This window comes from Bactrocera tryoni, chromosome 1 (genome assembly GCF_016617805.1).
Source record: "Bactrocera tryoni isolate S06 chromosome 1, CSIRO_BtryS06_freeze2, whole genome shotgun sequence".
NCBI classification, from domain to species: Eukaryota; Metazoa; Arthropoda; class Insecta; order Diptera; family Tephritidae; genus Bactrocera; species Bactrocera tryoni.
This window is the reverse complement of record NC_052499.1, coordinates 79,341,123-79,468,041: the sequence shown is the minus strand read 5'-3', so window position 1 is coordinate 79,468,041 and position 126,919 is coordinate 79,341,123. Positions and strand designations below refer to the sequence as shown.

At 33.9% G+C, this 126,919-nt stretch overlaps 2 protein-coding genes across 3 annotated transcripts; one reads left to right on the top strand and one right to left on the bottom strand.

The window, feature by feature from the left end:
* The first annotated feature begins 44,672 nt into the window (after nt 1-44,672).
* On the top strand, nt 44,673-121,265 carry LOC120782648. 2 transcript variants are annotated; one of them, XM_040115021.1, is made up of 6 exons: nt 44,673-45,542; nt 117,093-117,170; nt 117,230-117,411; nt 117,559-117,757; nt 117,816-117,922; nt 120,681-121,265. In XM_040115021.1, exons 1-6 carry the CDS (start codon nt 45,473-45,475, stop codon nt 120,801-120,803), a joined length of 759 nt encoding a protein of 252 aa, XP_039970955.1. In that variant the 5' UTR covers nt 44,673-45,472; the 3' UTR covers nt 120,804-121,265. The 2 variants fall into 2 exon arrangements, with proteins under 2 accessions (XP_039970955.1, XP_039970956.1); XM_040115022.1 differs by lacking the exon at nt 44,673-45,542 and adding an exon at nt 68,576-68,741.
* LOC120782647 lies at nt 51,840-61,357 on the bottom strand. The gene is made up of 7 exons (XM_040115019.1): nt 61,268-61,357; nt 53,609-53,973; nt 53,376-53,463; nt 52,856-53,312; nt 52,655-52,785; nt 52,509-52,589; nt 51,840-52,431 (listed from the first exon to the last, which is right to left on the bottom strand). The coding sequence occupies exons 2-7, from the start codon at nt 53,825-53,827 to the stop codon at nt 52,115-52,117; spliced, it is 1,293 nt and encodes a 430-aa protein (XP_039970953.1). The 5' UTR covers nt 53,828-53,973; nt 61,268-61,357; the 3' UTR covers nt 51,840-52,114.
* Nucleotides 121,266-126,919: the final 5,654 nt, after the last annotated feature.

Sequence of the window (126,919 nt, the reverse complement as noted above, 5' to 3'; positions counted from 1 at the left end):
TTTTTTGCGTTTGTATGCGAGTATTATACAACGGTATTTACTTTTCGATGTATGTGTGTAGCTGCGTTTGTTGTTAGTTGACCGTAGCAGCTGTTGCAAGTCATTAACCACAAAAGCTGGACATGCATTCGTACATACAAAAATATATACATACATATATAGTTGTATAGTATGTTCATATGTATGTATGTGTATATATACTTATATATGTTTATATGTGTGTGTATAAGTAGCGAATTAAATTGCAAGCATTCGCTCTAAACGACCGCCAATTACTGTATGCGCGCATTGAACCACGCACACACACACGCGCAACAACAAAAAAATTTATTGACTTATCTGCAACGCTGTAAAAAGATAGTTTAACGGTTTTATTGCCATTTCTGCGTTTACGAGCCAACATATCATTCGCACTGTGTGTACACGCTTGAGCGACTCAATAAAGTGAACGGGACTTTTGTGCGCACAGCATATGCTACCCAGCCGAAAATAAAACACACAAATCTCCAACTAAAAAGTATAATATTTCTCGAGAAATCCTCAAGAGTGTATACGGTTAAAGCGTGCCTCTAAGTCTGCAAATCAACAATAAATCACAGTGACTTTCATGTCGCTCATTTGTGTTGTAAGTTTTCAATTACATTAACGCGATTCAATTAGCGGCAAGCAAAGACAACATCGCAGCGTGCCGAATGCGCTCAAAGTAAACGAAAAAAAATTGTTAATAAAAAAGTGTGCTAAGAAAATCGTCTCACGCAAGGCAGAAATAACAGAAATAAGAGGCAAAGTTGTGAACAAAACTGAAAACCCGCAAGAAATAACGGATAACCGAACACTCGCGCAAAAAGCAGGCATTTGGCTGTAACCCCAGCAGCAGCCGTCTAATTAGAAGCAACGCCGCGTCCGTCAAGCGCACAGCCGTCAGTCGCCAGCCGACGCCAGCCAGACCACAGCAGTTGTAACCGGAAACACAGCGGTGCAAGTTAAAAACTCAGGCGTGCAACCAAAGCGACAGCAAAAAAGCCAACAAATCAAGCCCATCAGTCGCGTTTGAGTTAGCATCGCTTCGCGTACAAAAGGAATTCTCATCGGCGCACAAGTGGAAGATGATAAGTAAGTCAGTCAGTGAGTGAGTGAGTAGCGAGCGAGCTTTGTGCAAATTTATTAACATCCTTTAAGTCGTGCAGCGCACTCTCTCCGATTTTATTGTCTCACATTGCTGACATTTTCGTGCTATTTGGTTTTTTTGTTGTAATTTAGCCCTTAACGCTTTATTGCCACTTTCGCCGCAAGTGCCCTAAACAGCACCAGCACAGTTTTATCACGCTAATAATTAAAGTTGGCGTTAAAAGTTGACGATTTACTGTGTATTTGCTGTGGTGTGTGGCATTTAATAGTTTTTTTTCTGTTACAGCGTTGCATATAAGTCGTTAGCTCAAAGGGTACTACGAAAATGGATTTTTTAATTAAAAAAATTGCTTGAATTTTTATTTTTGAATTTGATTGGTAAAGGGTTAGTAGAGTTACTAAAGAGTTAGGCGGGTGCGTATAATTGCTGCTTCGTAGAGTTTACGATGGGATTCCCGAGCGTAAGCACGACTGAAACAGTGGGGATGTGTTTTCCTCATTTGCGTGAACTTCTACACATGTATCCATCCTAAAGTAGTAGAGTTACCTGACGGAAGTTTTCTGCTTTTTGCTTCAATAATATTAAATAGAGCGAAATTTAGCAAAGCGCTCGAATTATCGTATCTTTAGTAACTTCTACTTTCATGTAAATAATATCAAAAATGTTTTACGTCCTTCGAAACAACCCAGTAACGTCTTTCCTTACTTCCTTAGCTTCTGTTCTGGGACAAATTCACCTATGGCATCAACACAATGTCACGGATATCTTTGATTGTATATCTAGCTTGGCTTTTTATCTGCCCGAGCTTAACTGTCATATAACTGAAACTGATTGGAGTTTCGAGTAGTTCCAGGTAGTTCCGAGTAATTAAGTATTCAGTATTGAAATGAGAGAACAGTTAGTAAGTGGTGTTTCTGGATACATCGAACTACATAACGTAACGTTCTTTCTCACATCGTGGACAAACAACGAAGTTAACAATTTTTTTAGCCGAAAGGTTCAAAATATTTATATAGGAGACATATCAGTGACAATCATGTATAATATTTAGAAAAATTTCAAAATCAATTACTAATAAAACTCGTCGACTAATTAGAGCGATTAGGTATTGGACTTATACAATTCTGCAATAAACCACATATTGACACCAAACCGGGCTTGAAATCTATGAACAAAAAATAGTAAAACTTTGTTCATATTTTAAAAATTCTTAATTTGTTATTCAGAATCTATGTCATTCACCTCAAAGTAATCCCCCTTGGACCCAATACACTTGTGCCAACAGTTTTTTCAATCCTCGAAACAGTTGTTAAAGTCTATTTACAAAATAACCTACAATGCGCGTACCAATTCACTCAAGAACTCATAACCTTGATTTTTAACGCGTTTTGACGTAGCCTTTCCGGCTTCGTCTCACCTTTGCGACGATATTCGACCCAAAACTCATCGCCAGTAATAATGCGTTTTATAAGATTCTGGTATTCGGAAAGCATTGTTTCATAGACATTAACGCAATGTTGTTTTTAGAAAAAAATATAGATTTTTTAACCAATCGTGCTTTTACTTTTCTCAGGCTCAAGTGTTAGAACATTCAAAATGGTATTTACTGATGCTTCCGATATTCAAACGACACCCGTAAGATTGCTGACTTTTAATCGTCGCTTTTCAAGCACCAATTCCTTTATTTTTATTTTCTTGTTGATCATGTGTTGACGTTGATGGCCGTCTTGGACGTAGTTCGGCGTCAACGCGTTCTCGACTCTCTTTGAATAATTCTTACTAATTAAAAACACTTGCTAACGATAAACAATTGTCACCGAAGGCCTTTTCCACATTCTGAACCTTTCGACAGCAGATATTTTATTCCGCAAACAACTTTACTCATCGTAAAAATCGTCAAATGGCCATTACTTTCAGAAAGACAAACGTAACATAAACACTAATCACTTTTTTGATATGACATTCGGCGCATATGTGACAGAGTCATACCAAACTAGAAAATGAATATTTTGGCGATTGAGTTTTCGCTTTTAAATTAAAGCTTCGAAGCTAAGAGAACTTAGTTGTACTTATTTAATTCAATACAAATAAGATCGATAAAGTTGTTTTTTAAATAAATCTCATTCAAAATTAAACCACATCGCAAATCATAAAAAGCAGCTATTATGTACTTTTCTTCTTGAAGAAAATTCGCTTCAATTACCTAACATATGTTGAAGTATATGGCGGAGAATGAGATGGAACGTTGATGAAGAATAAATAAAATACTTCAACTGTGTTTCACGAAATGTAATAATCAGCTTTATCTGTAACTTTAAGAGGTTGACCCTTAACGCTGGTGAAAATCTCACTAATCTGACTGAGCTACAAAAATAATCGGCTCAGACTGGGTTTGAGGCTCAATGTCTCGTAAATCAACATGTGTTCAATGGTGTGCTTTATAGGGCGTGTTTCTAGTTATATATGTTTCGATTAGGAATATTCAAAAAAAAAAAATCTTTTTAAACCGCGAAATGCGCCGACACCGTTAACGTAAAATTCGGCAATTTCAGCAATTTGAAATTTTTTTCGGTTAATGCTTGTCGACTTCGAGTGTTTGGTACAGTTTGTAGCTTACTTTTCAAGTTATTTATTCTTTTTTATATAAAGACTTATCAGATATATTTAATTTTAGTAAAGTATACCAAATCAAAATCATCATTGAAAAATTTATTGTAGCCCTGCAATGCAACGGGTAACTCATACGCCGTAGCAGCCATATAATTGTAGAACATAATAAAAAAGATGAAATAAAAGTAGAAATTTGGCAAAAATTGAAAAAAAATTACATTTGTAAGCCAGAAAAAGAACAGAAACGCCTCATTTATATTTTATCCGACTTATCTTCGTTCGTGCGTTAAGATAAATTGCACAATTCCTACATATAATATTTGCTATAAAAAGTTGTTGTTGATTATTTACTGATTTAATGTTCGTTTCTTAATTTAAAGAAAAAAAGAGATAAAGTGGGTGTTATTTTTTTTATGAAACTACAATTTGTATTGTAAGCAATAGTAATACATTGCAGCAGGTTACTCATACGCCCTGTCGAAGTGTTTTCATAAAAATGGTAAATTTTTGCTTTGGTTTTAAGTAGTTTTTGATATAATAAAGTCGTACATAACTGTGTAAATAATAATATCGGCTTTTAATTTGTTTGTAAATTTACAACTATACATATACATATATATATATACACTAAATAGTAGAAACAGAAGCACCTGTCATTCACAAGCGGTTTAAAGTGCGTGTTTGAAAACATGAAAACAATTATTTAAATCAAATGAATACATTTTCCTTTCTGCACTCACTTTTGATTATAAAATTGATTTTTATATATTGTCTGGAAGAAATTGCACGTCATTAGTGTGGCTGCTGGCCCTAGAAAATAAATGTTTTTCATATTTAATGTCCAGAATATTGCGACACATTGACTTCCTATGACAACTGCCAAAAAGTTTATGGCATTTACTTTCAAAGAAGTAGTAAAAATATTTAACCACAATATAATACTTAGTGCAATATAAAAAGGAAGCTTGATACACACTGGCTGCTTTGTAGGCAAACTTTTAAGTGCACGGCGAAAATAAAGAAATAATGTCAGATACAATGGCATCCATTGGCCAGTGGCATATATACCATATTTATTTCAATTTATTTTTTTGGTTTCTTTCTAAATTTTGAGATTCACTATCGTTTTAAGTTGGGTGAAAAGAAGATATTTCATTATGACAGCATAATATTAAAAATTACTCAATACTTTGGCTCGCAAGAGCTTCTTCCAAGTATTTGTTCACGAAATCGTAAAATATTTGTTTTCGAATGTTCCTATGAAATTTTACAGTTACTAGTGGTCAACAGTTAAATATGAAATTTAAAGTATGGTATATACTTGCTAATTTGCATAATCATTTTTTTAGAGGTGAAAAATGTATTTTTTTTTGTCCTGCAAAAATAATAACTTCTTCATTTCTCACCGCAAGGGGTCCTTCTTTTTACTCGAAACTTTAGCGATTCCTTTGCCGTCAAGCCAAGTTTCCTTAACAGTTCAACTTTTGCAGCGACTTCTTACTAAAAAACAACTATTCCGCATACATAGAACAGTATTTACAATCCGTATGTATAAAGTGTATATATCTACATTTATATATATTTATGTATATAGGTATATTCATATAGACGAGTGATGCGCTATTTTATCATTTATGCTGCGCTGCACTACTCTACAATTGCCACAATACGAGTAGACAGACGCTGCATGCCTCTCGCAAAAGTAAAGAATGTCAACACTGTGGCAGCTTTGGCTTGCTTGAGTGCTTTAATTCATCTCTTCTCACGTTCAAGTTATGTGAAGTAACTACAATTGGCTTTTTAATGGCTAAAACAACTTGGAGAAAAAGTTGGTCGTGCCAAAGTAAATTTTCATTTTTCGCTGACTATTGCAAATATATGAATTTGTACCGCTGCAGTGTGCACCTAAGCTCATTTATAACGATGTAGATATATATGTATGCATATATATGTATGTTTAAATATATATTTTTGCTTTTGTGTATATATGTATTTATAAGACTTCTTCTGCTACTCTCTCAATAGTATAAAATATGTAGTTATGCCGTTTCTCGGTAAATTTATAGGTAGCAGTGCTGGAAATATATATATACACAGTGTGCTTGAGTATTAAGTAAGCAAATATAACGGTGCAAGCAGTATTTATTATTCAGAATTTTCCAAATTTTCCTTTTCTTACTTTTCTCTTAAATTTTTACGCATTTAAATTCTTTTTAATGCATACAATGCGGTTTAGTTGTGAAAGCAGCAATTGAAATGAATTTCAAAGAAATTATAAATTATGCGTAAGGCTATTTTGCACAGTAGATTTAATAATTACAAAATTCATTTGTTCTCTTGTGTTAGCAATGATTTTATTGATCAATAAAAGAAAGGAAAATAGTAGGTGTCTGGGAAAATAATGAATTTTTACAGTTTTTTGGAATTATGAATTTGAGAAGAGTTGCAGAAGCAAGCAATAATGTGATAAAATGTGACCTTTAGAGGCAACTAGTGTAATAGCATGCGGTGAAGTAGCAATTGAAGGAAATGAACAGACAGACAATCGGTCCGCTCTGGTTTAGCTGGAGACGCAATTTCTCTAAGCTGCCACAGAATATTCAGCACATTCCTGGGTTGTATAAATTGGCCCTAGACAAATATGGCAGGTCATGAAGCATTAGAAACATGGGGCACACCACATAGTTACTTCAGGAAATGGGAAACGTGGATTCGGCGTAATTAGGTGTAAGTGCGTATGATTACGAGAAATTGGAATATTGTCTACGCGAATACCCAGTCTTCAGCCGAACGAGAAGGAACATAAAATCATTTTGTATTTTTAATCAAACCTTAACTATTTTTTATATTTATAATAATAAATAAAATGTTTGGTCTTTTTTGGTTTTGATACAGCAACATCTCCGTAAACTTTACAAATTTCTTTGGTGGCTTGCGTGGCATCTTCCCTTTTTATACCCTGAACATGGTTTATTAAAATTACCACCAAGTTTTTAACACCCAGAAGGAAGCGTCGGAGAAACTATAAAGTATATATATATAAATGATCAGTATGTTGAGCTGAGTCGATTTAGCTATGTCCGTCTGTCTGTCCGTCTGTCCGTCTATATATATACGAACTAGTCCCTCAGTTTTTAAGATATCGTTTTGAAATTTTGCAAACGCCATTTTCTCTTCAAGAAGCTGCTCATTTGTCGGAACTGCCGATATCGAACCACTATAACATATAGCAGCCAGACAAACTGAACGATCGGAATCAAATGCTTGTATGAAAAACTTTCCATTTGACATGGTATCTTCACGAAATTTGATATGGATTACTGCTTAAGGTAATAATATAATCTCCGAAAAAATTGTTCAGATTGGATTACTTTAGCATATAGCTTCCATACAAAAAGAAAATAGTTACTAAAAGAAATGCACCTGCGAAGGGTATATTAGCTTCGGTACAGCCGAAGTTAACGTTTTTTCTTGTTTATACAAAAATCGACATCCATTGACAAAATACGTAAAGACTTTTTCGATAACCCAGTATTTCACGGTTCCCAATAATAACTAAAGCATCAGTTTTTGCTTACCAAATCCACGGTGTTACTGTAAAGGCTTAAATTGGTTACCAGTCGGGTGCACAATGGACCAATGGTGGCCTAAGTGCGACCTTCTGCGGTCCAGGGCTAGTTCGTCTCCCTTTTGAACCAATCAACAATGTGATAAAAATAACAAAATATTTATTAACAATGATTTTACATTTTATTTTGATAGTGTTTACACAAATAAATAAATCCCATTTTGCGATTTTTTGATTTAAAATGTGTCACTCATACGCCATGTACCCCACAACAATGATAATGCTGTCGAAAAGCTTGAGACTCCACCAGACTACCGCAATAAATATCAAATTACGTAATATCGCGTCTATTATGTTGTATTGTAGCTTTTATACAATATATCAGCAATTTTATTTTTTTATTATATTTTGATACATTGCTTATACGCCCGGCTGAACATTCACATTAACCTGTGGACACTCAAGTTTTACAAAATTAATAAAAAAATAAATAAATTTGTATTCTGTGTTAAACAGGTGAAGATTTGGTAACCCTCACTTCACTAGTACTCATAGAACAACGTGTTTACCGAATTTGAAAAAACAAATAATTTGCATTAATAAGCTCTTTTTGGATCTTTTTATAACATATACGAGTTGTATTCGAAAGAGAAAAACACGCGAAGCTTTAAAAAATTAAATTCTAGTTTTACTTGATTTCGTACGCAAGTAGAAGCAAAACATTTTTTTAGTAAATTAAAACTATTTCAGTCATTTCTGCCTTACCAAAGACCTATCTCTAACTGCTAACCTTCTCTTTCGCACTTTAAATAAAAATAGTTTAGCGAAATTTTGACTGTCCTTACAACAAAGTGTAAGACATTCTTTATAAGATTCTACCATTAATGTAATCGCATTAAACAATGTTAATGCCCTACACTCTGCATGTAATTTCAAGGCAGTAGTTCAAAATTAAATTTGATTCGATTTAATCTTCCAAAGTTGCCCATTAAACGCAACAGCAGTGGAAGCCGGCAGCCTTAGCATCCCAGTTCGAAGTAAGTGCGCTTGTTTGTAAGTATTTAAATAATCCTTACCAAGTTATCAATTAACAAATTTGACAGATCCTCTTGGGGTGCGCTGCCCGGTGCTCCGTGCCAGCAGCATTTACATATTTATAAAAGACTTTAATGCCTGAACTTTGGCAAAAATGTTCGAATAGGAATTTACGCAAATTCATGTCGATGGAATTTTACTTTGGTCTGGTAATTGAATTTTTAATGTGGGTAACAAGGGGCTGTCGGCAACCCGAAAGGCTGCCAATAACAAAGTGATGCAGCAATAAAAAACGTAATGCTTACAAATACAAAAAGACAGGGCTGAGTGCGTTTGAGCAAAAATCAACAAAAACGCAACAAAAGCAACGGTGGGTTTGGCACAAAATTTGTTGTTTTCACCATGTGCGTTCGTATGGGTGGAGTGTGTGTGCGTTGCGTGTTTGAAAGTGTTAGGAAAGTGCGGGTGTTTGTGTTGACTAAGGAATGTCTTTAATTAACACTAAATTTTTAAATTTTCTTATAATTTATTCTGAGCGCACAAAAAAGTCAAATACCGCGGGTATGCAAGGGGATTTATATTAGTATGGTAATAGGTGAGACCTAAAGGAAAAACTTAGAAGAGAGATCACAGTTCGTTTATGTTCGAAGTAAATATTTGGATTAATGAATTATGAATCAAAAAGGTTGGATTAATAATTATAAATTATCAACAACGAATCGCGAATTACAGATGCGTGCGGAAATGAGCTCCGAACAAAGAGCCAACATTAAATTTTGTTTTAAAATTGGAAAAACTTTTACCCGAAACGTTTCAATTGATGAAACAAGTTTATGGCGATAATTGCCTATCCCGTAGCAGAGTGCACAAGTGGTTTTAACGTTTTCAAAGTGGTTATGAGGACATAAATGAATCCAACATTTGAAGGATATAATTAAATAGGTCCAAAAGGACAAAAACTTCCTTTACAATATTGTGACTGGTGACAAAACATGGTGTTTCCAACACCAGAGTGCTGAATGGAAGGTACCGTACGAGTCGTAACCCAAAAAATTGCGCCGGGAGAAGTAAAAGTGAAGGGAATGCTAATTTGTTTTTATAATTCCAAGGGTATTGTCCAAAAAGAATTTGTTCCACCTAGCCAAAACGTTAATGCGGTATTCTACTTTGGAGTTTTGAAGCGTTTGGTGTGCCGTATCCGACGTGATCGGCCCGAATATCCTGAAGATGAAAGTTAGCGTTTGTTGCACGATAATGCGGCGTCTCACCTATCGACATTTGTGACCGATTATTTGACCAAAAATTACATTTTAACTATTAACCTCTCCCCGTATTTATCTGATATGGCACCGTGCGACTTCTTCCTTTTCGGAAAAATGCATTTGCCCATGAAAGGAAAGCATTATGCAGACGTAGAGGCCATTCAAAAGGCTTGTACCGGCATACTGGCGGCCATACCGGCCAACGGGCTAAAACACTCGTTCGACATGCATTTAGACCATGCAAAAACTGTATTGAAGCAGAAGGAGACTATTTTGAATAAAATAAATTGATTTTGCTAAAAAAACATTCTTTTCTGTTTTTTTTAAGTCCTGTTTACTTTATAAGGCACCATGTATAAATTATGAATTTAGAATTATGAATTATGACTTAAATCTACTGACTTAATTGCAAAATGTGAATAATATTTTTTTAATTATGAATTGTGCACAGGAACGCCATTCTTTGGAAGGGTGTGATATCATTGATGGCTTTACAGACGCTTCTTAAAGCTAACCGAGTTAAAGGATTCATAAAAATTTAATTTTGAGTGCCAATTTCCTAGAGGCAACAACTGTTTGCGTGCATACACCTAAATACATACTAATTTGTGTGCACAGCCAGTTTGAGTGAAAAGCTACTGCAAAGCAACACTGGCAATTTAAAATTTAATCGACGTGCCGGCATTCGTAGCCAGCAAAACGGGTCAAATATTCGAGTCATTGGGCCTACACGGTTGATCGGCTGTCGTCTGTCGGCTGTGTGCCCAATTGATGTGCATAGACAATATAAATAGCAACAACTACGAAGGTTCGCAGAGGGGCAAGAGACAACGGAGACTACAAATTGGAAGAAAAAACTTCAAGAAAAAAAGCAATGGGTTAGCGATATGACAAAATTGCGGAGCTAAATGTTGTCAAAAACGCCGCACAGAGGCTAAATGTAGTCGAGAACCCTCAGTCCTCACAACCCACAACTCGTGGGGTGCAAGGATTGTCTCTGAAATATTAGCAGCTGCTTTTTATGCGGCACACTCTCTATCACGCCACTCGCTGTCAGTTGCGTTGAAGAACGAGGCTGCGGGCTGCATTTGTTTTTGACTTTATCGAGCGGAAGCGTGAGAAGCGTTGCCATTAAATTTGATGTTTTTGTAGTGCTTGCTACAGCAGCCACTTTTTCTGCACAGATATGTGTTATTGTTTCTGCCGAATGTGTTTCCGGATTCGTGTCGGAACATGCGTTACTCGTCGCGGTTGTTACCCGCATACATACACCAATGCATACAAAGTTGTGTATGTTGCCCGTTGGGGCAAGTGGCAACGGGTTGTGAAAGAAAAGCGCGAACTGACACAATGTTGCCTCGTGGGACTTTTCCGACATTTTCATGCTGGCTTCTATGCATACAAGCTTGCGCGGAGTGTATTGTGACAAGTAGGATACAAGCATATATTTTATATGTCTTTTGGATTTTGTAGATTTATTTGTTACTTGAATCAGTCTGACTGAATATTTAAGTGATTTTTTGCTTGTATTATAAATATTAAAGAACTTTTATATAAGTAAAACGAGAAATAGGAAAATTGAATTAAGCGAATTGAATTCAATAATATCAGGAAAGTTGCAACAAGCTTGTCTATTTGAATGTTATATCAATTTTTTTTTAATATTATTTATTATTAGATGTAAAATAGTAATACAATTATTATTTAACATTTTGATTGGAAAGAAGCATTAGCTACTGGGGCTATCGGCTTATTTTAATATTATAAATTATATGAATCTTCAAATTAAGTTACATACATATATTAAATTAAATTATTATATTAAATTTACAAGACACAAAAAAAAACTATTTTTGTTATTAGTATGAATGAGGTTCGAAGTTTTTGGTTTTTGAGGATTAAAAATATTTATTGGCTAATGAAATATAAGTTTTTAAAGAAAGACCCTTCACAGTTGCACTTTTTATAGCACAAAAAGCTATAAAAAGAGCTTTATTCTGATTTTGATCAGTCGGTTTAGATGGCAGCTATGAGCTTTATTATACCGATCTCAACAATATATTCAGAAATTGTGGCAATGGACTGGATTATAATCAGTGCCAAATTTCAAAACGATAACTTCATAAATAAAAGACTTTCTCTTCCAAGCATTTGAGTTTGCACGGTCTGTTGTATGACAGCTATATGATGCTAGCCCGATCTGAACAATTTCTTCGGATATTGTAGCCATGCTTAGCATAATAATCTCTGCTAAATTTCTTACCTCATCTAATACAAAACTTTTTCATACAAGCACTTGATGCAGATCGTTCAATTTGCTTGATAGCTTGATATTTTTAGTCCAGCTTTTGCAACAACTACCATCGTCATTGTAAGTTTTGGAAATTGCGAATCGAACAAAAAAGGGGTATCAAATTAAGAGACTGGCATAATCAAGTAAAATTTTTCATCGAACTTTCGCAGCGCAACTATCTTAGCATTGGCAAATTTTTAAAACAGCGAATCGAACAAAAAATGGTATCAAATTAAGAGACTGGCATAATCAAGTAAAATTTTTCGTACATCTTTTGAAGCAAACTATATTTGCTTTGGAGAATTTTAGAAATAGCAAATCGAACAAAAACTGGTATAAAATTAAGTGACTGGCATAATCAAATTAAATTTTATATCCAGCTTTCGCAGCGGAACTGTCTTCCCTTTGGGAAACTTTAGAAATAGGAATCGAACAAAAAACTGGTATAAAATTAAGAGACTGGCAAAGTCAAATCTAAGTTTCGCCCAGCTTTCGTACGCCAATTATCTTCGCTTTAGCAAATTTTGGAGAAATCAAATCGAAAAAAAACTGGTATAAAATTAAGAGACTGGCATAAACAAATAATAATCAGTTTGGGTGTGGCAATCGCTAGGAAGTGACTTTCTAAACATATTAATCACTTTCTTTATTCTTTTTAATGTCAATAGCGCGCAGTGTAGTTTTGATCCCCGAAAACTGTAGAAAAACAGTTTTATTTGGACGAGTTAATTTTGAGTAAGTTTAAGTGTCGAAGGTTAAGGCCATTGTTTAAACGTATCGGAAGAAAACAAGAACAATTCTACTGATTTTTTTTTCAAATATACGTTTGTGATCGAGTTTAAAGCCAAATAGGCAATGAATATCATCGATAAACCACCGTATTCACCAGATTTGACTCCGTGTGATTTCTCACAAATCGAAGTTGCCGCTCTATGAAACCCGTTGTGAGTCGATCGAAGAGATAAAACAAATGTCGATGAAGGAGTTGAACGTCATCCAAAAAAATTCTTATGAAAAATCGTTGGCAAAAGTGGGTTACATCTGTTGGGGGCTGTTTTGAAGATGAAAAAATAAATATTGAAGAATAATTATACAGTTTGCTTAATATTTACAATTCCCAAGTACTTTTTAGTAACGTCACAGATATACATATATATAGTTAAAAGGGGCATGTTTTTAGATATCCAGTTTTGCCGCTGATTTGAGAAGTTTTCAAGGCTCGCATCTCATTTTTTCGTAAACCACTTTTGCACGGTTGCTCAGCTAGAGCAGTTCCACCATAAGCTTTCACCAAAATACAATGACTTTTGAGCTAAGGTTTCCTTATTATTAAAGAAATAAAGAAGAACTCCCAGGAAAACAGTATGAGGCATAAAGTTCAAAATATTTGAGTTAAAAATTAAAAAAAAATTATTTACGATTCAAATGAATGACATAAGTGAACTGAAAAGGACGCACAATCACAGTAGATTTCCAAAGCAGGTTCGGAATGGTGGAACAATGGATAATCATGTTTCACTGAATATAATTTTAGAAGCAATAATATTAGGTTATGACTACAACCACATTCTGTAAAACTATAGGTTTAGTTGTCAGTTGACAGTTTAGTGTCAATTTTGATATCATAATGCATACCTGGGTTAAGCCTAATGTAATACACTCACTAAATTGATATATAAAGGTCCTTATCTTGAAGATCGCTATCGATATGGATTCAATCAGACTTCATTCGCTTTGTTTAATAAATAAATAAGGAAATAAGGACACATATAATGGTACACAATACCAGCAGAATTTGCCACACACACTGTTACATGTAAGCTTAAGCCTTTGTTATGTAAGTACATATAACGAAATAACAATATAAATTTCAAAGTCTTTGAGTGTTTGACATGACATTTACAGTACTGCGTTGCCAATGTGAAGTTAAGTGCAGGCCAAAAGTTGCGAAAAGCACAGACACCCTTACCATATTACAGCAACACAAAAGCAATAACAAAATGAAAATGCCAAATTATCGAAGAAAGAGCGAGCATATATGAAATAAAGTATTGTATAATGCGGAAAATGCGAAAAATAAAATGTGCAGCGTTGAGCAGAAATTGAAAAATGAAACAAGAAGCAACAAAGAAGTGACTACGATATAAAATAAAATATGTCGATGGGAGCTGACACCTTCTTACATGCGTACACTTGTCACTGACAGCCACAAGCTTTGAATCTGTCACAAGAGGTGGCGCTTCTCTTCTATCCGCCGTACAATGCGCAGGCAACGAGGACTTGACTTGGCGTTATTAAAGGCATCCTTATCGTGACTTTCACACTTACTGTCAGCATATACCAGTGAACATTTTCGCTCGTTGTGGGAGCATGATATACACATACATGTTTTAGAGAGGCGCATATGTCAAGCGTTAATTCTGAATTCTGACGCGCTGCTCATTTCCTCCAAATATTTGGTCTTAACTGTTGAGAAGTGGGAAAAATCAAATCAATAGTTGAAATTAAATTTGAGTATCATAACGCGCAAGTAACATACTCTCTCTCTCTCTTTCTTTTTGTTCGCTGGGTTGTATTTTCATTTATTGTATTACGGTATTGTGCGCGTAGCAGCTGACAAACGCCAAAACAGAGCAATTTCGCACCGAGCGACTGACAGTTGGTTGCATTGACATTGTCTGCTTATTTCGTCGCTTGGGAATTGTCGTGAGCGTCTTATTAAATATCAACACAGATGTCTAAGCCTTTCATTGACAATGTGGCGACTGCCGTTGTAAACAGATTTACATTGTCTGTGAGCCGCACTCTCTATATATACTTTTGTAACTGTACTTATGTGCATGTGTATTTAGTTTTTCGCATTTCCTCTTTTAAAACGATCAAGAGTGGAGCAATAACAAACGTTAGATACTTTTGTGGCCCGAGACATTTTGAAGCGTGAACGGTGACACAAAGCGGCAGAGAAGCTTTTCTGTAGAAAAGTAATTTAGAAGATGTCCCATTTCAAATTGAAATCTTTGAAAGTATTAAAAATTGTGTTGCTTTTAGCTCTTAAGTAATTTCATCGTAATTGTTTGCAGCTGTTGGTAAATATTTTAAAGCATTATGTGATTGTTGTAGGCCGCCTCACAAAGCGTAACATAATTTTTTTGGTTTATAAAGTATTCTTGGTGAGCGAAAAACATTTACAAATAAATTAATTTGTATGAAAATTGCATATACTATTAAGAGTATTTAAAGAATTTTGCCTGTGAGTTATGCAATTCCGAGTTTCTTTGTCATATTGGTTCATACATTGGGTAGTCGAAAAAGTCTTTTCGTCTTTCTAATTAATTTTCAACTTATTTTTTTTTATATTTATACTAATAAATAAATATACCGTTTTGTTCGATCATTTTTTGTCATTTTTCCACATTATTCCATTAGTGTAAATCGGAATTTTGGTATTTCCAAAGCGGGAGCGAGCGAACCATTGTTGTGCATTGTTGTCGCCTCCGTAAACTTCACAAATTTAATTGGTGGCTGGCGAGGTATTCTTGCCTGTTTTATACAAGAATTTAAAAATATAGCGAATTTTTTCATTACTTTCACTCATTTTCGAACAGCTGTAACTTTTTTCAACTTCCCTGAATTTAATTTTTTTTTTTTTTAAGTTTAAAATCTCACCTCTTCAACACTATATGGTATGGTATGATACAATATGATTGATAGCACTGGAGATATATAAGACTGCAACGACATCTATTGACAAAAAACGAAAAGACTTATTCGACTACCCAATTATATATAGTATATATCACCTATAACTCTTAAATTTATTATTTCACTCCTCTTCTAACTTCTCCCGTCATTAGTCAGCCAAGAAATGGCGGACGTTAATTGATTACTCTTCCAACGTTCCAATTTTCCCAACATGAATTGGAAACTTACTGCTCTTGTGCTTCTTTTTCAGCTTATACCATTAATTGGAAGGATTAATTAACTTAGGTTAGTATACTCCTGAGCAACGCATAGACCAGTTATGGCTCGTATCGATGCCAGATAGAGTGCCGTATTTCAAAATAAGTAGTCATTATTCAGAATGACTGTGCTTGACGTGAGTTTTTGAAAGGTTCTGCAGCCTCACTATCGACACTTCTGCTAGTGTTTCATACCGTAAGACCCGCCAAATGTAGGGAGCGTTGCCTTGCAAGTGCCGGACAAGTAAAAAAGAAATGATCCATTGCTTTTATGGTCACTTGCTTTTGTCATTTTCCACAGTAACTTCGATCTCTCAACCCCATTCCGCGGTCATGTGCCGGCACCAGACTGCGACCAGTGAGTATTCCAATAATGTTATTATAGTCTCTTTAATCAAGACTGAATAAGAACTTTCTGCATTACTGGTCTGCCACTTTGCATATGGCATTTGCAGTTTTGCATCCTGATAGATCATTTTATCGAATTTTAATATTTTTTGCCATGCTCCAAATCGTCGTAAATACAGTCCGTGGGTTTTTCAATGTTGATCACGTTTTCAGGCGACAGCCGTACATCGCAGTTGACAATCTCCTTCACTATCTCATTGTCAATAGTATAAACATCAATATCAATAGCAAAGACATCTAATTGAAATATATTGCAGAGGTTCGGCAACTTAAATGGCTCCTTTATAGTTAACTCTGCGAAATATATCCGCGCAGCTACTAGGTCCCCCCTTTTCAAGCACTCCGTATAAATGTTTAATGTGTTGAGAGCAGTTAACTTTCATTTACGCCAATTGTCTTATTCGACGTTTAACTTTAACCTTCTTTCTCAATTAAAAGTGGAATCATGTGTTCGGTGCTTGCCGAAACTGAATTACTCACCGAGCCATACCCTAATGTTCTCAGTGGAAATTCTACCATTACTCGATTTTGCTGCGAGTAGCTCAGAAGCCACCGTTGGAATTGTTCTTAGAGCTCCCGGTATGCATAGCACAGCGAGTCTCTAAATCCGTTCCATCGACTTCCTGTATACTAATGCACAGTAGAGCAGAATTGATCTTAAAATAGCTGAGTAGAGCGAGTGCATATGAGAGACAGAAATGCCCCGGGCTGTGCTGCGAATTTTGTCTTTTTTTGTTCATTATTTTACATTTGTACCTAGTATATAAAAATAAAATACTAACAAATAGTTCTATTCTAATTAATTATGAGAAATACTGAAAAGCTAAATGTACAGAAATACATTTGCTGCTAATGTTGTCTTACTAGGTCGGAAGTCTTCTTGCGTTTTAACCAGATTTTTCGACCAGCAGTTTCGATGAGACTGGAGGCTTCCTCATAAAAGTGCTGTCTAAGCCTCAGTTCGTGAGACTACAATTTTAGAGATTTCATTTGCCACTGAATTCACGCCTAGATCACGCTGCCGGTCAGCAGATCTAACGTACCAAGGAGCATTAATTAAAGTCCTTAGTATCTTACTTTCAAAGCGCTGGATGCTGGCAAACTGGTTTTAGAACTTGATTGTAAGCTAAAAGTTTGTCTTGAACTGATAAAGTGGTAAAGTTTAATAAATTTCATACATGCATATAATGCATTGCAAGCCTTCTTCACTTTTTATTTCACATTGCGATTCCACAGAAGTTTGCTGTCTAAGACTATCCCAAGGTAGCCATTTAAAAGGTAAACAAAAATAGTTTTTTCGCTGAAAAGAAGTCGTTTTTACATTGGATTGTGACTGGTGTTGAAAAATGATCATCCGTTATGACAATCCAAAGAGAAAAAAGTTATATGTGAAACTTTATGAAGCAACGAAATCAATGACAAAGCCGAAAAGCCATGATGCGATGGAACTTCTCTGTATTTGGGTAGAACCAAAGGGCGTGATATAATTGTTCCAAAACTGGTTAAAACCATTAAGGGTTTATATGCAGTTACAACTCGTAAAAACATGAATTTTTCGCAAAATTTTTAGAGACAACTTTTAAATTAAATTTTTATACATGTTAAAGTCTTTTTTAACTGTATTTTACTTAGTATTAGCAAAAATATTTATTTGTAATGGAACTACAGCTGATCTACGGTAGCTCCTCTCAAATAAGACGTTTTGTGGTGATCACTATATCTCTGAACTGGATCATCTGAAATTTAAAAACCAAACAAAATGGCGGTTACTCAAAAAAAAAACAAAAAATAGATTTTTGACCAAAATTTCGCCTTCGGATTAATTATACTTAAAAAAAAATATTTATCGGTGAGAAAAAATGTTCTATTAATTATAAAAAAATATATTTAAGAAGCTTGTGTAAAAATTTGAGACTGGACCGATTAGACATTTTCGAGTAAGGTTGGTCCCCGTTTGAAAACACCATTTTGAGAAAAACGCGTTTAAAGTTTGGAATGCTTGCATGTAACTTCGAGAATATTCACCGGAACGATGTGAAATTTTCTGTGTGTAGTCTTAGATACATAAATATAAAGAAAAAAAAATAAAAAAAAAAATCGATTGTTTGAAAATTCTAAGGCATATAACCCATTAAAGCTACCACCAACATTTCAACAAATTGAATCGAGCGCATGCCGTGAAACGCCCACAATTTACGACTACCAAATTTTTATCGAAATATAAATATTACTTATATGTTCTGTTCTGCCTTCGAATATAAATACATTTTCTAATAAAATATTCAATATAAAATTTGTCGAATTTGTCCATACTCATGAACCATAACTTCCGATAACTTAAAACCATATTTGAATTTATGTTTTTATGTACCCTCCCCAGTTTATTCACAAAAATCAGCCAGTCAGTTCAACTCACCCGTGCAAGTGTCATAAAAATACGCATTTATGTTGAGCTATCAACCGGCTCAAAACACTCGTCTAAATATGCTACACAAAGCATATCAAAATATACAGTTATGCACATGTGTGCACACTTCATTAACACATAAAACTGTGTTGCCCCCCACCAGCCTCATAACTTGCCACATCTTGACACTTTACAACGGTTGGGTGTATTAATAAAATCCAATAGCTTGCGGCGTTTCAATCATTAGCCAAGCCACACATGCACACAGCAGCTGAAGCAACAATAACATTTGCATTTACGCACACATACATATGTGTGTATAACACATACATTGTGCTCCTGTGTGTATGTGTGAGTCTTTGTGCCAACTCTAGGGAGTCATGTCGCCACATTTATTTAATTGTTAATTGTTTGTTGCGAACGTGCAAAAGTGTGTTGCAATGACTCAGCCAGTTTATAAAGTTGTCTATTTGGTAATTTTACACATATCTGCAAATGTGTAAGTGTGTGTGTGCATGCTGCCATAACGCTCATTAGCCACACACGCGCACAATGAGCTGGCAGTTGAAGCCCTTTGACCGCTAGCAATCTCCATGCAAGTGAAGTAATGTGAAACTTAGCACAAGCAGTGAACCACACAAAACACTTTTTTGTATTTTGCCCTCGACACTTGACTACAATTCTCACGCGTCCGCCTGTCCCAGACTCCGCGACGCCTCACGTCACTACTGAAAGTGCATTTAAATGCTTTGTTTACCGCAATTCCACGGCGTACAACAAAGACAAGTCCAGTTAGGCGGATTAAGCGGATTTCCACAGTTATCCAGCAACAATTGTGCAGTAAGCGAGGCGGTTTCAAGGGGCGGTAGTGAGCATTTGTTTGGCTGCAGTTGTTGTTGTGTGGCAAATAGTTGGTTCATATTCCACGCTTTTTAGTTGTGACGCTCTAGGCGCAATTCTAAATAAAGTGAGCAGTGTGTAAAAAACTGCAGAAGAATGCAGATAATTGCGGTGAAAGGATTTGACTTAAGTTGGTAGATTTTGTAGTTCTCATTTAAATGTGTTTCTCATCATTAGGCAAATGTAGTGAATTATCTTTGCTGTTGCTCACCCTGTAATTCCTGCTGTCTACGAATTTTAATTAAGCAAACCATTGCCTTGTAAGCAACATCATACTTACTTCTTGTAGCATTTACGAAAGAATCGAAAATCCTGTATTTTTTATATAAAGAACAAACACCATACGTTTTTGAAGCAGAAATTGTGCAGAATATTGTCAAAATAACCCCAATGAAGTTCAGAAATAGCATTTTTAGGTATGTCAAATTCGTTTTAGAAGTAAAAATTTTGTAACAGAATGCTGTAGTGATGAATACTATGCTTTGTAGAACTCACGACTTTTATTTCTCTTTTGATGAAGGGGTTACAATTGTTTACGGGTTTCAAAAATCGAATAGAATTCGATTTTTATTATGTTATTAAATACTAAAACACTTCAAGAATATTGTCGAAAATTCAAGTTGATCCGAGTAATAGTTTCGGAGATACAGCCTTGAGAACTTGTGCGCTCGAGGCTAGCCGGGCTAAGTGCGCCGTCTTTAAATGCGAAATTCTGTTTTTGAAGTCGATTGGCAAAAACCGATCTCATGAAACCGATCTTCATGAAATTTTACAATTCGCAAAGACTTGGACGAAGGAATTTTCTTTCGAAATTTTCACAGAAATTTTAATTTTTTTTTTTAACTATTGCCAAAAATCTAATTCTTAGTTTTTTTCCTATGTTCATCTTCTAAGTTGAGGTTTTTATTAAAACACATATTTTTTCACTTAAGATGATCCTATAAGGAGTTATCCTGCCAACGCGGGCACATCTTTTTGCCGAACGGTCCCTGAAATTTCGGAATTTCTTTGTCGATATTGTATGCTTGTAACAATAAAAAGTTCGAATAAAATACTTAATTTTTTATACGAGAAAAAAATTGTTGAAAATAAGTTTTTTTTACCCTAGGAAACCTATGTAGCCTCTTAAGATTATAAACAAACTATACAAGGCTCTTATTTTTACACAGAGATGGAGAGCTCTGTTCTAGTTATGTTATAAAAAAAAGTTGTTCGATAATTTATAAGTATATCAAAATGACAAGAGCAACATTTATATCTTTAGTATATCGGTTTGTTTTCCTGTTCAAGCACATACGAAAGTTTCATAATTTTCAAAAGCTAACATTGCTTTTAATCTATTTAAAGTGCATATAGGCTGAACAATGATTCTCGTTTCGTGTTTGACCTAAAGGCCAGTCATAATCTTGCTAGAATGTTACGGTGCATTATCGTTGTGCAAAAGCCATGAATTGTTTGCTCATATACATATCTGGTCGTATACGACGAACGGGTTCATGTAGACTTGTCAAACCGGCCGAGTAGTATTCCTAATTGAGGGTTTGACCCCGTGGAATTGAAGTGAATTGAAGGCGACCCAACACTTTAGTTAAAGAAAACGATCGACGTTACCTTAATTATTGACCGATTTCGACGTAGTTTTTTTCAGTTTCGCCTCATTTTTATAGCGCCGTTCGCTAGGCTGTTGGTTAGTTGCGACGTTATATACATAAATCTAGATTTCGTCGGCAGTAATGATGCAGTCGATGATTGAAAGAACCTCAGTTAAGTTGTCAGGCATTTCTTTGCCGACTTTCAATTAACATCGTTTCTGAAAAATATTCACGTCTTTTGATACGAGACTAGCATTGATATTGATACATACTCAGACAGATTGATAAAAGGATGCACAACTCTCATGTCATTGGAAGTGGGAACATAAATCACATCCTGTTCTTCACTGACTGAGTTGACTGGATTAACGAGGTTTTGACGTTCCGCAATTAGAAAAAAGGGACGGTCAGATCGAGACGCTCTCACCTTTATCTCATTTCTTTATCCTTGCTCAAAACATTAATCAAAATGAAATGCTGAGATCATCTTTTATCTTTCTGTTGTCAACACGACGATTTTTCAACTCTGTTTTGCTGTTTTAAAAAAAAGTTGGATGAACGCCACGCATGATTCAAGTGTTCGATGACTTCACAATTATCACTGAATGCTTTTTGTACCTCAAGTACTTATGCTCGTGAAAAAGTAGAGTCCCCAAAACACTTCTGGGACGTGTTTAATGATTTCTTAGCCGTAATTCTATTGCAATCACAAAATTTCAAACATATTAGTTGTTAGTCTTAATCAAATAGTTGCCAAATATACACTAATTGAAATATGAAGATAAAATTTCACATTTATATTAAAAGGTTGTTCCAATCCAGGAAAAATATATATCGATTCAGTTTGTATATGCAGTTTAAATGGATCAGCCCGAGTCAAATTTGATCAGTTGGATGAACAACATCCGCACCTACTTACAAATTTTACCAAAAGTGACATTAAAATTTGGTACACTGAATCTATTATTATAGGCCAATACCGTTCTTAATATTAATAAAATTCGATCACATCATCCATAATCTTCAGTATAACGAAAATAATGCAGTGAGGCGCTTCAGTTAACTTTATCGACGAAAAATGTCTCAATCAAATTTATATTTTCCTTGGTATCTATAGTATCAAAGTTAATGATTTTTATACTCTCGCAACAATGTTGCTAAGGAGAGTATTATAGTTTTGTTCACATAACGGTTGTTTGTAAGTCCTAAAACTAAAAGAGTCAGATATAGGGTTATATATACCAAAGTGATCAGGGTGACGAGTAGAGTCGAAATCCGGATGTCAGTCTGTCCGTCCGTCCGTCCGTCCGTGCAAGCTGTAACTTGAGTTTATATCATGCGAAAAACATATCCAATCGAAGATTAGTACGCCCACAAAATGGCGGAAACCGAAAACCTATCATAACTAAGCCATAAATAAAGATATTAAAGTGATTAGGGAGGGGCATATTTAGACGCAATTTTTTTAGAAAAGTGGGCGTGGCCCCGCCTTCTACTAAGTTTTTTGTACATATTTTGGAAACTACCATAGCTATGTCAACTAAAGTCTACAGAGTTGTTTTCTTGAGGCATTTCCATATACAGTTCAAAAATGGAAGAAATCGGATAATAACCACGCCCACTTCTCATACAAAGGTTAGGTAGAAAATCACTAAAAGTACGTTAACCGACTAACAAAAAACGTCAGAAACACTAAATTTTACGGAAGAAATGGCAGAAGGAAGCTGCATCCACATTTTCTTAACACCCTGATGACATGTACGAAATATGGGTGAAATCGGTTAACAACCACGCCTTCTTCCAATATAACGCTATTTTGAATTCCATCTGATGCCTTTTCTGTATAATACGAGTATATACATTAGGAACCAATGATGATAGCGGAATAAAACTTCACAAAAATACGGTATTTAAAAAATGGGAAAATTACGTATAATGAAATCTCGATTATCACTTTATCATGCGAGAGTATAAAATGTTCGGTGACACCCGAACTTAGCCCTTCCTTACTTGTTATATTTCTAACTGTCGCTAAAGCTTGTCTCCGATAATTGGTAAAATTTGCATGTATTAGTTACTAGATTTATGGGGTATAAAAACTGAGTACAGTTTTGTCCAGAATTTTGGTTTATAACAACTATTGATGTAAGGCACAATATTACTCGCAGAAATAAAACATTACATTCCTATTATTTGCAAAATCACTTTGTACTTAATTTCCACCTAATTTAACCTTGTGATGAAAGAATTTTCAACACCTAGCCAAGCCTTATTTTAAATTAAAAAAATAAACAATGATTTTATTTAGCAGGCATCTACTAATTTTAAACTCATTAAAATTGCTCAGATATCTGCTATCGAAAACGCATATTAATTAGATAAGCATTATAATATCAGTGCGCACTCATCCATGCTGATTTGGTGGCATAAGTTCAATTAATTGACAATTAATTATTTACAATTTGCATTAGAGCTTGTAAATTATGTAGTATACAGCTGAAAAAATATGGAGGCAATAAAAAGTAAATTAAGGAATTTTAAATTTAAATGGGAGATTACTTTTAACATACCGTTTAATGAATTTTGAAAAAATAAAAGCAGTGATGCATCTGTAAATTAACTCAAAGAAAGAAAAAAAATATTAACTAGGGATTAAAATAAAACTTCATTTGCATTTGCTGCTCATTTCAAAAGGGTTATTCTCAGTAGTAGTCATAAAGCAAGTAGTGTGAAATTCATTAAAAATTAAAGCTTTGTAGGCATAGCAACAACGAAGTGCAAGCGGTATGAAATTTCAATGGAATTGTGCCTTACACGAGGGAGATAAGAAATGAAGTGAATATGAAAATATGAAAAATATCAAATGCGTAATAAAAAAGACAATTAAAGATAGAAAAAATATTAAACGGCTTTATTTTTACAATTGTGTTATAAGTAAAGCATACTTTTATGCGCGTAGAGTTTTGTTAGGTATGTAGGTTCGTTAGTTTGGTTAGGTATGTATGTAGAGGTCTGCATTTGAAAATTGTTGGATATTTTTTAAGAATTTGATTAATGGTTCTCAACTTCACTTTTACAAAATTACAGAATTAATCATTAATCCATACTCTATAGCCTTCAAGTTATATTTAAGATGTTGGGTTCACCCGCGGGCAATAGAATAAAATGTAGTGAATGAATATACATATATACTTATCACACCTTTAGCTGAGGATTAAATGGCACACTTAGTGCGACAGCCTAAAATATGGTATTGTTCATTAATTGTCGGACAAAAGCTGGAAATACACAACTTTCATAGACAAAGATGTCCACGCTAGTATATTGTCACATAAGTAATATTAATATGGATTTATTTTTACTATAAGTCTAGAGCATTTCTGACTATTTTAATATAATCAAGATTTTTTTTATAAACTACAATTTTTCCAACCAGTTTGATACTCCATTACATAGCCGCTCTAAAATATGAGTCTCTGTTGCTTTAAAAATTGATGCACTTTCTTTTCAATACCTAAACTTCTCAATTTGAAGGCGCGCTAAAAAACAACAAAAAAAAAACACAATATCACACTTAGAAAAAACAGAAGTGTCTTTTGTATAGCACATCACTTCGAGTGCCTTCGCCAGCAGCTGTAAGTTTATAGAATAATTTTGTGGTTACGAGCTCTTGAGAATTCATTGAAGTACATAAAAGCCAGTTGCCGCCGAAGTGAGATGTCAAGTGTCTAAATGCAAAAAACGAAGTACAAACGAGACATGTGTGTTAGGCTGTAAATAACGGTGCGAGTCATAAAGCCAGCAGGTGAAAAACACTAAAGGTTGCAAAAAAAAGGTGTAAAAACGTTATATATTCGTGTACTAATATGTCTAAAATTGATGCTCTGGATATAAACATATATTGTGAGGTCATACTGGTTTAAGTAAAACTATATACATATAAATATTTAGTATGCGCAAATCTAGTTTTAAGCTTGCTCTTAGTTCTGCGTTGAAAAGGTCGAGCGCATAAAGGTGCGAAATAAAATTGTGTTAGCTATGCATAGTGTATTAATATTTCTATGGATAAAAGTGAAGTAATAGCAAAGCGACCATATAACGGCCACGTAAGTGATTTTACTATTTGATTTACATATGAACACATACCTATATGAATACATGTGTGGTTTACGTAGGAAATTAGTGAGTGTGAAAATAAACTGCAGCTAGGTCATACTTATAGTAGTTGAATGGTCGGATCAGCAAAAAACTGTTAAGTTTTTGAACGCTTTTTGCATAACATTTTATATAAAGTAAGGGACGGCTATATTCGGGCGTAAGCGAAACTTCTAATAAACGTTGTCGGCAACTTTCAAGGCAATCGGATGACCGGTTCATAACTACGCCGCACCAATATGGTTGTCTGGATGAAGAGAAACGCAGACAAGGAAGCTCCAGATTTGTCAGAATACTGCACTCCGACCTACGACAGGAGGTCTCTTATCGAACACCTGCATAGTGAAGCCTGTATGCCCAGTTAAGGAGCATAGTGAACTTCTCTCTAAGCAGTTCCTATTGGGGTGCTTTCGCAGAAATCATCCCTTCAGTCACCTGCTTGAAGCGGAACCGCCAGCTAGGAGCACCAAAAGTTCATTCCTCAACTACGTCGACGACATCAGACAATACGCCGACCAGCTACTTACTTCCGACAAGCACTGACCGCCATTCACACTGGAGCCATTAACACCTTCACCGACTCCCTTTCAGTGAATGGCGTACTTGGAGTAAAATCACCACCCATTGCAGACGAAAAGCTCGAGTTGCCGCGAGAAACGAGGGTGACCCTTGCGCAGCTTCGTTCTGGATACTCTAGCAGGTTATACTCCTGCTTATCCAGAATAGACTCCGACATATCCAATATATGTCCTGCGTGCAATGAGTCTCCGCATGCTACGCTCATCTGAGACCCCTCTACCATTGGTCCGACCCCGTCGAAACAGCACGTTTCTTTGGCCTTCCGTTGGATGACGTCGACGACAACTTACTTAGGTACCCGTTACCACAACGACAACAACCTCTAACCATCCTGATTATAGTGATATACATACATTTATATTATTTACGTCCCGATTAGTATGAGAAACAAATAAGACTGCCACCTACTCGAAATATTTCAGTGTTCAAAATAAGGCAAAAAGAAAATCTAAAAGTAGGAAAACGGACTTTTCTAAAGACTTAAGACTACCAAATCTTTCAAATGTCTGAAAACAAGGCATTTTATATAAGTAATATGAGCTCGAGGCAACGCTTGTCCAAGGTTCAAGCACCAGTTAGCAATATTATACTGCAATATATATTAAGCTTGAATTTAAATTATGAAACAATGACAGTATTAGTTCCTTTTCGCCATCATTTCAGACAAATGCACCCGAGGCTAGTTGAAAACTAGTGCTTTCACAAACATTTCAAAACTTTTAACTAAACACATAATGTGTACGAACCCAACAAAGAGGGCACAAAGAAGGGACATTCAAGCGCTTACAACTATTAAATGAGGATAAAAAGCTGTTGTGCTGAAGGTTTTGCCTCCACCACCAGCATTCGCCATTTTCTCACGCCACATTATATAGATTTTTTGCCTTTATTTTAAGTTGGTGCCATTGAAGCATGCAATCCCATTTCGTCCATTAGTAGCCTTGGGCAACTTGGCATTTAATGCACTTGACTGCTTAAATAGTTACCAATATCCTTTGAAAATGCCGGCATAACTGTTCGCTGCGACCGAACTACGGCAAAAAAGTTCAACACACAAATCTACATACACACACAAATACATATCAGATCCGACTAGATGTTATAGACAGGACTCAGAAAGGTTAAAAAATAGCATACATGTTGATATGAAGTAAATATGTATGAATGAATTTGCTTGCAGTTGCTTGTGTGCGTGTGTATATAAAGCTGCCAGCATATATGTGCCTAAACGCGCGTTGTTGCCACACATTTTGTATTGTCAACAAAACTGTGTGGAAATACGTGACATTCTGTGAAAAAGTATGAAAATTACAAGCAAAAGTTTTATCCTTAAAATCTGCACACACACACAGATTTAACAAACAAACGCTTTTATATGAGTAAATGTGTATACTATTTGTTGGTGTGTCCGTTCATCAGGCCAAGCAAATAAGCTTCTGCGTACACACGCGTTTCGCCGTATTAGCATTCGCGGTTTCCACACAATTTCGTTCGAGCATAACTTTTATATTAATCCAACTATATTTCGTGCCCTTTTTCCTTTCTTGCTTCCTCTTGATTTTATGTGCTGCTAATAGCCCTAGCGTTGTGATATCCTAAGGCAGTCGGTAAACTCAACCCTATTTTATTTATTAAATTTTATATGCTGTGAAATTCCTAAGCATACATATACTTGTAGGCGCTTGTACTTGCTTGTCTAGGGGAACTGAAGCGCTTCGTTAAACTTGAAAGTTCATTGGAAGTACATACATATATAGTACTATAAGTAAGCGGTAATAGTTTCCTTAAGTACAATAAAAATAAAAACCCGAAAACCATTGATATATTACCGTAATTTCCACTGACCAAATTGTATGACAGTTGGTCCGAACTGAACATTTTATTTGAAGATTATGGCGTCGCTTGGACAATAATCCAAGCAAATGTATGTGGAGATTTCCTGTCAAATAATAAAGTTATACTTGTATGGATTTGATTTTGATCGATAAGTTTGTTAGGCAGTTCCGACAAATGGAGAACGGTTCTTCTATAACTAGATTCATACGGTTTGTCAAGAGATGGCTTGAGTCTATTGTTATCAATCTTCCATTGCTTCAATATTTCGAACATGGCTTGGAAAGCGACTGTCTTTTTGCGGCTTAATAATTTCAATTGTAAAAACAATAAGTTTTAGCACTCAAATATGTCCAACATGGCGCCTGAAGTAATATTTTTGCTCGGCGTTCCTCCTCATTACGCTAATATGAGGAAAACATCAGCCGAAGGTTATTCTATATCGGTGAAAGGCTATCGTGAACATGCTGGGTGTGGTTTGCACGTTTTAAAAGATGTCCGTTTACATATGAAGACGAAGAAGGTCCTGGGTGACCAAAAATAATTAAAGATGAGAAACTGGTGGTACTACGAAAGATATTGTTAAGGAGCTCAAGCAACTATTTTTGAACTATTAAAAGCATTCCAAAACAAGGAAATAAGGTGGATTGAAGCGAAGAGGCGTTGAAAAACGATTTTGCATTTTAGAAATGCTGTTTGCATACGACAAAAAGGAGCTTTTGTATAGTATAGTGACTGATTATTAAATTTAAATCCATCAACCAAAATCAAATCCGACAACCTAAAATGCAAAAAAACCCATATGAAAAATGACCAAGCAGCGAAATCAGCAACAAGGCCAAATATCTATGGTGCCAAGGTAAAGCTGAGTATTTGATGGATACTGATTCCTTCTAAAAATGGTTGTAATAATTATTTTTTCCAGGTATAAAGCCACACTGATAAGTTCCTATCAGTTTGTTGACTGTAGGCATCAGTCTTTCACATACTACACTCGATAAGACCTTATATGCGATATTAAGAAAGCTTATCTCACGGTAATTGGCGCAGATTGTGGAGTCAACCTTTTTGTGGATTAGGCGGAGCACACTTATGTTCCAAACACAAAGACTCTGATGCATGAACTTTTCCAGTTCTTTGCCGCCAAATTTGAATAGCTCGGCCAATAATCCATCGGCCTTGCCGCTTGCTGTTCTTCAGTCGGGTAATTGCTATTCGAACCTCATGATAAGCGGGTAATGGAAAATATATTCCATGGTCATCGATTGCGGAATCGATTTCCATTTCCATTTTCGATCTTCAAATGTTACAGTTTCACTGCCGCTCAGTAAGCTGGAGAAATGCTCCCTTCATAACTTCGGTTTGCTCTGAACATCACTTACTACTTAGATAACCACTTTGGGTCCTACAAGAATGTGCTTTGCTCCGTAAGTCGCCGAAGTTTTTTTGTAGAGTTTTGGAGCATTACCCCTGTTGGCTAGCTTGTCAAGCTCTCCATACTTACGCATTTCCTTTTTTTTTTTTCTGCATATGCTTCTCTCTTTCGGTAACTATCTCACCCCGCTCGTGTTGTGCTCGGTCGTAAAATTGCGAGATGAGCTGCTCAGAAATACTGTGACCCGAAAGTCTTCATCGTACCAGCTATTCTTTCGTCATTTAGGAAAACCAGTGCTTTCGCTTACAGCTGTACGTAAAAAGCTTGAAATGCTCCCCTTTAACCGAGTTGGTAATGAGTGCTCTCAGAAAGCAGGAATGCAAATCCAGTAGAAAACTGTTTCGCTGTCGGTTGTGACTTAACTTCTTGGCGCGTATCTCCGCTACAACAAGAAAGGGCTCCGAATCGATGTTAGCACGTCAAGGACGCTGGAGACATGTCGATCTGATTTCCAACTTTACTTTCGCCAAGTTGCTTGATGAATTCTCTTGTACTGGAATCGACAACCATATTTCGCGAAGTTGATCAGTCTCAACCCATTTAAAGAGGTTTCGCCATGGGGGCTGAATTTTTCAAATGTTGTACCAAAGATGTCTTATTTGTCCATTCCGGCGTTAAAATCGCCAAGCACAATTACTTCATAGTGGTGGTAGTCGTCATAAGCGCCAGCCACTCATAAAAAACATCTTCGGTCATAGCGTCCTTCTCTTTAGGCGGGGCGTGGGTGCAAATTAGTGCTATGCTGAAAAAGTTTTCTCTGATGTGGATTGTGACTAGACGCTCATCCACGGGATTGAATCTGCTAGAATGTTTGCTGGGAATCGATACCTTCTCAATTTAGAGACTGTACATTCCAGGTGTATGACCTTAATTCAAAGTCCTTATTATGTTTACTACGGGGTCTTTCATCCGAGGCTGTTGTTTCTTTTTCATTGGGAATGCTTTCTACTTGGCGGATCCCTAACCGAGCGCTAGGCGAGTAATAAGTATAACGTTTTATACACATTTATATAGCACACCGATAGTGTTGAGACCGACGTCCGCACGCAGCCGCAGCACTGGGGAACCGACGATGCAGTTAGATTTCAGCGAACCTATAAACAGAATATGTCGGAGTGGTTCCTCTAAAGCTTCCTTTCCTCATTCAGCCGGAAACCCACTAAGTGAGACAAAGAAGTATTTCGTTTGCTCTATTTATAATCACCAAAAGTGTTCAAAGATTATGTGGGTTTTAAAGTTAGTCATAAGAAAAACAAAGATTCGGATAAGAAATATCCTAGTTATAAATTTTTTTCTGTCATTCTCTTTCATCCACACCACCCTACAAAAATCGTTAAAAAATTAGCTTCTAAAATTTACCGCCAAACGACAAAACGCTCAAGTATCTGTATAAATATTTCAGTAACAAACATAAAAGCTTCAAGAGCAATGTTATAATGCATTTTATTAGCTCAAAATAAGGCTTGAAACGCAAAACCGCAAGTTTATATTAAAAAAAAACACATTTATTATGTGCCCTTAAAATGAAAATAAATTAGTTGTCTTTTTTAGCTAATGAATAAGGTTAAAAAATAGAATCAAGTTAAAATTAATTTGGTGTCATATGATTTTAATACCCACTTTTTATAGCTTATAGTAAATTCACACATTTCCATCGATCGATATTCCTCACTTGAGCAGATTGAGCTACGAAAAAACCGGCACACACAACAACACCCACACATATTTATGCTATTATTTCATTACGTTGCAGTGTCGTACACATACACACGCGTGCATAGATGCTGGTATAACGATCCGCTTGGCGTCGTTTGTCGTCAGCACGGAACTCGCCGGCTATTTACATTTTCGCCATCAAGTCCATCAAGTAAGCGCATAACGGCAATATAAATTGACAGCTGCGGGCATTGAGTGGCTTGATAGATGCCCGGTCTTTGGATAGTTGGTCGCTTGGCAGCCATGACGGTCATAAAAGCAATGAATCGCCTTCTTTGGCATGTTGCCGCTGACAAAGACAAATTCGCGTTTATCAGCGCTCGCGCAGACCTTCAACAACAGGTATCGACACGCCACACTTCTCTAGCTGAGTCAACGAGTATGCCGAAGCCAACTAAAATTGGCCCACAAAAACAGCTTGCATTAGCATGGCGCTTGTTGTTATTATTGGTATTTGGTATTTCATGTGGGCGCTGCTAGTAGTGGCGTGGTTTGGCTGCTGTTATCCTTTTCGCCCCTCAATCGCCGCTCTTTTTGTAATTTAATCTTTATGACCGTGTCTGAAATATTAATTCGTTTTTAACACGTGCTTCGTCTCCCTGCCAACCGAGTGCAGTAGTTATTTGTATTTGCTTATTGCGGTCGAAGCACCGCAGTGACGTCATGATGCACAGTGTCCAATTATAAGGGAATTTTTGTAATATAAATTATTATTTTTTACAAGGAAGCATGTCACCTAATGAACTTAACCATTTGATTTTTACAGATTTGCAGAGTTCTACAAGGTATTATCACTTAAGGAGTGAGTGTAATTTGAACATTTTTACAACGATTAAAAAAGAATACAAATTCATGTTCCGTCATAACATTAAGAAAGGAATGAAATCATACAATATGACATAACCTTACTGCAATAGCCCATATTTTCGATCTAAAACGTATCTAAATATTTTAGCTTCCAGTCATCTCAGGGTTCACCATTCTCACATACTGCCGAACTGTAGCCGATATCACTTCAAGCATATCTTGAAAGAACTGTGAACGCTCGATATCTGTATATATGGGACAGATTTCTTCTTATTTATTGGTGTAGTCAACGCTCACGTGGTTATAGCTGAGTTTACAACAGCACGCCAGTCGTTCTTCTTTTTCGCTGTTTGACGCCAATTGTAAATCCCAGGTTTAGCTAGGCCCATTTCCACATTTCCCCGGCGAGTACTGCGTCGAATACTCTCAGAGCTGTAGTGCTTTCATCCATTCGGACGGCATGTCCTAGCCAGCATAGCCGCTGCCTCTTAATTTGCTAAGCTCTCTCAATGTCGTCGATCATCTCGTACAGCCCATTCTTCCATCGACTGCGATATTCGCCGTTGCCAATGCCCAAAGGACCATACACCTTCCTTCTTTCGAAAACTCGTAACGTCGACTCATCAGATGTTGTCATCGTCCATGCCTCTGCACCATATAGCAGGACGGGAATAATGAGAGACTTGTAGAGTTTGGCCTTTGTTCGACGTGAGAGGACATTGCTTGTCAATTGCCTACTCAGTCCAAAGTAGCATCTGTTGGCAAGAGTTATACTGCGTTGGACTTCGAGGCTGACATTGTTGTTGGTGTTAATGCTGGTTTCAAGATATACGAACTGATCTACAGCTTCGTTTGTCAACAGTACCATGGACGCGACTGTTTGTTTGATGGCAGAAGGTATTTCGTTTTGTCCTCGTTTGCTACCAGACCAATCAATGGTTTGCTATGGTCAATGATATCAATACAATCGGCGTACGCCAGCAGTTGCACACTCTTGTAGAAGATGATACGTTCTCTATTTACTTCTGCAGCTCGAACTATTTTCTCCAAGAGTACAATGAAGAAGTCGCAAGAAAGGGAGTCGCCTTATCTGAAACCTCGATTGTTATCAAACGGCTCGGAGAGGTCCTTCCCGATTCTGACGGAGCTCTTCGTGTTGCTCAGCGTCAGTTTACACAGCCGTATTAGTTTTGCGGGGATACCAAATTCAGACGTCGCGGCATAAAGGCAGCTCCTTTTCGTGCTGTCGAAAGTAGCTTTGAAATCGACGAAGTGGTGGTGATGCATGGTCCTTATCAATTCTTCACCGCCATATTGGTATATCTCGGCCGACGATCCATCGGCCTCCGCCTTTTTGTTGTTTTTCAGACGGGTAATTGCTTATGATTTTCGTTTTGGTCGGGCAATGGAACGTCAGCTGCATTGAGGAATCGGGTTCACCATCTCCTGTTGTTATGCCTTCCCTCCATGTGCCCTCTCCAAAATTTCAGTATGCTTTGAGCATCAGTCACTAGATCAGAAGCCAGTATCAAATTTTCCTATTATAAGGCTCAATAGGAATGGACTTCAGCGATTTGAGTGAATTTTCTGTTTTCTCGTTTCTGAACTTTCGAAGCGCCATTCGCTAGATTGACAGTGTCGACAGTTTCAAAAAACCATATCTCGTCACCCATAATGATGTTTTTAGTGAAAGTGTAGTTCTCAGCTATGTTGCAATGCATTTTTTTTTAAATTTCTTTCTTTGTAAAGAATTATTTATATTTAACGGTTATACTAGAGATTACTTATAAGGGATTTTTTTAAGTTATTGAGAAATAACATACATAGATAGTTACTGAAGCTATTATTTGTAATTATTTGCTCTTTCAAAGCACCAATTTCAATAAAGATTAGGTTAGGTGAACCTGGAAGGCTCCTGAGCTATGCTAATTATTTTTTGTTGTCACTATTTTATTTTGTTTTACATTTTATAACACACTTCAGCATAAGTATTCAACTTAAATGAAATTTATTTCCGCACATACAACAAACACTAAACAAACAAATAACAGTAGCATAAAATAAGCCAACAACAACAAACAAATAACAGTAGCATAAAATAAGCCGACACCTTTGACTATATGGACGACCACACTTACTGTGTGGTTACTACTCTTTGCATATTTTTATTTGCCTATGCAAATTTCCAACCTTTCTCTACTGCTATTCATGTATACAATGTATGATCTATGTATGATGGCTTCCACACATATACTATACAAGTACTTAAGTTCATACTTCCACACATATAAGCATGTAAGCACAGGCGGAAACATGTGTAAATGCCGATGAAGCACACGCACGCGCGCACCGGTGTGAACATGCATAGATAAATCTCAATTTAATTAAAGACTTAAATTGCACTCAACTCACACAACCGTTATAAAACTTCATCCTCATCATCTCTCATCTTTTTTTTTATCACGCCAGCCACTTTTGCCATTTGGACGGCAACACTCCTCATTCGCTCGCATTTCAGTGTTTATCTGTGTGTGTGTGTGCGCATCCACCTTTCGTCGTTATCATTCACATTTACCATTCGCCATTTACCGTTTTCATTTACAGTTCACGGCGAAATTGTTGTACACTTTGGCTCGCTTTTATTACGATCTCCCAACTTGTTACTTCAACTTTTATGTTTTTATGTTGTAATTAAATTGTGCATACAAAAAGTTTGCGCTTCACGCATTTACATATTTAACGGTGATATTAAGGGATATTGGCTTTATGTAAAGTAAATTTAGATGAACTCGCTAACGTGGCAAAAACAGATTTACTTGTGTACACATGCCTGTGTATGTATGTATGTGTTGCCTGTGTTTGCAGGTGAAATGCCGAAACTCAGCAAATTTATTCATCTACTTTAATGGCATGCTTTTAATGTGCAATTAAAATGATTAGATTTTTTCTCATGTACCATATATGTATATGTGTATCTATATACATATGTATATGTATATGTGTATCTATATACATATGTATATGTATATGTGTATCTATATACATATACATATGAATATAGTTATATAATTCAAGGAAGTAAAAGCTGGGAAAAGGTGAACGTAATAACAGAAACAATTACTTTAATGCGTTTAGAATTGTTCTAGTATATTTTTAGGCAATTATGTGGAATTTTTTAAATGAGGCATAAAATTTAATTTTTATAATGGCATCTTAATGTACTATTTCGCAAATTATTTCAAATGATTTGGCATAAATTTTTATATTTTTATTAACGGTTTTCGATAAATCTTTTAAAAAACATTTTAAATAAAACAAATTTTAATTTTCAAATACATTACAACAAAAAATTTTAGCAAGTAACATCAATTTACTACACTTTATAAGCATTTGCTACATACTTGTATATTCACACATACATACATATCTAAATGGTTACACGCATTCTCATCATAGACCAACAGGACGTATGAGTAACATTTGCTTTAACTGCCTTTTGCAGTAGTGCTGGACTTATCAAGCTTAAAATTGAACTTTTGCATATTTTGAAAAGTAGTTATGTAAAAATAAATTGTTTGTACACAATAATAAAAAGTCTGTTACTGCTCTTCATATTAAAGCTTTTTTTCTACAACATATGGGGTATTCCATACCAAATTGACCACTTTTGAACCCGATCCCTTTAGATTTTGCTGAACCTTATCCATCCTTTTCTACCCTTTGAAGAATATTTTTGGGAATTTTTTCAAAATTTTTTGTCCAACTTCAAAAAAGTTATGAATTTTTCAAAAAAATGGCTTTTTTATTTTCAAATAGCCATAACTTTTGTAGAAATTGACTTTTGGGGACCTTTTTTTAAATTTTTGTTTTTGAATGAACTTTTCGAAAAAATACACGAAAAAAGTTTAACACGATCAATTATATGAAATAATCGGTTTTTTTTTAAGTAAAATCATCATTTTTTGGGAGTTCGCCATTTTTTTTCTCAAAAAAAAACTTCAATTAATTTGACAATCCCTGCTTATCCCGGAGTGGGCCGATTTTTTATATTTTTTTTATTTTTTTCATTTTTGAAAATTTTACAATTATTTTTTAACTTTCGCCATTAAGTGTACTTGATAAAATGTTTCCAAGCAATTTTATGAAGATATCTCACACGCTGACCAACAATTAGTTATAAAATCCGCTGGAATGACGAATATTATTGTATATTTTATATGAGTGTGGAGTGGAGTGCAGTAACAACTGAACTAATTTCACACATTTTCTAAATTAAACTGTAATGTTTTCAATATTACTCTTTCTTTAAATTTGGCTAAGGCATCTTATAGGGTCAGTATTGGCCTGATTATACACATTTTGGAAGCAAGGACTCACTGCTACATGTAAAAGAGTATTAAATTTTATTAGCATACCCCACAGATTGACTGCAATATACGGTATATAATCAACCGGAAGTTAGATAATCTAATATATGTACGTATAAGGTGCATGGAGACCAGAAAAAGTAATAGGTATATTTTAACTATATTTTAGATACAATTTCAATTTTATTAGGCACATATTCTTTCCTCATTGCTATAGTAAATTACGCAGTTTGAACCACATTTTTTATAAAAAGTAGCTCAGGCACACATTCAGTATCTGATGACTTCAAAAGTTACAGTTCGCCTTTGATTATTTTAGGAGATGATTTGACATTTCTAAAGCAATTTGTGTGTAAAATTTTATTTCTTTAAGATCATGGACCCTCGATTTATGTATTTATATACAGTGAAGAGAAATAAACATAAGAAAATTAAAATTGTTATATATGGGAAATAGCAGCGGAGTAATTATTGAATATTTCTTAAGTCCAAAATCACATTAAATCTATTAAAGGCTGAAGACACATCGACTTTTAAAATTTTTCATACTACATATGGCCGTCCCTCTTACAATTTCCTGTACCGTATTGGAATTTTTATACTCTTGTAACATATTCCTACAAAATATAATTGTTTTTCTCACATAAGTAAAATAGATACAAGGTTATGTATATATACATACAAGTATATGTCCGACCATACGTCCATCCCTGCAAGCTGTAACTTGAGTAAGAATTAAGATTTACTATATGTTTAATTGAGAGAATCGGAACACTGCCACGCCTACAAAACGCCATTAAACGAAAACGTATAAAGTTCCCTAACTAAGCACTAGAATAAGGTAGAGGATTTTGATTTGACACCCGTAGACTAAAAATTTTGAAATAGTAGTCGTGACCACGCCCTTTAATAAGTTTAATGTACATATCCCCTAAACAACTAAAGCAAACACAATCAAATTCACTTAAGCTAAATACCTTAAACAACCCTACCGACACTGTAAAAATTGTTGATATCGAACGACAACCACGTCCACTCTCCATATAACGGTGCTGTTAAAAACTCCTAAAAGTGCAATAAAGCAATATTAAATACGACGAGATATAAAATTATACAACCTAGTTGGTATGAAAGGGTTTTATGTGAGCCGGGGTGAAAATTTGTTGATGGGCGTGGCACCGCCACACTTTTTGCTAAATCACATATCTCGGGCCCGACCGCTCGATTTCGACTAAATTTTGTGTGTGACATTCTTCTCACATTCTTATGTCACAGTGCGAAAATCAAGAATCATTTGATATAACAGGATAAAACGTTGCACTAATAGTTCACTTAAGGTATGCCAACTTATGACTGACCAAATCAGATGAAAAACAGCGCTCAATGTGTGAGATATACAATTGTTATTCAGAGAACATCCGTGTATCTTTGTGCCTAAGTAGATACAATTGGACGAAAACTTCCGGTTTTTCGAACATTCGTCTGACTTTTCTCCATATGCTTTGGAACATTTCTCCCAGGAAACATTTTTTATTATGTGGCATGCTAATACATAGTATGTGTTACTGACAAAAATATATAAAATCGAAACAACACTACCCCCAACTCTCATATTTTCCTAGAATATGACTGTTAGTCACATAATTAAGGCCATTCCGTTTTCTTTCAAAACATTGCTTTTTTCAACTTAATTTTTTTCGAACTTAGGTTATCATATTTGTTAGCTTCTAAGTTATAGATTTATAGAAAATTTAACGAAAAAATTGTTTTCAATGCGACGGGTGACAAAAACTTAATCATATACCATATATCTATTTTGACTTGGTCAACTAATCAGAGACACTTCAGGTTTTTGGTTGGTATATTAAAAATAGTTCTACAATAATAAAAATTTGATTATGAATTAATGTTTTAAGTTAGTATTTTGTCAGATAGACTTTTGATTCAAGCACAGCTTTACATTTTCTAAGCAGACTACCAATCAAACGCTGACATCGCTCAGTAGATATTCTCTGCCATATTTCCTTAACATTTTAAAGAAATTCGTCAGCATTTTTGTTTGATTTTTTTGCCAAGCCTCTTTTGACATCTGCCCAAAGTTTTTCGATTGGATTTAAGTCCAGGCTCTGTGCAGGTCAATCCAAAAACGTAATATTTTCGGTCTAAAACCAAGTTTTAACATGCCCAGCAGTGTGCTTGGAGTCGTTATCCTGCATAAAATTGTATGGTTCAGGCATGTGTTCTTCTGCATATCGCTTTATTGTATTCGACAATATAATTATATATAAACACTGATCTATTCTTTGAGTTATCCGTCGAATAGAACCTACACGAAAATGCAGCCCTAACCATAATACTGCCTCCCCCATGCTTAACCGTTTTTAAAGTATATCGAGGGTGAATTTCCTTGCTTGGCGGGCGTCGAACAAATTGTTTCTCAGCTGATCCAAACAAGTTAAACTCGGTTTCATAGCTCCACAGTATTTATTTCTAACAGTGTATATGTGATGATCAGCATAACCAACTGTTTGGCAGTCTGTCTGTATATATCCGAACTAGTATCGATATCAATTTTGCATACGTCCTTTTCTTACCAAGATGCTCATATATCGGAACCGCCAATATCGGACAACTATAGTATATCTTACTACTACTGAATCATCGGAATCAAGTAGAGCGAAATTTAGCATGGCTTTCTTTCTGAAAAACACTGATCAAAATAAAGTTCCTTTATGGTATCTTTTGTCAATGTTTTTTTCTTCTTTTTAATTTTTTCCACATTGAAGTGAGAATTTGAATAGACTTTAGTAAAAATTTGAACTGCAATAAAATTTGTGTTGAAAAAATCTACTTTTAATTTTATTTTTAATTATTTTTTACCTAATCACCCATTTGTCCAACAAAATCGAAAATTTTAATTCCTTGAAAAACAAAGTTTATCATCAGCACCTTTAATAGCATTAGCAATTTCATTCCGAGTGAATGATCACATTAGCCAACTGCAACTCAAGATCTATTTAAATATTCTTACCTGTCGAAATGTCTGTGTGTGAGTAAGCATATTTACATTGCGCAAGCAGAATCTTGCTACAGCAATCAATCATCAATAAACTTAACTCATTACACAAACTTTCATCCATCAATAAATTGGACGGCATGCCAGGCGACAGGCGAGTGCTGGGTAATGGCGCTGAATATACTAACCGTTAAGTTGTTATTTTTTTTCCCATCGCTTTGCTTTCGCGCCACGCCAAACTTTAATTGAAAAGCAAATTGAACTTCATTACCACAAAAGCTATTTGAATAAGTTATTACAACAACCTCATAATACGCAATAACAGCACACACACATACGCTTGTAATAACTCGAGTGCTTGAGTCAAGAGTTATGTATGTAGGTGTGTGTGTGTTAATGTACCGTCACACCTTTTCGCCAATAAGTAGTTGCTGTGGCAAGCACATGCCAACATATTGATATACCATGCTGCGGATAGCCTACTTTCAGGCGCTGCGCCGTTTAAATTTGAATATTTGCGGAAATTTTCATGCAACAATGAGGCACTGAATTCAACGCTGTACAGGTGTGGCACGTTGAAGAGCTGTTTGCACAACTGCGGCTGAATGGGCTCGATATTGTAGGCGATATGTGTGTGTAAAGCACAATAATACCAATACATGTGTGTGTTTGTTTGTTTGCATAAAAAGCAACAGTGTGTTGAGTTTGATTGAGAATGATTGGGTATTACTATTTGTAAGTGCGTGCGTTTGTGTGTACTTGTGGTGATGAAGACGAAGGTAGAACTTGCTGTAGGGCACTAGAGCTGGCAGAAATACAAATATTGTCCATATATGTATATTCGGATGTATGTATGTATGTATCTATATGTGTATAAGTGTATGTTTGTATGCTTGTGTGCGTCCATTAATCGTCAAGCAAGGCATTGATAGAGTAAATCTACAGTGTAGGAAAGGAAAAGGGTAAAATTCGCGACAAAGTATTGTGCACTCATGCACACACACACATAGAAGACACATCATGGAAGCAACAATACTACACCAATAAAATACCGTTGAGCAGTTTGTCCCTAGCGTGTGCGCAAACAAATGTACAAGGCAATTGTAGCTCAGAAATCTATGCAATATTCTGAGGACTAGCACGCCAGCTGCCTGCTGAGCACCAAAGACCAACTAACCGGCAAAAGACATTACCATTACACATATAGTACACACACATGTATACAAGAATGTAGATAAATAGTTGTTGCCAAGGCCGACTGCAGCCACAATTAAACAGACACACCCACATGCACACGAACAACACACACCACGTAAGCAGAGCGAGTGTGTGTTTTCTTGGCAACAAGTCGCTCTCCTTGGGTCACTTAGACGACAATCGCCCGAGCGCTGACAAAGAACCCAATATCCGCCCGGCATGACTGGTGGTCGGCCTGTGGCTTGGCGAATGCGATGCCTTATTCAGCATTTCGTTTCGGTGCTTTTTCTGTATTTTGCGCTGTGCGTGCTGTCCCTTCCGGTTAAACAATGCAAATGAATTTATTAATTCCGCAAGGCAGCAGCCAAGGAAATGAAGAAAAAATGCGTAAAAACGATAAGGCAAAAATCGAAATCGACAGCGCTGGTGAAAAATTGTTTCCTTCCAGCATTTTTCATTCGGCCAGCAAATCCAGGCGCTGACCGCTTTGCAACCAAATTTTTTTGACTTTTATTTCACTAGTTTGTGTGTATTTTTTATTTCGATTTATTTCATTTTGTTTATCACTTTTCCGCTCTTTTATGCCGTTTTTTTCTGTCACTCGCCCGCTCGCGGTGCAATACATTAATCCTTCATCTGTCGCTTCCATTGTTAATGTCCTTTGAAGCAGCCACGCTCATGTCAGCCGCTTGTCTGTATGTTTTGTGTGTGTATATTGTCTGTTGGACTGGTGTCATATGATGGTAATTCAATTCGAAATCGATTGAAATGTAAAAGCCGCTGTGCTCTAGGAGAGTAGAGAGTGGAGAGTAGCAAAAAGATCATGACTTTTATGTACGACTTGCCATCAATTCAGTGGAAAGCGCTGAGGAAACGGATGAACGACTGAATGATTAAATGATTGAGTGACTGCAGCTAATGTCCGTGTGTGTATGCGTTTGCATGTACTCGTGTGTTGATGGGTGAACAGGTTGATTTTATTTGCCGTGGGTTGTCAAACTAACCATTTACGGGCGTGGAAACGGACAGAGCAAATATGACAGATAAAAACCTAAATTGAAATAAAAGAACAAAAAATAAATTAAAAAAACGCAAAAAAAATGTATAAAAAATTTGAATAAAATAAAGAAAATTGGGATAAACTCAATTTAATTAAAACAAAATAAACTAAATTAAGTTAGTTAATTAAAAATTTATATTAAATTATTTAAAATTCAAAATCAAAATCAAAAAAAATTCAACATAAAATCGATAAAACCTAAAATTAAAACTAAATTTAAAATTCAAGCACACATTCAAAAAATATTAAACTTTAAAAATTCTATGAAATCTAAAATTGAAATTAAACTTAGAATTATAATTAAAATTATAACAAAAATTGATATTCAAATTCAATAAAAATTCTATGAGATCTACAATTAAATTAAATATTAATTAAAATTTAAATTAAAGCTAATATTAAAATCAAATTAAATTAAATTAAAATTGTAATTAAAATAAATTTAGAATTATAATTAATAATATAAAAAATTAAAACTAAAGTTGCAATGAAATCGAAAAATAAAATTCAATTAAAAATGAATACTAAAATTAAATTAAACTACAATTAAAATCAAATTTCAAACCAATACTGAGACTTAAATTAAAATTAAAAGTATTATTCAATTAAACTTAGACTTATAATAAAAATTAAAATCAAATTAAAAGTGAAATTCAAATTAAAAAAAATTAAAATTAAATTAAAATTAAAATTAAACTTAGAATTATAATAAAAATTGAACTTTAAATTAAAATAAAATTAAAACTAAAACTAAAATTAAATTAAATTAAAAAAAAAAAATAAAACAAAAATTAAATCCAAATTCACAATAAAAATTCAATGAAATCTAAAATTATATTAAATTAAAATTAAAATAAATTCAAATTCACATTCAAATTCAAATTAAAAAAAATCTAAAAAAGCTCAATGAAATCTAACATTAAAATGAAAGTCAAATTCAAATTAATCTAAACTAAATTAAAATCAAATTTAAAATTAACATCTAGCAGAAAAACGAGTTATCACAAAAACAGTTTGGCAATCATTCAGAGCATAAGATATATTTTGAAAACTCGCTTCTTTATCGGTCAAAAATATTTTAAACACTGCTTTTCGCACATTGACATTTCAATTATATTTCTGATAAGACCTTTCTGCAATATATAGCTCGTAACTATAAAAAAAAATTAATAAGAAATTTTTTTCGAAAGCTCTTCTACAATCTGCTTCTATAGGCTAAAACTAATTACTCTATTATTCTTTTTACATATAGTGAAATCACTGCCAGTTTAAAAAATAATTGCAAACTATCCGTATTTATTATAAATTTTACAAAATTCTATCACCGAAGCTAATTTCAGTGCATTGTCATAGTAACTTATACACGCTCACTCATCCATATTTTATTTGCAGCAATTTTCCTGCATAAAATCAACATATTTATTTACCGTAATTAATAACACTCCACTCTGTCATGCAGCAAAATCGCTGCATAGCAACACTGAAAACGCTAAATAAATTTCTCCAACCATAAAAGCACTTGTTGATGCTAATTTATATTGAAATAAACTCTAACGGCATAATGTTTCGATATTTTAATGGATTTGCGTTGTGCAAATATGACCACGTCCAAGTTAGTTAATTATATTTGATAGGCGCCTAAAGTTATGCTAATAAAATTTATTGATACAGATGTGTCTAAAACTGTGCGATTATCACTTGTTTTCAATATACATATTGCAAATAATGTATATTCAATATTAGTGGAAGCCTAGTAGCTAGTCTAGTGCTTATCTACGAGTAAATACTGGGTGTTCTAATGCAGTAATGCTAAAGCTTAACGATTATTATTGACATTTTTACTAAAACAAATCAAAACTTTGAACAATTAAAAATAATTATGTAACATCAAATAATATTATTGGCTTTTAAACACACTACTAGAGATCAATTCTTCTGCAGTTGTTGGGTTACAAATATAATATTTGTAAAATACAAACAAATATTGTGGCAAAAAATGACAAGAAATATTTGAAATCTATTGACGGTATTGTAATCATTACAAAAAATCGCTATTAACTAATCATTACAGAAAAGGACTCTAAAATTTTTTAATCATTACCGGAGAGTAGGCTAAAATTCCGTACTGATTACATAACGCATATTAAATTATAATCATTGCAAAAGGAAATTTTAACATTTGTTACTAAGAAATTATTCCATACTATCTAAGATTCTATGAAAAAATCAAATAAATACTATAATCGAAAAATATTGACTAATTTATCATCTTTGTGATACTGCAATGATTACATAAAGGGACTGCAAAATGTTGTAATCATTACAAAGAAGAACTCGTTTGTAATCATTACTGTATTCATCACACAAATGGGGAAAAGAAAAGAATTCCCAACATTGATAATCAATACAAAAAATTATTTCAAACTTTGTAATCATTACATCATAAATATTGTAATTAGAATAGAAAAGGCTGCCAAACTCTTGTAATCATTACAAAACGTATTTCAAACTCACTTCACAAACAGATCCTATACTTTTTTAGTTCTAAAAAACTATTCTACATTTTACTGAATAAAACAAATCCTTCATTCATTTGTAATCATTACTAAACCATCTGTAAATTTTTTAATGACTACAAAGATGATCATAACTTTCTCAATCATTACAAAAAAAATACGAAACCTTTTAAATTTTTACAAAAAGGAGCACAAATCTGTAATCTTGTAATCATTACATCACAACTTTTGTAATCAATTAAAAAAAGTTGCTAAACTTTTGTAATCATTATAAATTCTAAACTTTTGTACTAATTACAGAAACATATCTAAATAATTCTAAAGAACTGTTTTACATTTTACTGGACATCAGCAATCCTTCACTAATTTGTAATCATTACTAAAGACATCTATAAACTTTTTAATGATTACAAAGAAGATTCATCTTTACAAAAAGCTTTCAAAATTTTACAAAAACGAATTACAAATCTGTAATCTTGTAATCATTACATATAGTATTCTAAATCTATTTGTAATGATTACAATTTTTTTTAACTCTAACCAAACTTATTCCCAAAAGATGAAGCTTGTTTGTTAATAAAACAATAAAAACAAATTGTCAAATAAAAATCCGATTTGCATTATGCTTCGCAAGCTAACGTAAATGGACCCACTACCGTCCATCACAACGAATCCAATTATAGCTTAATTAATAGCAACGAAATAGCATTTGGACTATGTTCTAATTATAGTATGTATTTGTTTTTGTTTTTTACTCAATCGCAATTACAGGCGTCTGGTATAACAGTGACCATCGCGATTGGGTTCGTATTGCTGGCCGATAGTACCCGCTTTACCCTGCTAAAGGGTTGAGACCGTTATCACTGCGCAAGCCATCATTTACCAGCAGCAGCAGCGGTAGCATCAACGCTTGTCCACCCCCACCACCCACACCGCACAGCGCCGGCAGCCATTGCACCAACAACACCACAACCAATAACAACAACTACAACTACAACAGCAACACAAATAGCACAACAACAACTACAACAACCAATAGCCACAGCACAGTAGGCGCAACCACATGCAATAATCACACTAACCAACACAAAGCGAAAGGTGGCAGCACAACCACAACAACAACAACAACAACTGCAACACATACGTTAGACGCGCTAGGTACACCAACAGCCAGCAGAAAGGGCAGTACACCGGGCAATCCATTGCAGGTGAAATATTTTGAATTCCCACCGAATCTCGCGCTACTAGCAACCGGTTCAACACCATCGCTGGCGACAACAACAGCCGTCGCTTTAGCCGCATCCACCACAAGCACCCCTGCACTCACATCCGCCACTAATTCACCCAAACATTTCTACCAACCACAACATCACTCACACTATTACCAACCGCATTTGCATCAACATCAACACCCACACCACCATCATTCCAGCAAAGTCAACGCACATCAACAGTCGCAACATCAAATAGCACAAGAGTCGCGCCAACATTACCAACACCACTCAAAGCAATCGCGTGCCGAATTCGACACCGATTTTAGCAGCGAAGCCGAGGAGCAACTAAGCCCGCCGTCAGTCCTAAACGAAGCGGGTGTAGAAGTCGTTTTAGCCACGCCACCAGCAAATAAAATGGGCCGACGCGAAATTAAGCGGTCGAACACCAGCGGTTCAACCATAAAGTCCTACGATGGTGGTAGCGGTAAGTCCGAAAAAATAGCTGTAAGCAAATATTTCATTTGGTCCTATGCAAATTGGAAAATAGTGTAATGCCGAAATGTGTTGGTGTTATTTGTGTGTGACGGCAACAGGTAGCTGAGTACATTCATTCGGAATGCGTATATTGCGGTGCACATGCACCAACATGAATAAACGTGCTTCTGCATTGGCATATTAATTAACCAGCAGTATAATACCTGATTTGAATATTCGTAAAAATCATTTTTTTTGCTTTTTCGATAGCTTATAGCTTCAAAAATAACATACAAACATATTTTTTTAGTTGCTGATTTCTAAAATGTAGCCGCTCAGTAATTTTTTTAACTCAAAACAAAATCATTCGTTCGTGTTGATTTTTTTCTGCTTATTTCGCGTTCATTGTGACAAAAAAGCAAAAAAATTGTAACTGAATTCTCCGCATAGGACTGTCCTTAATTACTATGCCAAAAAGTATGAGCAGTTTGTAGCTGCTTAAGTCGGTACATCTCAGTAGTGCGTTGCAATTTTTGCAATGAATAAAAATATCAAAGAGAGATCTTGTCTAAGATTTTGCATTTCTAACAAAAGATCGTGCGCGGAATCATTGCGAATGTTGTAAAAGGCTTACGGTGATTCAGTTTTAGCAAAAACACCACAAACGAATTGTACAAAGGCTTCAAAGACGTTCGAGAAATCGTTGAAGACATATCTCGTTCTGGATGCCTTTCGACCTCATCAACTGATGAAAATATTATAAAAATGAAGGATTTGGTGCTTGAAAATTGTCCGACAACTGTTAGAGAGATAACATGAGAGCTAGTCCGTTCGAATGATTTTGGTGGATATTTAGAGGGTTACGTACCTCTCTTGATCGACTCGTTTCGATAAAGCTGATTTTTTTATTTAGACATGGTTGATCTCACATTTATGGAAAGCAATATAACTTCTGATGAGACATTTTGACATACAAACAAGTCAACAGTCATTGTAATGGAGTGAAAAAACGAGCCGAAACCAAAAAAATCACTCCCAAGTCGCTCAAAAATCAAGGTGATTCTGATTGTTTTCTCGATGTTCATGGTTTGGTGCATTATGAATTTGTTCCAGTGGGACAAACGGTCAATAAGAAGCTCTATATGGCCGTATAGAGGTGCTTGCATCAGAACATTCACCGAAAACGGCCGGAATTGTGGAAGAACTATTTATGGATAACGCCCCATCTCATCGAACCACAATTGTGACGGAAATTAAAGCTAAAAACGCAATGAATTCCATCAATCAACCACCGTATTCACCAGATTTCGCTCAGTGTAATTTTTTCTTGTTTCCCAAACTGAAATTGCCGTTCCGAGAAACTCGTTTTTAGTCGATCGAAGCGATTAAACAAGGATCACTGAAGGATCATATCGCTATCACAAAAAGTGCTTTTGAAAATTGTTTCCAAGACTGGAAAAATCGTTGAGATTTTTTTTTAAAGTATCTCACTTTGTTAACTCAATTTTATTTAACAATGATAGGTAATTATATAGGGAATAGCTTACTGATTTATTTATATTTATATTGACCAAAAACAAAAAAAAAGCGAAGACGAAGAAGACCGTTGACCTCTTTTTTTCATAAGTGAATAACAAAGAGTTATTCGGTGTCAAGTCAGGGCTAGTTGTTTCGCTCGATGTGGAGAGCTTATAAGAGCAAATTCACGATTTTTGTAGACGTGCTTCGAAGTAACGCTATAGTGATTTCTTACCATTCCTGTCGACCAAACGGCACGAACATTTTTTTGAGCTATTATCAAAGTGTGTGGGATCCGAACAAGGAGCAATTTTTATACAATCAAATGTTCATGCAATATTGAATGTATTCTGTTCCTTATCTATGCTATCTAACGATAGATCACGATCTTGTAATATCAGTTACGTGCAACACAAATAGTTTCCGAAACAACAATTGATTTTGGATCAAAAAATCCTCATTGGAGTGATCTACGCATTCACCACTTGATGGAGATTCAGAGATCTCCATAAAGAGACTGAAGAGAAGAAATGATGAATTATACATACCACCTTTTTTATAATATGAGAGTAGTAAAACCTTTTTAAATTTAGTACAATGGGTCCTGGAGGACGATCCGCTTAGAAAATTAGGCTTCAATCCTTGAAGTGTTTAGTTAAGTTCCTTTAAAGATAATCGATGTTATGGTCGTACAGACTATTATTTTATCAAATGAAATGCAGCGCTATTTGAACCAACAGTAAAAATCTAAACGTAAAATAAGTTAAAATAGTTAAAATTGAAGTTCCACGTTTGTGGCTTCTATATTAATATTCTTTTGTAAATTCTCATGACCCTATTAAAATGTCGATGAGTAAGCGAAAAACCGTTCCGATCACATACAATTGGTTGATAAGTAAACCTCATTTTCCACCCTTTAGTGGTTTGTATATAAATAAAAATTATTCCTTAATCCTAAATATCTGTATTTCGTTATCTGTGTGTATGTATATTTCCGAGTTCGACTTTTTTCACACCCAGCTTTACAACATCACTTAAACTGTGAAATATAGCTCTCATGCAAAAAATGAAATGACGTATTCATAGCTACAGTTACATGAGGCGATAAATAATTACAAATTAAGCAAACACAGAAACAAATAAAGTAATTTGCATACATTTTTATCACACAGCAACAACTAGTACGAGTACATCTGCTTCCTAGTTATGTCAAGAAATGCGCCCAAGATTCGGACATAAAGTTTTGTAATGACTCACGCATGGGAAAAATATGTGTCACATTACTCAATAAAATATATTTAGACCAGTTGCTTATCATAAGCGTTTACAAATAGTTGAATGCATCACCTAAGTGATGAGTCAAAAAATGAGGAAAAGCAATGCTGCTCTAGAGATGTGCAGTAAGGAAATTAAAAAAAAAAATGTAAAAAATATTGTACATAAAAACGATATGAAAGCTTAGAGGGTGCTGAGTGTTAATTAAATAATTTATGTAATCAAAACCTTGGATTAATGTAATTATGTTTAGATTAGCTTAATTGGAAATATATATTTTTCTATTTTATAAACTTGCAATGAATCTGTGGTCTCGATTCTACTGAAATTTAGACAAATTTCTAAGTAAATGCTAAAATATAGTAAAATAAAATATTTCACTGCTATATTAGCTATTCCTTTGTTATAAATATTCGTCGCGTTGATAGTTATATACCCAGTAAGCAATTTGAGCAGTTTAAGACCCTTAAAAGCCTCTTTTATATACATATGTATACAAACAAGTAAAGGATCTATGAAAAGCTGTGCAACTTGTCTATTGTACTCTCTCTCAAACAGTGGAAATTGAATACTAGACTAAAGTATCTAAAATTTGACCGATGAACTGAGATTGAACCAATTCGGCGACAGCGATTCACAATTCTTACAAACTTAGTAGGAAAAATGTATATATTCACAAAAATGGTACAATTTAAAGCCACAAAACCACTAACAATTAATTTACAAACTACCCTCGAGCGTTACGCTAAGCCAGAAATCCGCTCAGGTATTTGTTACAACAACAACACAGCGCGACCAACGCTTAATTGGCACCGTCTGAGCTACACGCGCCTAGGCCAGCCTAACACCAAACTAATGAGTGTGCTGAGCCCCAAGCGTAATGAATGGGTGGTGCAACGATTCGCGGTTGCATAAACTGCCCCCAAACCAGCATTAAGAGCTGGTTAAAAGCAGTTTAATATGGACAAGCGATAAGCTCATTGCAATTTAGTATGTGTGTATAAATGCGTGGAAGGGCTTAGCTGTATTGCAGGAAAGCGGTGTATTTCAAGTTTGACCGATAATAATTTTGTTATCCAATGCGCGTTTCGAGTAATCGCTATTCCATAATTATCAAAACGTATTCATATATGAATATATACATGTTTGTATACTTATAGCGTGTTCATAATTGTGAAGACAGTATGTATATATTGTATAATAAAGAGTTTTTTGAATGCAAACATACCTTGCTGTGCATTATGAGATAATCACAAATAAATCAATCACCTATTAGGCACGAAGAAGTTGAGGATTCTGTGAACATTTTTCTATTCCGTAATGCCTTTTCCGCTACAATAACAACAAAGATCAGAGAACGACAAAACTATTATTTTAAACAATATTTATATAATCTACTGATCGCATGTAGTATCATAAACTATCAAGCAAAATATAATATCCAAATTGTACTGAAATATATATTTTATCGATCCAGATGAGCTAACTTTACGCGTACATAAGCATGGGACAAAAAATGATAATTTATTTACTTGTGGAAGGGATAGGGAGAATAGTAAGACTTTGTTCATAATATTAAAATTCTTAATATATTCTTCAAAATCTATGTAGTCATGTAATGTAGTCAAGTAATCCCCTTTGGCAGTAATTCATTAGTGCCAAAGTTTCTTTCGAATCCACGAAACAGTTGTTAAAGTCAATTTCTGAAATAGTCTTCAATGCGCGTAGCGATTCACGTTTAATGTTTTCAATTGACTCAAATCGGTTTTCCGGGAGCGGTCGTTTGGGTTTGTTGAATAGCCAGAAATCATACGGAGTCAGGCGAATACGCTGGTTTCAGCACGATATTGGTTGAAAATTTGTCGAACAACTCACGAAGAGTCTTTGTAGTATGCGATGGTGCATTATCGGGGTGTAAAGACAAAGAGATGTCGATCCATAATTTCAGCCTATTTCCAAGAATAGCTTCACAAAAACGACACATAACACTCAAATAGTATTTCTTGTTGGCAGTTTGGCCGGTCGGAAGAATCTCGGAGTGCAGCACTCCTCGGTATTCGAGGAAAAGTGACAACATAACCTTGAGTTTTAACCTGCTTTGTCGTAGTTTTTTCGACTTCAGCTCACCTTTGTCACGCTATTCGTCTGATTGATCGTCTGTTTCCAGGTCATAAGCACATATTCACTTATCAGAAAGCATTCTTTAGCAAACGTAACGTTTTTCGAACAAATTTAGTGATTTTGGAACCAATCAGGTTTTCACTTTCCTTGCGGCAAATGATCTTTCAATGGTTTCCACTAACCCTTCCTATATTTCAACAATGCCAGTAAGATCTTTAAATGTTATTCGTCGATTAACACTGGGATGTAATTATTATTTTTGATTTATTTTTGATGTAATAATAAAGAATGCTTTATTCTACGATGTAATTTCCCTTCTATAGTACTGTCCTCGACTATGCGCTATTCAATATTTCGATGTCGTTAAAAAAAGACGTTCTTACCATCTTCAGCTTTTCATTTAAATCAAATAAACCTTTTGAGCAAAATGTTTTGAGTCTGGGAAAAAAGTAATACTCCCTAGAGTTCAAATCTGGGAAATAACTACTACCCGAACGTAATTTCACGAATAATTTCCGGCTTTACTGCCTCTTGGAACCTTCTTGCATGCATTGCCTCACTTTTAGTAGTCCGATTATTATTACTTCTTCTTCTTTACTGGCGTAGACACCGCATGCGCGATTATATGTATATTATTTTGAATATATTAAGGTAAATTTGTAGATTTGTAACACCTATCGAGTCCTGGCTTTGCATCAATTTTGTTTTCTATATCAGGAAAGAATTCTTTAGCAAAACAAGAAGTTCACTTTTTCTTTTGTAAATAGAAACAGCAGAGGTATCATCACTTTGATAACAATAACTTGAGAACAATTGGATGAAATGTCATGCGACTTCAGTTATTTAAAGTTAGAGCTCTAAGGCAAGAATAGATGTTTTTGGTTTGTGAGCGACCTCTTAGTTGGCCAAAGGTTCTTCAGCTTAAACTTTTACATACAACCCGCATTGGAATTAAAAATTGAAAGCATTCGCGCCTTATATTGACAAAGGTAGGTAATTTTTGAAAAAAAAATGTATGGTGGCACCCATTGAAAACGAAAGCTAAAATAACAAAAATGAAACAGGCGATCCGAGCTCGGGAAGAAGAGGATAGACGTGTTGAAAATTTCTTATTTTTATTTTTTTCATTTCTCACCATTTTGAAAAGGTATTTTTTTAATTAATTTATTTATTTTTATTTTTTTTAATTTTTTTTATATATTTTTTTTTAATAAAGGACGATCCGTTTCGAGGTTTCTTAGTCTTGACTCATGGATAGATGACATCCAAAAAAGGCTATTGAAAAAAGTACCTTTACTTGGTTCTCCTGTTAAATGTGCAAATTACCATTTTTCAAATTTCTCAGTTTTCCTTGAGGCACTCACACATAAAAATGTATTTTTTATTTCTTTAAGTTTAATGCTTCTTAGTTTAACAGAGTACAAACAAGCAATTACACAAACTCTGTAAGTATAGTTGCTTAAATTAAGGCATAAAATCGTTAGCAATTTTAAATTAAATCCTTTTTTTTATAAAAAATACAGCATCATTAAAAACGGTATATTAAAAAATAAAAACAAAAGAAAAACGGCATACAATAACTTAAACTTACAAACTAAGCTATGGTTAATAAATGCTTTGTGACAATTTTAAATACTAGTAACTGCATTACATGCGACATGCTGCGCTCTAATCGAACTGTTTGCTCAGATAGTCGATGACATTGTCGCGTATATTGTCCGCACAGGGATTCAAATTCCAAAAGACTAAATTACAACCATAGCGCTGGAAGCAGCCGTACCGCACTTCGGAGTCGTTGGGCGCGCAACAGCTGGCTATGGCCCACACGCAGGCGGTGGAGGGGGATGCTGTTGACGGTGTCGGCGGTGGCGGGCGAGGCGGGCGTGTGGACGGGGCTGCGGGCAGTTGAAAGATGGGCGCTTCCGTTACGACGGGACTACGAACAGGCCCTGAATTACTTGCTGCTCCTGTCTCGTCTCTTGGGGCTACATATTTTTCAATGTACGGAAACGGAAATGATTAATGTAAGCAAAAGTTTCGATTTCTTTAATTGGATACTTACGTACAGCTGAAAGGGGTGATTCCGTGCGACGTGAAAACAGTGGCCTGGGTGTGCCCACAGTGATATTCAAGCGTTTATTGGCTACAAATATTTTAATAGCAGTCATTACAATGTTGTTGTAATTGTGTGTGGCATTTAGTACTTACGATTTCTGGTTGGCGTATAGTCGCGCCAAATCACGCGATCCGTGTTGTCTTCGCCGCCAAAACGAGTATTAACCGTAATTTTAGGCAACGTGCTAACAGGGCCGTTATAGAAGTCGCCGGCAACAGGTTGTCTGCGCAAAACACAAAAATTAAAAAACATAATTATCAGAATTTTTTTTCAATAAATTCAGATATAGTTACTTTTGATAACGCTTCACCGGCTCATAGCTCGGTAAGTAGTAGTTGGGTACTACAGGGTATGAACTGATCGAATTTGCACCTTTGAAGCGATAATACGGATTTTGATGACGTTTCTGCACTAGATGTTCACGGTGCCAAATTCTGTCTGTATCGCGACGTTGGCGATGATGCTGGAATTTTTTGGGGCGTTTATTGAGCAGGCGCTTCGCTTCCTCTTCGCCATCCACCAGCTTGGCATCAGCATCGGCCAGAGAAATGACCTCTACATGTGCCTTCGAATTGGCAGACTTTGACTCATCGGAAGTAACAATCGGTGCTGAGGATAATATATCGAAATAGATTTTCTCCGGTTGCAATGGATGATACTGCTCAGTGTTGGATTGATCGTTGATGCGACGGCGTCGATGCGCCGGATCTTTGTGCTTACGCAAGCGATGTGTGTTATTCTTTTTCGGCACTGTTTGGTTGGGAAAATATTATTTTTTATACATATGTGTAATAATAAGTGAGCATAATTTACCAAAATCTTCGCTCACGAAATCCTCTTTATACATTATAACCGGGTGATCTTCCTGCAGCACGCCATCGACCATTTTGGCATGGTGGAACTGCAGGTAGAAACAAAAAAAGTCGATTTAAATAAAATTACGCTGATTTATGTCGTTTACGACGCCTATGTACTTATAATATATACAGTATATATTTAGATATGCAGCACAGCACAAACACACATCAGCTTTAGTAGCCACCCACCTCAATATTATCCACATCGCCATATTCCTCGCTCAACGCCAGCCCAGCGTCGTCCAGAGGTATGATAACATCGCCTGTCGTCTCCTTGGGACGTGCATTCACCGGCACCGGCACCGCAATCAGCAGTAAAGCACATGCCAAAAACAAATAGCCGTGTAACATCCGTTTACACCGGAAGTTGCTGTCATACGACGCAGTTACGCCACTAAACCAGGTCATCACTGTGTGTGTGTGTATATGTTTATGCAATTTATCTGTGTATTTCAAAGGCGTGTTTGTCGCAAGACGGAAGTGACCGCGCGCGCAGGTGTGCAAGTACAAAAAGTTTTATTTATATTTGTTTTTATTTTAGTTTTCAGCTGCCACTGTAAGGAAATTTGATGAGATAAAATTATTAGATTGCAACGAACAAAACAAATAAATATTAATAAATTTCTGCTGGCATAAAAAATATAAAAATATGTTGATAAAAGTCCCTACTGAATGTGCATACTATTTCATTTTGCTTTAATGGCGGTATTTGCGGGTAGTAAGGGCGCACGATGGTTGAAAACTTTTTAGTTTAGCATATACACTGTTTATTTGAACATTACTTATACGCCATGTAGCACAAAAATATATTTGTTTGGTATATAGTTTAGTTATGTTAGAAGAATGTAATATAATATTTATATTAAAATAATATAAACTGAAATTTTTGTTCAAAATATACATTTTTATTAGAAAATAATAAAAACTTTAGTTATTGTAATTATTGTTCAAGTTAAAAAAAACTCCATTAGAAAGCCCTTACTATATATGAATACGTTGCTACTCATAAAATTCTAAAGAATTTTCTCAAATTAAGTCGTCAATCATATACTGTGCTGTGAAGATTCTTAAATGTGGTTTATTATTTATAGAGTGAAAAAAAAGTACTTTGAAGAAGGTTTGCCCGATAAATTCATTCATACAGCCAAGAAATTTGTATAGCTTAAATTTGAAAATTTGGAAAAAATAAAAGAAATGTGTTAAACGAAGAGCAAATATTCTTGTAGGCATTATTCCTCTTCACTTGAAACCTCAAAGTAATTTGTAAAATTTTTATTTAACTGTTGCTAACGTTTTAATTTTATTCTGGATATATGTATCTGCATTTTTCATAAGAATTTGAAATTTATGTTTAGTTGCTTCAATACCTAATCCCAAAACTCTTTCGGTTTCAGCATTTCCTGTTGGTTTAATTTTATAAAACATTTTATTTAAATTATTATTTGTACATATTAAGAAAATGAGAATCATCGGCTCCTCAAAAACTCTCTTTATTTAGTTTAATTTTATTTTTTTCCTTTTATAGACATTGCTGTTAGGCGACGAATATCTCGTAAACGCTTAACTGTATCGAAAACCAAGAAAAAACGTTAACTTCGGTTGCACCGAAGCTAACATACACTTCACAGGTGCATTTCTTTTAGTAACTATGTGTTCAGTTTATATGTAAGCTACATGCTATAGTAATCCGATTTGAACTATTTTTTCGGAGATTATGTTATTACCTTAAGCAGTAATCCATGTCAAATTTCGTGGAGAAATTTCGTCAAATGCGAAAGTTTTCCCTACAAGCACTTGATTCCGATCGTTCAGTTTGTATGGCAGCTATATGCTATAGTCAACCGATCTGATCAATTTCTTCGCAGATTACATTGTTGCCTTAGAAAATAATATATACCAAATTTCGTGAATATATCTTGTCAAATGTGAAAGTTTTCCATACAAGCATTTGATTCCGATCGTTCAGTTTGTATGACAGCTATATGTTATAGTGGTCCGATATCGGCCGTTCCGACAAATGAGCAGCTTCTTGAAGAGAAAATGACGTTTACAAAATTTCAAAACGATATCTTAAAAACTGAGGAGCTAGACGGACGGACAAACGGACAGATGACAGACAGACATGGCTAAATCGACTCAGCTCAACATACTGATCATTTATATATACACTTTATAGGGTTTCCGACGCTTCCTTCTGGATGTTACAAACTTCGTGAAAAACTTAATATACCCTCTTCAGGGTATAAATACATATAAAACTGTGAGGCGAATAAACTTCTCGTTACAATTAAGAGTTCATACTTGGAGAGACTGTCATAGAGGTGTCTAAGAAACTATTTTTCATTTTAGCTCTTTTTCTATTTTATTTATTTCAGCCACCCTAGTACATATTTTATAGGCTCTGGGAGATTTTAATATACCATGTTCGAGGCATAAAAAGTTAAAATTTTTAGAATAGATGAAATTTTTAGTAATAGGTTTTTTAACATTTTCGAATTATAAAAGAAAGCGAGGTGTTTAGAACATTCTTGGCAAATTCGAAAAAAATGGTGTGATAAGAACGTGAGATTTCATGGCGACCACTTCAAACAAAGTTGTTTTTCCGAGTATCGCGAGTTTTAAGTTTTAGGTTAAAACTTACCCAGACGAGTTGCCACAGCACTGAAACGGTTAAAGTTTTGAAAATAATTTTAATTTTGATAAACTCATCTTGGAAGATATTTTTGCATATCTAAATTATTGAAATATAAAGAAAGATATGCCTTCGATTTTATTAAATTTCTAAATAGAGTGATTTAGGTGCGATACATCGATAGAATATGCCTGTATGTAGGCCACGTTTACTTATTTATATTTTCTTCTCAAAGGCAAACACAAGTAAAAAGGGCTAGATTTGGGTGTAACCGCTCATTTTATATTCTTTCTGCTTGGAAACATTAAAAACTGGGATATTCCTTCAGGTGCTGGCAAAGTTGTATATTAAGTATGAACCCAATCTTATCTATTTTCGCCAATACCACATACTGCTAACTTGTCATTTAGTAAGTGACCTGAGTTTCATAAAGTATCCCACATACAATCACCAATATGGAGTAAAGTCATCCAGAACCTGTAGGTCACATTTACGTCGCCCCGAGGTTTGAAAATATTTATTTAGTGGGTGCAAATTCTGTTCCAAAACGGCTGATTTAATTTTATTAAATATTTACTTTTGAAAAATTTGTCAAACACTTTTCGCAATGAATCAAGATAACTTTGGAGGCAAAACGCAAACCAAACAGCCGAGTGATGTTTCCAAGTAACGAAAAAACTATCATGCTTGCCAGTCTGGTACTTCGTTACTCGGTAAAACGGTAATTTTTTAATTTTACAAAAGCAAAATGCACGTAAAAAATGAAATACAATGATATGAATTAACAATGCAGATCTGAATACCCCATATATTAGGTATATGGGAGCTCAAAGGAATATTGACCCGATTCAACCCATTTGTACCACACAGACATCCTACATACAATCAGGAAAGGGTTCTCTGGGCATTTCTATTACAGGGGCTTGAACAGGTTTTCTTGAATTTAAATACATAAAACCACTATATCTATTCCGATTAATTTTAGGTGTTCCGTACAACCGTTAGATGAACAAAACTATTAAAATCTGTAGCAACATTTTGCAAGGGTATAAAAATAAATTCAAAGTTTACTCAACTAAAATAGATGTATGGGTGTTCTTGTTATCGTAATACAGCCATAGTTTAAGGGGGGAGCCTGCTTTAGAGGCTTAAAAAATTCCATTTGTTTGAGGAGTTTTATGGGAAGGAAAGGAATAAGTGATTAAAGCAAAATGTCTAGGGTGTAGTTATATATTTAAACATCATTCATAAACTTTTTGGATACAAAATCTTTGATATTCTGCCTTTGGGAAGCAATTGCTCAATCCATCTCGCATGTGGACTTGTCGAACGGCGGGCAGGATGCAGGATTTATGTCGGAAACAAAAAATTCAAAAAGATTCGTATTTTTTAATAATTTATTTTCTAGTTTAACTAAACAAATTCTACAAAAAAGTGTAAAATTTTACAATTTTTTTTATAAATTGAAAAAAAGTGTTTTTGACCAAAAAAATTTTAATTTATGTTGTTTTAAAAATATGTTCAAACTTGACTTTTCTTGGTTTCTTTTTTTAGTTTAAATAGAAGATAATTTAATGGCAAAGACAACTAACTTTGCCCCAATTCCATACGACGTTTAGTTTTTTTCTATCTTGCCCGCCAATTAAGAAAAATCATAAAAATGAAAAACGGAGAAATCGCGCGCCAAAGTTTTCGCTTTCTGCCCAAGCGCTCATATATCTGCTAGACGCTTGGTCAATATTTCTCTTCTAAGTTCGAAAATATTCGAGTTTCTATAACTTTGGGGACATATCCTTAGATTATTTATAAAGAGATTTAAGCAAAAAAAAAAAAAACAATTTTTTGAAGCTTCTAAAGCAGGCTCCCCCCTTAATACGGCTTAAGTTCTCACTACTGTAATTTGCATATTTGATAACATTATTGCAACGCATAGTTAAGGCAATGATGACTAATAATATGCGTTGAAATTGGCTAGATATTTACACCGCATTAGCGCTTTCATCAACGATGGGGCCAAGCTCTTCCTATATGCAAATGAAAAATGCCGTATCTCTCTCATAAGGAACATTGCATTAAGAATCACATTACACGCCGCATTATTGTGTCTGAGCATGCGCATTAGATATGCAGAATGCAATGATAGTGCCAGCTGAACAATTGTACTTCCGCACGAACCGCATAAATAATGACCGCTATACAAAAGACAACAACAATTATAAAAACAAAAACAAGACAGAAATGACAAAAGTGTAAAACAAAAAAAAAAAACATACAACAAAACAAAAATATGGCTTTGAATGCCAGCTTCGACAACAAATATATTTGCAAGTTAATTTGCTGAGCAATTCTCAGTTTGCGCTGGTTTTGTGGTTGCGCCGGTAACTTACTTCTTGCGGCTGCTTGGTAAGTTGGTTGCATGGTTTCATTAAACTTACACAAAAAGCCAAACGCACACTTTCCGGCCTACTAGTTAAAGTTGGCGAGGTGACATAGCCTTGAAGATTTGCAGTTTGTGTAGTTTTGCGAGCGTAACCAAGGCAAGAACTTAATGCTGTGCGTAATAAATATGCAAATTATATATACATATATACCGATTAACATACATATGCCTAGTAATTTGTATGTATTCAGTGTCTTAAAGTCGCACGCGTTATTTATTGCTTATTTTATTTCGTTTCTTTTGAATTTTTTCTTGCAAACTACATTTCCTTTTTGTGTTGAATACCGCCGTTATTTTGCTGTGGTTGCTCGCAATCCACACTGCAACTAACCACAACAAGTGCGCGGCTTTTGCTCATCTTGTCAGTGGATTTGTTTGGTTAACTTTTTAATTTAGCCGCAACAGCCGCTAGATATGCCGTTGCGTATGGCAAAAGTTTGAATTGCATATTTTGACTTTGTAACGGTACTTTTACTTTACAAATGCCTCCGCGAAATTCGGCATGTTGTGGGTTGAAATGTGCTCGTTGTGGTATTTATTAAACTTAAATATTTGTTGTTGTTTTTGTACTGCTACTCAAAGCACTTTAGTCAAAGCTATAGCAGCGGAGATTTATCAACACAAATTGACAGCTGCTGTCGAGATTCCGTAATGAAGAAAATTTGAATTATTTTCGCTTGAATTGTCAAAAATTTTTATTGAGAAGTTATTAGAACAAAAACTTTTGTGTTATTGGAAAGTTTTAATTTCGTTAGTTGTTCGAATTGTCGGAGACTGAAGCGCTTTGTAACTTGCTACTGGTCGGCAAAGTTGACATTCTTTTTTCATAACTGATTAACTGATCATAAGATTTGAATTGTTATTGAAAAATTTCTTATTTTACATGTGTTCTTTTTTTCAATTTTTATTTAATTTTTTTTTTAATTAAATTTTATTTTACTTAATTTTTTTTTATCGAAATCTTATTTTATTTCATTTAATTTAATTTAATTATTTTTTTTTTTTGAATTTCATTTTATTTTTTCTTAATTTTATTTTGCTGTATTAAAATTAATTTTTTTATAATTCGTATCTTTTTTACTCTAATTTCATTTAAATTTTTTTCATTGTATTTAAATTATATATTACTTAATTTTACTTTCTAATTTTTATTTTGTAATTATTTAATTTTTTATTTTATTTTATTTGAATTGATTGAACTCTATTTAATTTTAATTTGATTTAGTTTTTTTTTTACTTTACTTAACTTAAATTAATATTTTATTTTTTTCAGTTTTTTTGTTATATTTAATATATGTATATGTTTTAATTTTTTTATTTTTGTTTTTTAATGTTCTTTAATTTAATAAAATTTTATTTAAATGAAATGTTAAACTTAATTATTTTATTTATTTTATTTTATATTCATTACATTATTTATATATATTAAACATTTATTTTATCTTAAATTATTTTATTTTTTTTATGAATTTAGTTTAATTTTATTTTTTAATTTATTTAAATTTAATTTGATTTATTTTTAATGTATTGAATTTTATTTAATTAAGTTTAACCCTATTTAGTTTTTTTGCTGTATTTAGCGTAATTTAATTTTTTTTATTTAAATTTTTGTGATATTTTACATATTTTTTTTATTATTTTTTTACTTTAATTTTATTTAAATTTAATGCTTTTATTTAAGTTGTATTTTATTTAATCTTATGTTATTTAATTTTTTATTTTGCATTAATTTTATTTTTTACCTTTTCTTTTATTTAATTTCTTATTTAATTTCAATTTTTTTCTTTAATTTAATTTTTTATTTGATATGATTTTTTTCTTATGTTGTTTTATTTCTTATTATGTTTTATTTTTTGAATTTTGGTTAATTTATATACATTTTGTTTATTTTTTTTTTTGCTTTATTGAACATAATTAAATTTTGTGTATTTATTTTTAAATAAAATTTTTATGATATTTTGTATATTTTTTTATTTTTTTTTGCATTCAATATTTTATTTTATTTAAACTTTGTTTTAGTTTATTGTAATTTATAATAACATTTTTTAATTTTGTTTTACTTTAATTGTTTTTTTTTATTTCAATTTTTTTATTTTATTTTTTTTCGATATTATTGGTGCTTTAATTTCGGGACAATCAGAACATTTTGTCATTTATTATAAATGACACAGGTCAATAAAAACACCGACAAAATTCTGGCACAAAAAGCTCAACTTAGGAACCAATTTTTTAACCAATGCCATTATTTCGGAAATGTGTGTTTTTTTTACTAATATTCAATTCCATTAATTACAAAAAAAAACAATTTTGCACTTTTTTTCAAATATTTAAAATTTGAATAATAATTGTTTCATATTTTAAAATTTTCGGAAAATGTTTGTCCATTTTATTAAATTTTATTTCATATTTTTAATAAATTCATTTTTTATACAAAATGTTTATTCAAAAATCATTTTCTAAATCCATTTTTAAAAAATACGCGTTTGATTTTATTGAAAAAACCGGGAAATTTTAGCACTAATCACACTTTCTTGTAAATTTCTTAAGAACAAAAAAAAACAATATTTAATCACACCATGTGGCCGTTATTCAAAAAATGTTTGAATTATTTCTGTTTACAATAACATTAAATTTTGTTGCTACAATTGTTGCTTTACTTCACCGCACTTAGTTCTGCCCGTTTTGTTGGCTTCAAATCACCAGTGCAAATATAAACAATTTTTTCTTTTTTTAAATTTTAATTACCATAAACAGTTTCGTATCTCTTCGCACTTACACTCTTGCTACTTATAATACTCCAATTATGAATTATATGCTCAAACGCGACGCGACTTGAGCGTCTCTATGCGCGTGCAGTCGGGTATAAATCAACTGTTGAATTGAGAAGTGATGCATGAGTAGAAGCGTTTATATACTCGCAAAGACCTTTTACTAAGCGATCTTAAGTGTAGGCTATACTATTCCAGAAGTTTGCAAAGCTGGCACGCGCATATGTACATACATATAATATATGTATGTACGAATGTAAACAATTAAGAGATTACGAATAATGCGCGCTTTGCTCGCGCCAAGATAGTAGTACACAACCTTTGCTATCAGCATTGGCAATTCTTGTACGATCTAACGCAAAGAGCGCGTTCTTCTAAAAGAGTTTTTAATATCGGATTTTAAAAGTCAGACGGCCAACTAGTGGTACAAATGTTGCGCTACCGAAATGCTATAGTGTGTACACAGCATAATACCAAAAAATACTGTCGATTGTAAACAAATGAATGGCAAATGAGAAAAAAACACCAAAAATTAAAAAGATGAAACATTAAAAAGCTTTCAAACAAAAATCGCCAATTTTTATTTGGCGTGCAGAAATTGGACTACCTAAAATTGACATGAACGATATTGCTGGTTTTCTCGGAATTTTCCAATTACTTCAATTATTTATAATTTTCGCAATAAATGTTTTTAAATTTTTGGCAATGCTTTTGCTTCATCGGCGCTTGTTTGCGTATGCTTCTCAATTACTTACTGTTCTCGCTTGGCTACGTCATGCCGCGCAACGCAGCTGCTTCATTCGTACATTAACTTCTTAAGCGCTATGCGTCAACACCGAAACCTATTTTATTGTCTTATCACAAATTGTCAATACTTTTCTCTTATCTGTTTTCCACTAATATTTGCTTATCTTTAATCAATTTCAAAATGTCGATGACGTTGCACATTGCTCGCTTGATTAGTCAACTAAGTAAACAGCGTGTAGTAACTGTAATCGGAAATTAAAAAATGGTATTTCATTCATCACTTGTATAAATGTTTACCTGTTGTTTCTAGTATGAAATGACTAATAGCGAAGTGCCTTTAGAATTTTTGCAGTCTCAAAATTCTTTGTAAATTATTCAGTAAGTTTAAATATGTCTTTTCTTCAAATGTTGTTGGGTATGACGTAGTGGGAATTTCCGAAACGTGCCAGAAGCGCAACACAGTTCAAAAATAAGATATCGCGGGTTAAAAGAAATACTTAACTCAGATTTGACGAATTTATTTTCGTGAACTGAGCACAGAAACAGTTAAAAGAAATTTTCTCTTAAAACACATATCTCCTGTGGCCGAAACTATTAAGAAACCGATTGCAGAGCAGAAGTTTTTTTAGATCAGAAACAACAAACAGAAACTTTTCTTTTCAATACTGAAATGAAAAGTACAATCAAAACACTATATTTTTGTTTAAATTCTGGGCTTATTAGTAATTTTTTGACGTGAAGTTCAATAAAAAGAATATTCGAAGTAAGCCAAACTGTTTCTCAAATTCTGGTTTTATATCAAAACAAACACAGTGAACCCCCAGTGAACTTTAAACAAACAATGCGTTTAAATTCCTATGAAATTCTGTGGAAATTCACGCATGCTAACTTTTTTTCCTTAACAATTCAGTTTTATCAATCCGCAGTGAGAATTAAAACTATAAATAAATAAAAAAAAAAACATATTACGACATGTGAAAAATATTTTTATGGTACTTTTCATGCAGTTAAAACCCTCATTATCATAATTAGGGTAAATTTCGGAATATATTAGCATGATTTCGAATGAAATAAGTAAATATTATAGTTTGAACAGCAGATGCTCAGAAACTCAATCATTGTGCTTTTAATAACAAAAACATTTCATAAATGTTACAACAAATACTATAGCTTATGATTTTGTGGCATTATTTTGAGGAATAATGTTAAAAATTGTAAAAATTATATTTAGTTTAGAGTTGGACTTTGACCTCGAATAACCTTTGAACCAGTCAACTTTCCAAAAAATTTATTTACTCGTTTTACAGATCGTTAAATTCTGTTCAAGAATAAGATTTAATTTTCACTGCGTAATAATTTGTTCAAATACATATAGACTAATGCAGAAGCCTTAAAAATTAAAAAAAATGGAAGAAATTTACCTTCGAAAACGTAAGACAAAATAGCAAACTTTAAAGGAAAAATAACTTAAGTGCGATTCTAGGTCGGAAAACGGAAGGTGGATGGTATGGTTGAATTTTTAAGTGTGAAAAGTGGTTAATTTCGATTTCAGGCGAAACTACGATTTCTATAGAAAACAGATGTACATATGGCATTGTTGTATTTCACCTTTATTTATAAACTTTTTTCACATAACCTCAAATTTTATATGAAAAAATTAAATATCCAAGGTTTTGGATTTTTGTACTCTGATAATATATGTATGTATATCCTGTAAGGGGATAAAACTTTGTACGAATAATTTCTCAGCGCCAATACAGGGTTTGTCCGGAAAGTAATAGGACTGATTTTCTTTCGCCGCGTACGGTAGAGGGCGTTCCTAGCTAACGAACCAGTGGCTAGAAAATTGTCTCCGAGCACCTGGAGAGTCGGGACAAATATTTTCGCGAGACGTGTTTCTGTGAATCAAACTGTCTACGCCACGTGGAAGTCCTCAAGAGACTCAAACGAATCGGGTCCAACAAGACATCGCAGCCGCATGGAGTATGAAGTGTGCGGTTACACCCGAACTTAGCTCTTCCTTACTTAACTATTATTATTTTATACAAAACACAGCTTTCTTTCACGAAATTTGGTTGAAACTTATATTCATATGTCGTACATTCACGGTTAATTGGTTATTTAAAAAATTTTGTATTTTGACTTAAAATCGAAAAAATCTAGATTTAATTTAAAAATTCTCACGTCAAAATATCAGTACTTTTTTTAATCAATAGGCTTTATGTTTATTAAAATCTCTACTTTCTGGTGGTATGAAATACACATACATTTTTATGGTAATTTTTTACATAAAATGCAAACAAGACCACACTAAACATTTGGAAAACTATTCAATGCTGCTTTTTCGTTTCATTTGTACATTATTTCGAAATATCTTTTCTAGATATTTTCAATAAATATGATATCAGTAGAACTTTACTGTTAGTAGTGACATTATTCTAAGTTATGAACCGAATTAAAATTTTGCTATAATATTTTACATGTGGATTTATTATTTTTGTTTTAAATTTCTAACCTAAAAAAAGTAAAAACATTTTATTTCTCACACACTAGCTAATCAATACCCGTATTGGAAAAAAATTTAAAGGAAGTTAAATATAAATCAGAAATACAGTTTTCCATTTCAGTGAGTACCAAAGGTATTTCAACCGCAAACCACAACCCAAACAAATGAAACGACGAATGAAAGCGAACTAATACAAGCAAAATCATCAACCTGTATCCTTTACACATACACACACACACTTGCACGCTTCTGAGTATGTCGGTGGGTTTGTGACACATACGAGTAGGGCGAAGTAACTTCTCATGTCTCTTTCTCTGTTCGTTGGTTCATCAAGTTGTCCAAAACTTTTTCTATGAGCATAGTTTAATGAGGCGCAACAACTTCGTGTTTGAGTTGAATCCAAGAATATTTCCTTTTTCGTGCTCCTTCTTTTTTCTTGTTTTTTCACAATCTATTTTTAAGGAAAGAATCAGCCGCCGTTGAGGTTCTATAGATTTGTGTGCGTTTCATTAGTAAAACTTAGAAAGTGGAAGGAGAGTCATAAAACAAATCTGAACTAATTCGTGTAATGGCACATGTAGGGCAAGATGCATGTGATCCTTTTGAGAGGTCAGCTGACTTTTTCAACTCACTGAATTCAGTGAACTTTAAGCAATTAGGTGAAAAGGTCATTGCGATTATCATTTTGTAGGCGTAGGCAGTGATATTTCATAAGTATTTTCTCTAGGACTGCATTTAAAGCACTGAGATCAGGTAGAGTCATACGAGTTTTTGATTATAACCGATTTTCTATATATTTGAAAATATGTATTATGCTAATGGATGTATAGCATTAGTATGATTTTGCGACCCCAGATGTCCACAGCAAGTACGAAGGCTGCTATATATATTCTGGCCTAGGGCAATACTAAGTGTTGCCAGGTGCAATCTGACATTTCCATTGGAAAGTTTGACATTTTTTAGCATAACATCACTCAGAACGTTTTGCCATTTAATCGTGAATTGTTTAATTTGCAGGGAATTAAAAATTCATCTCGGTCAAAAAATGGAATTAACTCGTGAACATTTTCGTGCGATCATTTTTCACAACTTTCGACGTGGATTATCACGACAAGAGTGCATCGATGAACTAAAAACTTTGTATGGCTATGAAGCATCTTCCTATAGCACTGTGAAAAACTGGTACAACGAATTCAATCGTGGCCGACGCTCGCTCAAAGACGAGTTCCGTGAAGGTCGTCCAAAAACAGCCGTTTTGCCAGAAAACTTCGATGCCGTACGTGAACTGATAATGCAAGACCGTTATGTAACATACCTTCAGATAGAGGCATGCCTATGCATTTCTCCCACCAGCATACATTCGATGTTGCATGAACACCTGGCCGTAAAAAAGGTTTGTTCTCGTTGGATCCCACAATTTGACAATCGCTCAAAAAAGGCTCGTGTGGATTGGTGTAAAGAAATGCTGAAAAAATACGATAGCGGTGCTTCAAAAGACGTTTATAAAATCGTCACAGGCGACGAATCATGGATCTATGCGTATGAGCCCGAAACAAAACAGCAGTCGACAAAAAAAATAAAAATAAAAAAATAATAATTAAAAAAAAATACCATTTTCGTTGATAAATATGCCTATTTACATTATTTGGCCAGAAATATATATAGCAACCTACGTATGAATGTGCCTCTCCCAATTTTCGAGTACTTTTTGCACCCACTCAAGTCTTATGTCGTGAATAGCACGTCCAAAATTGACATCCAAAGCTTGAAGTGGGTCTAGTTTATTGCTAAAGACCAATGACTTCAAATAGCCCCACAAAAAGTAATGATCTAATGGTATTAAACACAATTTATTGGAGGCCAGAAACTGAAAGGCCTGACACTGAATGGCCTCCAATAAATTGTGTTTAACACCATTGGATCATTACTTTTTCTTGAAATAATCGAATCTCCAAACTTTTTTCGCAATAATTCGGTTGTTGCATGGACTGTGTGGTTCGTAGCACGTATTTCTGGAACCAGATGTTATCAAGATCAGCTTCTTCCAATTGCGGCCATAAAAAGTAACAGTATAGTAAAGAGGCAGGAATGGTGTCATCAGCTTCATTTAGAAAGAAGTACGGACCGATGATTTCACCAGACCAAAACCACACCAAACTGTCAATTTAGATGAATGCAATGGTTATTCATGAATAATTTGTTTCTTCGAACCAGAATCGACTGTTTTTTTCTTTATTCACCGCACCACTCAGATGAAAGTGAGCCTCATCGAAGAAGATGATTTTCTTGAAAAAAAATCGTTATCGTTTTCAGGTTGTTCCAAGCCGAAATCAGTAAATTCGCGACGTTTAAGGTGGTCCATTGGTTTCAGTTCTTGAGTGAGAACAACAAATCATTTCTCAGAATGCGCAAGGTTTTGGTTTGAGAAAGTTCCAATTTTTGAGAATGGCTTGGAATCGACAAATTGCAGTCTTCAGCAACACTTACCTAAACGGCAGCAATATTTTCATTGCTGCAAAGGGTTTTCGATTCCAAATAGAAAGGTTCTACCAAGAAGGACTTGAGAAAAATATTTCTTAAGACTTTACCGAAGTGATTATATGTGCCTTTGCTTATATTAATCCTCTTAATGATAATTTTTTGCCAATTTTGCCCTTTTAAGCCTTAGAGTCACGAATAATCATATAAATAATATTGAACATATGTTCTTTCGTCTTATGAGATGAAGTGCTTTGGTGTTGCAGTTGAAGTCCTTATCAAACAGTCTATATACGAATCGTGAGAAAATGATTATTTTAAATGTATTTTGCTTAATTTGTTCTCAAATTTCTTTACAGGAATGATTAAATCGCGCTCTAGTTTTGTAATATCTCTTCACTAAGAGATAGTTATTATCAATCTCATCTCTAGTACGTACAAAAAGTTAAATATGTCCCATGAATAAATTCTCATGGGGATCCCGCAGTAATCGATTATCTGATTTTGATTATTTAGACATAATTAAATCAATAAATACAACAATAACAACAATAACAACCACTCAATTAATGAAAAATTAATAATTTCACGCCACAGTCTCATAAAAGTAAGAGCTCCCCCAGCAGCTGCACTTGCCTTGATGTAGCTGATAGAAAGTTAGCACCTCTACAGTCGCTCTCGCCCACCGACAACCATAAAACCTCTCGTGGCTGCTAATGGCGAGCACTTGTCGTAAATTAATTCAACCACAAACTGCAGCAAATAAAGTTGCGCTGCAATTATATTGAGTCCGTTCAATGATCAAAGCAGAAGTGCAGATAAAACGAGGCATAGCCAAAGGATACAACATACCTTTCACTCAGTGCCCGGCGGACAGGTATTTTAAAAAATATGCCCTGGTGTTGTTGCTAACTCAAGTAACGGCAACTCGCCTAAGGCGAAAAGGTGCACTTACACACACACACATACGAGTATTGCAAGCTAGACAGCCGAGCTGTGCACTTTTATGTGTTGTGTGTGTGTGCTTGCACATCGCTGTAGGCACATCCTTGCATTTTATGCTTGGCGCTCGAGTTGCTCGCTGCAATGATTGTCAATGAAAATCAAGTTTATCGTTTATTGATGAAAGCTGCGGTGTTACAACTGTCCATGTATATGTAACTGTTTTTGTATTTGTATATATGCATGCGTTTGCTATTGTTGTTGCTTGTAAAGTATGGCGATTTTATTGCAACATAAAATATATCGCAAATAAATTGTGGAATTTTGCTGAGCTTAGTGTTCCATTCGAGTTGCCAACGTTAAAACGGGAAACTTGCCTTGGCGCAACTTGCCGCCAATGCGACAAATCAAAAGAGATTTTCCTCCTCATTGCAGTTTCACCACAAGTTGTACACGAAAACGAAATATTTTATTGTAGTGAAACTGGAATTTTGTTTAATGCAGATATTTTCGATATTTAAGCGTTTGTGTACGTTTTACAATTGTGTTCAATTTATTATATTATTATATATTTATCAAGTGCAAGGGTATAGTTAGAGGTATGCCATGTAGAATTCTAAATTATATGGCGTCCATTTTATTATTGACCCCATTAGTGATGTGTTCACAGTGCGAAGAGCAAACGGCAATGTTACAGCGGTAGTATTGGCAATAATGCAATATTTTCTACATATACACCGATTGAAACGTGTAGCAAATGCATTGAGGAGCAAATTAGTTAAGGATCATGCAGGCATCGGTGCAAAGAGGTGAGAATTCTAGATGAAAAACCATTTAAAAACTAATTTTCATACTACAAAACGTTAATTTTTACAATATTTCATTTAATTATTAGTCATGTCCCGCTCGCCATTACTGTCCTCGTTAAAATGGCAAAAAATTACTAGTAAAAGCTGCAAAAAAGTTATATAGCATAAACTCAAGATCGATAAAAAGTTTTTTCTAGAATGGGAAGACTTTTATCTCCATATTTTAGTTAATGTGTGTTTAGCAGCTGTTTGGTTGAGATACACAATTTTTCTGCCAGTTTATATATATTAAATCAATGGACTTAAAAGACGTTTCTTGAAACGGATTTTCAAGTTTTTCAAACAAAAAAAGGATCCAAATGTGGCAAAGAGGATGAGTTTTCTGTTTTATTGAATGTGAGCATTGTCGCGCTCCATACCCGAAACATAAACCAACCTAAAAGATTCTATTATGCTAGAATGTGACCATTAATGCGATTCATAACCAAAACATTAACCAAAATGGCTGAGACTATCGGAAGGAGATACTGAATTCTTCTGGTATCTGATGGCAACTCGGCGATTTTCGCCCAATCTTTATACCAACGAAATATATTTTTGGTGATAACATGGACTCCCCAGGGTTATTCGCAACCTAAATGTCTCTAGTTTTGTGTTTAGCCGTAAAGTCGCTCACAATCATGTTAGAATTTGAGCACTGATGTGCTTCGTACCCAAAACATTAACTAAACAATCTCTCTGATGCCACCATGGCGTTTTTCAATTATTGTTTCTTTAACTTTCGATCTTATCATCATGAATGGAGGTAGATCAAGACCTTCACTCTATCTATGTGCCACCGAAAGGTTTTTGTTCGTGATAACATGGACTCCCTAAGGCTATTTCAGATATTTGTCGCACTATAAATAAATGGAAAGCATATCCTGTATCGAAAAATTTTAATACTCAGAAACCCGATTTTAATTTTTCATTGCGCGTGTATATAATAATAATGATTTTCGCAGCTTCGTACCCTATAATTGCATTCACTTCGGTTTCAATATAGAGTTGTCAACGAAAGTCAATTATCCAAATAAAGTATTTGTCGTTCACAAGTACTTATATAGCACGACATTGGAACAAGTTCATGAAATGAAATTTTATTTTAAATAATTGGTCTTCCAAACAAACAAACTTAATTTTATCCTTGTTCTAGAGGTTCTGAAGAGACTTTCATCAATAAGCATTGAGACTCGAATTAGACTCATGTCAGTTTTCAAAATTTTTGCTATGCTGTGGTTGAAATCATGAGCAACAAATCCTCTGATGAATAAAACTTGGAAACAAAATTTTAAATCTGAAATTGTTGTTACTTCAACACATTTCCAACGGGCCCATAGCATTGCTTTGATATATGACAATATTTAAATTTCTCTTAAGGGGTTATATGCGTTGTGTTGCGGAAAAATAAAGGAAAATTTGGGAAACTTTTAGAGGATGTAGCGATCATTTTATTGAATATGAATGTTGACCGATCACAACGTACTTATATAACCCCATAAGTCGATAAAGAGCAAAGTTTTCAACCTCTAAATGTGATTACCGTAATTTCCGTGGTGGAAAACATAATTTAACCTTAAACTATTATAACAATGACAACAAAACCAGCAACATTAATTTAAAAGTATTCAACTTTTAGACGTAATATATGTTTATAGATCAATTAAAAAAATTATATCAAATAATAGATAAAATAGTTGGATTATACTTTTATTTCTATTTCTGGGAAAAAATTATATTCCTAACCTCCACATCATTTAACAGACAAACTATAGCCTAATCATCAAAGTTAACTTTGCAAAATTTTCCTAGTAATCTATCTCTGTATACTATGTAAAAACATAACTAAATATATGAATTATTAACATTTTTTTATTCTTATCATAAATAATTTTCCATACCTTAAAATTTCTTGCACAATTACTGCTAACTATTTTGAGCTTCACAACTTCAAAATATTCAATATATTCCAACAACATGTTCTGTGCAACGAACTACAAAGAAGCTGCTGGTATTTATTGGCAGTATTCATTGCCCACAGCCAAAAGATGTTTACTTGACTCAACATGCAAGTATTTTATCACAGATATCTGCTGTGAGGCATTTCAGTTATTTTTACATTTTTTTTACAAAATTTATTTACTTTTACAAGCGATAAAATATGTACGCACATGGCATTGACGTAGTTGGAATTTTTACGACTATGTCACATAATATCACAAGATATATTTGTGAATATATACATTTATTAAGGTATGCGTTATTTTCCTTGTTAATTTTCTTTTTGCGCGCTTGAAGTGCCACTGAACTTTTAGTTTAAATTATGCACCGTAAAAGATCTTTATTTTCAATAAAAAAAACCTGCTTAAATAATGTTTCTGTTCTTATGTATAGTATATCGTAGATTTTTTTGATACTTTACATTAACCCTCATCGAGACCTTCGGGTCTGGCCAGGCATCTTTTGTTTTTAAATGTTATTTAAATATATTTAGAGTGTAGCAAACGACTTGCGCTTCCAGGTAGCTTCCTAGCATTTTATTGTCTATAGAATTCAGAAAAAAATTCAAGGATATCGTATCGAAAAGGACGAAAAAAGGATATTATAATATTATACCTTAGTGCACCAATGGTGCTTGGCTAGACCCCATATATTTTATATGAAAATATATGAACTTTGGTATGTTTCTATCACTTCGCACGGTGGATTTATCTGTTTTCATGTTCATTACATATCCAAATTTGTTTGTATGTTCATCTAGGGCAAATACTTTAACCGCTAGAGCGTTTTAAAGGTTAAGAAAAATGTATTTTTTCTCAAAATGTTACATTTTTTGTGAACGCTATTGCCACGCCAAGCGTGAACAAGGCAGTCAATTTGATTTGAACCAAATCGAGAGGTAAGAAATTTCAAAAATGTATCTATATTTTACATATATGAGCGTAAATGCAACACGTATTTCCATACAAATGTATGTAAACTAGCGTAGGCCTCGCCAAGCACCATTGGTCTCGACTAAGTGTATCAGACCGTTGGTCTCGACCAGGGTTAAGTAAGCAAACGTAGAACGTACAAAAAAGTATATTCTAATTTAGGTATGTCCGCTCTACAAGTAGGACTTATTGATTTTTTCCTTTAAAATGTTTTTTTAAATGCTTTATACAGTTAATTTTATACTTCAAATATGCTGAGCTTTCATATAAGAGTCTTATAAGTACTGGGTTGCTCATACGTCATGGTGTACTGTACGAATGCAGTACATACATACACATAATTTAGCTGCGTGTAACTTTTACTAACATCTTTTTATAGGAAAATCACTCAGATCTTTTTCAAAAAAAAAAGTAATTTTTGTATTACAATATCATATTTTCGAATATTTGTATTATAATATTGGGTAGTCGAAAAAGTCTTTTCGTATTTCTAATCAAACATCAACTTATTTTTTTCTTGTATTTGTAATAATAAATAAATAAACAAATATATACCATTTTCATCAACCACTTTTTGCCATTTTTCCGCTAGAGACATTATTCCATCGGTGTAAATCGAAATTTCGAAATATCCAGAACGGAAGCGAGCGAACCATTGTTGTGCTACACGAATTGATACATCATCGTCTCTGTAAACTTCACAAATTTCATTGGTGACTTGCTTGACATTCTTCCCTTTTTCATACAAAAATTTCAAAATATAGCGAATTTCTTCAATATTTTCAGTCATCTTTGAACAGCTGTAACTTTGTTTCAACTTACTCGAATTTTTTTTTAGTTAAATTAAGCTTAAAATCTCACCTTTCCCACACTTTAAATGGTATGGCACAATGTGATTGGTAACACTGGAGATATACGACAGCAAGGACATATGTTGACAAAATACGAAACGACTTTTTCGACTAATCAATATTATATTTTCGAAGTTGTGGTATTTGATTGGAGGTAAAAATAATGCAAAGATCAAAAAATTCTATGCTAAATATATGGGAAAGTTTGAATGATTTAAGCACGGTAAGAATTTCAAATAAAGAGTCTGGGCAAACTTTGAAGCTTCAGGTGGTGTCTGTGAAAACTATGAATCCGGGAAATAACTGACGCCCTAATGCACTTTGTGTGTATTTACAAAGCACATATCGATGCAAAATATGGAATTATGAATGGCTGGAGCAAATTTCAAGCGCTAAAGTTTTTGTTAACATTATTTATGTGTATATATACGTATATATGTATATACAACACTGAAGGTTACTTTGTCATCATTCATCGCGTTGTGAAAAAAAAAATATTTAACAAAAATCATTTTATATTTTTTCTTGGTATAAGTAATATCAATCTTAAGTACCCTTTTTCTATATGCCAAAATTTAGCTTCCGTACTTTAAACCACCTCCCAACTACCGCCTTGCCCATAACAAGACCACTTGACTGCACACACACTAAATACCAGCACTTAACTGTATACACTCACACAAGTGCAATACAAAGGCGCATTATTTCACATCTGGTTGAGTACAATAACTTAAGCCTTCATGCGTGGCCTACATGCCCATATGCGTGTACAAATAAGAACATACGCACATAAAATACATATAAACAAATATCTACATACATATATGTATGTATATATGTATGTGTGCGGAAGTAGCAAAAGCTCGTGCAGTATTTATTACATGAATGGCTATTGAGAGTTCCTCTCCGAATTCCAATAAAATTTCATGCAATAAATTTAATAAATTTTAACAATAAAAGACAGACAAACATAAACACATATGTACTCATATATACACAGGCACACATGTGCACATTGGGAGTGTATGTAGACAAAATGCCGGAGCAAAATCAAAGTGCAGCAAGCATGCATAAAGAAAAGGACATCGGGTATGCAGGCACGTACGCTTGCCCACATGTATTTATCTAGACAGATATGCACACACATGCATGCACACATACTCCCATACATACATACAAACAGGTGTGTGTCGGCATGCACTTCTTGGCTCATTGTTATTTGTGGAAATATGAAATGAATTTCATAATATGCTTCCTCTTTCAGTTGGCTTCAAGTCTACGCTAACGCTACACAATCATCCGTAAATTTATCTGTTTATATATGCCTTGGCTGTGGCTGTGCGACGCAGCTAAGCAGATTGGAAATTGCAAATACAAGCGCTGCTCAAGAAATTGCTCATTTATTTAAACCATTGAACCGACGCACGAATGTCAAGTGTTTATGCCCTGGGGAAATATTTATTTGTTCTTCGCTCTCTCTATCTGATATTGCATTTAAGTGAATTTAATTTGCTCACTGCCATAATAAATTCTGTAAATTTAAATTCACACTGAAAATTGTGTGATCTGCTTCGTGTTAGAGAGAGAGAGAGAAGTGTCGAAAAGTAAATTAATGAATTTGTCACTGGACAAGTTAAGGGGAAATAAGTGTCAGTGGCAGCTCTGATTGAGATAAGATGGGAGAGTTAGAGTAATTGTACTTACAAAAGTGTATTTGAAAGTTGGTCTTTAAAATTTTCGGCAGCAATGGCTGTTTACTGCTTGAAATATCGTTGGCAAATGATTATTAATAAGTATTTTATCTCTTCAGGAGCACAAATCTTTAGAAATTCGCTTCAGAAATCAGTACTTTGTGGCTTAAGCAATGCTTTTTCGGAAGAAAAGTTTTAGTTGAAATAATATGCATACGCATATTTCGCATGTAGAAAGGAAACTTTGTGAAATTCGACTGATAGTTGAAAAATGTTTACCGAGTCTTTCACATCCACCAAAATATGACTCCATTTGTAATGGAAAATTGTTACTGACTACATTCTTGAAACTTGCTTTGTGCTGAACTCAACTATTTAAGGAACATAGCTATCGCCATCTAAAAATTTTCAGAACATAACTAAATAAAGGTCATAATTTGCAATGATTGCGGTAATGTGTTGCCTATTCAATGACCTTAAGATTGCTGAAAGGCTGTAAAATTCATGAAAATGGTAGACTTCAAAAATATTTCGATTTTTGCTTAAATATTAGAATATTTTTGCACCGCCAAAATTTCCATGCAATAAAAAAACTAGAACATTTCAAGATTTGTAGGAAGAAATATTTACCAAATAAGCAAAAAGAAAACAACATGATCGATTGATTTTGTTTTGAGTTACAAGTTTAGCCAATTTGAAAGGTGTTGTTTTGAGGGAAAAGCTTTTGAAGATAATTAGCTTTACTTAAGAAACATAACTCAAAAGCTTTGGGATATATGTACATATATTTAAAATTTGAATACGTTATTTTTAAAGGTATACACTATCGAGATATGAAAAAAATCCAATTTACTTACTGGATGTGCTCCTTGAAAAATATATCTATACACAAACCTGAAGTTGAATTACAAACTGTATCTCATTTAGTGCACTTTATTTTTTAATGGTAATTATAATAAGAATAAAAGGGAGATAAAATAAAAATACTACTTGATAGACAATTTAGGCTCGTGAAATGCTTCATGGCGGAGACGATTCTTAAAAATCGGAACTTGAAAACATAGGCTTGAAACTTATAAACAAAAAAAAAGGTCTAATGAATGTTTAAAGCTTTTTATTTAAAGTTTTGTATAGATATTTGCCAAACATCAACAGTAAGCATCCATTTTGGAACTATTCAGGGGGGTTACTTTGGGAGGGACGACATAGATTTTGAAAACAAAGAATTTTCAAATTATAAACAAAGTCTTACTATTTTTTGCTCATAGTAGTATAAATGATCAGCGTGACGAGCTGAGTCGGTTTACCAATGCCGCTGTGTCGGTCAGTTTATGAAATATCGAACTGAAATTTTATACACGTTCTTTTCTCTCCAAGAAGCTGCTCTTTTGTTGAAACCGCCGGTATCGGACCTATATACTAATGCGATCACATTGAAAGGTGAATTTTGTCCATTTCATCTCTTTCAAAGTAATCCCCTCCCCCTGCAATACCCTTATGTCAACGAATTTTCCAAACATCATATCATTCGCGTGAATTCGCTTGATGTCCATGTGTCAATTGGAATATGTTTGGCAGTAGTTTGATTTCTTCACCATAGGTTTGTCTGGCGATTTTTACCATGTAAAAATTTAAAAACTAGTTTGCTGCAAAATTCGGGTCTTCATGCCATGATTCAGGGCTACGGAATCATTAGAACAAAACAAAACAAATTAACAAAAGCGTTTTGAAGATTCTACTTTATCACAAACTCAAGTATTTTAGCGACACAAACCGCTCAGTGAGGGTCGTGAAGTCATCAAAAACTTGTGTCGATACGAGGCAATAAAATCGAGGAAATTGAAGAAATAGTGCTTGAAAATCGTCATGTCAGCGGCACAGAGATAGCAGCGAATCTCAACATATTTTAAGAAGCGACTGTAAACATTTAGTTAATGTTTTAGGTATAAAGCGTATCAATACTAGACTAATATTAATAACTGGATCTTTTACAAAAATTAAGTCGAGTAGAGATCACAAAATGATACTTGAAAACGTAGTTTGAGAACCACATCATCATTACTGGTGACGAGATGTCGAAATTGTTCAACAATCTAGCCAATGTCGTTCCAAAAATTAAACAAAACCGGAAGAACCGAAATAAGCTGAAGGTAGTGAAGGTCAACCCAGCCAAGGCTTATGAGAAGCTTATTGAAAAGGACTGTTTTGAAGGCAGTAATAATGCTTTCATTGAATTTTCAAAATGCGTGAGTATGTAATATGGCTTTGACAGGCTGAATCCAACTTAATCAGACGATACTTCTCAGTGCCAAAAATTATAAAAAAAGAATATTATACTCTGTAGCAACAAGTTGCAAGAATATACAAATATTATATAAATTTTGAATGGAACTCCTTTTAGGATTACGAATTTGAAATTTTATATTTAAATTTTAGACAAAAATGTCTTTAAAAACTCGTCGGATTGCTCAAATAACAATATTGACTGAAAACCCTTGCCACATCCGAAGTAACTTTATACATATACATATATAATTACACTTATATCATTTCATAACATCAATACCCACAAAGTACAATTTCCTGTCAACAAAATATTTGCATTAATGTCATTATGTCCGATAATGATGAATTACTCACCATTTCCACTGGCTACGCATTCTCAGTGGGGCCAGCACATACTTTTCACAGCATTCTCTCAAGTTATCCCTTTCTACAAAATTAATTAGTCTTTCTGCGCAATTAGTGTGCCATAAATTTCCTTAGCGCGCAAGGAATGCCGAAAGGAATGTCAGTTTAATTTTCGAATTCGAAATTTTATCTAGCTCATTAGCATCTCATTAGCAGGCCACACCCATGACATTGACCATAAATTTGCGCTGGCACACGTAACACGAAATCAATATTCAAGCAGGAGTGCCGCCGAACAATATGCAACAACAACAAAAAAGCGTAAAGAGTTCAATGTAATCGATGCCGCAAAAATGGGCGCGTGGGTCACACAATTTCGTGCTTCATTACTAAACGGAAATGAAGCAACAGTTAGTCAACGTAGGCGCTAAACCGTTAATTTGTTGGTGGCTATGTTGGTGGCGGTGGGTGTGGCAGGAGAAAATGTTCTCAATTAAAGACAGCAACTTTTTAGCTTCTTAGAAAATTAGTCAGTCATGTAGTGGTTCTTTGAAAATTGTTTAGGTTATTTTAAGTAGGAAGTATTCTGTTATTATTGAGATATACAAAAAAGGTGTGACCAAAAGAATAACAAGCACAAAATTTAATCGTTGGTTTCAAAAGCAAAAAATTCTCTCCTTCTCTTTGATAAGATGACAGTTGACGTTGAAGAAACTGGCTTAGCTCGTAGCTGTCAACTCCAATTTAAAGTATGTAGCCATGCTGAAGATCTACTCAGGAACATTACAAAAATATATTGTGGAGAAGATGACAGAAAATAGATATTCCTATTGCAACCTTAACCTATGGGATACATCTAGGAATCTCTGGGACTTGAGACATAAAATCTCTTAGTAAACTGTCATCTTGCTTGCCTCGATGTCTTTTCATTTCATAAAGCCTCAAAAACTTAATAGAATTACAAAATATGGCAAATCTTTTTAAAATATCGGAAATGTGGCCAACAATAGCACTGACAAAAAAACTAAAAAAGCGATGGCTTATGCTTGTCAGTGGAAAATATAAATTATTTAAAGTATATTCCAGCCTCCTAATGACACCTGTAAAACCTAATTGACCCACTCGTTCGCTTCTTAATAGCATCTTTTTAACATTTCTTCATCATCATTGACAACATGCCTAATGCTATTACTAATCAGTTATATTCTCAGTATATTCTTTGTTATTGAAGTCAATTGATAGTCGAAGAAATCAATAAATACCTAGAGCTTGCACGCCAGCACCTGCACACATAAGCACAGCTACACTTTAAAGGTCAACTGTTGTAGACACTATTATGGCAATTACAAAAGCAAATCAAATACTCGTCGCTGTCAAGACAACCGCAAGTGAGCTGAGCTGGTGCAGCTGATGGCATGGCATCAAAGTGAATGAGCAGGCCATGGATATTATTATGCCAGCACTCTAATTGTATATTGCGGTTAACAACAAATGCAGGCAAAGAACTAAGTGCACCTGAAACACATGTTTTGCACCCACACACACAGTCACACTCAACTATTTGTGCTAGCACACGCATGTAAAAAGGAAATAATTACAAGTCGACAGTGACGTTGACACGCTGACAGTATTTACCCGTAGCTAGGCAAGCAATACGAAGTCACAAATCCAAATAAACGCACAAAGACACACACTCATACCCTTCTTGACGTCTATGTTTGGCGTAGGCAATGCTTTGCTTTGCTTTGCAAAGAGAGGAAAGCGCCGTCATATTGACAAACGTTTGGCCTGAAAAGCGCTTGCGAATCTATTGGCGGCGCCGCTGTGGCAGGAAGTTGTAAAACGATCGAATCGTCGTAATGGCGGCGTTTCCGTTCAAGAGCAGTGAACGCAACTCACATGTCACTCATACGCACTGTTGTACTGCCAGCGTTGCTAAGGCTTTGTGCCGGTGCGTCTATGTGGAATTGTGTTAAATAGAAAATTTGATATGGCGAAGAAGTGGTAAACATATACATACATATATGCTTTTGTAGGTATGTGCCATGTAAATTTAGGGGCACGTGGTGTTATTAGTACTGAAATTGGTTCATACGGTGAAATTATTGTAAACATTTACCGTAGCTATAATTGCTTTAAATTTTTCATTTTATTATTTAGTTATTTATTTATTTATTATTTAAGATATAACATAACATGTGTATAAGAAGTAAAAAAAACAACAAACCAAAGTAGTAAGTGGACACCAGAAAAGAGACAATATGGCACATTTTAGAGTTTTTCTGAGATAAAGGCGAAAAACCAAGACAGGTGGACGAATTGTGAATAATGTTTATGGTCATGTTACTGGAGCAGTGAATCAAGCGTAATTTGGGTTTCGACGATGTCGATTCAATAATCTTGTGTCACAGACAAAACAAACTCTAGAAGACCAATTGTATGTATGAAATCCTGCAGCGCGACTCCATCCACCTCAGTACTGATTCGATTGCTCATTAGTTAAATGTGCAGAGAAACCGTTTCGAAGCGTTTAAAAAGGCTAGATATAAAAAGAAACTCGCTCGATGAATGGGTGTCCTACGACTTAATACAAAAGAAAAAAAATTTATGCATTTCTGAAACTGACCACCACCACCTGATGATGAAAAGTAAAGATAATGTGAAAGTCACGCGAAACGATCGTGGTGAAATCGCGGATGAGGAATGGTTTGCTGTATGTCTAGTGTGATTGGCAGATAATCAACTACTATGAGCTGCTCTTCTATCAAGACATGTACTGTCAACTTTTGGACTCCTGGTCAGAAGTAGGCAATCGTGCAAAAGGAGGCAGCTTCGGTCAATAGGAGAAAACGTGTGTTCCATCAGAACAATGCTAGATTGTTGTTTTTGTAGCGATAGAATTTTTTCGAGTTGGCAGCCCTTGACCGGATAAAAAACACCCGGATTCATTCCGGCTGTGTAGACCTCAATGTCGGTGGTAACGGAGACAATGCTAGGTCAAACCTATCGTTAGTCACTCGCCAGAAGCGCCAGGAAATTGGTTGGGAGACTCTTATGCATCCAGCTAATAGTCCTGACTTGGCATCAAGTGAATTTGTCTAATAGAAAGTTTGTGAAAATCGACTGTCCCTGTTTTTTTCATTAAATACCAAGGTTCGTTTGAGAAAAGTATTATGCTATTACTTTCTAAATAGCATCAAATTTTCCTAGAAAACGATGCATATTTCACCTAAATACGTGAACCGAACTCGGCTAGCATCTTCCAAACAGAAGGACTAGGCATAGAAAAAGCCTGCGAAGTTCTATTAGAAAACCACGGGAATATACATAAAGCAACTATATTTACGGATAGCCAGGCAGTGCTCCTGGCCTTGTCTTCACCCATGACAAATTTCATCATAGTTGACAACTTCAAGTGAGCACTAAGCTCAATAAAAGACAAGCTCCAACTAGACTTGATCTGGGTTCCCGGCCACAGGAACGTTTTCGGTAACGAAAAAGCAGACGAGTTGGCAAAGACAGGAGCTTTCCTCAACGAATCCGAGGCGGAGCTAATACCAAGCACGCTAGGTTCGATCAAAGGAGAGATCAATAGACAATTTCAACAAGTTGCAAATAACAAGTGGAAAAACATTACAAAATGCGTCATAACTAGACAATTATGGCCAATATATGACAGCAAAAGAACCAACGACTTATTAAATAGGTCAAGAGAAAGCATCTACAGAGTAACAGCTACGACAACAGGGCACTGGCCATTTGGGGAACATGCATCCAAATTCGTATGCCCTACAACGACATCTGCCGAGGCTGCGGAGTAGCAGGGAACAAGGAAACAATTTTCCACTTTCTCTGCGAATGCCCAGCTCTAGCACAGATCCGACACAAACCACTTGGAATCCATCAAGCAATAAACCTTGAATGGATTTCCACTAAAAGCATATCAGACATAAGTAGTTTCATCGCAACCTCAAAATGGTTTGAGAGAGAAGGTAAAACGTAATAGCAGATACAGGAGGTTCTACGAATAGTGTATCAAAATGGCACATCAACTGCTAATTGAGCCCGATAGGGCTGCACTCCTACCTACCTACCTACCTACCTCACCTAAATCGCATCATTCTAACTATGCTAAATTAAATACTCAAATTGCTGCAAAACTAGTGGATTTCTTTTTTCCAGAACTTATTTTAAACAGAAAATGTAAATTTCGTATTAAATCTTGATTGACATTCAATAAAAAGTAAATCGCTTTAGCAATTTAAACGGAGCATTTGCTGTGGAATTTCATTAGCCACACCTTTGCGGTTACCAATCATCACTTTGTGGACAGCAATTATTGCCGACTCGTTTTTGTGCAAAGTATATTTTACAAACCCAATATATTAGCTGCCTTTCGCAACACAAACCAATCAACCAGCATAAACCCTGCTAATATTTCAATGCTCTTTTACTAATAATTGCCGCACATAAAAATATTTGTTTAAGACTTTATTCGTCACTTATCATTTTATAGTGTTAGTATTAGCTCTCCCATGTATATACTTGTACACATACAAACATGAATAAAATATGTAATGAAATCACACAAATATACATATATGTATACCATATAAACGTCTATATATGTATATTTATATTTCTATGATTACAATAGTTTTTCTAAATGCATTTATTATGCTTTTTCAAATATTCCACTTTGCCCGAGTCTATTCAAAAATTTATTTATTTAATAAATTCATTTTATTTTTGTTTCACTGCGGACTCTAGCTGAATATGCTGGCAGGACGCCTATTGGCGTATTTATGTCTGCAGATAGACGCAATTCCATACGTGCTTGTTTGCTGGTATATTAAATGTAATATGGAATGAACCGTTTGTACATAGAGAAATGAAACCTGAAATGCAAACGCAAAAATGCGGTTACCTGCTGAAAGAACCTTTTACCCCACAACAAGCTAACGAACGCATGCGTTCGTTTGTATGTTTGATTTTGTAAAAATATTGAATGGCCGAAAGGTAAATTGAGTTGATTTCACCGCTTTGATGTTTCTGCCAAAAGTATATTTATATTTGTTAATTAACCTATATGCAGGAAAAATACGAAGCAATTAATATTTATATATTGAATACAAAAAAAACACCAGAGAAAAATTTTCAGAATTTCAATTAAATTTTAGCGGGAAATTTTTGACGAGAATATCTTTTTCAGAAGCCTTTCAAGAGTTGGAGATATTTGGATTTACTGTGTAATGCCATATACTTCAACCTTTACTGGTTCATCAATCTCGAGGTGTTATCCCACTATGTGGCCTTTAAAGGAGACCGAACTTTGTTTGAGTGCTGAAATAACTTTTTAATTATATGTTGACATTTGGATGGAAAATGAAAATCTTCGGAAAAAGCTTTTTCAAAAATATTTCTACAAGTAGCGGAAGCGAGTTCCAGATTAAATTTGTTTTTAGTTTTTATGAAATTTTCACAAAATGGCAGATGTGCAAAAAAAAGGTAACATTTTTTCGGAAAGAGGAAGCAGTAAATTGTTTATAAAAAAAAACAAGTAAGAAAGCGTTTAGTTCGGGTGCAACCGAACATTTTATACTCTGGCAACTTGCGGGAATCAAAGCCAGGAAAATATTTTATGATGTAAAACGTCCACTTATATATACATTTACTCTATACATATAACTTATGCATATATATTCGGCATAAGATTTGTTAGACAAACCAAAATCGTTATATATAGTCATAATACAAAATCAGCCGCATGTTTGAAAATCCCAGTAATGGTTATATTGTGGCTAGTTTTCGCCCAATTGTATTCTCGGAACATTGATATATTGTTATGAGTAAAACACGTTCTGAAATTTTCATTCAGATAACGCAAATATTGGCTAATATATCCAGCATAAAGTAATCAGGCAGTTCGAAAATCTTTGTATTAGGTATATGGGGGCTCAGGAAAGTATTGACCCGATTCCGCCCATTTTGGATACACAGAATTACTACCGCAGGAAAAAGATTCTGTCTGAATTTCTATTGCATACCTCACACATTGACCGATATTTTCGATCAAAAGTCACATATAGGTACTGGGGTTCCAAAATTCGGTATCTAGGGTCTTGAACCATTTTGGTTGGACTAGAACAATTTTTTGTCATAAGATGGCATTATTCGTGCAAAGTTTAATCGCGTTATATTAATTGCTTCTTGAATTGTGTACTGGAAAGTCAAATAATAAAGTGGAATCTAAAATTGTGCTATATAGGAAGTAAGCATGGTTATTATCCGATTTCGCTCATATTTTGACAGCGTGACATGGGAATATGAAAAAATACTACGTTTAATATTTTGTCGAAATCGGTCAGTCGGGTCCCGAGATATGGAATTTCACAAAAAGTGGCCAGTGCCACGTCCAACGTCCAATTTTTTCCCCGGCCCCTATAAAGGCTTGTCATACCACGGCAAACGCCCAACGTTTTTTTACGTTTCTGGCGCTTTTAGTTATTGCTTTATTGCGCTTTTAGTAGTTTTGAACAGTACCGTTATATGGGGAGTGAGCGGGGGTTTCAGCCAATTTCAGCCGATTTCATCCGTCTTCAAACTATCGGTATTAGTTTGTGTAATATTTGTGCTGGACGAATTTGGTTGTTGTGGCTTTAGTGGTTTAGGAGATATGCACATTAAACATATTAGGGCCGGGGCCACGACTACGTACAACCGTTAGTTGAACAAAAAGATAATACTCTGTAGTTTACTCTAGTCAATTATTCATCATTTATCAGATTGATGTGACGCCAAACAAAGTTAATTGAAAATTAATACTACATAATGTAATATAAGTGATATTTCACAAGAATTAGTTTGAACATCAAAAAATTTCGAAAATAATTTAAGCAAAAAAAATTAAAAATAAGACTTTCTCAAGAATATATTTCATATATTCAGCTAAATGACGCACTTGGTATTGGAATTCTGTGAAATTATACTCGATCCGCTATACCATATTTCTTAATGAATTTAGAAATGTGATACAAGAGGGTACACTCATCTCACCACAACAAAAAACAACCGTTGTGTAAAATTTAAACGGCGTGTTGATATTTAAGATACAGGGAACCAAATTTGTTGTTGTCGAGGAAAAATATGATTTCTCATTTGATTGACTTGATTCACATTTCATTGCTTAATTTTAAACAAATTCATATGAACCGTTTGTGCAATACATATGGTGATTTATTTCAGTTGTAGAGGATTTCAATTAAACTTACAAAAAGCTTTGAAGTAATTCAAGAAATTTGCGTTTCTATTGTGAGTTCCTGGAAATGTTCTTACAAATCTGTGATTGATTTAAACCTCTAATAGAAGGAACTTTTATGATAGGGTTTCCCATGTAGGAGCATATGTTTTATAGAAAACTTCCACTATAAATTAAGGGAAAATTTTGGAAAAATATTAAAGAAGATTTTTTTCAAAGTGTGTAAGTAGGAAAACCTGGGCACTAAAATAGAGATTAACAAATATTTATACCCTGAACAGGTTATATTAAGTTTGGCACGAGGTTTGTGACACCCAGAAGGAAAAATAAGAGACAGTATAATATAATATAGTGTAATATATGCATATGTATATGTATATATCAAATTGAAGTTGAGTTGATTTAGACATATCCATCTGTCCGTCTGTATGTACATACATGTGCGAACTAGTCCCTCGTTGTTTAAGATATTAATCTGAAATTTGGAATACGCCCTTTTATTTAGTCGGAATCGTCGGACCACTATAGGATATAGCTGCCATGCAAACTGAGCTATTGGAATAAAGTCCTTGGATGGAAATTTTTTGTAGTTGAAAATACATCTTTATACATTTTGGCATAGATTCTGGGACAACTCTACAATATTCGAACTAATTCTTCGGAACACACCACTATATCATATATTCGTCATACATATTGAATGATCAAGTTCTTGGATGCAAAGTTCGTGACTTGTGAAGGGTATTCCAATAATATACATAATATATATAATATATATAATATATATTTCGTTCACCTTGTAAAATTTATAAAGTAGAAATTTTATACAGGTGGCAACTTCTCGAAAAATATTTACTACTACAAACTTATTTGGGAAAAAAATAGTTCAAGTATTTTCATATGGTGATCTTTTGATCAAACTAAATTGATTAAAAATGCTGCACAGAAGGCAACCCTACCTAAATTAAAATATTTCCTAAAATATTTAGTCTAATAGTATAATACAATACTGCGCTCATCTTGCAAAATTTATTGAGTTGAAATTTTAAACAGGTAGCAACCTTCTTAAAAAATATTTGATACTACAAACTTGTTTGGTACAATCTAGTTTGAAGTCTGACGTAATTCCAAAAATAAATAAAATAAATGGACTAGCTTGAAAATTTTAAAACAGATGACAACCTTTTAAGTTTTGTGCTTTAGTTCAACCGTGTATTTTATTTTATAACTTCAACAACCCTAAACTATTTGCTAAATCGGTTAAACTTTCACACTGGTGACATATTCATCAACTATTTGCTAAAAAACAGAACCAATAAAAAGTTCCATTTTACAAAAATAATTCTATAAATTTTGTTTAAATATTGAATTTTTTAAAAATTTCGACATGAACCACTGCCATTTTCGGCTGTAGCTTCTATGGGCTATGCACACACAACAAGGTGGGTGTTAATCACACGCCGATTACGTTGAGTTTTTCCAACAAAAGTACCAAAAATAAAATTGTTGAAATTTTCATAACACTTAGCGAAACACACAGATATAGCTGAACTCACGCTCTCGTGACGCAAAATATGTTAAAAAGTGTATTCCTTAATCCCATTTCAACTGAATCGAAGCAGATAATTTATTTCAGGTGGGTAAATAAAAATATTGAAGATTCATATTTATACATATGTATGTATGCGTGTATGTATGTAAGTATAGATATATGTATGTATATAAAATTACTATATGTAGGCAGGATTATAAAAACAAAATAAGTCAACAGTTTTAATGCTCTCGTTTATGTGTCGGAATATACATTCAAATACGTACTATACATATGTATGTATGTATAAACAAATTGATAGAGCCTGCCTATAACGATGCATTTTTCCGCGGTTTCAATTTAATGCAGCGGTCAGGTAAATTGTTTGTTTATATAAATATTTTAATATACGCATGAGCTCGCATGAATAATTCCTTTATATTTTCTTTGCTGGGAGCTGGATGGGTGTGCCTATGCCAGTTGAATTTTTTTTACTAGTTCCACTGTTGTTGGCCGCTGCAGAACTTTCCGTACTCCGGAGAGCGTTAGAAGTAAAATAGAGTACTCTTACGGCAAGATCCTCAATGCCATTTATATAGGGTAAATTTGTATTTTGTAAACTGGTTTGCGTTGTTTATGTTTACAAACAATCAATTAAATGTATCAAGGAGGTTGTAGAGTTTCCGTCATTTCTATGGCACTACAATAATGTTCGCCATATGTTTTGTAAGTAGATTTGGTCTTCAAACAAACGTATGACAAGTGTCGGACCATTGATTCGAGATATATGGCGTTTGATTACAAAAATGTATTTGAAACAATTAAGAGATTTAGGAAATGTTATATACATATGTAGGATCTTTACCAGATGAGTTTTGTTCAGACAAAGTAATGAAGAAATGTCACCGAAGACACTAAGTGCGGTATTACGAAGTGAATGAAGTTAGTCTCTTTAGCTGAGATTCTGAGGATATCAAAGCAAAATGTTGGACATGTAGTTTCGAATAGCTATAATTCCATAAAAAAAAATTCGGTGCCAAGCACAATCGACCAAAGCACTATGTCACAAGACCATCAATATACGAATAGTCTTATTTTCACGGCTAACGAACTATTTTCAATCTTGCACCAGTTTTCTCAAATTGACCTCAACAGAATGAACAGTAGCTGAAAGAAATTATTAGAGAAGAATGGTAATCGCCGAAACTGAGATCAACTTTGTCAGTTGATAGAAAATATAAGCACAGTGTGACAAGATTCAAGGACAAAAGTGGCTTTTTGGTACCACAGAAATGATATCGAAAACTTAAAACGTCTATAAAATCCTGATTTTTTTTGAAAATTATGACCTTTTACTGAAAAAAACGCCGAATCTTGCAACATGCCTGACATAAAAATATGTGTCCTTCACTGATACTCACTCACTCTTTTGAAAACTGTACTTTCCAATAAATAATATACAGTGGACCTGGTCAAAATTGAAACCATTACAATGCTAATGTTATTATTCCTCTAAGTAATTCATTTAAGATAGCCTTTTAAGGGGTTACATGTGTTAACGAGCTTCAAAAAATCGAAGTTTCATATTGTCTTATTAAATTCTAAACTACTAGAATATTCTAGAATACTGTCCCAAATTTTCAAGTTGATTCGAGTAGTTTTTTTGGAGATAAGGCCTTAACAACTTGTGCGCTCGAGGCTAGCTAGACTAAGTGCGCCGTCTTTAAGCGCGTTTTTCTCGAAACTGTGTTTTTAAAGTTGATTGGCAAGGTTTATTGAGAACTACTCAACCGATCTCCATGAAATTTCACACAGGTGTTTGAGATACAATTCTTAAGGGCTTGGAAGAATGACTTTTTTGTCGATTACAACTATTTGAAGAAAAAAATTTCACGAAATTTTCAGTTTTTTGTAAAAATTCAGAATTTCTTTGCTAATAGTGTATATTTTTAACAATAAAAAATTCTAATAAAATATTTCAATTTTGTATGAGAAAAAAATTGTTGAAAAAAGGCTGAGAAAATTAACATAACCTCCTAATATATTTGAATTATTATAAGACTTCTACTTTTTCTATAAATTATGAAGATCAGCATCTCGTAGAAAATCACCATCTAAAAAATACCACTAACTTTTAGGATGTAATCCGCTAATTAGTTAGACTTCTGGCTAAACGAGTAGTAAATTAGATAAAGATAACCCGCTGACTTCACTGCTGGGTACATAAGGCGTTTACAGCTCATACACTACTGAAATCATAGTATACTACTATAAATCTATATATATGTATACATACATATGTATATAGTATATATCAGAGCACTAAAGCTGCAATTTTTTTATGTGTGAAAATATTCGCTCGCATGCAATTAAAATCTCACGCCACAAATTATTTGCGTATTTTTTGTTAATTAGTGAATTTGTTGAAACTCTCTAAGCCGATGATTGATGTTTTTACTCTGTCATTCTCACTCGTTTTTTTGTGTTTTGTTTTTTTTTTTAATTCCTTTGGACAATTTTTTGTGTTTTTTTTTTTATTTTATGAGAGAATTTTTCGTTTATTTTTTGTTAGTTGACCGCAAAAATTGTCAAAAAGCCTTAATTTTGTTTTTACTTCGGTTTTCGGTATGTGCGTGTTTGCTTTTGTCATTAGCCGCCTTTGTCATTTAAAGCTGAATTGACAGCTTCAATGGTATTGTTTACCAACGTATTTGCTACTCAAAGCATGTTCGGCGGCAATAAATCATATTCGACGGTCGCACGTTTGGCGCAAAGTTAAATTGTCGCCGCTTATGATTACAGTTAAATAATTTTTCTTGTTGTAACTTGTTGCTTTACTCTTTCAGTCCATTTTTTTTTTTGTGTTTGGCACTCAATTGTATTTTGCGAGCTGACGAAATATTGGCCCTCAAAGTTGTATGTGTGTGCACTACTGTCAGAAACATGAATATGTATTAGTTGATTTCAATGTTGTGCGATTATATGTGTAAATTAGTCAATGTTTTTTTTTTTTCATTTTGAAGATTTGAAGTACTTGGCAATTACAACAGTTTTTGTTGTAAGCACCGAAACGTGTTTTACATACTAATAGCTAACTGTGTTTCGACTCATACTCGGTCTTTACAAGTATTACTATAGTGCGGTCATAAATAACGAGATAATGAGCTAGTAAAACTTGATATAGATGATTTTTTTAAGTTCAAACCCTTTCTTTTGCTTGTTTTTGAAACAGTTTTCTATGCATAGTGCTCTTCAAGTAGAGAATGTGAATATCTCAAGATAAATATTTTATGTATATGTTTGTATCCGAGGGGCTCCCATCTTAAGTTTACTATGTTTATATACCAGCGCAAAAAATTTTCCAAGGCAATTTTTGTTCATTTCTGTTAACATTTTCATCAAAATCAGTAAGCTAAATACATATTTTATTATCATATCGCTTTGAAAAAAAATTCTGAAGTAAAATAACGTAATAGTTGTCATTCGAAACACAGATAGAGATATGTAAGTTTGTCGGAACTTAGTGCCATTGACTGATTACCAACTCTTCGATTGAAAAAGGACATGGTTTACATACATATGTGCAAGTATATCAATAGGAACCAGTTAAAGTCTAAAATTGCACTAATTTTCATTTATTTTCTCAAATTATTTTCTCAATTATTATCAAACAAATAATTATTTTTATACTCTCGCAACAAAGTTGCCAAGGAGAGTATTATAGTTTTGTTCACATAACGGTTGTTTGTAAGTCCTAAAACTAAAAGACTCAGCTATAGGGTTATATATACCAAAGTGATCAGGGTGACGAGTAGAGTTGTAATCCGGATGTCTGTCTGTCCGTCTGTCCGTCCGTCCGCCCTTGCAAGCTGTAAATTAAGTAAAAATTGAGATATCATGATGAAACTTGGTACACGTATTTCTTGGCCCCATAAGAAGGTTAAGTTCGAAGATGGGCAAAATCGGCCTACTGCCACGCCCACAAAATGGCGAAAACCGAAAACCTATAAAGTGTCATAACTAAGCAATAAATAAAGATATTAAAGTGAAATTTGGCGCAAAGGATCGCATTAGGGAGGGGCATGTTTGGACGTATTGGAAAAGTGGACGTGGCCCCGCCCCCTACTAAGTTTTTTGTACATATCTCTGAAACTACTACAGCTATGTCAACCAAACTCTATAAAGTCGTTTCCTTCAGGCATTTCCATATACAGTTCAAAAATGGAAGAAATCGGATAATAACCACGCCCACCTCCCATACAAAGGTTACGTTGAAAATCATCAAAAGTGCGTTAACCGACTAAAAAAACGTCAGAAACACTAAATTTTACGGAATAAATGGCAGAAGGAAGCAGCACCCAGGCTTTGTTTTTAAATTGAAAATGGGAGTGGCGTCGCCCACTTATGGACCAAAAACCATATCTCAGGAACTACTTGACCGACTTCAATAAAATTCGGTATATAATATTTTCTTAACACCCTGATAACATGTACGAAATATGGGTGAAATCGGTTCACAACCACGCCTTCTTCCAATATAACGCTATTTTGAATTCCATCTGATGCCTTCTGTGTATAATATATATGTACATTAGGAAATGAAAATACAATTCAATACTCAAAGTACACAAATTGATCTAATCTAATTAATTTTACAGCAAAATAAAAAATATGTAAATGACGGTAAATGAAATCTCGATTATCACTCTATCATGCGATGGTATAAACTGTTTGGTGACACCCGAACTTAGCCCTTCCTTACTTGTTTTTATTTTTCTTTTGTTTAATTTTTAAATGATTATAATTTTTCTTGTTTTTGTAAAATAACACAATAAACGAGTTGATGATATAAACAAATATTTTTCAAAGTGTTGCCTACATTTCGGCGCGAAGGATATTAGTACCCACAGTACAAAAATAATTATATATAGAACAAACCTTGCACCTTTTTCGTATTTTTCCAAGTACTCTTATCAGTCTATGATATATTACCTGCAAACAGAGAATAAAAATTATATAAACATACAGACATATGTATCAAGGCAAGTAAAAATCGGTATTATTATAATATTATGGTACTCTGAAAGTAATGTTCATACCTCTAAGAAAGTATTTTCAATTATGAGCTATATTTTATAAGAAACCATTTTTGTAGAGCAATAAATTTCCTACAAAACTTTGAGTTCTCCGGTTTGTAATGATTTTTTTGTTTCATTGAGTTATAAAATTCATAAAAAAAAATCCTTTAAAATAATCAAACCATTAATATCTTTTAAGCGATCAGAACCGAATGAGTCCATTATGCAACAATTGGAGCTGTGCTCATCGACTTTATGGAAGATTTTGTCGAAGGTTCTTGGTTTGTAAGCTTATAAAATCCTGCTCGTGCAAGAATTGAAGTCAAACGGTCATCAAGTCTATCGCACATTCGCTGAATGGACCCAAAGCGAGCTATCAACCGATCCCGATTTTCACAAGAAAATTTCGTTCAGCGATGAAGTACAATTTTAATTGAATGGCTACCTTAATAAACAAAATTTTCAAACTTATAATGATTCATATTATAATAATTCACCAGTCAAGCCTCTAAAGAGAATATTACGCACGGTATTGCGGCAAACAGTGGTAGAAATCTGAACTTTTCAGCGGAATTTATTCGAACGAACTGCAGCGCTAGCTTGCTGAAATCATTTTAGAATACAATGACAAACTTTTTTTTTGTTTTTGTAATAAACCTAAATTTTTAGCCATAAAATTAAATTATATGCCTTTTATTTATTCAAGAAGACCATTTGTATAAAAAACACTTTTTATATAAAATATTAACTTTAAAACCTTCTTTCTTCTCGAATTTCGAAAAATATTGGTAATTGAAATAATTGATTGAAAATATCGACTCAAGGATGCTCAAGGATGCTGCCTGCTGTCAAGAAAATCTACTTTGTATTATTCCCAAAGTTAGCACGAAGAAGTTCTGAGGTCACTGTAAGCTAGTGCTTAGAACTTGTCTCTTGTTTCAAGTAGCATGGAAAAGCTTTGTCCATGAGGGAAGCAACAGCATACATAAAGGCACCTTTGTACGATGAAAATCTTTTCATCAGGCTCTTAAATTAAAATTGCTTTATTATTATATACAATTATCGGTAGCAAACGATTTAATAACAACAAAGCACCATAACCTAAAGTAGAGAATATTTCGTACCAATAATATTTAGACATAGCCAACAGACTAATACATTCGGGAAATAAAGCACTGTGAAGCTAAAAGCCTCATTAAGACATCATAAATCTGTCATAACCATTATAAGAATATATGCTCATTATTTCTTAAAGTAGTCATTTCAACAGTATATACTTCATGATTACCTTTTGAAGAAAACGAGAATTAATTAAAGATTCTTTAACAGCTTCTCGTCTATCAAACTAACATAAAATACAAAGCAGAAGCAATAAAATATTTCTGCATTAAACACAATGTCTTAATGACAATGCGAGCTCAAGCTCAGCTCAAAAAAGGAAATCGAGAACCATACCGCAATGAACTCTGTTTAACCCTGGCTTGAGTGAGATCATCAATACTTGTCATGCAAATAAAAATATGCTGATGAGTTTCCGAAGTCAAACGCACCTATTTTCTATTTAAGCGCATAAAGGCGTTGATTACACACAGAAACGTGATGGGAAAAATTGTATTGTGAAATAAAATATTCATAAATATTGCCATTAAAGTGCAATTCCTTATACCACCCACAAGTGGGTGACACATATTCGTCATCAAGTGGCATATTGAAACACATGTTGAAAGCATCATACTTATTTAAATTGATAAATATTAATCTGTGACATTATTGGAAAATTTATTTGCTTATTTTGCTCGCTCTGTTGAACAGCGGTCCCTATTCACAAATCACGAAAAACGTGCCGCTTGCTGAATGGGAAAATCCAAGAGACAGAGTAATTATGAAACAATAAGAAGAAGCATAATTTTGCCTGGTTGAGTCACTCTTTCAACATCGCAGCTCCATTACTAGCAACTTATGCAAGAAGATAGTAATGTTAAGACAATTGCAAAGGAAAACCAAAATGCGAAGAAGAGTCGCTAACGCTTGTGGGTCTCTCCGAAAAAACCTAAATTGCTCTAATTTTTTTTTCTGTGGTGACTTAAAAGAAGTAGTGTAAAAAACAATAAAAGGTCAAATAGTTTTATTACTCATCTAAAAACTGCCTTTGAATTTGCGAATAATTGCAATTTATTGTTGCCAACTAAATGCTGTTGAATTGCTTCAAAATTGTTTCAATAAATATCAATAAAACATTAAAAGACAGCTTGAAGTGTTAAGCTTAACAAATCAATTTGATAGACTTGGAATTTCGCGCTCACTTAAAGAATTTTACTGCACCCCACTATGCGCTATAAATACGATAATAAATGTGTGTAAATATATGCATAAAAAGGTTGCTTCTGAGCCTCAGCGACGGGCCTCCACAAGGCGCGCGCAAATTGATTGAATGCCTGGTGGATGACTGTGCTCTGAACAGATTGATTGAAGCGTAGTGATAAGCTTTACTGCAGATATTGTTTGTTTATACATAAATGCTTAGAAGCAGAGCACTTAATCTAAAAAGTTTGAAATTGATAGCATTGGAAGCAATAAATAGCAAAAAAAATATTTATAATTAAAATCACTAATGATTTGTAATAGTTTTTATATATACATACATTGTAAATGATTCCGTTAATAGAGCTGAATGAGAAGCAGGGAGAAGTCAATGCTCTTGAAAGGATGGAAAGGTAGGAAGGGAAAGGTGTACTTAGGTTCTAAAATGTTTATTTTAAAAGCCTGAAAAGGGAATTGATTAAAAATTCAGTTAAAAATTGGAAAATATACCATTAATTTTGCTTGAGATCGCAAAAAAATTGTCTCATGAGAAAAATTCATCTAACTCTTCTGATGATAATAAGAGAAGCGAAGGAAATTGTATATGAAAATTATAGTAATAGGTAGATTTAGTAGAGTCTCACACCATCGGTTGTATACACGGCTACTTTTGAGGAGAGCTACAACTTTATATTGACTGAAAAGGAAAATTTCTGAGGAAAAAAGTAATAATTACATTTTTCCTTGATCAGATATTTATACCAAAATATGAGATCTTTGTGATGTCACTTGGATTAATTAGTCTGTAGCTTTCTTATATCTGCTATAATTTCTGAAAGATAGAAAGCTCAATTCAAACTTGATTTAGCTGAACATCTCTCTCGATCTCACCTTATCTATGTGGCTCTAAATAAGATGAAGATTTTATTATGACTCCCCACACAAATCAAAGGAAAGGTAAATAAAAAGTAAATAAAAAAGAGGAAACTGGTGAAGGATTAATTCCTTTTTTCTCTTTTTTATTTAACTTTCCTATAGCATTAAGGCAGTCAATTGTTCAAGAATTATGAAGATGATTAATGAGAATTAAATATGCAAATGCGGGATGATAAAGAGATAACGCAGCAAAAATAAACACCTACAATTTTTTACGAGCTTAAAATTATCAGTCAATCATTTCATATTATATGTCAGTGTGTTGAAACCATCCCTCAACTTTTAAAAACCAATTACTAATATATTAATCAATTGAAGATCAAGCGCAGAATTACTGATTGATCGATGAACTCATGCGTCACAGTTGCGCTGGGATTGCACGCTTTAAACACTTCCCAGGAAATTTTTTATGTGATGCTGCAATGTAATGTACTTTGTCACGTCTCGTGTTACACATTCGAACCCATTTTAATGAATGACTGTAAGCTGCATTTGCTCTAAATGATCTCATCAAAAATAACACTACAACCCTTTGATCGTTGACGCATGATTTTTTATCTCTTATGTTACTGCAAAAACGATAATCATCCTTAGACAATGAAGTTATTCATTCAACAAGTTAGGCAAACAGCACGCCGCATTTAAATTTACAGCTCCACGTGTTTGCTTATACACACATATGCACATTTTATTATGTATTAAGCAATAAGTTTGTAAGGGAAAATTATACAAAAAATCGTGCATTCATAGTTGGACAATGTGCTGCAGTTGCATGCTATTGGAGTATTCTATAAAAAGGCAGTGGGGGTCAACTCTATTGCAGCTTATTGCAGCTTATTGCTCCACGATCATTGCTCGTGTTGTAACGATCGTGATCACTACTCGCGTTTTAACGATAGTGATGCTAGAATGTCTTATTAAATGGGAAACTATAGAATGACAGATATAGAGTTTTTACAATTATGTTTCGTTACATATTTTGGAGTGCGTTTGACAAAAAAATATGTTAGCTAATGACGTCATGAACGAAAGGAGTAGAGGGCTATGTTTACAATTACAATGAAAGTTTGACAGTTCATTCCCTTAGAGTTAACTAATTTAGAAATTTGAAAATAATTAAAAAATAGTTACAAAGTAACTTTAAGGAGTGTTCCGATGTCATAAAGTCGTACATTTTGAAATATTGGGTAGTCGAAAAAGTCTTTTCGTATTTTGGCAATAGATGTCGTTGCAGTCGTATATCTTCAGTGCTACCAATCGCATTGTGTTATACCATATAGTGTTGGAAAGGTGAGCTTTATTTAACCAAAAAAAATAAATTAAATTCCTGGAAGTTGAAAAACAGTTCTAGCAGTTTCATATTGAGTGAAAAGAGTGAAAAAATCGCTATAGTATTTTGAAATTTTTGAGTAAATGCCATCCAAGCCACCAATTAAATTTGTGCAGTTTACGGAGACGATGCTGTAGTACAACAATGGTTCGCTCGTTTCGTTCCGGAAATTTCGAAATTTCGATTCACACTGATGTAATAATATCTCTAGCAGAAAAATGGCAAAAAGTAGTCGACCACAATAATACATATTTGTTTATTAATTTATTATTAAAAATATACAAAATAAGTTGATGTTTGATTAGAAATACGAAAAAACTTTTTCGACTACCATATATTTTATCAGAAATGTAGCTAGTTTGGACCACTCTATCACCCACTTGGAAAACTTTTTTTGCTGCCTGCTTGGAGTATAGTTTTTGCTGTGAGACTAATTATCTACGAAGCCGCATTACATTCAAACTTTAATTAATTGCCAGCTTTATGGGAACAATTATGCACATTTAAATAAAAAAATGGCATAATAAATGAGCAATTTATATTTCCGGGGGCGGAAAGCACGAGACAAATTGTTGTAAGTAGACATACTTATCACATACATATATGTACATTGCACATGTTTATATAGTACACGATATAAAAATAACTTATATGAGTACAACTTTTAATCAGCCATATGGCTTTATTGCAGGGGCTATTTCAAACAACTATTACATAGCTTAAAAGAAACAACGCCATGAAAGGCAGCCGCGCTTCCACAATCGCAACGGCTTGCAACTTTATGGTTTTCCCATTGACTAAAGCTAATTAATACGGAGTTCAGCTGATTCGCTAATGTATTTGTCGATAAGGGCTCGACCTAGACAATGGGGGGCGTGTAGACTTGCATTGCTCACATAATTAACTTAAGGCTGTTTAATAATATGAAAATAAATTAAAAAACGTCAGCTCAAATAATATAGCAAGAGATCAATGTAATCCATTGATATTGACTTACAAGCACACATACAAAACAAACAATCATCACGTGTGCATGTGTGAATAATCTTAATAACTGCACACTGCGGCTGTCAAACGGTGGAATTTTGACGAATGACAAGTGTCAAAGTTGCTGACACAATGAGACATTGCATAAGAAATACATACGCATATATAAGTGCTTAAAATTTATTAAGTTGGTCAAATTATTACTCATTTTATTGGCGCTAAATTTGTACGTTAAAAAAATAATGAAAATTTTCCGAGAACAAAGCGCTTTCAATACATTTTTTTAGCTTAAAGTTCAGCCAATGCGGGCAATTCGCCAAAAAATTTATAACTGACAGTTTGACAAATAGATTTTGCTTACGAGCTATAGCTACATATATTATTTGTCAACCTTAGAGAAATGCTGAACCGCGAACAAAGAGTATTTACTATCGGAAAAGTGCTTGCGTAAAGCAACGAGCGTGTAAGATATTATTAGCGGGGCGATAAGAACACATAAAAATAGCACGGTAGTGAAAGTAATAAAATAAATATTTATATTTCGTGGCTTATCTGTGAGAAGATGCAGCGAAATTTTACGTGCGCTCATAAAATGAAGTGAGAAAAGAGATTTTTGGGAATATAACCACATTCACATACACACACATATATATATGCATATTGTTATATAAAATATATATAAAATTTAATAATATTTGAAAATTTTTCGCTTTTAAGAGATCGGGCTCAATTGCTTGGATGAAAAGCTTTGTAATTTGTCGAGATATTTTCAAGAAATTTGACATGGAATATTGACTAAGGCAATAATGCAATTTTCGTATAAATTGTTTTAGACCGACCGCTACAGCATATAAAGCTTGATCCATTTCGAGGTTCACTTTTTTTTAAAGAAAAAACCCTGAAACTTCAAATTTAATAGAGAATGTATCTGCAGTATCTCAAATGGTCCACCTCTTAATTTTCGATGACTCGTATCTATCTGAAATAAGTTTCTCTCCAAAAAGCTTCTCATTTGTCGAACTTGCCGATATCGGCTCACTGTATCTTATAGCTGCCATACAAACTGAATAACCAAAATCTAGTTCTTGCATGGGAGCTTTTTCATTGTACAAAATATTGGGTAATATAGCTTTGATGCAGCAGAAATTAACGTTTTTTCTTGTTATACCCTGAACAGGGTATATTAAGTTTGTCACGAAGTTTGTAACAGCCAGAAGGAATCGTCGGAGACCCTATAAAGTATATCCATATATAAATGATCAGTATGTCGAGCTGAGTCGATTTAGCCATGTCCGTCTGTCTGTCCGTCCGTCTGTCTGTCTGTATATATATACGAACTAGACCCTCAGTTTTTAAGATATCGTTTTGAAATTTTGCAAACGTCATTTTCTCTTCAAGAAGCTGCTCATTTGTCGGAACGGCCGATATCGGACCACTATAACATATAGCTGCCATACAAACTGAACGATCGGAATCAAGTTCTTGTATGGACAACTTTCACATTTGACAAGATATATTCACGAAATTTGGTATATATTATTTCCTAAAGCAACAATGTAATCTCCGAAGAAAATGTTCAGATCGGTTGACTATAGCATATAGCTTCCATACAAACTGAACACATAGTTACTAACAGAAATGCACCTGTGAAGGGTATTTAGCTTCGGTGCAACCGAAGTTAACGTTTTTTCTTGTTTTTGGATATTATTGGTATCACCTCAATCTCATGGTAATTTGACTTAACTACAGTGTTGGTAGTATTCTCCGAACAGACTCATTAAAGTATGCTTGACTGAATAGACTTAGTATATTTTGTAATTAAGAAACGCTTAGATTACTGTTAACTCTTTTGAGCTTGAAAATTGCAGTAATTCCATTAAAACTGAGCTGAGGAAAACCTCCATTTCAAGGTTTTTTTAAACAAGGGTAGTTCAATTCGCCATTATTATTTGAGATTGAAGTAATCAAAATTTTCTCAGTGCAATAAATAAATTATTGTTTCTCCACACCAGCAAAATTAATCTTTTCTGCGTCGATTAACATTTTTTCTAGAATTAGAACCGAGCACTTTGTGGCACTCTTATATCAATTTACCTTTCATATACATATGTTAATACGAAAATATAAAATATCATTCCCGCATTCTTAGCATTGTGCACTCTGAAATACACCAACTTGTTTGAGTTTATAATTAACCTAACTTCGATCAATAAAAACTATAAAAGCTACAATAATGTATGACATGTGTATGTAAGCAATAAATGTTAGTACATATATCCAACTCGTATGACTAATTGTGTAACTGATATGTAGTATGTACGTATGTATGTGCGTGTGTGCGCCAGTAGTCGCATGCCGGCATAATCAGCAGTAACCGCAACAAACCCACTGAAGTACTTTAAATGACCAGCGACGCCTAGGGGCGTTTATCGTCAAAGCAAATAAAAGTGAAAAAATAAATTCTGTAAATGCCGATAATTACTAAATGGCAAACAAGTCTTTCGTTAATTAATGAATTCATTGCATACAACATGTGTTGAAAAGTTGTTGGCCTAACCATGAAAAAATTGTTGTTTTTTAAATGAATGATATTCCTTCAAAAAATATCGATCGGTAATAATTATTCTTTGAAATTGTCGTCCAATATTTCGATAAAAGTTGTGTAGTGAGAAGCTTCGACAGCTTAAAAATAACCGTTTACTTTCTTCTCTTAAAGATAACGTAAATTAATCTTCTATATTGAAGGGTCTGTCAGTTTTATAGTTAAATAGTTATTTAACGATAAACTGCAGAAATTAGAGAGTATAGCAATCGAAGCTTGCATATAGGTTAGGTTAGGTTAGGTTAATCTGATAGCCCAAAAAGCCTTGCATAGACCAGTTTTGGTCCTTTGCGATACTAGATGGAGTTCAGTTATGAGATCCGTGAGGAATAGTCATCCTTTGGAATGCCTGTGTTTGATGCGAATTTCAATAGGATCTGTGGCCTCACTATCGATACCTCTTCCAGTCTTGCCTATGCGGAATAAGTGCCCTACAGATGCTCCTTTATTACCGATATGTTACTCCCTTGATTGCTGCTTGGCTGTCTACGTAGATGTTGACTCTGTACTTGTCTGCAGGTGCATTAGAGGACAGTTCCGCGGCTTTCGCAATAGCAAAAATCTCAGCTTGTTATACTCCAGTGATCCGGCAAATTAATAGGTTGCCTTATGCCTAACTCTGGACAGAGTCCATTGTGATTTACGTGAGTACCTGCCTGCGAAGGCCTAACCTCACGGTGCTTTCTCTTTCTAGAAGCACGTAGATCAATAAATGCATTCAGCACTCATACCTTTGAAAACCAAAGCATGAATGCTTTCTGCACTTATACCTTGGTTCCAATTGGTTCGGGTGGATAGGGACACCCTAGCCGCCTTGGTCGGGTACGAGGCCGACCTAAAACCTCTGCTATACAAAGGGTCAAGCCTAATGAGCAGATTGGAGTTACCTCCAAGGGCTAACTTCTCCCCGTGGTACCAGGTTAAAGTCTCTGATGAGACCTTATAGCTTTTGCTACTACCAGTTGAGTCCCCAATGACTGGTTGCATTTGTCGCTGTCGCAAATGCTTTATATTATGTGAATAATATGAAGCTTAGCTCAAGCTGAATATTATAGCACTATTTTTGACTTAAACCATGCTGACATTTAAACCAAGACCTGAAAAGTCAGACACAGTGCATATAGATTATAATCGCCTCTTACGACAGGCATGCCTTGCCACGGGTATATTCTTCCCCCTCCAAGTAGGAGCCCCCCTACTCGCAGGGGTGGCCTAACTCTGGACAGTATATTCCTGCACCAACTCCATCGTCTATATTCGAGCTATCCGTATAGATGTTTCAAGTGTTGCGCATAGTGATATACCTTTACGCCAGCCATCTTTTTCTATGTTTTCTTTGAACCTTCTTTCCCAGTTGAAAAGTAAGATCAAGTCGAGATGAAGTCGATGTTTGCCCAACCGCCATTACCCATCGAGCTACGCCTGAAGGTTCTGTATGTTAATTCTCCTGCATCCTGTATACAGGTGATTACAATAAATTTCACCCACAAAAAGTTTAAATTGCCTAAAAGAATTTAATTTAGGAGACAAAACAAAAAAAGATAATCTACTAGTCCTTTTAACAGCACTCAATCTGTAAGAGTACGTAGTAGTTAAAATCAGAATTAGAAACCTTTTCGTGCCAAAAACATAACAATTAGTCAGCAATCTCAAGGCAGAGCGAAAAAAACGCTTATACAAGGGAAAAAATATAAATTTTTTCAAATGCAAAATTTGCAATTATCTTATGCCTTCATGCGATGATTGCAAAAAATGTATTTAAAAAACAGATGCCACTTCTTGATTGAGATTTTGCATTTTTGCCTATGCGTAGTGTTTTAAATGGGGCAATATGTTTCTATGTAGTATGTTTGCGTCTTGACTGCGTTCTCTGAAACAAATTTCATTTTTGTACCATATATGTATGTATGCGTACATACCTACTATATATACCAGCAATTGATAGCAGCTTGAAGTGCCTTCAAACTCCGTGACGTTGGCGTTAAAATGCAATTGCTGTTGCCAAAAAAACAAAAAACAAAGCAACTATGTGATATAAAAAAGCCATTGGGCCAATAGCGTTGCCACATGTCGTTCCAAAGCACCAACACGCCAGCCACGTACAAGCATACAAGTGTAGTTGCATGCAAGTAAATTCTTTAGAGAAAAATTACTTGGAAACAACAAGCAGAAAATGCAAGTGGCCAACATGTGCGTCTATATATATGTGCATATGTGTGTGCGTGCTGCGCGAACTCCCCTGACCCCACACACATACATTGCAAGCGTTTGAGTAGTTTCATGTGTTGTCTGTCCGTGCTACACAGCAGCCCAAAAAAAAGATATAAAAAACAAGAGCAGGCACTAAAAACAAAAACAAACATGATACCAAAAAAGCCGGAAAGTTTAGTGTAGCTTGCTTGAGATTCACTCTCAAAGCCAAAAATTAAAAAAAAAAAAAACCAAAAATCAAAAACACACAGATTTCATTCGTCTCGGTTGGGTGCTTCGCTCACTGATGTTTGCTTCGCATTTTCGACAACTATTATTAAAGCAAGAACAACAGCAACAAGCATTGCTCTGCACATCACACTCCCCGATGAATTGTTTATACGTCACCACAGCATTGCCGCTCCGGCAATAGTCACAAGGTCGAGTGGGTTTTGGCAACGGCCAGTCTGCTTGTACATGTTTATCATATAGTTATGTACATTTATATATGTATGTATGTGTGCATATAAAAGTTTTTAGCATAAATTTGCAGCGGTTCGCTAATTTTCCTAATTCGTTTGGAGGTTACGCCGATGATTCAATTTTGTTGGGAAAATTTATCACTCTCGCTTTCTGTATCTTTTAAACTCAAAGGTGGTTTATAAGTTTCCAAATGGAAGCAGCGCTCAATTAACATTTCCAGGCATTATTGATTGACTGGATTGCCTTACTCTTGGATCTCCTTTTCTTTAGTAAAAACTGGTGTTTTTTCTGTCATCATCATACAGGTTTATTACTAACCTTTACGATTCAAAGAAAGTAATATATTATATTCTCAACACTAAGAGCCTATTATTAAGAAATTAATTTCCAAAAAACCCATCTTCAGCTACAAAAAAGTAGTTAAACATATACATACATATGTAAATACTCTTTTTTAATTTATTCAATTTTACTGTCAAAAATAATTGCTTTTCAGTTCTAAGCAACATGTTTTACTTGTTGTACCGGCTTCACCAAATTCCCTTCTATCTTTTTATGTTTTGTTTTGTTTTATATATTCGTATGTACATATATGGTAAATATATTAGAAACCGCAAAATAATTAAAAATGTTAATTAGACTACGTCAGATTTTGGCACCCAATCAACTCAAAAAATTCAGCTATTAAGTTCTTGTTTAATACAACAAAAGTTTAGTATAGTAAATTAAATTGAAAGAATTATAAACAATACAAAATCCGTTGCAAGCAAAAAAGATGCGAAAATTTATTTTTGCAAGCCATCGAAGAGCTATTTGAGTGCTTGTAAATGTCTGCGGCGCTTGAAATAATATCTGCATCAGTAAAAAGAAACAATGAAAACTTGCTGAAATTCGATACATATCAATATTCAGACAGTTGTAGTTGTTTCCAAAAATAATGCAAGGAAAAGTTTTTCTTTTGAAAAGTTAGAAATTGGAAAATGAAAATTTAATGTTATTTTTGGATGAAAACTATTTTGCATTAAATTAATATTGAAGTGCTCGACCAAAATTGTACATATTTGTTTATTTATTTGTTATTATAAATATAAAAAAATAAGTTAAATTTTCATTAGAAATACGAAAATACTTTTTCGACTACCTAATATATCAGAAGCATTAATGTTATACTTAAAGAACGTATAAGGTATATGTATGTATATATGAAGAACGTACATGTACGTGTGTACACAATTAAAAAACTTATTAATTTTTTTTTAATTAATTAACTAAAAAGGCAAAAATTTCTATTCGAAATTCAAAAAAAGATGCTGTGGCCTGCCATGAATTTTTATTCCAGGTAACCTTGGTAAGCAAAAAAATAGTTATATAATCCCTATTGAAGAAGAGGCATAAAATGAGGTAGAAACACTTCCAGTTATGGAATGAATTATGGAATGAATTTTGATTTCTATTGCAAATTCAACAGTTCTGAAAAACTTCAAGTTACGGAAGTTCCAGCTATAAAAGTTCAACTGTATATATACATAGTATATGTAAATATATAGTTATATTTAACACACATACCGGCCGACATATTCGATAAAAGATTTGTTACAAAAACGAAAATCATTATACATACATATGTAGTATATGGAAGGTGGGGGTAGCATCGATCCGATTTAATCTATTTTTTCCTACTACTACATACTATTAAGGGGTTATATAGGTTCACGGGTTTCAAAAAATCGATTTTTTTTTAATATTTTATTAAATTCTATAACATCTCCAGAATATTGGCCTAAATTTTCAAGTTCATCCGAGTAATAGTTTCGGAGATACAGCCTTGAGAACTTGTGCGCTCGAGACTAACTATACTTAGTGCGTCGTCTTAAAGAGCGACCTCAGATCGCCTGCAAATTTGTTTTCCTTATTTAAAAAAAAAAAATTTTTTTTGCAACAAATCAAAACATTGTATGCGAAGACCTTAATTTACGTCTAAATACATATATTATTAATAAATACATAAATATTTTAATTTTAAATTTTTTAAAGAAAAGCAAGTAATAAATTTTATTAAATTCCAAAATTATACAGTACTTGTGATCACCCTAATGCCATAATGGTGTGATATAATTACAATATTTTCTCACCGCCAAATTATTATTGTTCTAAGTTGTGCTGAGTTAAGCAGCTCTTCCTCTATTAACTTCATTATATAATAAATAATTGCAGCTTCATTTCATGTATTTTTTGTTATTTTCTTTATTATATACATATGTACATGCAAGCATACTTCCTGTGTACATAGTATTTGTTTAATTTTTCACCCATTGTTGCGTTCTCAGTTAATTATTTGTTTATAAAACTAAGCACGCAATGAATTGCAACATTGTATGGAAGGTGTAAGTGCTCATTAGCTCAATTAAATTGTACATTTTTACGTACCAACTTTTTCATGTGGGTACATGTACACATAAAAATACAAACACGCGCTGAGAAATTGCAAGAGCAGGTGACAATGATTTCATGGTGACTTGATTTTGAGATTTACTTCTTTTACCTTTCATATTTAAACTTCAACGTTTATATTATTTAAATGCGATGGCACCCTGTTGTGGAAGATTGTCAAAATGGTTGTCAGCTGTCAAGCTGAATGTCAAATTGCTCGGGCATTGTTATGTGTATGTATATTATTTAAAATATATGTATTTTAGTTAAAAACGCTTACTAGAATGAGAAAATAATTTTTTGTAAAAAAATATACTTAACTGATCTTGAGACTAGGTTTCTCATGTTACAAACGTGACTTTTATAACCCAAAGAAAATAAATAATTTTATAAATTTACCGCTCGATAAAAATGGTGCCTTAAAATAATCAAATTTCAACAGTTCTTTTGATTGGTTAGGTTTATGGAAGAAACCCATTTTGTAGAATATTCAATTTCTTATCAAATCTATGAAACTAGATATTTTTTCATGTATTTGGAAGTGAGATATGATTTTTTTTATCTGATAATGAGAAAAATAGAAAACTGTAAGCAAAGGACCGTCCCGTTACAATAAAGGGGTTACATGGGTTTCCTCGGATGAAAACAGCCTTTATTCAACAATTGTTTTCTCATATAATAATTAAATATTTTATTAGATTTTTTCATTATTACCAACATATGTATACTATTAACAAAGAAATTCTGAAATTTTTGAAAAAAAATATTTTAAACTCTGGTGACTCTCGAAAAAGAGCGGCGTCCGCGTTGGCAGGATAAATCCTTACTTAATCAATTAAACTGAAAAAATACGTTTACATTTTAAATAATTTACTTAAAATTTTAACTTAAAACTTGGACGAAGAAAAAAAAATGAAAATTGGATTTTTTGCAGACATTTTTACAAAAAAAAAATTAGTGAAAATTTCGTGACATTTTTTCAAATAGTTTTAATCGAAAACAAATCCTTCATCCAAAGTCTTTTAGACTTTTATCTCAATGACCTGTGTATGTAAAATTTCATGAAGATCGGTAGAATGTTCACGAGAAATCTTGCCAACCGACTTCAAAAAGTTTCAAGAAAAACGCGTTAAAAGATGGAGCACTAAGCTGGCTAGCCTCGAGCGCACAAGTTCTCAAAGCTGTAGGACAATATTCTAGAGGTGTTGTAAAATATAAAACAATAAAAAAGTCAATAATAAAAAAATCGATTTTCGAAATTCGAAAGCAAATATTTCGACTTCAGAAACTATTTTCGATATACAGAGAAATTATCGATCACGATCTCTAGAAAAACACTGGTTTGTTCTTTACCCAGAAAAATGTTGAATTTGTATATTGTGATTATAGTTTTTACGAACTCCGACGGTTTACTTGGTCTGGTTGTTTTAAATGGCAAATTTCTTGGTATTAAAAACAAATGTTTTAAAATTTATGCTAAGGTTATTAGCATGCTGGGCTGCAATCGTTTTATGGAGAAAAAATATGTTTGTATTCTTAAGCCTCTTGAGATTTAGGAAAGCAGCACCTTCAATTGAATAACATATTTATATACAAAATTTTTTCTCACTTAGCCGTTTTAGTGACCAAGTAAGTCTTCTTCAAATATTGACCTTGAATTAAATAAAAACATAAGGACTGAAATTTTTTGCTTATTTTACCGCAATTGTATAGAACGGTAGGTATAAACAAATTCTGAGCAAACATTTTTGGGCATCCATAAATTCAAGAACCTGCTGCGAATCTCGTAATTTTTACCTCATAGCAAAGACTTTTTTAAGATTTCAACTTTAGGATCAAAAATTAACACAATATTTTTAAATGCCTTAAAAAAAATACTTGTTTACTAACAGAAAACATATTTATGGCATTATGGCGAGCCAATCAAATGCTCAATTTATTTAAGTAGATATTTTTTTTTGGCGCATTCCAGCTAATAACAATCATTAGTTAAGTATAATTTAATGTTATTACTTTGTATTCCGAATTTTATTACTTTACTAATACTTGTTAATCTCTACTGCACTTAGAGGATATAGTAATTACTACTTACATACAACCATAACCATATTTAGATATATATGCGAAGCCATAAGCTCCTAAATAAATTGTAATTATTAATTAATGCAATAAATCTGTCACAATTAACACGATATTTACTTATTTAGCATATGCTAGGCATACCCTGTAGGAAATTTAAGCCAGAATTATGGCTAGGAATTACTGAAATTGATAACAACCCATACACCATATGTAAAGATAATTTTATTGCTAATTTTAGTGTTTTGATGGTAGAAACTAATATTTGAGATGAAGGATGTAGTTCTAAGATGAGAAACTTCGTAAGCAATCGTAGAGATTTTGTACAACGTTAATGATTAATGAAGTGCTTTACAACTTCAAAACTAGGTAAAATCTTCTGAGAAAGTTTCCATTTCATGTAAACCACGGAGCACGGAGGTTTCATGTCCGCGGTTTATTTCCTTAGCTCTTTATAAAAATATAAGCAGAAAAACCAAAGAACGTTGAACTTTTCAATACCTTTTAAAGTTCTAATACAATAATAGGTTCTTTGAAGCAAGAAGTTAACCGATTTGAAAAAAATTAATATTCGTCTTAAATTATGGCATTTAATTTCTCTCACGGGTTTAATATCAATAATTAATTATTTTGACCTCCATACGCAACTACAACAAATTTTGAAAAGTCTACAAACAAATTGTTCATATACATATACCCAGGCGTATATATGGTATGCATATATCGTCTGGACTTATATGTAAATATTTTAAATATACACTTGGCCGCATAAGTCTGCGTACAGATAGCTATTATTGAAACACAGTATTAAAAATAATAATCAAGTGGGGTATCCTTTTCTTCTCATTACTTCTAAAAGACCTGTGGGCATTGAATCCACAAGTTTTGCTGTATCTTCAGCCGTAATATTCGCCCATTCCTTCATTATAATAACCTTGAGCATGACGTGTTGTGTTATGTTATGACGTGTTTTCGGATTCTACGCTCGAGCAACTCTCACAAATGCTGAATGGAGTTTTATTCGGAGATTGAGAAGGCGTTCGCAACTGGTTTTTTTACATTATACAAAAGCTAGAGCTTTACATTTTGTGCAGTATGTTTGGGATCGTTATCTTGTTGGAACCAAAAACTCTATTCCACCCCCAGTTTTTGAACATTTTGCAGAAGTACATATCTTTCAAATTTTTTATATATATTCTCTCATTCCAACACTCTTGGCTGCCATACCGCCCCAAACAACACCGTTTTCATCATGTTTCACACTTGACTTCATATTTTCTTTTTCATACGCCTTTCCCCTTTTCCTACACAGCAATTTCTTGCCTTTTATCCCGAAGATCCAAAGCTTGCTCTTGGCCGTAAAAATAACACTATTCCAAAACTCTGGTGACTTTGAAGCATATTAATTCGCGAAATCAATCCGTTTCTGCCTATTCACTACCGAAATATAGGGTGTCTTACGGGCTACTCGACTATCATATCAAGGATTTTTCAAAGTTCTACGAACTGTATCGTCGGAAACAACTTTTGAAAACCTTTGCTGCCTTGGATTTTACTGAACTAGCTGTACAAGCCGCTCGTTTTCGTGATTTGTTAAGAGCGCACGGGATTTTGATAAAATAGATCCAGTTACAATATAATTTTTGACCACTCTATGTATCGATGTATGAGTTCGACCGACTATTTTTCCTATTTCTCTTAACGATTTGTCCTCAACATAAAGCTTTATGATGATTTTTCTTTCATCGGTACAAATAGCATTGTCTTTCATTTCCATGTCTGATTTAAGGACCTCTTACAGCTACTTCTTTAATCGAAATTGATATTCTGAAGTCGCACATGTTATCGAGAATAAAAATAAACTAACGATACTCGCCAATTACTATTTTTGAGCAGGTGTACGCAGCTGATGTAACTGAATAATATAGTTCTATAAAAGTACGCTAATAAAATAAATTCAAAAATTTCTGAATACCTACCGTATTATATGATAAATTTGTGTTTAAAGTTATTTTTAAGATTTTATTGGCGCTGTACACATTTTTATGCGGACAAGTGTATGTATATTTTATGTGAAACAGAGTGTCAATGGCCAAAATTGCAAGACTATAAAAGAATGAGCAAAATAAAAAACGTGATATTGTATGCGTACATACATATGTACATATATGGCTATATATGTACACCAATTTTTAGTCAGTATAACAAATTTGGTTTGCTGCCTTATTGAGTGGAAGCAGAATTTGTTGCGAACTTAAAGCAGACAAAGAATTCATTCTGCTGGCGGTGCGAATTTCGATATCAATAAAACACTAACATTATATATATACTATGCTATATGTATAAAAATGTATTTATATAGAATCAGCTCACTTTGTATACAAAGCCACCACAAGGCAAAGAACTAATACTGTGTTCACATTACAGCAAAAGTGCTTAATTTTGTAGCAGACAAAATTTGCGTTGCTTTAAATGCTTACTTCATACAAAAATATTCACATTCAAGCAGCTTGATCCAAATTACTAACTCCCTACATTTTTCTTTCAAACAACCAGTAAGAAGATATGCCTCACTCTGGACGATCTTCGACCTTTTCAACTGATGAAAATCTTAAAAAAGTGAAGGATATGGTGCTTGAAAGTCGTCAGGCCAGTGTTAGAGCACGAGAGCTCGACATCTCTCGAGAGTCCGTTCTAAGGATTTTGGTGGATATTTTATGTATGAAACGTGTTCTACTTGACGCGTTTTGACAAAACTGAATTTTTTTTCAAAGATATTACCGTAAACAGGTCCCCTTGAATATGCTTGATCGTACGAATTCCGATCCCACATTCATTGAGAGCATTATATGTAATTACCAATGAGATAAGGGTTTATGTGTTTTACATACAAACAAGTCAACAATGCCAAGGCCACACAAAATTCAAGTTGACGCTTATTGCCTTTTGATATTCGTGGTTGGGTTCATCAGGAATTTGTTCCGGAAGGACAGACGGTCAATAAGGAGTTCTATTTTGCCGTATTGAGGCGTTTGCGTGAGAAAATCCATCGAAAACGGGCGGATTTTCATGGATTTTATATGATCATAATGCACCATCGCATCAAGCCACGATGGGGTCCGAATTTAAAGCCAACCCCTAACTGAAATTACCGCCGTGGAACCCGTTTTCAGTGAATCGAAAGATATAACAAAATCCCTTAAGGAGTACTTTGAGGCGACAAAGTAAATATTGATGAATAATTAAATATTAGGCGTTCTATTATTATTTTCTATAATTCTTCAAAACAAAAAAAAAAATCGAAAATTTTTGAAATTGTTTCTTAGCTTATGCTCGTAAGAAATTTTTTTTCGGCTCGGAAAAACCCAAATACTTAAATTATGAGACCTCAAATATAATATATATATGTAATATAAAAACATATATATTCACAAATGTATATATGAATATATATTCTCCCAAAGAACACCTCTTCTATGACCTCGTTCCAAAAGAATACTTGACTGCACAGGCCATCGATCGACAAGTGGCTGCAACGTATGCGCTCATAAGTGTTGATATGTGCCGACATCTGTATACAACTAGATAGCAATTATCATTATAAAAGTATATGAACGTAGATTTATCGGCAACCTCGTTTGTTGCAGTAAAACACAGATAAATATAAGGCAAGATCATTTACGCGCCACAGATGAAAGCAATTAGCGGCAACATTCAATTTTTTCACTGATGACCGATTGCAAGAAGGCATTGCAGTTGTCATAACTGTTTGCAAGCGAATTCATTGGTACGAAACAGATTGAATTCATTAAAATGCTGATAACTTTTTACGATCTTCCCTTGCCAATGAAAGCTAGAGTTTGTCAAATAACGATGGAAGGAAGGGTCAGATACTTTTGGAATGATTGAATATTTCTTAGAATGCGAAAATGTTTGCTAATATAAATAGAATTCATAGAATTTACCGATAAAAAACTATCAAATAAAACAATTTTTAATTCTTTGTTATTTCAAGTTCGTTTAAAAATTAATCTTAATCATATTATTGCATACTGTGGGCAAAAAATAGTAAGACTTTTTAATTTAAATTTCGCGTGAAAACCTATTCGAAAAAATATTTCTTTTCTATGTTACTATGACTGTCAATGACTCTGTGCTAAATGATCCGTCAAATTAAGGGATTGGTGATTGAGAATCGACGATTAAAATTCAGAGATCTTACTGGCAACGTTGGAATATCCAAAGGATCAATGGAAACCATTTTGAAAGATCATTTAGGCCTAACAAAAGTGAAAGCACGATCACTAAATTATATCGATAAACAGCGTCGCTTTAACATCTGTGAAATAATGCCTTCCAGCTACCAGGATGGTCATGAAATGTATTATTACTGGGGATAAGTCTTGGATCTTTGCTTACGACCTAAAAACAGACGGTCAATCGGCTGAATATCGTATCAAAGGTGAGCCAAGGCCGAAAAAACCACGTCTAATTTGGTCAGAATCAAGGTTATGTTTAAAGTTTTCTTCGATTATCGATATGTGGTGCACTCCGAATAGCTGCCGATCCCCCAAAACGTCAATAAGTAATACTATTTGAGTGTTAGCGAAGCTATTCGTGAAAAGAGGCCGGAATTGAGGGCCGATAACTTCTGGTTTTTGCACCACAATAATACACGGTCGCATACTGCATTGATTCTTTGTGAGTTTTTCGCCAAATTTCTTATGAGTTATTTATCTTTAACAAATCAGGGATATTTCGATTCTTCTGCAATCGAACTTTGACTACTTTTAATATAGAAACTAGAATGTGGAGACATAGAATTTTAAATATTTTCAAGTACTGTTTCATAAAAATGTTCAATATGTTTCCAAAAATCATACAAGTCCAGGACCAGTTCATATTAAGAAACTTATGTGAAAATTAACAAGAAAAATAATCTCGAAATAGACGAAAAAATGTCAAAAATATATATTCACACTCAAACCGTTTTCAAGAAAAAAATTTAAGTTTTGAATTTTAGAAAGTTCAACCGAAAATTCTTTCATAACTACTTTCTAAGAGATATTTTCTCGTTAACTTTTAGTTTCATTAAGAAGTGTAAATAAAATTTTGTTATACAGTGAAGCACATCGCTCGCATAACGCTCTTCTGAAATAACTCAGCGCTACTATACTCTCCAGCTGATATTTCTATTGAGATGTGTACTAAGTTTCACACTACCAGATTCATGTTAAAGTTAAGTGAGCAGCGCTTGAGATGTAAAATCAGCAGTGCTCACGCTCGCATGTGTCACTCAGCGTCTGAGCATAAATAAATATTTGACTATAGTTCGACGCAAGACAACAATAAATATGTATATACTGCCGTACAAACACACCCACAATGGCTTACAGATGTACGCCGAGGCAGATATTGCAGATAAAAGATACTTTTCTGCACGATCGCTGTTTGAGGAATGATGAAAAACACTCGTGTTCCACTCGTCTCTTTACCCACCTTTGCCGTCGTCGTTTTTGATGCAGCACCAATGAAAGTCGGATGCTGTATTTCAAGTAGTTCTCGGAAAAGCCGCTATAAATTACGCTGATACGAGTGTTTTGTATTTTCAACTCGCGCAAAATCACACAAAGTAATTTTTGTATTTATTAGATTTCGTGCGTTGCGCTATTTCACTTTGCTTTCAGCACGCCGACAAGCTGCAACGAGGAGCTTATGCAGCGAGCACTTTTGCACAGTGCGCCGAGTGATAATTAACGGATTTCTTTTTTAACACTTGACCTTTTTTCTTGCTGAAATTTACCGCGCCCTCTACGCACACACACACCCATACACAATTATATATCTTTATTCGATATGATTTTTGGTATTTCGTTTGCGCGCTTTCGTGTAGCGTTGTTAACGCTTCGTCTTGCCTTTTCGCACTGCTCGCAGCGCTCACCGTTTGGATCATGACACGCGAATTCTTTCTCACATTTTTATGCTTGGCACAACAGGCAAAGCGGCTTTTTTGTTGAATATCTGGGTTCTCTCATTTATTTGCACGGCGTCTGGCCATCGATGAGCGCCACAACCTGTTTGGGAAGATCGGTGGGTTTTAGGTAGTTAACGGGTTGCCACGCTTATACTCGTAAGCTGTTTCAAGCGTTAATAATTTGGCACAAAATGTGTTGGTTCTATACAATATTAATAATTATTGATAGGTTGTCAAAAATAACGGTTATTTAAATTGAAGAAGAAAACGAGCATAGGCGATGAAAAGCAAAAATTTGTATTGATTTCATTAGTTTCCTTTATAAAGTCAAAGCGATTAATTATTTTATTAATTTCCTGGCGAAAATAAGGGCAACTCATACTTTATTGATCACTGTTTCCTCGGCCGAAGTGTACCGAAAAAAGTTATAACAAGAATAGATATTAACTTCGAAAACACAAATCACACTTTACAAATAAAAATATTCCTTAGAAGCCCTTTATTCCAATTGTTCAGTTTGTATGGCAGCTTATGCTAAAGTGACTTGACATCATTAATTTCTTCGGAAAATGCACCATTGATCGAGACAATAACATATGTCAAATTTCTTGTATATATCTTGTAGGAGCAAATCTTGTTCCAGAAATATTGCTTCTACATTACGACCACATAATAAGCATATAATTTGGGTTAGTCTGTCATCACGGGTATTGTGACATTCTAGTATTTACTCACTTATGTCTCGCTGCTTTTCAACCCCTTAACCTCCATTTCTCATTTTCAAAAAATAGATTTGTACATATGTACTATGTATATTAGCAAATATTCGCTGAAAAATTGAAGTTGATCCGGCATATAGTTTCGGTGAGAGTTCCTTTTCTCTGCCCTCCAAAAAGGTCTGTTGCCACCGAAACACACCACTTCTTACTAAAGCAACCCCTAGGTGAGCCTGCTTGATCATATCATACGTCTCTGTCGCAGTTACCGAGTTTCATTGCGTACCTCTTACTTTCCGGACAAATCCTGTATATATGAAACGGTTTAAAAGAGGAATTAAAACAGGAAAAACGTTCAGCATTTTGGGGAGAAAAGAACGTATGCGAAATTTCAGATCATATCTCAAAAACCGAAGGAATAGTTAGCGTGTGTATTCGACTCAGCTCGTCACAGTAATCATTTAAATATATATATTATTGTGGCAAACTTAATATGCTCTAGTCAGAGTATAAAAATATTTCAAGCTGATGGCAAGCTAATAAAATAGTTATTCCTTAAAAATTCCATGACCTTATTTTGGAACTGCAAATATATAACTCAATATTTCTAATTCAGGGTATAATAAAAATAAAACAAAAATAGGGACAACTTAAAGTTTAAAAATTTTTGGATGACCCTAATATTAATTTATACTTTAATCAGCCCAAAATTCCCTAAGAAATATTTTTAAACCGCATGTTTCTAACTGATAAGCAAATTCGCCTAGTCAAGAACATTTTTGCTTTAAAATAAAGAAAATGAGCTTAAATATTTTAAGCTTTTAAACGCATATTTAAGCATATTCATACATATATATGTAAATGTATATTTGAATTACCCAAAACTTTTACTTACTTGATGAGTCAATTCTCTATATCTTCTTCTTCCGAAAACCGAAAAAAACATTTCTCCATATAGTAGTATATAAATTCATACAAGCGTGCGTTTGCGCATGCGTTTTTACATTTTGCTTGTAAAATCGTTATGTTCGGCGTATGAGTCAATAACATGTGGGATTGCCTGATTAAAAATTTAAATGATTATACTTGAGGGCGAGCAAAGTTCAAGTGCGTTATTTTAAATATAAAAATAATACACTGCAAGTCAACGCATAAAACTGTTATAAAATGTTACATAAATATATTTTATTTGAATTTTTATTTAAATGCTGTTATCGCTTTTGCCTCGCCAGAGAATGTTAATAAATATTTTTACTCTGGCCTCACGCAGTAGTCGACCATAGCAACCATGTTGCCATATTAAAACTTCTTCTCCTAACCAAAACTAAAAGGAAGTAAATGAAGAAGGATAACGATGGCGTGCGAATTGACTAACGAATGTCTGTTTGTCCATCCAAAAACCCATCCTTCTTTAAACTTTTTTAAAATATGGCACTGAAGATGGATAAAACGGACCATTACTATGCCAACTAAATGTTGTTAATCGAAAAAAAACTTACAATTTAATATTGACTATCAGAGTATGGGGCGATATCGGTATTTAAAAATTTAATCATAACTTCGTCCTCTAACTGTTTTAATATTGATAACTCACCAACTACAACAATCAACAATCTGAGCAAATGTGATTAAAAGACCAATTCCTTCAGACTTCCTCACTTTTTAAAAGATAAGTCAAGCACCAATGAAGACGTAGAAATAGCACTTCGTTCTGGATACTGTAGCAGGTTAAACTCCTACTTATCCAGAATAGACCCTGACATACCCGATACTGACCACCTGTTTGCATGCCCCACAAACCCCACCCATCTAACACCCTCCTCCCTTTGGTCCGACCCCGTCGAAAGAGCACGTTTCTTGGGCCTACCGTTAGATGACATCGACGACAACAGAAATGACATTTACCATCCCAACGGGGATTGAATTTCCGTTAAAACAACAACAAAAACAACAACAACAACGTAGAAATAGCAGTTCACATAAATAGTGCCCTCAATATGTAATATATCTGATCTGAAATTATGGGGCCGTGCGGAGTCTTCGCCCAAAAACATCTCCTCGTGGTGGCCACCATAACAGACGGAGGATTCAGCTAAGATCAAAAAATCAAATTTTATCGGTTAGTAGATGTGTAAAGGGCATGATTAATCGAAGCATTTGAAAAAAAATATATAATTTTTCGAAAACTCGCAAAGAGTATAATTTAAGGTATGATTTAAAGTTCTAGTTTACATATGTACATATGTACATAACATCACTTTTCATGAGTTTACTGTCGAAGGAAAAACGATATAATAGAAACCACTCAAATGAAAACAAAATTTTATTTTGAGTATAAAATGGTTATATGTAAATTAGTTATTATATCTAACAACGATATTCGATTTTATTTTGACGATAAGTTGTTTTGCATATTATGTGATGATATATACCCATGTATGTATAGGTGTAGCATTGCTAGTTTATTAAAAAGGCAAAAAATTAACAATTTTAAGTGTGCTCAATGCTTCTGTACTGTTAAAAAATTCCGTGAAATATTTAAAGCACAAAAATATTCGAAAATTAAAATTTTGTTGATAAATGAAATTTGATGTGACGCCCAAACATTAATCACAGCTGTTAAACAAAAAAAAACAAAGAAAAAGAATAAAAAAACAGCAAATATGAGCACGCCTATGATTGGCTTAGCAATATCTAGCATACATATGTACATATTAATCTTCAAAAGTCAATGCCACAGTTTGTTAATGAACCTTCTATAACTTAACATAAAGATAGGAGTTGGAGAGTGGCATTCTAATTAATATTAAGACTCTCTCTGAGTATTTTTTTCATATGCCGCTTATTCTCACACCAATTATAAACACATATAAAGCAAACGTTTTTTGCGCCATCTATGTTTGATTATCAGCAAAGAGAGGCACTATGCACAAATAGCTGCTCTCACCATCTCAGTAACAAGGTAAAAATTGCATATAGCAATAAGTAAAGTTGCTACTTGTTAGCTGAGCATGTTAAGATGTGTGAAGATATACTAGGGTATTTTGACGCCACAGGTTCGAATCTCAGCAAGGTCACTGTTTGTAATTTGTTGTTAAACTTAAGAGAACGTTTTTATAAAAGAATGCGATTGGACGGTGGATTTTAATGAAACATTAACTAAAGTGAATGCGATTTATATTGGCATAATGTACCAATTGGATTTCATTTGAAGTCCGTCAATGGCTGGTTCATTTCCACATAGATCGTAGATAAAAATTTAGAGTCGTTCTCGCTGTTGCTACATTTAGTTCATAAATGATAGTGTTATGAGAATTTCCCAACATTTTTTTTTATTAATCTAAATTTGCCAAAATATGTCGAATTTCAAAAAAGAAGTATAAAACTGAAGAAGTAATAACACAACTCAACAAATCTGAAGGAAAAATTTTGCGACCGATATGCTAAGAGGTCTAAGGGGTAAAGTCTCTGAGGTTACGAATTTGAGCTCAAAAAATTTTGATCACGCATGCTATTTCTGTAATTTTGGTATATCGTGGTGGTTTGACCCCTACACTCCTTGTGTAAATTAAGGGGTTACATGAGTTTCTTCGGGTAAAAAAACACAAATTCTGATATTTTTGGAAAAAAACATTTTAAACCCGGCCATTGGGTTGCCATTTCAGGTGACCCCTCGGGAAAAGATACGCCCACAGAATAATTCCTTACAGGATCACATAAAGTGAAAAAATACGTGTATACAACTTAAAACTTTAACTTAGAATTTGGATAAAGAAAAAAAAACTAAAAACTGGACTTTTAGCAGGCATTTTTACAAAAAAATTTAAATTTCAGTGAACATTTTGTGAAATTTCTTTTTCCAAATAGTTGTAATCGAAAAAAACTCCTTCTTCCAAGTCTTTAAGGATTGTATCTCAAAGACCTGTGTAAAATTTCATGATAATCGGTTGGGTAGTTCTCGAGAAATCTTGCCAACCGACTTCAAAACCACAATTTCGAGAAAATCATGTTTAAAGACGGCGCACTTAGCCTAACTTGTCTCAAGCGCACAAGTTCTCTACGCTGCATCTCTGAAACTATTACTTGATCATCTTGAAAATTAGGACAATATTCTAAAGATGTTGTGGAATTTTCTACGACAGTAAAAAGAGTTAGATTTTTTGAAACACGTAAACCCATGTAACTCCTTAATGAATTAAGAAATGTATAAAATTTAATTTGTAATAAAAATAATAAATTTTATTAATAAAATTTTAAAGCTTATATCTGTACATATATAATAAAATCGCAATTTTCTTCTTATATTTTTAGCAACCACAAATTTTGTGGGGAAATTCACGCAGAGTGTCCGTCGCATTGTACAAGATGTCAAGGACGAGGGAGCGCCAAGTAAAAGAAAAGAAAATACATCAGACAAAATTTTTTATTTAAACTTTAAATACTTGCAGGTGGCATGACACGCGACGAGGTAATCGATACCAATGAACGTTTAAGAGCACTACGCTTGCGGCTGGAGGAGTCATATGAGACAGCTAAGAAAGCGCTTATAACGCTCATGAATAAATATGGCGATTCGAAGAGTCAACGCAATGTGTTCCAGCGTTATCCAATGCTGAAGATGATGATAAAAGTGAGTAGAAAAATTTATAATTCAAAAAAAGAGTTTCTACTATAGTTCATGTGGTATTCGGAAAAAAATTATTTTTAATTCGAAAAAATTAAATTGTATGCAAAAAAATTGAATTTGATTTTAAACAATTTTTTCTTATTTTTTCAGGACGTTATACGCTTAGAGACGCAATATTGGACGCTGATTGACATACCCAGGCAGGAGAAACAAGAGACCGTGCCCTCATATGTGATGCGTGCTTGTGCGATTATGGAGAAGACACAGAAATCCGGTGAAGGTGTGAAGACTTCAGCCAAATTGGCCGAGGAGGCAGCGGAGAAGCGCGAACGCATGGAACGTTTGGAAGGTGAGTTCGCTGTTTTTAGCGTATTTTTTGTTTGTAATGAAAAGCGCGTTGTTTACAGTTATGACCACCGCACAAATCGAACACGAGAACACACAACTCATAAATGATTTATATCGACTGCTGAAAAAATATTTGGGTCTGCGGCATTTAATCAGAGTGCTCAAGGTGAGTGGAAGCGATAAATATTTATTTAAATGTGTGAAATTACAACAAAAACATTTACTATAATATAAAATTTAGTAGAGATCGAGACTTATAAATTCTCGTCATTATTATTCAAATTTTTATAGTAATCAGTCGTTTTGTTTATGTTCCAGAAAATTTACTTTAAATTCATGTTTTTGGAATGAATATACAAAAATATTCAAATAAGACTTACGTAATATTAATGTTTGTCTTAAGGCCCTGGCATAAATTTGGCTTATTTTTTGTTTTGTCAGAGTATGTATTCATTTGTTTGTGCAGAGGCTACTTTCTGCTCGAAATATCTTGGGAAGCACATTTACTCGAACGCATATTTATTTATTTTATTATTTGATCTATAGTCTCAAAGGCGGTATTTATATGCATATACATATATAGTATGTACATATGTATATAACTGCTAGGTTATTATGTAAAAGGTAAATACTCATGAATACCAAGTTTGAGAATATATTTATGCCTAAAACGGATTTTTTCCACAAAAATTAATAAAATAATAATTCGATGAGATTCTCCGTCAAAAATGTTGTTGATAGTAAAACACTCCTGCTTATCAGTCACATTTTCAGCACTACTACTGAACGACGATACTAAAAACCTGTATAATCCATATATGTACTTGCCAACAAGATTGCGTTCCTCTTGCCGGCATGTTAAACTTTTAATTATTTTTTATCAACCGGAGACCATTCTTTTTTCATTTTCTATAAATTTATATGTAAATTTTCCATATATTTATGCTGCTTCATTTACAAAATTTTTCTGCATCATAAAATTTCAAAATAATGTCCTTAGATGTAAGTAAACAGTAGACGTATCTGTGCTGCGATAAACTGAATTTCAGGTCACTAAGGAATTCAGGGAGACGAAATCGCTGATGAGATTGTCAAAAGTGACATCCGTCTGTCTATCGAACAAGTGCAGGAAATACGAAAGTCAAAAAAATCATATAAAATTTACTTTCCGAAAAGATCGCTAAAATTTGGTTTCGAAAGGACTGCAGGAGGTTGTTGGCCTAATGACTGGTTACAAGCTACTGGCATCACATGCGCATGGAGTTGAGTCTCCAGCTGGCATTACGAAACACAAATGGATCTATATGTGGCGTGACTGTCGGCCAGTCTAACCTAATTTAACCAAAAAAATATATTGTTTAATAAATAGGTTATATTTATGGCGGTTCTTTGACGCTTTAGATAGCAATTTACATTTAACAGTTGTAGTGGGCGCAGTTTTGGTCCTTTGCAATACCAAATGAACTCTCAGTTACTAAATCCACGAGGAGTAGTGATCCTTAGGGTGCCTTGCTGCGCTTGACACCAATTTCAACGGACTCTGTAGCCTTACTATCGATACCTCTTCCAATGTATCATATCGTGAGGACCCCAGATGCTTACAACGTAGTCTTGCCAATGAAGGACAAATGCACCCAGTCGAAGTGAAGTTGCTTGATTCTGCTGATATGCGATATGAGGTTACTGCTTTGATTGGTTCTTGGCTGTCCACCTTACTACTGCACCGTCGAGCAGAGTTGGTCTTACAGTAGCTGTGTAGCACAAGTATATGAGAGAGGGGGAGAGCCCCAGGTTATGTCGAGCATTTGCCCTCATTCATATAAAGTATTGCTAGCCTTTCTCACTCTTTCTTCCACATTGTGCCTCCACAGCAGTTTGCTGTTGAAGACTACCTCAAGGTACATGGTGCAGTCCTTGAGAGATAGTTGCTTCCCATTTATCGAAGTGAACCTCCATAGAGAAATTTTATGCTTTCTTATGAACACAAGCCGAACCGTTTTTTCGAGTTCAACCACCATTCGCTTGCCATGTCCAATTCTCTACTGTATTGCGAATGGTGGTCATAATTCATGTCGTCCGCATATGCCAGTATCTGTGGGGCTTTGCCGTCTATTTACCCTTACCAGTTTATTCACCATTAATATGCATAGAAGCGTAGATAGCACTCCTCCTTGGGGAATACCTCTACAGACTTCCTTCGTCATTCTAGCGTCGTTCCGTTCTGGTCTTATCCTTCTAGAAGTCAGGAGGCTTCTGATCCAGCGTTGTATAGCAGGATCAATGCCTGTTGATTGGTTCACACCCAATAATAATAGTAATAATAATTTTGATGAAAAAAATTATATAATTTTCAAATTACACTAATTCACCTAAAAAAAATCTTAGCTAAAAGATGTGGACCGTAAAATGACCTACGGTTGACAAAAAAATTAACATAGCTGCGTTTTCAAAAAAAGTTGAATTTTCCCAAAATTTTTGGTTGTTTTTCGCCTGTCAAGACTCGATTCTTGATAAGTTCAACAGGTAGACGATAGCAAAGAGCTATAACTTGTTCTTCTTTATTGGCGTAGAGACCGCTTACGGCGTTATTTTGAGAAACGAGCTATATACTATGAATAAAATGATTCAAAACTCCTCTTTTTGCTTCCTGAGGGTGCCCATAATCTCCATGATTTCGTGGTTTTATTGGGCAGCACTGAAAGTTCATGATCCACTGAACAGATGACAATCAAAACAGCAAACTATCACTAAGCATTGCTCAGAATTAGATTGCGAAATCAGTGGACTAATTGTGAGGTCAGAATTTTACCTATATTTCGAACATTTATTTATAGCAATTTGAAGAAGAAGCTTCTTATTACAATAAATTGACAAACGATAATACAAAATCTCAAATAAAGATTCTGCATATTATTTATTTGCAGGAAGATTATGGCAGCTCCAAAATGTATCCGATTTTCCCGCGTTACACAATGCTCAAAGACATGATCAAAGGCATTATGCACGATCCGGACTACATGGAAGTTTGTCATGAAATCAACAACTGAACCGCGCATTAAAATATTATAGATGATTAAACAAAAAGTTAATCCACGATAGCTATTGCATGTAAAATATCAGCTGAAACCTATATGTAGCTACACACATACACTAAGGAGCAAAAATATGTAGACAAATGCAAGAAAAACAGAAAAGCCGAATATTTAGATACAATTTTTATGCGAAACTAAAGCCAAAACAAATAGCCAAGTAATATTTGGAATTAGTAAGACAAATACATATAGCTCTATGCGTGTGTGTATCTAAATTTCATAAACTACAGCGTTTAAAGCGGTTCGTAAGGCTTAGACTTTAAGTTAAATTAACAAATAAATGAAACAAGTATTAAATTACATTAAATGGCTTTATAAAGCAGTTCACTAGCCAACATAAGTACTTAAAATGTAACAATTTATATACAAACAAATCAACAAACAACAGCAACTTACCAAACAAGAATTTAAACTATTTTAACTTGTACCTACATACATACATACACACACATAAATGGAAGACAAACAAATCGAACACACATGCGCACACACAAGGCAACAAAAACGTATGAAAAGTACATACATACATACAAAGTTCATATACTCGCATATAACTATATATGTGTATGTGTGTGAACACAATTATTGCCTTTAAAGCAAAAATATCACCCGAAGCTTGCCACAGTGTTATTTACCAAGCAAAATGCCAAGAATTCGAGCATTCGATAAATTGTTGTGCAAAGGACAGGCATTACAAACACAAAGAGACACACACACACATACATAGATTCATACAAAAAAGTTAGTAAACATTTGTATGTGTGTGTGTGAGTTGAGCACTAAAGGTAACTACTTCCAAGTACCAACAAATTATACCACCGAACTAAGAACTACAGCAAACAGGACACCACCAATTGCATACAAGCACACACACACATACATATATAAGCCTGCGCTGAGCTGCCTTGCGATGGCATGTCGCAGCTATAAAATACAAACAGTAAATATCAACAGACACTTTTGCAACTATAAATGTGCGCTTAAATTGCTTTCTTAAGAATTTACAACAAACAACATCGCTTACAATAACAACAACACAACTGCTAAGTATCACAACTGGCTTCTAGCTATCACACAGCCACATATCCATATGTACGTACACACCACACACACGCATATATAGAACACATTGAACATTTTATAGCTAGAAACTTAGATGTGTGCGAACATGTAGCAACAATTAAATTTGTACCGTTATTTTACAAATTTACGATAACTTAAAACAACAAACAACACAAATTCAAAACATAAAACAGGAAAACACGCTTTTTATAGTCAAAATTGCTGCAACAACAACACAAACTTAGCAACTTAAGAATGTACATATCTTACAGTGCGACAAAAAAGTAAACGGAAAACACTTTAAAGCGTAAATTCAAATGGAAATTAAAAACAAAAAACATTAATACAAAATATACAAACAACTACAAGAATAAACCGTTGAAATAATTTCTGTACTTTGAGCCTGAAAATAAACTATTTCAAGTGATTATACACTCAAACACACAAACCATACAAAACATAGATGTTTTAGATAAATATATAAAAAATACACAAATGTCATATGAATATGAAAGCTATACACATATGGTGAATATATATCATTAACTATAGTTAGACAATATGCGGGAATTATTCCCGAAAAAATTAAAAAAAAAGTTATAAAAAATATATTTGCTTAAGCAGATTGAATATTTATAATTTAATAATTTTTATTTGAAACTTTTCAACTTCACAGCTCCATGTCATGTATTAACTGTCTATGCTCACGCTGGAAGCATGAACAACATGGTACGAAACTCTTTGATTCTAGGAACTGAACTTCATCTGGTACCGCAAACAACCAAAACTGGTGTATGCGTGGCTTATTGGCCTACCAGTTTTACCTAACTTAACCAAATCTCATTCGAGAGAGCCCCGTCTTTTTTCTTAAAAAACTGTATTTATCTATACCTTTAAATGAAGATTGTAAACATACGTAAACTTCACTCAAAGCTATGATCTCACAAATTATTCACTAATTTCGCAATTTATTTCAGCGGGATTCTTAGTGTTACTAGCCCATATACTTTCTCTGCTGCCAAAGCAAAACATGAGATCAGCATCCCTATCAACAAGCAAAGACAGGAGTTTCGAATCATTATATCCATGACTGGCCGCACTCATAGTGACATTTTGAGCGAATATGCTTTCTTTTTTATAGTGAGCGAAGCATCGAAAGCCGGAATGCGAAACTTTAACCCTCGAGATACCTCAACGGAATGCTAATAATTTTATTAAATTTATCAGAAGTTCTATTTTGTGTATATTTTTTTCTGAACATTTTCCAACAGAAACCAATTTCCAGCTATTGAATTAGGAGCTATATGACCTCCTGCACGAACAGTTATTTTTTAAACCACTGAAAAGCTACATTCCCTTAATAAATTTTAAGAATTTCAAAGATTTAAAAAATAATATATTTTGACAGAAATCATTTATCTCATTCATTTTCAATCTTATGAGCTACAAATAAAGACCGACTGAGCAAACTGTACATTTGAAGTTGCTCCGAAAAGAAGTTTGAGTCTGTCATTTCGACGTGCATTACCTTACTAGGGTTAATCAGCTAAAAATGTGACACTTCCGCGGAACTAGTGGATTACGTATTACTTCGTACATTTTATTTCGTTTCTATTATAAGCACTGACATACGTCTAAAGTGTTGAAAAAGTCATAGGTTTCTGACATTTCGCTGACAGCTTCCTATTTCTCAGTGGACTGGCACATGAGACATATGTATGAGTATCGTCTGCACTGCAGTTTTTCCCTTGTATTTAAAAGAGCAGAACAATTAAAGAACACGTGTCGAGAGTCTTTTGTGCACCCTTTAGATGTCGGATAGTTCGGTCTAATGTCATTTTGAAATCTGTAGAGGTAGTTTCTAGAGATCCCTTGTACACTTAGTACTTGAATTAGTTGGAAATCCAGGTATATCTAGGTATGTCGCTTGTCTATCCACGAAACGACATTCGGTATCTCACTTGCAATGGCAAGGCCACTGTGTTTTGGATGAGGATTGCCACCGCTGCTGCAATTGTTTTCAAAGGATTATAAATTCTCTAAGCGTGTGCTTAACTTTTCTTTTTTTAAGGTCTGTGTACTTTTATAATATATAAATAATATTTTTCGTTTAAGCACAAATTTTGTATTGTAAATTTTGACAGATATTCGGTATTGGAAACATTATAAATATTGTTTTTAAGATAGTCGCACTCAAAGTTACCGAGAAGGGAAATGGCGAGTTGATAACAGCATACTAAGTTGCCAACAATAGCCTCTAAACTATATATATGTTAAGCAGAGTGGCCAAATGGCTTTCTTTCATTCTTTTGCTTTGTGAAGTTTAATGATATTTTCAAGTACATATGTAAAGGGTGATCCATTACAAGGTTCCCTACTTTGTTTTAAAGAAAAATGCAGAAACTTCAAATTTAATGGGGAATGTTTATTATCATTTGAAAGAACTCTCTCAATAAATCTATTAATTGATGCCATTTATGGGCTGTGGCGCTGTCTTGTTCAAACGGAAGGGCGCCGAGATCACGAGCTTGAATTTCAGGCATCAATTAGTCGATAGTTATACTATTAATAAGTTTTAGATAATTTTTCATCGATTAGACCAAAGCTTTACGTGACTAACTGAAGAAAACTATTTTCTTAATCCTAGAATCCATTCTTTATAGGTCCATAATGGAATCCATAGAAAATAAATTAAAATTAATTATTTAGTAGTCATAATGATGATAGAAATGGTTAGGAAATTCCAAAATTGTTTAAAGAAAGCTGCTGAGAGTTCCATTTAAGTCCAACATCTGTTTTAAAATTATTTAATTTTTTTTTTACTAAATACAAATACGCTTTAATAAACATCTCCTGAAATTTTGTTGCTCACATATAATAATCAATTGAGATTGGAAGCATCCTTACTAAGAAGAAATCAAACATACAATACAATACTATTAACTAGCTAAAATTTAAAGACAAACTGAATAATTAAACTAAAATACACATGACTGTAAGTACATGCATACATATGCATTGATATGCATATATGTATATGTATAACAGTACATTTGCATGGTAAATTTGTACAAAAATATTTATTTATACCACAAATACATAAATATTTATAAGAAACCAGAAAATATGTGCTTACTCGAAGCGCGAACTTATAAAAAACAAAACCTATAATCAAAATGAAGTAGAACAAACAAAAGCAAAATAGAAAGCGTAATAGAGAAATTACAATTTTGCAAACAAAATAAAAAATAAATATTGGAAAATATGAAAAAATATTCAAATTATACGCTTACTCCAAAGAAACGCAGAGTTTTGATATGTCGTGATTTTGCATAGAAACAAAATAGAAACCAAACAACAAAGTATTAGTTAAAACACAAATATATATTTAAAAAAATAAAAATATATTAATAAAATTAATCGTACGCATATGTTGCATGCAATAAATTCTTGAACAAGAATTAAAATAAGCAAAAAACATAAAACTATTAAATATATAAAGCAATTGATAAAGTATTAAAGTTTGTAGGTTAATTTAGCAAAACTAGCATATGCATAACCTATAAATTAACCAAAATAAATTAAATTAATAATGGTACTACAACAAGAAACTGCAGTTAGCTTATATGTGAGCTTTAATTTGTAAAGTGTTTCGTAACTTTTTATATTTTTGAAAAACAAGTCTAACTGTAAACGTGTACTAAATTTATAACTAGAAAGTGCGCTGTCAACTAATTTTCGTAAATTTTCCTTTTTTCATTTCGTCACCTAAAATGCAAAACAGCGTAACATCAAAAAAATCGAATTAGAGTTTGAGTTTTTTGAGTTCCGCTATCAGATATAACCATTATATAACCATTATATAACCAATTTTTAACAAATATATAACCACTTTGTAACCAGACTAAGATTTTTTTTCATCATGAGTGGTTTCTATTCTATCGTTTTTACTTCACCTGTAAACTTCTGAAAAGAAATGTTAGATCTTTTCAGCTTCCGCTGTCAGATATAACCAATATATAACCATTTTATAACCAAAACTCAATTTTTTTTTAAATGAGCGGCTTCTATTATATAGTTTTTCCTTCTCTCGTAAATTTATAAAAAGAGATGTTGCGTTATTTTGCATTTTCCGTGACGATTCGTTATTTCAGTTTACTACTAATTGTGAACTAAAGAAACTCTTAATTTAAATAATAGGTTTCATAACAACTTCTCTATCAGAAAAAACAAAAAAAACTTACAAACATTCAATAACAGAAATATTTCAAAATTTTACGACATTTTATTTCAAATACCAAAAACGCTTATAATCATTTTTTGCTTAGCAAATAACTAAAACCAATAACAGTTTAAAATTGCTTTTAAAAGTGAATATGGATTAATAGCTTTGCATTTAGAGCTTTTTACGAAAACCTAAAGAACAAGTTACGCTAAAACCAAAATCAAATCTAAAACCAAAATCAAAACCAAAAAAAAACACCTAAATGTGATTATGTTTTAATTTCCTATAAAGTAACACATGTCTTCGTTATTTTACAATTTTTATAAGAACTCGTACAAATAATACATATATACTTATAAATGAACATTAATATATATATACATATACACACGATAAAAATATATATTTAGAACTATGACAACTCAAAATAGGGACTTTTGGAAAAAAACCACTTACATACCCAACTATATATGTATGTAGCTATGTTTCTCTACTAACTCAATGTAACACTTTCTAAAAGAACATGGCAACACTCGACTAATAATATTACACATACTCTATCAAAAACTAAACCCACCAAACGGAACTTAAAGGCTCTACACACAATACAATAGTTCTTTCTACAGGACAAACAACTTAGCGAACAAAAACTGGAATCTACAAATATTTTTTCTTTGAGAAAACATAAAAAGCGAATTAAAGTTTACAAAGTGAAAACAAAAAACATAAATAAATAATGAAATATATTAACAAATAACTATAAAATTATATATATATGTATGTA

What these genes read in the sequence shown, in the direction of transcription:
- LOC120782647 (XM_040115019.1), bottom strand. Translation starts at nt 53,827, where the DNA reads ATGACCTGGTTTAGTGGCGTAACTGCGTCGTATGACAGCAACTTCCGG. An exon ending in GCGATGTGGATAATATTGAG is followed by an intron (nt 53,464 to 53,608) that starts GTGGGTGGCTAC and finishes TTCTACCTGCAG; the next exon opens with TTCCACCATGCCAAAATGGT. An exon ending in CTATACGCCAACCAGAAATC is followed by an intron (nt 52,590 to 52,654) that starts GTAAGTACTAAA and finishes AAATATTTGTAG; the next exon opens with CCAATAAACGCTTGAATATC.
- LOC120782648 (XM_040115021.1), top strand. Translation starts at nt 45,473, where the DNA reads ATGGGCCGACGCGAAATTAAGCGGTCGAACACCAGCGGTTCAACCATA. An exon ending in CAAGGACGAGGGAGCGCCAA is followed by an intron (nt 117,171 to 117,229) that starts GTAAAAGAAAAG and finishes AAATACTTGCAG; the next exon opens with GTGGCATGACACGCGACGAG. An exon ending in TGCTGAAGATGATGATAAAA is followed by an intron (nt 117,412 to 117,558) that starts GTGAGTAGAAAA and finishes TTATTTTTTCAG; the next exon opens with GACGTTATACGCTTAGAGAC.